The sequence below is a fragment of the Coenobita brevimanus genome, chromosome 63, assembly GCF_032717465.1.
Source record: "Coenobita brevimanus isolate Jiangsu-jjx chromosome 63, ASM3271746v2, whole genome shotgun sequence".
NCBI lineage: Eukaryota > Metazoa > Arthropoda > Malacostraca > Decapoda > Coenobitidae > Coenobita > Coenobita brevimanus.
In genome coordinates this window covers 482,484-613,709 of record NC_137016.1, presented here as the reverse complement: position 1 = coordinate 613,709, position 131,226 = coordinate 482,484, and the positions used below count along the sequence as shown (strand labels likewise).

The window sequence follows — 131,226 nt, the reverse complement described above, 5'->3', positions numbered from 1 at the left end:
GGCATTGGTCGTCCCCTCCTCGAGAGGGAAGCGTGTAGCGCAGTAGTTACGTAAAGGTGGGTAGACCACTGCTTTTGTTGTCGATCATTTGAACCGAGAGTGATGAGAGCGCTCAATACCTCATCGAAGTGCGACTGCGTCTCCTAGCACGCTGCAGCTTTGCAATGGCGCAATCCTGAGCCCAAGATCTAAAGAATAGACTGCCTGAGCCAATGGTGACATGGTAAGGCCGATCGAGTCTTAGCCTGGAGGCAAAATATTTTCCCCTGGTGTACAGTACATGTGTTGGCAACGTCAGATCGAGTGCCTCGAGAAAAGACTCAGCAGGGTTGCACCTTCGTCCCCCCATGCAAAATAAAGTATTATGCTGTTAACGTTAGGCTGGGTCGAAGATTGTTACGTATGGGTTGGTTTAATGTCAAAACACGGCTAAGGCACGACTTTGCCGTCATTTCTAGTAGAACTTGCTCCGGCTCTGCCACTATGACTAACGACTAAGAGTGCTCGAAGAAAAAACTACGCATCCTGGAGGGTCCACAAGCGTGTTAGCACAACTGCAAATAAATTTTACAGTGCAGTGCTAACAGCGCTATATTCTAAATTTGCCTAGCGCATGTGGAGTTGAAAGTGCACACTTTTAAGGCATTCAGATCCAGTTACAGGTCATGCAGCTTCAAATGGGGGATGCCCATCCTTATTCCTGACCCCGTAGCTACACCACTGCTGCTTTGACCGGTCAACAAAATATTTTTGTCTAATGTTTCGCTTCCGACTTACAGCACAGGGTAGTGGACAGAAGTGAGGGGCCAGAGAAGATAGATGGATGTGTGGCGGGTTAGCAACAGCGACAGTGTACTGTACAGGCATATGAGGTGACTGACGAAGTTAGGATGGTGATCGGAAAATGCCACTAGCCTCGCGTGAATCCGAAAATTACTGGTACTGTATTTTTTTTCCCCTTTATGGATTTATGTGGAATCCATTACGATGCCAGCTTGACAAGTTTGGATAGCTCAGAATATTGCCTACATACAACAAATATTTATGTCGTACGATAAACTGGAGCACTTGGCATATCCACTGTCCACCTTTTTATATAGCTTTTAACTGCAGGTTGGTGAGCACTTTATATGTCCACTGCCCTCCTTTAGCTTGACATGCAGTTATGTGGTCATATTTGGAAGTAGAAAAACATTGCTAAGTAAACTACACGCTCATATAATTTCTGCGGTGCATCGGAACTATGAGAGTCTGGTTTGGAAGTACTGGGTAGCCCACCTTTGCGGGACATCCAACAGGTTACGAAATGGCCACGTGTAATACATGCCTCGAGTCTCCGTGAAGTGCTATCCTCAATGGTATAACTTTCAGCACAAACACACACACAGTTGGAAGTATGGCCCTGCTTAGTGGCGGGAGGACTGCTAAGTGCTTGTGACACTGTGATACAGCTAACTACCCACACCCACTTGTTCCTTACAGCAGGTGGAAGGTGTAAATGAAGTGTTAACTGGGGAATTTTTTGCCGCATGTGAGGTGATATATGTAGGATTTGGGGAAGAGGTAAAGGTGAGAGGAATAATGTGGTGGAGTGACGAGGTGAAATGAGCTGTGGTAAAGACAGCATGGGTCTGAAAGTGAGCATAGATGGAAGACAGTTGTAAGTTGAGAAAAGGAAAAGGAGAATGATGAAGGGACTAGTGTGAGGAATTTGAACAAAACCTGAGAGTAAAACTGAATGAATGTTAAGAAACCGTTTTGGAAGGAGGGTAAGAGATGGTGATGCAGAAGGTAGCACAGAGGTGAAAGATAAAAAGCTGGTGGAGAAAGAGGGAGAGAGGCTTGGAGATTTGAAGTGGCCTTCACCCCACCAGTTCTGTGAACGACTGCAAGTGAGGCACATGGTGTGGATAATACATGCATACGAGGTGGAACCGAAAATTTCCAAGGCTTAATTAATGACTGATTGGATGTATGGACCACAGCATTTCCGCATCTAATTTACTTACATAAAATAAGGGTAACAAATGTGGTAGCCGTTACATGAAATACTTTTATAAAAATTATTCTGTACTATTAAATCTCAAGTAGATTCAGCACATACACACATGATGTTGTTGTTGTGACCCTAGGCTTATCCGACGTATGAACCCGGTGGACTGCAGGCTAAATTTATCCTCCCCCAGTCCGCCATTATCCTTTCAGGGGATAAGAAGGGAGTTAAGGAGCCGTCTGATCATCTAGGTACGTACTGTACACCACGTGAAGGCGTCGCTCTCCAGCACTATATAACATGAAAAATTGGAACATCTTTTGACGTAACCCTCCATGTCCAGTAGTGATGAATATCTAGCCCTACCTTCTTAGGCATGGCTGCGATGCACCAGATGCTACAGAATACTTGTTTGTAATGTCGCAACAAATATAAGAAGACAAGCGGAAAAGCGTTAACACTTTAGCCTTACACCCAATACATGATTGGGTCTGTCACTGATCACACTACCTGTACTATGCTATGCCAACTGACGTGGCACAGGTGTGTATGTGTGTGTGTGTGTGTGTGTATGTGTTGTTTTTCGACATCTGTTTCCACAACACTTGCGCTAGGACTACACGCACACATTTGTCCCCTCCCCTTACTCCTCTGTATCTTAAACACACACACACACACACACACACACACACACACACACACACACACACACACACACACACGCCCGCGCTAAAAAAAAAAAAAAAAGTAAAAAAAAAAAACGCAACCTCTCATACACAAATATACGTTTATCTATTACATATAGCCTTTGTACAGCAGTCTACGTAATTCCATATATAAAGCATCTCAATTCTCGTGTGTTGTGGGAACGGCTCAATCTGCCGGTGTGGGGAGCGCAGACATTATGGATTCGTGAAATTACTAATCAACCAAGCAATCACTCAGCGTAAAAATCAGGCTTGAAAAGGGTTAGGGGAAGTGGAAAGTGATGCAAGGTAGACACTGGCAAAGGTGACTGGGCCGTCTCCACAAAACATAAGAAATAGGACGCGTTATACATGGACTATCCTTTATATTACTACTACTTAACGGCCTCTATAAGGGGTACAAGAACGCTAAGGACTCGTAGAATAGCACTGTCGTCATTATAGTGAGAGTGATGTATTTGTGCGGTGTGGTGTGGTGTGGTGTAGCGTCGTGTGGTGTGATGTACAATGGTGTAGGATAGTGTTGTGGTGTGGCGTGATGTAGAGTGATGCAGAATAGAACGTTGTGTTGTGTTGTAGTGTGGTGTGGTGTGGTGCTGTGGTATGATATGGTGTAGTGTGGAGTGGTGTGTTAGCCAGCTTCGGTACACTGCCACAATGCATTAAATCACACACAACAATGGTGCTAGAAAGGGCTGTCTTCATGCAATTGCAGTAACATAACCTGGCTACACATAACACTGGTGCTAGAAAAGAATGTCTTCATGCAATTGCAGTGATATAACCTGGCTGCCCTGTTAGACAAACATTCTCTCTCTCTCTCAAATAGGAAGAGTGACTTCAGAAGGGAAGAAGCATCAGCCCACAATTCACTACGTTCAAGTTTAGATGAGCCAGGAGTAAAAACAACAATAATGACTACAAACATCAACAATAACAATGATGATGATATAATAATAATAATAATAATAATAATAATAATAACAACAACAGTAACACACAGTACATTCTTGCTCTAACTGCTTCATTTTTAGTGCCCCATCATTTTTTATTACTAAGGCAAGAACAATGATAATATTCCCTGACCTTTCTTGTTTCGACATTTACTTTCACACTCCGATCTTTTATCTTCTTAAATCTTTCTCTTTCTTAGACGTTACTTTTCCTCGGGCTTTCCTACTTAAAGTCTTTCGTCAGTGGCACATAAACGTGTGAAGGCAAAAAGATAAGAGTAAAATACGTCGTTGCAGTGAAAGGGTTAAACTGCGGTGAATAATGCGTCGTTACAGTGAAAGGATAACTGCAATGAATAATACGTCTTCGCAGTGAACGGGTTAAACTGCACTGAATAATACGTTGTCGCAGTGAAGGGTTTAAACTGCAGTGAATAATGCATCTTCGCAGTGATGGAGTCAGACTGCAGTGCTGGGATGCTGGTGGTCATTTGCGCGGCCACGTGAAGGAAACAATATAGCAGTGACGTTGGAAATGTGATGACGACCACGGGTCCACGACACTATACGCGTGGTTGGTAGAAATTTTAGTTGAATTTCCACGGTAGAGAGACTTTGGTTGGTAGAAATTTTAATTGAATTTCCACGGTAGAGAGACTTTGGTTGGTAGAAATTTTAATTGAATTTCCACGGTAGAGAGACTTTGGTTGGTAGAAATTTTAATTGAATTTCCACGGTAGAGAGACTGAAATTCCCGGGAAGAGACGTTGACTCTACACTGAATGACAATTCAAATTGTTTCCTGTCTCCCAGGAGACCATTTACTACTCCGGGTGGTGACCTGATAACTGAATGACGGCTGGTGGCATTGTGAATTAGGGCTCCAACTAGAAGGGGGGTTCCGTCTGAGAAGTCGCCCGGCGGAATGGAAGAACGTGATACAGTATATGTACCACCCTGTATGATATGGCAACAATCAAGAACGGCGACGAAACAGAGTTAAACTGCAATTAACCCTGAGAGGGTAGCTGACATCAGTATCGGGTTGGAACAAATAGCAACAATTGTGTATACCACTGTCCGGGTTCCTTCCAGGAAGTGTAACGTTAAGAAACTGGGACATCTGTTTTCTTATTTACAAACCTGATTCACTTCCCTTTTTCTACTCTAAGTTTCGCGTTCATATTTAACTCTGTTATTAAAAGTCCTAATAAAAATGATAATTTAGAAAAATTTTAAAAGTCAAGGAGGGGGACCCTAAATTTTGGGCCCATGAGTTTTGTTGCCATCAGCTGGTGGGTAAAGAATAGTACGGTACAGCAAGTATCTGTTTCTCTCAAACTATCTATCCATTTACCTTCAAATTCTTTTTCGTTCCATCAGGAGCATAGAGGATCCGGTCGGTCTAGGCTTCGGAAACCTAGGTTGTGAGTGAACAGCCTCGCCCGCCCCTGAGTGGCATTATGTGAGCAGTAAACCCATACATCACCTCGGGCGTAAATTTTGCATACCCAACTGGATGCAACGTCTTAACCCACTAAACTACCAGGCGTCATTTGGTTGTATGATTACCACCCAGCGTAGTGGGTTAAAGGAAACCAGCTGGCTTGTCATATGCGTAGTCACCACCAGGCAGCACATCAAGTGAGTGGATGATGGATGCTACCACGTATCAAACTAAGCACCAACTCCACACAATACCACGCCCTGGAACTATGGGATGTAAAGAACGCTAATATTATACCTCATTCAAACTATACCTTTTCCTCGAGGATCGTGATGTTTGTTTCTCAAGATGAAAATCGAGACTGCACTCACCGTTATCACTGAGGCCAGAGTCTTCTTGTCAGCCATGATGGTGGGACAGGCGAGCAAGTCAGTGTAATTTTGCTTGTCTGTTAACTCCGTGCCTGGCAACAAAAACATGCATATAGCAACAGAAACATAAAACAACAAACATACATAAAACAGAAACATACATAAATCATACATAAAACCAATCATACATAAACATCCATACAACATAAGCATAGGCTAGAAAAAACACAGGAGCATATCTAAAACAAAAACATAAACAGCATACATGAAGCAAAAGCAAGCATACACGGAACAAACAGATGCATACAGAAAGCAGTTAAAACCAGAAAGCACTAGCAGAGAGCAAACCTCCACCAATGCCATTAGAAAGAATTCGATCCGGATCCGTGGATGTAGGATCCGGATCCGTCACAAATTTTAATAAATTCTTTCTTGGTTCATGGCCCACCTTTTTACAAAATTTCAGTTGAAATTCATTGAGTACTTTTGGAGATATTGTGCGGGATACTCAGGATCCGGTCCACCCCCAAATTTAATAATTCTTCCTTGTCCCATGGCCCACTGTTCTACAAAATTTCATCAAAATCCGCTCATAACTTTTTGAGTAATCCTGCTAACAAACAAACGCCAGCAAAAAAATAACCTCCTTGGCGGAAGTAAACACATTGTATCTGATAATATTCCATATAGTGAAAACGGCAAAACAATAGGAGACAACGACCTTGATTAAAAGACGTTTTTAAAAGATCATCATGGCATTACAGAAATTCAACTGAGTCTCAGAAGCATTTTGTTTGTGTTAATGTGTATTGTGTGAGGAGCGCGTGTGTATGTACTGCTCCGTCATGCACGGCCGGGGAATGGTAATTTTTAGACTGCTTACAGTTGTTTTCCTAACTTTGTTCTAAACTGTTCACATTCTTGATGTTGCACTCCTTCACTAAATATTTGGTCAAACTTTACACGTTACCCTCATCCGATTTTCGACTTTTCGTTAACATTTTCTAGTAGAACTGGTCATTCTAAGAATCTTTTCTTCTATGACATTTCTCTCGCAAATTGATAATAAACGAGTTACTTCCACCAATCACAATCACAGACGAGCGCGCACTCTGTCCGCTCACCCGCTCACATTTGAAAGTTTGTCCCCGAAGACCAAACTTTACACGTACTCCTCATGCGATTTTCGGCTTTTCTTTAACATTTTCAATTGTTTTTGTTAGTGATTTTCGACGTTTCTTTAATGCATTATTTCTAATTTACACTCGGTTAGGTTAGGTTAGATGAGGTTTGGTTAATGTCATGGGGGGTCTGGGGGGCGAAGCCCCCCAGTTAGGAAGCACGGCCAGGGTTGGGGGGTCTGGGGGGCGAAGCCCCCCAGTTAGGAAACACGAATTCCCTAAGAAGCTTAAAATTATTTTCTTCCGAAGGATTTTAGTGTTTTTCATTTGATTTTGATAACAGTTCCAGTAGGAAATCACTCGCTTTTGCGTTTTTCCCCCACCCAACACCCCGGTTTCCCACAGGTCCCCCAGTATTCCTGGGGGAGGGGGAAGAACCGCAAAAAATTACATTTCAAGTGATAACAAACATCCAACCTGAGTGTTTTCGGTTGTTTTTGGTGTGATTTTTGTTGATTTGGACCGGTCCTTTCCACCGGAAGTCGCTAGTGGCGTTCAACAAAAACTAGCGACTTGCGATAGAAACGAAGGTCAAAATCGATCGAATCACACCAAAAACAACAGGAAACACTCAGGTTGGATGAAAAAATCGGATGAGGGCAACGTGTAAAAATAAGGAGTACGTGTAAAGTTTGGTCTTCCGGGACAAACTTTCAAATGTGAGCGGGTGAGCGGACAGAGCGCGCGCTCGTCTGTGATTGTGATTGGTGGAAGTAAATCGCGTGTAACTCGTTTATTATCAATTTGCGAGAGAAATGTCATAGAAGAAAAGATTCTTAGAATGACCAGTTCTACTAGAAAACGTTAACGAAAATCGGATGAGGGTAACGTGTAAAAATTGACCAAATATTTACCTCATTTCCTTTTAGTCACAGGCAATGCTTAACTGCTCCTTCATGCTTTTATATAACCCTTCCACCCAAACCACTATTCCCTGCTTTCGTACACCCTTCTACTCCATTGCAATAACTGTCATTTCCATCTAAATATATATTTTTTTTTACTACATGTGCATGTTAAGGCCATTTCCTGAGGCCTGCAACTACTCACAGGTAAGAAAATCTCTTGGGATAAAGGTGCCTTGTGTGTGTGTGTGTGTGTGTGTGTGTGTGTGAAATGATCTGCATTTTTATAACAAATTTTGTACGGTCAAAACACCTATGCACAAAACCGAGTGTTTGAAATGGGTAAATATTTCAGCCATCATCCTAACCAACCAATGGTAACTTTACCTAACTTTATCTCAACTAATTTATTGGTACTAATGAAAAATTTGTGTACTCTTTTTACTCATTTCGTAATTACTGTGTAAGGGAACTCTACTGGTGAAAAATACAAAGCTAACCATTTACCAGCACGGACCTAATTCTGAAATCTGTAATTTCTGCCATATAATACTGTGTATATAGTCTTCTTATAAATTACATATTTATTTAGCCTCAAATATGGGGGAAAAGCATTATTGTATCCAGTCAAGTACTGTGACTTTCAAGTTAGCAACCACTGCAGCTGCTACACGAACTACAGTATACTCTTGAACTGCATGTGGTATGCTTCATGCACCCCATTAACAAAACAATGTCACTTAATTACTTTCCAGTGCCTAGACTGCCACACACACATTTGTCGACTAGATTGAGACAGACGCTTATAGGCTTCCCCTTAAATGTGATAACTACAGCATTGAGCTGGCTAACAAACTCTGATAATGTTGCAGTTTCAAAAATCTATTGAGAAATTCCACAGGTAGTCTGAAATTAAGTTCACAGCACAATTTATTATCATAATATGATAATAAATTGTGCTCTGAAGTGATGGTAACTCCAAATATTATGCGGCAAGTCGCCACCACACTCACCAGTCACCACGCCGGAAGTTTTGTTTACTCGTATTCGCTGAAAAAGCGTTTAGTCTTGTAAAATATTCTTAACAGCACTGGATATCTCATATATTTCAGCCTGCCAAGGAAAACTTTATTCCCGAATTATTCAGTGTTTGTAAATGAGAAAACCAGCCATCGTATTTATTAATATTTAAGTTTGTTACACGAAAGGGGGTCTCTAGTAGCGTTTATCCTTCGGTCTCATTCCAATACTATTTAACGTCATAGCGGATCTCCTACAGTAAACGGGATTTTTTTTTTATGGCACGAAACACGGGATCTTCAGACGCTCTCGTTCGGCAGTACTGGCGTTTAGTTTTTATAGTACAGCCCATAGAGTTTGCCAAATGTATTACGGCCAGAACAACAACTGAATTCAACTAGAAAACAAAATAATTTAACGAACCCAATGTAAAGCCACACGTGGTCTCATCAGTCACTGAGTCCCGCATCTTCCTCGCCTATGTTCCAACCGTAAATCTGTAAACATGGTATCAGGGAAACAATCAGCAGATTACACCATGTTAAAATGTTATCTGAATCGTTGAAAATAATTTTGTTCTTGAATGTTTAGAGCTTGCACAATTGGAGTACCGATAAAACCGTATTTGCTTTGCCTGAGCAGGGGGGGATCCGGGCCCCCTGGACCCCCCCTCCCTGTTGTGAATATGCAGTAATCTAATTTGGACTCGTTTTTGGACTCCTGTCATTCTCTGATCAAATATTTCTGTGCCGTTTACTTATCTCTCTTCTACTGACAAAATTATTTGACTATCTTACTTCCTAAGTCGGATTCATTGTTTCTACTTCTATATTTTTTTCCTCAAAACTCCTCTCCATTCACTGGTCCACCTGGTAAACACGCCCGAGTCGTTTTTATCCTTAATGATCTGAGATTGTACAGCACCCTACTCGTATCCTTGACCGCCTTAGAGAGAGTTCTAGTATTCTTGACTTTTCTTCTATCTATCTATATACCTAGGCTGCTTCCCCCAAGGAAAGGGAGGTAGCCGAGACAGGACGACACACTCCCCATTTACTCATCCATTCAAACACATTCATTCGCATCTTAGCTCCATAGGGGTTGTCTTTTTCTCTGTTGAGCTCCTCCGATCACGGTCTTATCTCAGTTACCTGTCCTTTCACTCCAGTAAGGCCTGTGGACTCGCCCACAAACAGATGCGTATATGGTATATTGGTGCTGCGGAGTGGGAGGCTCTCAGACAGGACCTCTCTGCTTTTCCCTGAGATGGCTATTGTTGCCATAGCCGAGAGGCATCTGAATGTGTTTTCCACATAATGGAAGTTATTCTCGGTTATAGCAGTAGGCATTTCTGTCCTTTACCCTTAGACTAATGCAAAACAAAAAGCAAAAAAAGAAACCTTTGATTATATCACGCTTTTCCTAATGGAGTTTGAATCAGTGAAGTGACTTTCAAAAGGTACCGGCTTACCCCTGAATCTCGTTCACCTTACTTTGTCCGGAATCGTGCTAAATCTGTTCTTTGCCTTGCTATAAACAGTTCCATTCATTCCAAATGTTCGGAACTCCATAACTGAAATTCTTACTAAGGTAAAAAAAAAAAAAAAAAATCCTTGTTTTTAATGCATCAAACACTTGGTTAATTTTTTTTTTTTTTTTTTTTTTTTTTTTGCCAAAATGTTAACTCAGTAATACACAGCTCAGTCCATCGTCATCTCTCTATGTCCTTGGAGAGTCTTTCTCTCGGGACCTATCATGGAAAGTTCATTCTGCTTCCCTTGTATAATCCGATTCATATAGATTGGGTGTGCTAAGCTGACTCCGTGTGTGTGTGTGTGTGTGTTACCCTGCGACAAGGGTTTTATTGACCCCTGTACAACTTCCATATGTGAAGGGTTCATCACAAACAGCTCTTTAAACAGGGTGCAATCAAAAGCTTTTCCCCTCCTCATACTGACTCTCCTCAACCTCTCTTTCTTTGCTGCAGTGTTCCCACTTCATCCCTCAACTGTCACTATTTCAATGGTTACTGCTGTTGTGAACTGTGTGCTTACATCCCTTCTCCATAACGGTGGACGCGCAGCAACCGGCTGGCAATGCGAATGAATGTGTTTGAATGGATGAGTAAATGGAGAGTGAGTCGTCCTGTCTCGGCTACCTCCCTTTCCTTGGGGGAAGCAGCCTAGGTATATAGATAGATATATGTATATATATATATATATATATATATATATATATATATATATATATATATATATATATATATACTTTATGGCCACAAAGTCTAAGTACACTCCTCTACACACTGATGGGCAGACCTCATTGTTCCACACTTTTCACGAATGTGTATTTTGTCCTACTCCTCTCACACAACGCACAGACTCGTACTGAGTGGACATGCCCTAACAACCCTTTTGCTCCGGTTCCATGTCATTCCAGAGTCTCACATCCTTCAATGATAAGAGCACAATGTAGTCTTTCTGCATCCTATGTACCTGAATTTATATGAAGAGCTTAATTTACAGCACTAGTCACTTTGTATGCTATAACACCTATTGGGCTGTGTATTTCAACTCTTTAAAAATGCACTAGAATCCATTTTTTTTTTTTTTTTTCACTGTTGAACAGTCGATGAAAAAACAAGTTATATTTTTAAAAATCCATACATCAGATTACAGGTGTCTTCCATTCATTAAAAAGAAAGTTGAACTGCTGCAGCCTGAAGTCGGGGTAGACTATCTTACATTTGTTGCACATATTTCATGAAAAAGCATGATTCTCGGGTGGAAAAGTTAAAATACGTCATTCATAACTAGTGACTATAATTGTGTACACATGCATAGAGTGTTTGTCTGTGATAATATTAGAACAGAAGGCACAGGACCAGCGTGTGTGGACTCTGGCTGCGTGGTGGTCAGTCCTGCGAGCGGATTATGTGTATAAAGTTGTCTTGGACTCAGTGAACGTGACGGTGCACCTGTGAACGTGACGCTTCACTAGAGTGTCAGGATCGAACTCTCTAGTAAAAATTCCACCTTCCACATTCTATTGACAAGGAATATACAGTATATGGCGTAAGGCTATAACCTGGCCAATTAAATAAACGTTTAAGCCATTAGTTGCCTCATTAATTTTCCTATCTGGCGTTGTCACTCCTTTCACTGCTTTGGCTTCGTTATGATTTTGATTTTTTGAACCGAAAAAATTCCCTTGCAGCCGAAGGGATAAGTTATAGGGTTAAGACTAAAAGCGTTGCTATGGATGCACGTACGTTTTTGGTGGCAAATGCCAGATGATTTAGTTCAGCTGAAGAAATCCTTAGCAAACAAGAAAACTGATGCTATCGGTAATACTGATGCGTGTATCCATGTCCACATTCTCTCTCTCTCTCTCTCTCTCTCTCTCTCTCTCTCGGGTCTTTGCGTGCGTGCCTTGAAAATCCTGGTGACGCGGCACAGTGGCAACTAACCTGAGGGTGGAGAGTAGGAATGTCCAGCCAAAGCACAGTGCAACCCGCAACACACCACACACTGCACCTCCACCCACCCTACCTGGCCCTGGCCGCACCTTTCAATATTCAAATCACCACCGCTACATCTGCCCTCGTAATTTACCCACAGGTGTGATGAGGCAGGTCACGTCTGTCAATATCTGTAAATTTATGAACATTAACGGCAGATGAGCCAACTGCATTTTTACTGATAACTCTGACCTTGCTGTACTCTGAGAATTACGTTACTTCTACGTAATATTATTTTCAGTTTCATATTATCGGTGTATTTACCATTTTCAGTCTTACTTTCAACCCCTGTTTTGTCTGACTTATGTTCTGACGTGCCATATTTCTTCCATATTTAGCAATATGCCGGTGTATATTTCCAGAGTTATCAGAGAAAATACCTGCTGACCACTGATTAGAAAATACAAACTATCTTATTTTTTTTAATTTAATAACTGAAATTTTTGTTTGACCCCTTATTTTCTATGGCTTCTGTAACACATATTCGATTATATATATATATTACTCGTCAGATAAATTTTGTTAAGCTGATTTTGTGTATCATTATGTTTTGTTTAATTTTTATGGCAATGAGCAAACAAGAGAAATTTTCGGTTAAAATTTTCCATCCACTGACAAAGCAGTTATTACGAACCATAAATAATTACTGCAGTAAGGAAATCGCACATCTCAGGTTTAATTGTAACATAAGAAGACCAGTTCTCTCCTAAATTCAAATATCAAGGAGAGAAACAGTTTTAAGCAGAAATCTCATCTGATCCCAACCATCAACACAGCACACAACGCTCTTAATGACCTGATTAAAACACACAAGACATCTGGAAAGTGTTTATGGATACTCCAGAACACACAACAAACAGTGGGACATTTTGGAAGACAACCACAAACAGCCACACATCGTAAAATTCTCCCCTATCAAGCCACGAAGCCTTACTGAACATTGAACTATTCCCAGCTTGAAGGACCAGGCAGACAACCTAATTTAGTATTATACATCAACAAGCCTCACTAATACCACTCCACAAAGCAGAACAGTCACAAAAAAAAAAAAGTAAAATAAATAGAATAATAAAACACATCAACATCTTCCCCATTCATTTTAGAAGTCTATCATACACACATATATATAATCCCAAGCAGCAGGACCACACCAGACCACAAATATCCACCCAAACACCTCAGCCCCTCACTGCAATATTCAATATGTTCTGGATTCACAAGCAGCTCCCCGATATCTGGAGGAATGCAATCATCATTCTTAAAACTATGCCTGGAAAGGCACTTAAAAGTCCACCATCGTATAGCCCATCCAGATTCTAAAAACATCTCCCTTTACGTATCTCTCTCTCTGATTTCCAGCATGGATTTCAACTCATGCACTCAACCAGCACAAACCTTTCTTAACTGACTAATATTTTATTAAATGGTTTCAGAAAGCAACAACGAGAGTAACAGCAACAGATGAAGAGGCACAGTACCAAGACAAACCCTGATGAACAAAATCTTAAATACAAATATGGAAGACCGTGGCAAGGAGTGATTTGTTAGTTTTTTTCTAGGGCAGACAAGGTTATAACCAAAAATCAAAATTAAGAATACTCCCCAGTGGTGTCCCACAAGTCTCGATCTTCTCATCTTCACTTCTGTATCTTTTTCTCCACGACCCACCCCCTCCCTTCTATAACAATACAGTTTTATGCTAATGATCTGACAATACAGTAGATTCACTGTACTCCAAAACGCAAGAAGCAGTAGGCCAGTTTAAACACTACCAACACTCTCCAGAACATTGGTTTACACTAAACAGAATGACTGTTTCACAGACAAATCACCATCAGTCTCTTCAGTACAGACATACATGAGTCTCAAACACACCTTCAGGTTACCCTCTTTAAACAGTCACTACCCTTCGAGAGACATTTCAAAGTTCTTGAATTAATTTGGATACACTTTTTTTTTTTTTAAGCCCCCAGGCAACGTCAGTGAAAAGGCATCTCGTAACGTCGATGCTGAAAACGCTCACATACACCAGCTTTGAACAGCAGAAGGAATTAACGAAAATAATCTATAAACCAGTGGTTCTTAACCTGGAGTACACGCCTCCGAAGGGGTGTCAGTAATTTCCAATGAGGGGTGGCACCCAGAAGAAAACAGAGAATGGCCTGAACAAGTGTGTGTGTGTGTGTGTGTGTGTGTGTGTGTGTGTGTGTGTGTGTGTGTGTGTGTGTGTGTGTGTATGTGTGTGTGCGTGCGTGCGTGCGTGCGTGCGTGCGTGTGTGTGTGTGTGTGTGTGTGTGTGTGTGTGTGTGTGTGCGCGTGTGCGTGCGTGCGTGCGTGCGTGCGTGCGTGCGTGTGTGTGTGTGTGTGTGTGTGTGTGTGTGTGTGTGTGTGTGTAACGACAAACCTTCAGTTGCTATAAACTCGTTAGCCATTGTTCCAACGTAAAAAGCATAATTTCATTTGTACCCGCGTGATGAGTTGCTTTCATTCACTCTCTGTCGTCTGGCTGTCTACCTTCTCCCTCTCTGTTTGGTCTGACCATATGAAGAGAATGATAAATTACCAAGAAGTCGTATAAAGAAAGACGAACCTCACTTCTGTTACCGATATTTTGAACATTAAAAAAGAAAAAAATGGTTTCCGTTCCTAATCAGTACTCAGTTTTGCCCTGTAGCTGTCACTCTGTATTTAAATTTCACAAGCTTCAAGTACCAGGCGTCAGTCAGGTCTCCACGTGACAAATCCTGCCCCTCGCACTCGCATTTTCTTAACTTCATGTGGGGTAATGTTTTATGATACGAGCAAAACAGTAACGAGAACTGTTTTTATATATTTTGCAGAGAACGTTAAATGATAGGTTTTCCACATCCAGGAGGGAATTTAGCAGATCAGAAGGGGAGTACGAACATACATGCGCTATATTTGACTGGTGTTTATGATTGTGGACTCTAATGTTTGACCATATGTTATTATGATAATATGATGGTGTTTCTGTCCTCATCATGTGATTGTGTTTATGACAATGTGATGATGTTTATGACAATGAAGTGAACAATTTATACGACGATGTGGTGGTGTTATGATCAAGAGTACATGATGGTGTTGATGATTATGACAATGTGATGACATTTATGAACAAACGAGTATGGTGATGTTGATGCATGGTCATCATCAAGTTGTGGTGATTATAGTCATGTGGTAGTAATTATGATCATATTGTGGTTTATATAACCATGTGGTGGTGTTTATGGCCCTGGCCATGTGGTGTTATGACGAAGTTGTTTTTTTTTTATGAAGACCATGTAATGGTGTTTATGATCATGTGATGATGCATAACCAGGACCGTGATGGTGTTAATGGCCATGTATTCGAGTTTATGATCTCCCATGTGGCCGTGTTTATGGTAATGTGGTAGTTTACATTATTCGACGATGTTCAGATCCATACCGGTATATCTATTCGAGGCGACATTATCGACGGCAGAGGCTGTCAAGACTACACAGAAATGAACCGAACGTTGAGAGAGTCTGCGCAATATCTTGTCTGTCACAAGGCCTTGCATTCCAAATCAACAGCAATGAACCAGTGCAAAGAATATCACTAAATGTGTGCTGGCGTGTTGCTTGTAAATCTTGTTTCAGTTACGAAATGAACATTATACTCTTAAAAACATGGTTCTTTATTCTCCTACTTAATTCAGGAAGAAAATTTAGCCATATGGTGGAAGAAACGGAATGGAGGAGGAATGATGTGGAACTACGGCGACGGGCAGCATGACCCTGAAAATGGTTAACCCAAGGAACCGACATAAACAAGTACGGTAACTAAACAACACTCCAGTACGCGAGCCCAAGCTGGACCCCCTCAAGAGCCACACCAATGAGAAATCTTAATAAAAAAAAATAAAAAAATAAATACATATATAACAAATAATGCTCTAAGAATAATGAAAGGATGTATGACGACCACAAATATAAATCACTTGCGACGAGAAACAAAAGTACACCCGATCAAGGGCCACACCAACATGAAAGCATCCATCACACCCGCGAAACTTTTTGTAGCCTGTTGAACCACACCCGCCCCACAAAGACGGTACAGTTACTCAGGTACAGTGGTTATGTCTAAGGCGGTGAATAGGGTATGATTTCTGAAGACTGGAGGAGGCGTGAGAGAAAGAGAGAAAAAAAAAAAAGTGGCTGGATACGGCAAATGAATGTGAGGTCTAGACAGCGGTGACTTAACAAACACTAATGAAATAGGGAAGTGGATGGATGAAATGTGTGTGTGTGTGTGTGTGTGTGTGTGTGTGTGTGTGTGTGTGTGTGTGTGTGTGTGTGTGTGTGTGTGTGTGTGTTGTTGTTGTTGTTGTTGTCCTGAATCCTACTCATCTCACGAATAGCTTGAGGAAGTGTGGTTAGAATGATGATGATGATGATGAAGATTTACACATGATCGAGTTCAGTCATAAGCAGATGTCTCCATGAACTGTCCGCTTGGGTAAGTCTTAGGCCTCCCACGACCTTGATCCGCCTGGCATTAGCGGAGGTCTTGGTACGACTCTAAAGAAGTGGAAGAAGGATGTCTCCACTAATTACGTATGCGCGGTCATGTCTCCGTCAAAACTGATCATTGATAGCGAGGGTCACACGAGAGCTGAATCACTGCTCACTCACCTACATCACCCCGTCATCAACAACCATGTGAGCTGAAAGAGGTGCGGTGTGGGATGTAGGGTGTGGGATGTAGGATGTTGGGTGTGAGATGTTGGGTGTGGGGCGTCAGATATTTTAAGCAGACCGCATCAATCACAAACATACAGGGAACGAATTTCAACTTGGCCCTGTGACCCTGACCTTTGAATGATTGTTTTTCAAATTGGATGCCTTCGTTCTTGCCTTACCCTCAACCTTTCCACCAAATATCAGATCTGAACTGCTTAAACTGACCTTGTGATGTAACATTTACCTTTCATCTTTTGTTCTAAAAAAACATGCGTCTTTACTTTGACTTAACATTTCAGCAGTTAAGTAAAATCGGATCAAAACTGAGCCATACTGATAACACATACAGACAGATAGACAGCAAAACACACACGGCGAGAATAAAACATCACACTCTCCGCACTACTCATATGCGGGTGTAATTATTAGCGTAGTGTCTCGGTACTGAGGCAAAACTACAAATTTAGCAACAGCAGCAGCAACAGTAGTAGTACAAGAAGTAGCAGTAGTAGTAGTAGTAGTAGTAGTTGCAACCCCAGGCTCATCTGAATGTGAGCCAAGTGGACTGCAGGCTGAAGTTACCCTCCTGCAGTCGACCATCCTCATTTGGGAAGAAGAGGGAGGGAACTAAGGGACGTTTGTGTGACCAGGCAGTGAAGGTACTCGGTCATATCGGTGCCACCACGTGAAGGCGTTCCTCTCCAGCACGATAATAGACCGTGCTACGTCTAAACAACACCATACTCTTGTCACCATAACTTGGCCCAGATTTTCGCCCATTTGAAGCTTATTTCACATAGCTCGGTGGCAAACTATGGCTCTACATCTTTCCATAACACTTCTTTGTGACTATCATCAATTTATAGCATTAATCAATTTTTAGAGCTCAACATTCAAGATGGGGAGATGGCAATTTTAGGTCAAGTTCGAGTAAAAGGGATATTGCTGGAAGGACTGTCTGGGCTCCGTGTGTCGAGGTGATGGCTGCTGCAAAAAATAAATAAATAAATAAATAATTCTTTGTACTATGGGCGAAACTATCCAAGAACTTAGGTCATTACTACAAGCATAAAATAGTGGATCAGGCAGAATACCCCCAATGAATAGTAATCATGGAAGCAGATGTATTTTGCTCTGAAGACAAACGGCACGAAAAAAAAAAACTATGACTATAATCAATATTGTGTTAGAGGTAGAATAGTATGCAGCCGTACCATCTGAACGAGGGAACAGGTGAGGGTGAGGGGAGTGAAGGGGACAGGGAGGGGTGAGGGTGAGGGGAGTGATGCGGGCAGGGAGGGGTGAGGGGAGTGAAAGGGGCACGGACAGGTGAGGGTGAGGGGAGTAATGCGGGCAGGGAGGGGTGAGGGTGAGGGGAGTGAAGGGGACAGGAAGGGGTGAGAGTGAGGGGAGTGAAGGGAGCAGGGAGGGGTGAGGGTGAGGGGAGTGAAAGGGACAAGGAGAGGTGAGGGTGAGGGGAGTGAAGGGAACAGGGAGGGGTGAGGGTGAGGGGAGTGAAGGGAGCAGGGACAGGTGAGGGTGAGGGGAGTGAAGGGGACAGGGAGGGGTGAGGGTGAAGGGACTGAAGGAAGCAGGGAAGGGTAAGGGTGAGGGGAGTGATGCAGACAGGGAGGGGTGAGGGTGAGGTGAGTGAAGGGGACAGGAAGGGGTGAGAGTGAGGGGAGTGAAGGGAGCAGGGAGGGGTGAGGGTGAGGGGGCTGAAGGGAGCAGGGAGGGGTAAGGGTGAGGGGAGTGATGCGGGCAGGGAGGGGTGAAGGTGAGGGGACTGAAGGGGGTAGGGAGGGGTGAGATACGACGTGACAGAGAGGTGTGAGGGTGTGGGGACTGAGGGGGACTCAAGGAAGGAGAGTGATGAAGGTGACGAAACTAGAGGGAGAAGGGAGGGGTGAAAAAAAGGGGAATGAGACGGGTGAGAGTGAGGGGAATGAAGGGGGCAGGGAGGACTGAGGGTGAGGCAATGAGAGAGAAGTGGAAGGAGTGAGGATGAGGAGACTGGGAGGGGGTATGGAAGGGTGATCAGAGGGAGGGACGAACGACAGTGTGGGGTGGGGATAAGGCCAAGAGTGACAGGACTGAGAGGGGAAAGGGAGGGGTGAGGGTGAGGGTGGAGGAAGGTGTGGTGTGGCGTAGTGTGGTGGTGTGGTGGTGGTGGCAGTAGCAAGTCAGCCACTGTGCCACCAGGACGCGCCGTGAGTGCCACCTTCCCTCACCACCCACCCACACACACACAGGTACGTCGACACTCTTTCTTTACTCTATTCACCTTAACTTGGCCTAAAGTTGTCATCTCTCCATCATAAATACTAAGCTGTAACAATAGATTAACATTAGAATTCGGTGCTAGTCACGAAGAGGTGCTATGGAGAGAATGCAAAGCCGTACCATTGTCTTATTCTGCCACTGAGCTACGGGAAATGGGCTGACAAAGGGCGCAAATTTGGGCCAAACTAAAGTGGACTGAAGTATAGAAGTCTCACTGGGTTGGGATGTACCGATGTGCCTCTTCTTTAGGTATATACAAGGTGGCCCGTAAATAGCGCTCCTTTAAAATCTCACCTGCAGGTTTCATGTGTCTTGTAGGGACGGCTCAGTCTCCTGGTGTGGGCGTGGACGTGGCAGTAGGAGTAGGAAAGGAATTAATGACGCAGGGTAGACATTGGTAACGCTAACTGAGCCGTCCCTGCAACACACGAGAAACTGCACAGTGAGTGAAAGACAGGCGTTACAGATGTACCACCCTGCACTGTCCAACTTACATCTTACTTTCCCTTATATGTTATGTAGCCTGTTTCTATTTAATACCGACACAGCCTGCTTTACTGACATTCAAAAAGGATGACTAAAACGTGATGTGAAAATAAACCGCAATGCAGAAGACGTTACTAAATTCCTAAACCCAACAAGAACTGTAACCTCGAATTTTAAGCTTGTCTCTTCGTTCCTCTGACATCCTGCAACACTCGAATAACCTAAGACAAGGCAGTACCGCATATGATTTTGTTTTTGTTTCGTTTTGGACAAGTTTATTTACGCACTGAAAGGGATAATGAGGCTCTATTCAACCTCTCCACTTTGAGGTTTCAGCCATATGTGGTCACCATGGGCGTAGGCCAATATTCTACTCTTGACTGCTGTGAACTGTACTAGCTCAATTTCTTTCCCATCTAAGCCTACCTTGCAATGGGTAATGCGAAACTGGCAGCTAATGTTTAAAAATTACTGAATTTCGTAAAATGAATATATATATATATATATATATATATATATATATATATATATATATATATATATATATATATATATATATATATATATATATATATATATATATATATATATATATATATATATATATATAATGAAAACTTTGTGTGTGTGTGTGTGTGTGTGTGTGTGTGTGTGTGTGTGTGTGTATGTATACTTTACAGTGTTGCCTCTGTAGCGTCGAATACTCTGGCCAAGGGTGATTTTTTTTTTCCGCGTGAGTAACATATGTGCTTACATTAACTTAGCGGATGTGGCTGTATGCACATAGTACCCTGTACCATCTCGCCATACTTGGTTAGAAGGTACTTTGTGCAGGCACGAAGATGAACACGGTACATGTGTCACAGGCAGCAGAACTCTCCGGCTATATCGATATGCCAGGGCAAGGTGGCGTCCCTCACCAGCATCTTTGCTTAAGTAAAATAGGAAAGCCCTGCCTCAAGGTTTAGGGATTAATTAAGACATTTTTATCAAAACAAAAATATTCCCCACCCAACAACACTGACAGGCAGGACATCCGGTAGACTATCAGCAGCCTAGTGTAACGCGATCCTTGCTGAGTGAGAACCATGTTTACTTATTTTGCATCTTAGTCGCTCTTTTCTATAACCTAAGTCAATACCAGACGCAAGACCGTCACCAGGAGGGAGGGAAAGAGAGGTGGGGGGGAGAGATTGAAGAGTTCATTGGCTCTGAAACGTAATGCTGTTGGTGTTCATTCTTCCCCCTTAATATCACTGTTGACCCTGTTTGGTATCCGCAGTCTGATGGCAATTTGTGGCCAGGCACAAGAAAAAAAAAAAATCTTGAATTGCTAGAAATCTAAAAGTTACATATCTAGAGAAAACCACTTCAAATGTTAACATTTTACGTATTATTAAAGGTATAAAGCTAACGGATAACTGTCTTTGAAATCTAACCATCAGCTCCGTTAGTTACATCCTTGAAAACATTACCTTGATACCAGCAGGCCTATTTTTTAGAAAATAAGCACCCTGGTTTTGTAATTCCTTCTTTTGCTACAAATAAAATGGCAATCTAAATTCTAGCATTGTTTTACTAATTTTTATCCTCAAGGAATAACAGCACCAGCCTTTTAGAAAATCCTCTTGATATATATTCTGGTTTACTATAAAATACAAAATACAGTTGGCGTCAATTTTTCCTTAATTCCATCTAGGGACACGAAGGCAAACCACCCTCTTGAAAAATCCTGGCGACCGGCTTGAGATACCATACTGTGCTGTGCGATATACTGTGTTGTGCTAGATCTATGTGGTTTCAGCTCGGCCGGAGAGTGTTATAACTCTCTTTTCTCTGTTTTGTTGCAGAAAGAAGAGGTTGTATTGTGAGGGCGCGGCAGGTAAGGTAGGGCACGGGGTCACCAGCCTCACGAAATCACTGTCATCTGTAAGTGATATCAGTAACTAGCCTACACCAGAAAAAGTGGATTAAATTATACCCTGAAGATACCAGATAATAATTAGTTTACACCAGGAAAAGTGATGATTATATTATACCATGAATATACCAGATAATAGTTGGTCTATGCCAGGAAAAGTAATTATTAAACCGTTTCGAATGTGTCAAATAATATCCAGATAACACCAGGAAAAGTGATTGTTAAACTATACTTCGAATGTGCCCGTTGTTTGGGGGGAAATTGGTATTGTACAAAGCGACCCAAAATGAATGCAACCCATAAAAGCTTGTCATTTATACAACTGATAAGATAACTGCATTATCTTTGCATTCATGTTAAGCTGAGGTGATAACAACAGTCCTGAAAGTTTGGGTTCTGCAATTCAATTTTTTTTTTTTTTTTTTTTTTTTTTTTTCCACAATGTGTTCCAAATGACCACCTTGACGCTGAAGACACTCCTTGAATCCGGCGCACACTTCCTTCTCTCAGGCCACGTCAGCAACAAAAACAATATTACCTGCGGTACAGCACCACCAGAGGATGTTCTCCAGCGTCCATTGCATTCAACAAGATGCACAGCAAGGGTGGCCATCTCAAAGCATGGCGCCATTGGACCTTTTTGGTTCGAAGACGAACAGGAATAGTCTGTCGCGGTGAACACAAAACGATGTGTTGAGGTCATGAGGATGTTTTGGACAACACTAGGAAGACGTAGGGGCATCACTCGTGCGGTGCAATGGCTCTACCAGGATAGGGCCACCCCACACACTTCAGACCAAACGTTGATATGGTTGCAGCAACGATTCGGGGATCGATTGATCAGTAGGAGATGTGACCCTGAGTGGGCCTCTCACTCACTCAACCTGAATTCCAAAATTTCTATTTATGGGATTATCTGAAGGATCATGTTTATGAAAACCACCCCCAGACAATCGAAGACCTGAAAACAGAAATCACGGCTAACATCAGAGCTATCCCAAGAGAGGAGTGTGTCCGCGTAATCGCTGCATTCAGGAGTGCCTACGACGTCGAGATGGTCATTTGGAACACATTTTAGAAAAAAGAAAAAGAAAAAAGGACCATTTGAACCGCAGAACCCAAACTTTCAGGACCGTTTTGTTATCTACTCAGCTTAACATGAACGCAAAGATAAAGCAAATCTCTTATCAGCTGCATAAATGACACACACACTTTCATGAGTTGCAATCATTTTGGGTCACCGTGTAGACGAGGCACTGGGTAAATATAACATCTTGCTGACACCAAGAGTACAATATCTCTTATACTTGCTGATCCTTTTTCACAGAAGAGCCTGGGGTGTCAAATGAAGCAGAATTAAAACAGTTACACTAAGCTGCTCACACCAAGGAAATAACAGACAAGAGACAAACTGAGATAACTAGAAAATAAAAGTGAATTATTTTGCACAGTGCGACGGGTATGATACAGTAGACATTTTACGTGATACAAGATGGAATACGGTGATGAATATAATTCTGGAGGAGAGGAAACAACTCAAGAGATATCTGTTCCTTTCATTAGAGTCACTGATGAGAACAAAGAATCTGCACTCAACACTCAAAGTACTTTTCGAACTGAGTTCAGGAAAGGGTCGTTTGACAGAAAAAGAGGAAGGAAATTAAGTTCTTCTGCTTACGACATAAACATTCAGCAAGAACTAGATGTCTCCCAGATTCGTCATGAGGCTTCGAGACGATATTCTGATCCAGAAGCCAGAATGAAGGTGGCAGATGGTGGTGGGACACACATGGAGGAAGATTACAACATTCATACAAAACCACGGGACGTCGCCCTGTTACCCGACTTGAATGATTATATAGCTCCTCAGAGTCCCTCTGCTGACATTCCAGGTATGAGAGCTTCTGTCAGCCCTCCACCAGTGACTGGGGAAAGGCTAACAGTTGTTGGTGATACACTCGTGAACAGACGCAGACCCAGTACTGACATATCATTCAACATTCAGCACCGAAAGTCCATCCATGAAATGACACCCAGGATGCAAGCTCAGGTCGCCAGGTTTGAGGCAATGTCTGACACTTCACAGGCTACTTTGGCAGCAAACCATAATGAGCACCGAAGGCCATCCCTACAGGTAGAAGTCACCAGGCAAGAACTTTACAAGTTAGCGAGTGACGGAGAACTGCTTAGCCCATGTGACAGGTCATACAGCAGGGAAAGTATGGATGAAACAGACCATGAGAGGCCACCTAGTCGGAGAGACATGGTTGAAGTGGACAATCAGAGGTTACACAGTGCGGACAACCTATCTCACCGCCGTCTCTCATCTGATGGGGAAGAAATTCGTGTTTATGAGCGTCGAGGGTCACATGAGATGAAGGTGCAGGGGCGCCGCAAGTCGCTAAAAAATAAGATTTATGAAATTGAACGCAGGAAGTCTGTCACTGAAGATATTGATGCCCTTGAGCGACGACTGTCCAATCAGGGCAGCGAATCAGACAGACTGTCTCAGCACTCAGGGCGCTCCAGCCCTGACGCGACACCAATGGACACCATTCCTACTATAAAGGTTCGCAGATACAGTGACATGGTGAGCGAGAATGACATACAGAATGATTCAGAGATGGACAACCAGTTTTTGAAGAGCATCTCACCATATCTTACCTATCGCAAATCTGTCTCAGAGCTGGAACCCTATCTGAACTTTCAGGATGAAATCAGCAACATAACACCAGAGATACAGGCACAGGTATACATGAACGAGGAGAGCATAAATAAAAAATACCGCCGTAACTCACAGCTTTACGAAAGAGCAGACAACACTGAGGATCCGTACAATGAACAAAAAAATCAGGATGGCCCATACAATGAACAAGAAAATCAGGATGATAGTGAATGTTTGACTGAAAATCTGCAGGCACAGTACAGCGATGATTCATGTAACGACTCGGATCACAGTTCCAAAACTAAGGAAGTGCAGCCAACGGACACGGGAACTCCAGCTGACAGTAACACTGTACATCCAGGAGTGAGCAATCAGGTAAGAAGAAAATCGACAGGAAACGAAATGTTGGATTCTTTTTTGAGACGCTTAAGCAAGGAACCCATTCCAGACCAAAAGCTGCCACGGCCAGACGAGTCCACGGATGGGGAGAATATGGACACTGAGGAACAGTCTTGTGTGGCCGAGGAAAACCCTGCAGACACAAATTCATTCCACCCAAATGGCAGACGCCCCTCGGCTGTCCTTGAAGAAAGATGGAGACCCTCATCATTCAAGGACAAACAACCGCTTGCAGGTTTATATGACTGGCTTAATGCACGTTTAGATGAAAGTTCAACAGCAGGCGCAGAAAACAGTTTACCCAGAGATGCAAATACAGGAGTGTATAACAATGAGGACAGTTTGAATCAAACAAACCGCCCCAGTTCACAGCTTCACGCAAAAACAAACAGAACTGAGGATTCATATGATGAACAAGATGCTTTATGTTACGACATTGGTCACAATCCTGAGACTGTTGACACACCAGATTTTCACGAGTCAGTTACCAACAACAGAGAACCTCCAGCAGACAGTAACAGCTTGCATCCTGGGGTGAGCAATCAGCTAAGAAGAAAATCGACTGGAAATGAAATGTTGGATTCCTTTTTGAGACGCTTAAGCAGAGAACCTATTCCAGACCAAACGTTTCCTCAGCTAGGCGATTCCACGGATGGAGAGAACATGGGCACTAAGGTACAGTCTCATGTGGCCGAGAGACTTCATTCAGATACGAATTCATCCCAATCAACCAGCAGACGCTCTTCGGGTGCTGTTGATGAAAGATCGGGCACTTCATCCTCCCAGGACCGACAACCACTAGCAGTTTTTTATGAATGGTTTGATGCACGTTCACAAGCACATTCAGCTGCAGGAGTAGAGACTAGTTCAAGCAGAGATTCAGCTGCAGAAACTGAGGTTGGCTCAGATGTGGTGGACAACGTAGTGAGTTTGGAGCCGCGACAATCGTTCAGTACCGTCGTATACGACTTCTTTGCTCGAAGACTTAGTGGCGAGCAGGGGAAGGGAGGGGATCAGGTGGAGGCCAGTGTCAATGACTTAAATGTCACGTCTAAACCTGGAGAAGAAACTAGGCACGTACGAAGCCAAAATGTCCAGCATGAAGTAGGAAGAGGGACAAAACAAGGCAGCACTCCAAGTGTGATTCCCACCATCAACTACTCTGCACCACAAACTGAGCAAAATACGGAAGATAATTTAGCTTATCAGGAGAAAAAACTGCCAGATGTGAAAGCTAGTAGCTCTGGTAGATCAGCTGCTAGCGAGGTGCTGCTCTCAGTTGAACCTGCAGTTAGTAGCCAGCACCGGCTGTCTATAGGAAAGGAAATGTTTGACAAACTAGTGCGTCGGTTCAGTGGGCTAGAGCAGGAGTCAGTGCCTGACCAACAACCAACAAGAAAAAGCAGGCGTAAAAATAACAGTCCAGTACCTTCTGACGGGTTTGCACAACACCAAGACAAACAGACACTGATCAAAGACTCAACAGATAATACCAAGAGCCACCAGTTACACACAGAGATGACTTCATCCAGTGAAGACGAGCTCATCACCTCCGACGGCAGTGAATCCGATCTAGATTATTCCTGGACAATAAACGAACCTGATGATGATGAGGAATCGCCACCAGAACTGTCAAACGAAGGGGATACTTGGAACAGAGCAAACAATAAGCAGAGACGAAACTCGGACAAACTGGGAGACAAGACGAGACGGGCAGAACTCCGTAATAATGAAAGCCACGAACTTGGGGTGTCACAAGATATTATCGGAGAATATCAGTTTGAACTGTCGACGAAGGAACTGCTCCAATTCATGCTGCCCGAGAGACTGAGAGGAATCTACCGCTATGTGTTCGACATTGGCAGCATCAGTGTTCCACAGGAGCGGCAGCTGACTCCCACTCCCTCTCACAGACTGCCGGGGTCCACCGACTCACAACACTACACCTCCTTAGGTATACCATGTGTTTCCATATTTTAGCCACACTGACATTTCCACCTAACAAAACAAAGTGCAGACAGCATTTTCAACGCAATATTATTTTCACTAGATCACTGGTAGCCTATTATATGCCTATGGTGTGTTGATGTTGTACATAGGGGACGACTGAAATGATTTGCCGAAAGGGGATTTTGAATACTGTGTGAAAGGATCCAGAAGTGTGAATGTGGTGGATGAACTTCAAGAGGTAGACCTAAAAGAAAGATTTGGAGTGAAATCTTACAAAACAACCACATGGTTAAGGGGTCGTGTGCCATGGAGAGCCGCTATCAGGTGAACAAGATCGTCACATTAAAAAATGCACAAAGTATTTTAAAACGAAACGAAACGACAGTAAATGTGTGAGCTTCTTCTTAAACATCATAAGTGTGTACCAAACTTGCAAACACACACACACACACACACACACACACACACACACACACACACACACACACACACACACCATTATATACCTGTCTTGTATATATATATGTTATCAACTCAGCGCCCCCTCTCCTGTTCGGGAATATTCGACATGTTTTTTGTCTGTTAAAACTGACACAAGTTAATTTCGAATATATATATATATATATATATATATATATATATATATATATATATATATATATATATATATATATATATATATATATATATATATATATATATATATATATATCAGCCAATAATGGATTTGTACCGCCCCCTCCCCCAACTGACATGAAAGTGAATTTCGAAATAAACGATCACTCTATCGTTTTTACTCTAACTTGGCCAAGATTTTCGTCCTTTTGTAGCTTATTTCACGAAGCTCATTTAAGTCAGATAAGGTTATGATTCTACATTCTTTCCACAGCACTTCTTCATGACTAGCATCATATTCCTGCATAAGTCTTGTATTAAGACTTAGCACTCAAGATGGAGAGATGTCAATTTTAGGCCATGTCAGAGCAAAGGCAGTAGAGTCAAAATGGATTTCTATCATCCCGCCTCCCCAATCCATCCACTCAAATTGCGCCCCTCTCCCCTCCACCCCTCTCTTAGCTCCCTCCTTTCCCTCCAGAAAATATAATTTATAAATCATTCCTTTACGTATATTACTCCCTCCAATTACATCTCTTTGGCGGCGCCACAAAATAACAATCTCTAAAGTAAACAACAGAGCACTGACCGAATCCTTCTTGGTGGCAGAGGAGCAAGTGATACAGGCGATGAGTCGGCTGGATGGCTTGAAGGGCTGGACCACCCTGGCGAGAGTGGCCGTAGATAAGAAGAAGAAGCCTTTAGACAGGTATTTAGTAACTATTATTATTATTATCATTATCATTATTATTATTATATCATTATTATTATTGGAAATACGATCCTACAAAGTACAGTAGCTTCCACACTAGCGTATGTCCTAACGACACAGATACAGCGTAATAACTTCAGCATTGCACAGTGACGGAATCTATCCTTATTCAGTCTCTCTCTCTCTCTATCTCTCTCTCTCTCTCCGCCAACATGTTTTCCCCAGCGTAACATTTTCCCATCTTCTAACCGTGTCAGCATCACAGCGGTCACCTTCTGCGGGTGTGGCTTCCTGGGCGTGTACCTGGTGGGCGCGGCCACGTGTCTGCAGGAGAAGCATCCCCAGCTCCTGAAGGGCCGGCTTGGGGGCTCCTCCGTTGGCTCCATCGTGGCCACCTGCATCGTGTGTGACATTCCTCTCCAGGTAGCGACAGCCAGGGAACAACACCATCCTCCTCTTTGTACTGTACTCTATTTCCACCCTCTATACTCCATTCACGTTAACTTGGCCTAAGTCATCTCTCCGACTTAAACGCCGAGCTGTAACAAGTGCTAAACGTGAGAATAGGATGCTAGTCACGAAGGCGTTCTATGGAAAGGGTCTAGAACCGTAGCATCATTCACTACTGTACGTTGCTGCTGATACAGACTTGACTCCCATGTTTATAATCATTTTTCTTGTCACTGTTCTTAACACTGACACTTCCTTCCGGGCTATATCTTTTCCTTCAGTCCTCATCTTCACAGGGCGCATTACCCCCACCCTGCCCCACCACATACCAACATCCACCCTGCCTCACCAACTCATATACACCACCACACACCACCATCCACCCTGCCTCACCAACTCCTATACACCCACCACCACCCTACCCCACCACACACCACCATACCACCCTGCCCCACCACACACCACCATCCCACCCTGCCCCACCACACACCACCATCCCACCCTGCCCCACCACACCCCACCATCAACCCTGCCCCACCACACACAATCAACCCACCCAGCCCCACCACATCCCATCATCCACCCCGCCTCACCAACTCCTATCCATCTACCCCCACCCTAACTCCCCTACCACCTCCCCCTTCACACTGAACTTATAAAATCTGTGGCTTCAACTCCCTACCGCCATTCCCGTGGCGGTGATGATAACGATGATGTGTGCAAATCAGACAACACTGGAAAATGAACATCAAAGCAGTTGGGTAGGAGGGAAACAGGTGAACAAAACTGAAGTGTCCTGGCACGGGCACGACGCAAGGCACAAACGCAGACTAGCATACAGGTCACACATCATCAAAATATTAGTAAAAAAAAAAAAAATCATCAAGGGAAAAGCTTGCTCGGAGGAGAATAGGAAAACTTTGAGCAAAACCCGGGAGGAGAGGCTAGATGAAATATAGAAAGACATGATGAAACTGTGGAGACGACGAGCCCTTAATATCGGAAATCCAGGGGCCACATAGGAATGAGCAGGTGTGTCCCCGGCCCATGCAGACTGTGTGCTTGGCTGGGAGATCCCTGGAAATGCGAAATATTTGAAGTTCTTGATCCCACGAAACTTAAGGGGAAGCCTCGTATCGTTGTACTGAAAGTAGTGGAGTTAGGTGCTTGTCTCACCCCAGCTCGAGAATGTGAATGTGCCGATCTCACTGTGCCTGGTAGTGCTTGATATATAGATAAGTGGGAGAGCCAACTAACCAGCAAGGATTAGTGAAAAATAAGTGTGCATTAATCTTCTCTGTGAATCAGATGGTTCGGGATGCACTGCTGCGGACGGCAAAGATGTCTCGGAACTACCTGCTGGGGCCATTCAGTCCCTCTTTCCCGCTGGAGGAACCCCTGCTGAGGAGTCTGCTGGAGCTGCTGCCTGAGGACGCCCACATCCGTGCCACTGGCAGGCTGTTTCTCTCTCTCACTCGCGCCTCAACACTCACAAATGAGGTGCCGTAATTACTCACATTAAAATAACACTAACACAACACATTCTTATGGCCTACACTCAATGTAAGGTATTTATTCTCCAAACAAATATCACTCAGAAAGGGCAAACACTACAGATTACTGAAACCCCTAATAAACGGGAGAGCTGAAAGTAACAATCCCATTCCCTTGACTTATTTCCCTATTAAAAGGAGGAGAAGCTTTAAACCAATTCAGGCGCCTGTCTGCAGGCTTGTAAGAATATGCAAACATGAATGGGGGTATGGTACGTAAAAGGAACAAATCAGGAATTTAAGACGTGGAAAACTTAGTGGGATGGCACTGCATGAAACAAAGATGAAATTGCCGGCTGGGAGATATGAAGGGTGTAAAGTCAAGCCATTATATCAAAGACGTATGGAAGATGAAGGTTTGTTGATGAATGTTATGTGAAGAGGAATGAGTGACTGGGAGGGTTAGTAGAAGATGCATGTGAGAATAAAATTATTTTGACAGTATGAAAGTAGTTGCAACTGCATGTACACACTGCAATTAAATAACAGATGATGTCAGATTCTAGATATGAGAGAACTATTTAACATGGCCCCCAAGTTTAAACCTAAGACAGCTATAAAACATGGCCCAAGTTTAAACTAAGAGAGCTATTTAACACGGCCCCCAGGTGGTGAGCGAGTACAAGAGCCGAGACGAGCTGCTGCGGGCCGTGTTGTGTTGCTGCTTCCTGCCTGTCATATCGGGATTCTCCGTGCCAACCTTCCAGGACCGCAGGTAACTCTTTCATTTTCGCTTTGAAAGTTTGAATTGGTTGTCCTAGTCCCCGACCCCTTCGCTCCTTATGGGACGTTACTGAATCTGGATCGATGGACTCTGCTGTAGATTCTTAACTCTCATGATCTCTTCAAATCCACTACTGCATTTAGGCTTATATCAAATTTTATTTATTCGTTTATTTATTTATTTATTTTTTATTGAGGGCGAATCAGAGAAGCTTGAGAGTGCTAATATCGTCACAGTTAAAATTCTCATGATTGTTACAACTCCACTATCTTCTTTTGGCTAACGCTCTCTCTCTCTCACCTTTCCCTCTCTCTCTCTTCATCGATTTATCAATTTTTATTTAGTTTTTTACCGAGGGTGAGTCACAAGACTGTACACCATGACGTGTACAGATTAATCAAACCACAAGCCTGTTAGTCATCCCCACCACACGTTTATGTTCATTTCTTAATCCCTGACGCTACATGCGGTTAGCAGTTCCACAGGACATTTAGAGGAGCAGAGCAGCGGTGGTGACAGCCGTACCCAGAGCAGAAGGCAGGGTACCGTGTTCATCAAAGTGGCCACAGCACAGCGGCTGCCCTGGTCTATGCTTGGCTGAACTGTGCTACAATGGCCTGGGCTGGGTCAACAACATTAAATCATACTTTATCATGAGAGTGTGGCTCTTTAAGATGGGGGACAATTTATATATTTGTTGATATTTAGGATCACTTCTAATGCTTTCTGTGCGTTATTTTCAACTCAAGATTTCATCAACTCCCCCCCCCCTTTTTTTTTTCCTAAGATCAATTATTATTACTGTTATTACCAGTGAGGGCTTCGTCTCTCAAGTATGTAGTGGCATTTCCTGCGGCCCAACCCGGCCCGATCCGACCGTAAAGCTTTTGAGAATCTTATATATCAGCAACCACAGAGCCGATCACTGCGTGGTGTGCACCATATGATAGCCCCATTCTTTAATATTAGTTTTTGACAGGTTTCATCACACCCCGGCGGTGCATGTGGCTCTTGACACGCGCCAAGTGCAGCATGTCAAAAATCTTCAAAAGAGGGCCACAGGCCAGACAGTTTGTCGTGAATGCATGAAATTTAGTCAGCTGATGGCCATCAGTATACCCTAAGCATCCTCGGGGTATAAGGCGACATTTCAGTGCTTTCGGATTTAAATGGTCTCCCTCGTACCTAGTCTACAAAGGCATTTTACTAGTAATCATCTGATCACTGAAAAATAGTTGCTTTAGTGGATTTCACTGCAGTTCAACTGAAGTGATGGTTCGACGCCTTCAACAGTCACTACTGCAGTACCTGATTCATAACAATTGTTGTTAAATAAAATTTACGACTTAAGAGTCAACATCCCATTATGCTGACAACAAAAGGCCGAAGAATTATAATCTTTTCAACACCTTCTCTGTCACCTTACCCCATACTGCATTACAGCCTTTACACCCAGCTAATCACTGACTGAAATGAAGAGTGAATATTCAGCTGGACCTGAGTGCCTTATTACCATCACTGCATATGGCCACGACACAAATGACTGCGTTGGCTTTACTGTTCATTGACCCTGATAGCACCAATGACGTGATAATGACAATGCAACACAGTCACGTGTTGAGTAACCACTATCCACCACTGTGCTCTCTTTTCTGTCCAAGATTGAACTCAGGACAGGAGCCTTTACTGACACCTAAATCAGATAAATATAAAGATTTAAGCAGCTCGAAGGCAGTGCCCCGTGCTGAGAACATGCAATTAGATATAAAGTTACTTTTCCATTACGAAAGTACTCTTCGTACCCTCCAATATGCTGACAAATCACATCACCCTTCAAGACACAGAAGAGTATGTACAGTGCAATGATTGGGAAACAGTGTAAATACAAATAAAAACACAATTAATGATAAACAGACAATCGATAATGTGTGACCGAAGCGGATTCTTCTGGTACACTGGAGTCATGAGGTGCCTGTGGAGTTCATTACCATTTAGTCGTTGTCGGATACCCTTGTGTTCTCTTACTGTATGTGGAATATACACGCCTTTCCTGATATTCTAACATCGAGCGAATAATACCAAGACACGATTTATAATGATGTTATTCGATGTCTTGGGTCACCTACTGAACTGAATGATGGAGTCCTAGAACGAGGTATCAAAGACCGTATGGCACTAAATCAAAGCAAATATATATGACTGGCTGTGGAAAAGAAACGAGAAAGGAAATATAAAACTGGTCTTGATGTTAAAATGGTCTTGGCATAGAAATGGTCTTAGCGCATATGTGGTCTTGGCGTTGAAATGATCTTGGCCTTGAAGTGGTCTTGACGTTGTAGTGGTTTTGGTTTTGGCATTGAGCTGGTTTCGGCATTGAAGTGTTTAATTAGACACTGAAGTGGTTCTGGCACTGAAGTGGTCTTGGCGTAGAAGAGATCTTTGCATTGAAGTAGTTGTGACACTGAAGTGATCTTGGCATTGAAGTAGTCTTGGTGTTGAAGTGGTCTTGGTGTTGATGTGGTTTTGGTGTTGAAGCGACCTTGGTATTGAAGTGGTCTTGGTGATGAAGTAGTTTTGGCTTCGAAGTGGATTGGCGATGACGTGGCTGGGTAGTAAAGTGCCTTGGCGGTGAGGTGGCTTGATTGGCCACTTGGTAAAGCTTGATGCAGGAAGGAAGGAAGGGCCAACGTCAGTGGGAGGTCCTTAAACTATTCATGCCATGAAAGAAAATGTCCAACCTGACTGGAGCAGAGGGAAAATAAAGGCTGGAAGAAACATGGAAATATCAAGAAGAGGGATGGAACAGAAGAGAAGAGGACAGTAAGGAGAGAAAGACTGGAGACAAAAAGGCCCCTTTAGTCGCCTCTTACGACATCCATTTATACTGGGGAAGTATTCTTCCCCCCGCCCCCCTCCTTCCCAGGGAGCTGAGTCATGTATTGACTGTGGGCTTTATACAGATTCCAAGTGTTAGTCAGTATCCATTATCATTTACCTACTGTGTCCTTAGTTGGTTACTCAGCCACGCGTCTTTATGTACTTTCATCCAGTCTTACATGTCAACTTACAGTGTACTGCGACATGCACAGTTACTGACTCTCAGTAGCTTACTGAGCATTATTACGATGGTTTCCGTGGATTTTCAGTTGAGACACACTGCCTTCCCACTGATTTGGCCTGGACCAAATGTATATATCACACCCCCCTTAACTGTGGGAATCAGAATCGAGTAGTTTGAAACTGTGGTAGGTTGTAAGAGCGCCACTGTCCTCAGTCGGAGTGATGGCCGTGCCACGCGCGTAGATTCGATCCCAAGGGGTGACAGGAGCATTTTACATTCTGTAATGCCACCTAAGTAAGAAGGCTGGCCATCTATCCTTAAATGTACTGAAGTACGGTAGCCTAGCTTAGGGTTCCTACACCTTGAGGAGGGCTAATATGAGACTGACCTGTACCATTTTACTAATATGTTTTCATTCGTTTCCCTGAACAACGATCACCCTCAGTTCAGTGTCATTTTCTTCCCAATTTTAACGAGAACAAAACTCGACTAATAACTAAACTATATTTCAGGTACATCGATGGAGGCATGAGCAACAACATCCCCCTCAAAGGCCCCAACACCCTCACCATCAACGCATTTGCCGGCGAGTTTGACATCTGCCCAACCGATGACAAAACTTACTACGGTCCCACAACCGCCTTAAACCAGACACTGTACATGTCTAACGAAAACCTCCAAAAGTTTTATCGTGCTCTGGTGCCGCCTGTACCAGAGGACCTAGATGAGTACTTCACTTACGGATACAACGACGCCATGAAGTACATTTCATCTTGAAGCCCCCACCCCTTGTCAAATGCTACCTCACTTCATTTCCCATTTTCGGTGACGCCATCTATATATTATTCTTATTTCCAGACGATTTTCTTCACCTTAGGATAGTTTTCGAACCGGAGGATTTAGATAACAGCCTTCATCAAACCCTTCATTGCTGGGGGATCTAAATTGAAAAGGACTTTGTTATACCCTGATTAAAGTAAAAAATACGTCATCGTTGTGAAGAGTCATATTTAACTGCTCTTTCCGTACAGCATTCAGTAAGCTCAGTTATTTTTGTATCTCAGGTAAAACACCCATGTCAGCGGTGTACGTTATATAATCTGGATGCCCTTCTAAGTGCTTTTAATGAAAATCAATGTAGTGTGGTTGTATTCTTGGATGTTTGCACGGCTGATCAGCTCACTATATCGTTGAGCTTTATCACCATCATCATGTAGGCTGCATGAGTGGAATGTGCACTTACATAAAATAATATTGGTTGCATCAATGCGAGCTATTCAGTAACTCAATATCTGTGCTAATATTCTTTAAAGGACACGTGCCAACTGGACAGGTAGCCAATACGCAATATTTGTAATTGAGAGAGAGAGAGAGAGAGAGAGAGAGAGAGAGATTAACATAGCCAAAGAATGCGCACAGTCTGGAGAAACCAAAGACTAAGAACTGCTGTAAGAGGGGATGGTGCGCGAAGCACTGAATATAAAAAGAAAGTAACTGAAGGCAAAGAGAGGGAAATAGCTTGGTAACATTTCTGCTCAGCCATCCCCAATCGGAGGGTTCTTAGCAGACAGCAATGTTTGATAATTATGATACTGAAAGTAGGTTACACTTGTATTAACGACTGAACCAGGTATACAGCACAAAATACCGAACACTATACATAAAAAGATGTACTGCATGGTGTGATATAGTACGCCATTCGCAAGTAAGGCATAAACAGTTTCACACTGAAGATTATAAAAATTAATATCATACACCATTAGGCTTTTATCCTCAGTAATTGGATACTTTAGAAACCAAAATGTCTAAATATGACAGCAGTCTGAGCAGGGCATTATTCATTCTCATGTAAAGGCATTATCAAAAGTAAACTGAGTAAATTACAGTACTTTCTGCTGATCTTTAATATGGGCATACAGAGAATGGAGTGATAAGAAAACGTGAAATGGCTAATACATTAAAAAAAAATCTTTGGTTTGCAGTTAACTTATTTATGTCGGTACTACTAAGAGCTTGTTAGACTGCTTATGTGATTTCCAATTTTATTCAGATGTGTGAGCTCACGCTAATGACTCTCTGCTTTTCTAAACAGGCAAATAGATGAAAACTGAGCAAAGAATATCAATTTACTTTAGAATTTTGTCCCATTATAAGCAACTGCTGAAATCTTTAGTACAGAAAGTCAAAATCTACAGAGCAGCCTTAGACACCTACTGTAGCTACTGTATTCTGAACAGTCAACACCCTGTATCCTTGGTATGAATTGTGTGATTACTGCATTTCTGCTACAGTACCCTAAGCCTATCTTTAAATCTATATAATGCAGTAACTCAGTATTTTCAACACATATGTGATGTTTTGTGCTTTGGTTTATGTATCTAAATCTACCAGCGGAAATGACATGGCTGTAAAATGCTGAGGCAGGTTTGGGAAGCAATTCAAAGTTCAGTATCGCTCCTAAAACACTAGGCAGTGGGCAATCACGCTTGTTACTGCTGTTCCGACAAACCGGACATTGATGGTTATTCTGGCTTCCACAGAGGCAGTACAGATGAATACAATTACAATAAACCAGCTTCTTGCAATAAAACTATTTTATTTTTAACCAATGAATGATGTGTTTGTTGATTTATTTCAATAATTATGCTTGCAAAATAAAATGTACGACCTTGCTGATGTCCCAACTTCATTATTTTATTATATGAAATGTGCCTGTTGGTATGAAATGTGCCTGTTGGTGTTTAAGTGGTTAGATTTTTAACACGACAAATTCCAAATGGGAACTTTGTCATCAGTTGTTGCCAGCGAAAGAACAGACAAGCCATATGTAACACCCCCTCAGAAATGGCCACCTCTACTGTGTTCATTTACTCAAGCGATCCGTTTAGAACTGTCGGGATGTAGGAACACCTGCAGTAGCTCAGGTGCCAAAGAAACGTGCTGATTCCAGAATGTATACAGAAGAACTACTGTCTGAGCCTGGACAATGTTAACCATTTCCACGCAAACAGACCGGTATCGAGCATACCGGTACAGCAGAACTAAGGAAAAGCGTCTACTATACGCTGGGACAATTCCGAACAGGAATATATTTGTTCTACATCGGACAACTGATCTAAAATTAGTGTCTGACACACACACACACACACACACAATATCTATCTATATATATAGATAGATAGATATAGATACCATAATCCCGTAAAGGGTGGCCATTTGTCTTTTAGTAGTTTTACGGGGAGGTGCACTAACCTTCCGCCAAACCACTTGTTGACATGTATGGAACACGTGTGGGTTGGTTATGTGGTTACCACCCTGCGTTGCAAATGGTTACCTGGTTTACAGGAAACCATTAGGCTTGTCACTCAGTGTCAAGCCACCTGAAAAGGAAAGATGAGTAATAAAAAGTGACAGGGAAATGAAAGAACTAGGAAGACAGGAGGGCCCAGCAGATACAGAAAAAGAATGATAAAGGTGAAGGATGAAATAGGCAGCACTACATCACGTGAGTGCTGCCTACTTCTTCCTTCACCTTTATCATTCTTTTTCTGTATCTGCCCTCCTGTCTTCCTATTGTGATTATACCGAATATAACAGCTCTGGCAATAGTGCTATAAGGATGACTCATTAAAGTAGTATATCTACAACATTTGTCAGCCTAACCAGATGCACCGAGCTAAAAAATGTTGGCCACACACTAATCACCTCCATGTCACCCTGTCCTGTGTGATCAGGCTGCCTTCTCTCCAGCTCACATAATTCTCACTCATAAATCTTCCTCCCACCATCTTTCCTAGTCTCCCCATTCTATCACCTCACTCACATAGGCTACACTATCCTAGTTTCACTTTCCATTCTCTCCACGTGGCCATATCACCTCAAGGTACTTCTTGCAATGCTTACCTAAATCTGCATCAACACAGCGATGCTCCCTCACTTTTCTGTCTGCCTCTCCACATAACTTCACACGCTCTCAAGTAACTCCTTTGCGTTCCTCCCACTCCTGAGTGGTTCTCTTCTGAATCCTCCATTCGTCTCCCATTTTTCTTAGGCATATGTTCTGCAACTCCGAGTAGCTGGTTCTAAAACCTTCCTTTTTCATACCTGTCAAAACAAGGTGCATTCATACACCTTAAGATGATGTTTACAATCCCTCATTCCTCTTTGCAACTCATTATTCAACAAAACTTTTTTTTTTAGTTCACCTATCTTTACTACTACAGTACCTTTACACATTTCATACCATTGCACTGAACACTTCACTCCCTCTCACCTTTGTTTCACACATTGCCATCTGATCATACTCTGCTTCCTTGAAATCTTTCACTCGCTTACATTCTTCTCTCATTCTTTATGGCTCTACAAGCCTGCCTGGGTTTACAGAGCCCTGGGGAGACACAAGATGTACAATAACTCTGAGGGCATTTGGATCAGTGCAAAGCAGATCTAGAGGCCTGGGGAATCCCTGATTAACATAACCCTCACCCTTTTCTCCTGTCTGGCATACATTGAGTACAGGGGCTATATTTAAGATTTTTAAATAACCACCCAAACATTATACACAGTTTCCAGTGCACTGTACAGAATTTGAGTTGATACTCTGTGCAGTCACTTCTGGATGCCATTATAACAAGTGAGTGGACAGTGGGCCTTCTTACAGATTCAAGTTATTTGTTATGGAGAAACAACATTTTCAGCCTGACTTGAATCATGTTCAGGCAAGAAGGATCAGGTTTGACCAAACAGTTCTATATAACTCCCAAATAACTTCCAAATGTGGGTACTGTATAATTGTTCAATTCGAAGCATAAATGGATTTCATTTGCATTAAATTTCAAGTGTGAGGCTGACTGTTTAATTCAGGTTTTCATTCAGGTTTCTTGGATATCCAGTAAGGTAACACTATCTTCATTTGCGAAGTGATACATCTCCTAACTAAACAGCTAAAATTATTATGGTATCTGATGAAAAATTCTTGCAAGGAGGTTTCAGGACTTTGCGTTCCAATAATGAACTCCACGACCCTCTCACTTCCCTCCAAGACTTTAGTTATGGGAAATAATCCACAATAATCATTGTAATTTTCTGATTACATCTACAGTCCCTGAAAACATCATGAGGTTAGTAAAATTTTCCATATGTTTAAGCGTCACTTTTATTTCTTGGATGAAGACAAACTACCGTATTTTCAGGCAAGGAGAAGGAAGGGGAGGAGGGGAATGGAAGGAGATGTAATGCCTTATTGAGTATAATGTTATGCTACAGCCAAGAAACTACAGCACAAACCTAGTCTGACAGGATGAGGCATCAGTTACACATTTCTGACACATAAGTAGCTCTACATCTACCAACATCAGCAATAAATGAAAATCACTGAGAAAGATGTATTTTTTCTATAAAAATCTTATCAAATAAAGTATGGCAACATGTGGAGCTTAACACTTCAGCAAATGTTTGCTTGCAGCTTAATTCTGCCGAGATGAGAATACTGTCAGATACAGCTCAAATGAAACTGCAGCAATCCCACTGTGGATACCGAAATGTTGAAAAAACATATATAATTGTCTTCATGTTAGCACAAAAGCTAACAAACGGTGAAGCGCTTGCTGGAAAATGCACGGACGCTGAAAACACTTACAAACGTCAACATACAAGTTCGAACGAAATGTACGAGTGAAGGCAGCTTGTACTGTACTGCACGAAATTTCTAGCAAATTAATAAACTTTCCAATGTCACTAACTTTCAGTGTACCTGAACCGAACTATAACATTACTGATCACACGACAATGGCAAAGTTCTGCGACTGTGTTGAAAATCTGAAAAATGATCATCACATGAAATAAAGTAAGTTAAATTTGGCATTTATTCTGCACTAAACATTTAATAATGTTCATCCAGCTCCCACATAAGTGTGAAATTGACAACACCTGTAGAAATTACACCTAGAAAACGCGATAAAAATGTACTGTACTCAAATGTACAGGAAATAACCGTACTCATACTCTGTAAATGAAGAACTTTACATATACTGTAATTTGAGGAAATTAAGTTAGTAACCATTTATATAGCTCCCAACCCTTCAAATGGTGCTGGAAATCAATAAACCTGCATAAAAAATTGGTGGCCCCATAGCACGCAATGCACCTCTCAGATCAATGTGGTATTTGGGAGCCAGTGTCGAATTGTAAAATTGGACCGGTAAGGTTGTCCGAAAACTTTTTGTTCAAACAAATAAGAATGCCAACATATTTCTGATTAGTGTTTTCATTTCCCTTTTATTCTCTTCCCTGCAGCAATAGCTCTAAAATAATCAAAAAGTTAAAATTTCACGGCCAAAATACTCTCGCGCAGGTGTAAGAACGACGGAAATATGAATCAAGATCCTGGAAAAAAAATTTAGTAAGTCCTTCGCTGAAATTCTCCACAACAAAGGTTGTGATCTTGGATACGAAGAGAGCTGGGAACAAAAGATCAGACACAAAAGCCCAATGTTAATAGCCCATCCGAATTTATGCTACAATACTGTAATTTCTGAAGGTGAAAAAGCAATATTAATCTCGAAACAATGCGCAAACAATATCTAATACTGTATATTGTAGCATAAATATGTAAAATACTGCAGTTCACGAAATATTCTTCACGTTTCACTTAACATGAGCTATGTACAGTACTAATAAATCTTCCACTAATGCCATAACAACCGTACTGCAATGTTCCATCATGATAAGAAATCATACCATTAATTACTTGTACTGAAAGTAATGTCTTTATCAACAAATGAACGCTTTCAGTGGGCATTATGAAGCTCTACCTGTACCATACTCCTGTTCCTTATATTCCAGTGATAGCAATTTCAGTTAACAAAATTAATTAAGTTCTTACAGATAATGAAAATGACAAATCTTTTGTAATTTCCCAATGAAATGGGAACAATAAAATTTTGACTGACAACTAATCAATACCAAAAATATCAAACAAATATTTACTTTTACTTTACTAATCTTTACAGTACTTTACTTTTGAATTAGAATTTCTTTCTAAAATTAATCATAAACCTAACCATGATACAAAATTACAAAATATGCTAAACTAATTCTTTCTACTGATAAAAATGAGACTGTAAAACAGGTAAGTAATAAAAATACTCTAACAATCCTTTACATGGTTAACGAACTTCACATCCTTCTGTTGTATCAAACTAATATCCTGCACCTTATGTAAAAAAAAAAAAAAAAAAAAAAAAAAAAAAAAAAAAATGTCAGCATCAAGGTTAGCGGTATCCATTCTGTACAGCTGAAGAAATTGTCCAGTGGCATAGATGGTCCAAAGGGAATATGGAAAGGACATCAGCTGTGAGGACACATCAAGTATGTGTCTGGGATTATATCCTCTGTTGTGATAACCACAGCTCACTGTGTCCAAGGGTTGTAGGCAGCAAAAAGTGTGCTCTGTGAATGCGTTGATGGCTGTGACACTTTAATGCCAGGAGCAGTGTTAGCTTTGCCCCCAGGCCACACAGGTGGCACCATGCTGGGAGGTGGTACACCAGAAGGTGGTGGAACTCCCGTAGGAGGCGGGACACCCGAGGGTGGGGGCACACCAGTGGGCACCCCACCCCCAGTTGGACCTTTCATCAAATTGAGAATTCTCTCCTGCAGCTCAGACTGCTTGTTGGGTCCAGCAGAAAGAGATGCAGTGGCCATCATGGGGGGAGCCACTGGAGCCACAGGGGCAGCCACAGGAGCGGCAGGAACAGGGGTGGGCATGGTGTAGGCCCCGTACACACCTCCATACCCAGGGTAAGCAGTTCCTGATACTGCTGCTGCTGCTGCAGCTGCTACAGTAGGAACAACACTGACTGGGGCCCCACCACTACCTCCCCCACCCCCACCCTGGCTCACACCTGCCTCACCAACCACGCTGCTTGACCCGTAGTTGTAACCCGGATACGTCACTGCCAGCCGGCCCCCAGTGCTGCCCCCTGTAACAGTGAACATTCAGCACCACTTTCATATAATGTTACACTCGCTCACACCTCATACACCATACCACTCTCATCACTACTTTCTTCACTTTTTTAAAATGCACACATTCAAATATGTAATAAACCTTTACACACATTATTCACACATAATTACCATGTGAAACTTTTTCTTAATAAGTGTACCTTCTATCATCATCATCATCCTTCCTTTTTTCCAATAATACACAGGTTGAGTAGAATCTCGAAACAAGAAATAGAAAGCAAAGAAGTATGAGAATTATCATCAAAGTGCCCTGTGAACTGGGCCACACATCCATTCACTCACTTTGAACATTCAAGCCTTCAAATTCACAGCTCCATCACACACACTTTAACTTTTCAGCTGACCCCACACTCAGCAACAAACCAAGTGTTTCCTGTAACCACGGCAAGCATCTACTGTGCTGGCTGGTAACCATATGATGAAATGATGCCAGTTGGTCACATGGGCTAAAGCGCTCCAGCTAGATGGTGCCTGTGAGGGTTTCCATCCGAGGGGTGATTGGGGTTTATTGCTCACGTGCTGCTTAAGGGCAAGTGAGGCTGGTCACCCTTGCCTTAATTGCCAGGACCGAGTAGCCTAGCCCTGGGCCTTTACACTCCTGTCTGTACAGGGCAATATGGAACAGGATGATGGATGGATAGTTATTTTTTAGATGTGCTTCACAAATGCCAGTCAATCATCATCATCTTGGTCCTCCATATTTCATCTCACCCTCAAACTTGCTCTTACCCATTATTGTATCCTCTTTACATCCACTCTCTATAGCCTTCCTTGATGTACAGTACATCCTTCATGAATTTCAATGTACCCTACCCTGTCCAAACATACAGTACAATCTGTATATATGTACATCCCAAAACAGTCCCATTTTCACTGCTCTCTCACCTTGCTTCTCAAATTCATTCATTAGAATAAGTGTCACAACCATACATTACTGCAGACACTAACACCGTTATGCAGTCCTCTTTTACTTGGCTTGCTCCTAAACACCTGTCACTTTTCTTCCATAACCTATTTAATTCAAAGATGTATTTTTTTGCTTTACTTTTTCCTGCCACTGAAAAAAGTTATTTAGCTTAGGGGAGACATTTTGAACTGAAGGGGTAGGATGCAACCTTCCTTAACTCCAATAAAAGAGTTTTTTCCTAAACTAAATAATATACAGTAATCTGGAGGTAGCAATACAGCACTTAGGTAATACGCCCTCATACAGTGCTGAAGGGGTTAAATTACTCTACATTCCATATCCAGCACGTATTTACCTCTCTTTATCACAACACCAAAGCACTTAAAATCTTCTATCAAGTCTAGTCTCTCCATGACCCAGAACAGTTCATTCTGACTGGCTAAAACTGATACATTGTCATAAAACAAAGCATTTGTTGGATATCACTCATTTATATTAATTATATCTCAATTAACTGTGCTTGTCTTACCATAATCATTGCATCATCTCTCACCCTTCCTCACAGAACCACACTGACCCACTCCTCTGACCGGTCTAGAGGGCCTTCACTCCAACATATATTGCAAATGTTGGATGTCGTGCAACCTTAGTTCATCCCTTTTACACTACATTCAGAATTACTCTATTACCAACTCATCACATCGTCATGCTTTTACCTCACTTTTCAATTCCAATACTAAGTTATACTGCTGCAACAAGAAAGAAGTTTAGATTTTCAGTAAAAATGAGAGAAATAAAGGAAGGATAAAATACAAATTAGTTTATCTTGAAGGTAAGACACCATCTGTAAAAATCTGCTGCTGCAAAAGTCATGTTTCACTGCTCTCAATAACTTTCAGAGTCAGAGCATTTCCTGGAATTGTGAAAAGCTGTCCAGAGAGTTACTCTTTCTACCAAAACTAGTTAGTCTAGGATGGTATGTGTTGGAGAGGCTGCTAGGAGGCTCCACAGTACTGAACCAGCCAACCCTACTAACAGAATTACTGTAAAGCATGCATTAATCAACACCCACAGAATAAGGATGTCACATCTAAGTTGAATTAGTGTTTGGTTTTAGAGGTGGGGGGGGGGTGGAAAGCCTCCCTGACGGGGTTAGGGACTGACTGAGAGAATAAATGTGAGTGACAAATGAAAAAATAAGCAATGACAAGAAACAACAGAAAGGACTCAAGGTACACATCCATACTAGACATAACCATCATCAAAAAAATTCAGCACATAATTTTCATGCTAGTTTTTTTGTTATATCTTTTTCACTCTCAACTTAAAATGTCAGGACCAACTTCCCTAATCCCAGACTCCTCTGCTCCTCATAGGGCAACATAGGATTGGATGATGGATTGATGGATGGATCTTTTTCATTTACAATAAAAAACTCTTGAATACTGGATTGTCCTGAGTAATGACACACATGACTATCCTTGCCTTTCCCATAATCATCTTACCAAACTAGCAGTTGCCGACATAAACAAAGAACTACTGTCATAAAGTACAAAGACATATCCCAACTAAATACTGAACATAAACAAGGGAGACACTGACAAGATGAGGCAATGTTTGTGGGCACCAAAGTGTGGGAATGTCATGCATGCATAGGTTGAAAAGTGTAGGTGAAAGAACAGAACTCTGTGGAACTCCATTTGGGAAATTTAATGTCTGTGATGATCTGCCCTTGTGTGCTACATATGCTGTCTACAAGATTAAGTAGGTGGCAGCTCAGCATTTGTCGTTGTTTTCCATGTACATGTTGTAGATTATGGTGACTAGTCTGTTTCTGGGGATGGCATCAAAGCTTTAAAAGTGTTTATTGCTACAGGTGTACATTATGGAGGTCTTGTGGAGATGATGTCATCGGATGCATGATATGCGAGGCTGCTTAGGAATGTGCTCTAAAGCAGTGTTGTCAGAAAGCAAGGGACATGAGTTGTAACTTGGTTAAGAAATGGGCATTCAGTTACCTTGGATGATGTGCTAAATAGTATAAATGGGTCTCTTTGATGGAGGATGTATGGGGTCCTTGTTAGGTTGCAGTATACAGTACAGTAGTGATGATTATTTCGTTTCCAAATGTAAATGCTACAATACACATTCGAGATACTGCTGATGACTGTGTGAGCCTGAAAGCTGTGTGGTCCTAAATCTTTCAGCTGTAGGGACTCTACTTTCCTCCCTCATTGGCCTGGGAGGAAGGCAGAGTCCCGGAGGATTGGAAGTCAGGTATAGTTATTCACCAGTACAAAGGAAAAGGGGAAAAAGAAGTGTGTGGTAATCATAGGGGCAATTGTCTTCTTAGTGTAACATTAAAAGTATATGGTAGGATACTTGCTGACAGAGTTTGAGAAATTACAGAGGAATTAGTTGGAGAAGAACAGGGAGGTTTTAGGAAGGGAAGAGGTTGTGTAGATCAGATATTCATTTTTAGATCTTTAGTGGAAAAGTTGTTTGAAAAGGGAAAGAAGTTGTATGTGGCCTTCATGGATTTGGAGAAAGCATATTACAGGGTGGATAGACAAGGATTGTGGAAAGTATTAAGGATATATTGAGTAAATGGGAAGTTGTTGAATGCCTTGAGGAATATGTATGAGGGTGCTAAGGCTGCAGTGCATGTGGATAGTGAAATGAGTAAATTTTTCTATTTGACATTTGGATTGAAGCAAGGATGTGTCATGTCTCCATGGTTGTTCGATCTGTATATGGATGGGGTTATAAAAGAGATACAATGTAGGGCAGTGGATGTTGGAGCAACCTAATGAGAGAGGGCAGTGTTTGGAAACTCCCTGTACTGTTGTTTGCAGATGATACTGTTCTGTTAAGTGAAGACAAAGGGGAGCTGCAAGGCTTGTTGGACGAGTTTAGGGGTGTGTGTAAGAAACTGAATCTAAAGGTATATGTTGGGAAGAGTAAAGTTATGGTCTTCATGAGAAGTGAAGTAAGTGAATATACAGTGAGACTGGATGAGGAGGAAATGGAAAATGTGAGTGCATTTAAGTAATTGGGTAGTGTGATGAGTAAGGATGGAAGTTTAGAGTGAAGTGCTTGAAAGGGTACAACAAGGAAGAAAGGTTGCTGGTTCCTTGAAAGCAGTGATAAGAAACAGGGAAGTGAGCATGGAACTGAAAAAGTTACCACATGAGTCTTGATACCAACTCTAACGTATGGAAGTGAAGCTAGGACCTTGTTGGAGGGACAGAAGTCAAGAGTGAGAGCAGTGGAAATGAGTTATTTGAGAGGAGCATGTGAAGTCACATGGAGAGACAGACAAATGACAAAGTGAAGGAGCGCTGTGGAGTGGATGTGGATGTGATAGGAAGCGTTAGGAAAAACACATTGAGGTGGTTTGGCCATGTGGAGAGGATAGAGAGTGAGAGACTGATGAAGAGCATGTATGTGAGTGAGGTGGAGGAGGGAGAGCGAGGGGGAGGTCAAGGATGAGATGGAGGGATGGAGTGCAGAGGTATATGAGGGGGGTGTGAGCTGGGAGCAGGGCAATGAAATGGTGGGAGGCAGGGCGACATGGAGGCGATTTATGGCCACCCCTTACGGGATTAAGGTGTCTGGCAATGGATAGATGGGTTGCTAATGCCAACTGGCCCTGTACATGTAGAGTTCTTTGTTTTCTTGATAATGTTACATGCCTGCTTTGGCTTGAAAAAGATTACGTTGTGGTCCAATGAAAAGAACTGCCCATGTAGAGAACAATGTTTTTCAGACTCAGTGCACAGTGGTATAATGTGATTTATGTTTCTGTACTGGTCCATGAATGAGTACCGGTATGCTTGTTCCTTGCAAGATGGAATGAGCCAAGTGTTGGAGGTGATGGCAGTGTGGGTACTGGAGGTACTTGTTTGCAATTCACTGATGCTTGATGCTGTTGTTTTGTTGAGCTGAGAGGAGTCTGAGAGTGGCTGAGTGCTGCTACAAAGGCATTCCAGTTTTCTTTTAATTAACTCTGTTGTCAATTTTAATGTTTAATTGCTGAAGCCTGGGTATATCTTAAAAATACAAATAATGAAAATCAGAGCTGTAATAACACTACTGACTGTTCACAAGAACCAGCTAACAACACACCACAGACTACAAACATCAATTTCCAACTACATGTTATACTGTAGTAAGAAATTATTTGAGCACCAGGGGACATTCTGTGGTAATCATAATTATCATCATGACATTTTTTTTTTTTCCTGCCCATGGATGGGCTGAAGTTAGAGCAAGGAGAAAGAAGTATAAAAATAGAGAACTATCAACAGCATTCCCAATGAAACTCGCCACATAACCATTCAAACCCACAGAATCATGGCTCTGTCCCTCAAGCCTAACCATTTACACATTTTTTTTATTCATATGCTCAACTTATACATCAGACAAAATGTGAAGAGACAAGTGTTCACGCAAATACCCTTGTATGAGTAACTATGAGTCGACATTACATCTACATTTTGCAACATTACTACAGATGGCATTATTAATATCCAGGTACTATCCAAGTATCAGAGCAACAATTTCTTTGGGGATGCTTAATCAGAGTCTTCAAGTTTTGCAATGTACTTAATCCACTGCCTTCTTGAGAACGATGAACAACCAGTCCTTACCAAACTTCAGTATCAACTTCTATGCTCTATTATGTAAGTTTACATCATGACATCTCAACTTTGTGCCTTCACTGGCACATCAGAGAACTCCATAGAAGAGAGGAAAGCTCAAAGCGAATTCACAAACTGTCTGCACATTGGACAACCATAGTCACAGACTCAAGATAATTTAACAAGAAGATGGTTTCCTGGACAAAAATGGTGTTTGAGTCTGGGAGTATAGGTGAAAGAAAGATCTTATCAATGAATAAAAAAATTATTCACGGTATGGGGGTGGGACGCCTAACTAGGAAAGGAATGCTGAAATAGAAATACTTAAGGTATAAGCTGACACAGAGGGAGAACAGAACAACTTGAGGAGACACAAAGTGGTGGTCAATTCCCACTCAGCAAAAGACATGCTATACAGATGTGTGGAATGGTTTCTAAATGCAAATAAATCAAGCTGGAACTATTGGAGATAAAAGATAGAAGATATCTGGGGTAAGACAGAGGGTGAGATACGACAGGACGAAAGATGAGTGTATCACTATGATGGTAGATCAATGTGTGCTAAGAAAAATTTGGCTAACAGGTTAGACAGAGTTGAGACTGAAAAGGTATGCTAATCAGAAGAGGGCAGCATGAGGTGAGTTTGAAAAAAAAAAAAAAAAAAAAGCAATAGAACAAAAACCTGAGTATCCTAGAGGGTGATGCTTGCACTTATATGCAGTATTGTGATATACTGTATATCAGTACAGTACAGGGAATGTCAGAGTACACTGTGTAAAGAGGCTGAGAAAACCTGAAATATTTTGCAATGCAATGATGTGATGAAAAATAATTAAACATGAAAGAGCCCTCGTTAATACACACCACAAGCTTCAAATGGCCAGATTTATAAATACCTGCTGTACAAAAACAATACTGGTAGAAAAGCCTTTAATAAATCTGGGATTTGCTGCCTGTGAAGAAGCAACTATGGCAAGTACGATGAAAGAAAACACGAGTAGCCATTGTGAAAGGGTATGTATGTTGTGTGAGGCTGATGGTTAGCAAAGTTTGTAGACAAATGTGCCTCACCTGCTACTGTCTCTCGTTTCTGTTCAATCTGGTCATCCACCAACATGCTCTGCCGTTCCTTCAGGTACTTGATCACCTTGTCCAGGTCGCCCATTGAAAGTGGGCGTGTCTCAAGTAAATCGAGTAGTAAATTGCGAATGTCCCGTGGCACGACCTCACGAATGTTGCGCTGCCTTGCTTTCTTCACGTACTCCCCAAAATTTTGCTCAATTAAACGCAACGCATCGTCTACGGGCATGTTGCGGTGTTCTGTGCAGGATGGAGAGAGGTAAAAGTGCGGAGAATCGCAAAATGATACAGCCCCTGTGATGCATGGCTGTCCAAAAACAAAATATAAGCTGCAGATGAAATTTAAAAAAAGCCAACTCATACCCACGAAAATTACCAACTATAAAACAATGCATTTAAAATTTTACTCCCTGAAAAAGAGAAAAAAGCTTAAAAATTATTTAGATACTTGAGTGCAACATACATTCATTATATTTAGTACTTTAGATTACAGATGATATATCAAACTAAACAACCTTAAAATCCATGATTAAAAATTCACCCATGTTGCTTCAGCTCCTTCCAACATCTGCTGGAGATAAACTCATTAGCTTGGTGTGGCTGGGTTATCTGGGGGAAGCCCAAGAGAAAAATGCTTTCATTCACCAATTAACATTCCTATAAAGATTTACTATCACAAAAGAGGTCTGACTTTGGCTTGGCCAGCACCGTACCATAACTAAACCCTAAAAAAAAAGAGCAGTAGATGTTCTTGGCGACACGATGGTGTAAGCTGGCTACAATGCTCCTCTTCCAGCTTTTGGAAATTTCTGTCCAGGCTAGAGAAAGTTACAACAGGTTTAATACATTTCAGACACTAAAATTCACTTTTATGTGACAAAGCCACCCAGACATAAACCATGAAAGGCCAATATGCACCATTCCACTACAGGCCAGGCAGTGTACTGTACATGCCCTTCTCAGTGAAAAATTCATGGGTAATCCCCTCCAATCTTGCAATAGGAGGATCTGAAATCTTATTTACAGAAAAAGGGATTTCAGCTTAATATACTGGCATTTTCATGAGGTTCTCAATCAGGCAAATGTAAAGTGAAAACATCCTCCCACCTGGTCTACCAGAAGAGAAAGACGTTCCCCCCTCTCGGTTACTGATATGCCAAGAATGTGGCTACTTACATCATCTGCTAAAGATGTTTTAAAAGGCTTCTACTGAAGACAATGGCTTTTCATGGGGGAAAAAAAAAAAAAAAAAAAAAAAACGCTTCACTGAAATGACTACAACAATGGACCTTGTACATTTTGGAATATACCACTAGCCCAGTAAAGAAATGCCATTACAGTAATTTCACTGCCATTCAGTTGTCACTCCACTGACACAAATTATGTAAATGCAGACCTACCAGAACACACACACACACACACACACACACCAAATTTGTGCATCACCATTATCATTTACATCTGTCATACGACAGGACTAACTCACCCTGTGAACTGATGTATCACGAACTATGAGAGCCGTACTGTCATACATTCCCATATGCATTGTTTTGTAAATTATACTGACTACCTGCCCTCTTACCCACTCCCTCCCTTCCTTACCCCCATTTCATGCATACCCTTACATGGAACAATGTCTGACAGTACCTGGCAACCACCTAAAACTATCCACCACTAAAAGGTACCTTAACATTACATTAAAAATATCATAATTCATAACCAACACCACCACTTAATGCAAACATGAAATGAACACCACAGGACTATGTAAGCTAGATTGAATGTCTGGAGTATGATGGAAAGAGTGGAAGGTGACCAGGTTCATGTTTCAGATGAGCCTGGAGCCACAACAACTGCAACAACAACATTCTTCCTCTATAATTATACTTCATGATTTACACATTGTTGGAAACTTTTTTTTTTTTCAACGTTGTGTTGTTACTCTTATGAATTTTCATTTCTACGTGCAACACACCTGTAGTACAAAACGAGTGGTGCACGAATATTATCAGTTAAAGTAGCTTGCCTTAATCCCTTCACTACAGTGATGCCTTTTGTAGTTTAGTCACTCTACTTTGTCTCTTTTATTCAATTTACTTAGATTTTTTACACTGGAGGAGTTAACAAAAGCCTTAGTTTATCTCTACAATCCACTTGTATTTTCATTTTATTCAAACTCCCTCCAACTATGTTCAGCTTAGGAGAGACCTCTTGTATGACAAGTAAATGGAGGCCATATTGAATCTCTCAAATGCACAAAAGCTAAGTAATATCATCAGAAGATAGTGAAAAGAAAATGAAGAATACATAATTGTAATGAATGAATTAATCCTTTCATTATTGTATTATATTTTAACAAAATAATTAGACAGTGCACTGAACTCAAATTAAAAGGACATCCTGAGACTGAAAGGGTTACAGGCCAATCAGACACCTAATCATTTTGGTGCATGCTTTACTTAATGCACTATCGACATACACTAAATACAAAGCACTTCATAGAATCTGGAATTTAAAAAAATACAATTATGCAAAGATCCAATCCTGCACCTAATAACCATTCACTGCATTATGGGCTAACCATGTAACTGGAGTACCATATGAGAAGCTTGAAGTGCTGAATGAGCCAAAATCAAAACCAAGATAATGGAGGATATATCAAAGAATTTTAAAGAAATTAAACATTTAGAGGCTCCCCATGGAGTGCCTCATATCATTTTTAGGATGATGCTCCATGCACAGACTCTGAAGTGAAAAATAATCCATTGTCTAGACTCCACTTTTCAGTTTATCAATTATGTGTCATTCAGTGTTACTCCACTGACAGCCTCATATGCGACAACTGCCAATATTTTCAACTCACAACCACGAAATATCTTATCTACTTCACTCTTTCCATCTGATGATTTTACTCACTGTAGGACACACTTTTTGAACTGGAGGGATTAGATATAGCCTTAACCCTTTCTATTTGATTATATTTTTCATTAAGTCAGCACTAAATGATTTCAAGCAGCTTCAGGGAAAGCTCTTTTAGTGATGGTATTATTTTAGAATACCTCAGACCTCCCCAGTTCATAAAGTTTCCCTTAACCTGAATCAAATCATACGGAGACAGCAAATATACTGTACACTGAAAAATAAGAATGTTTGGGTTGAAAGGGTCAACAGAGGTCTTCAGTAGATGAGACCTTTTCCTATCATGAATAAAACTGTCAGACAGCAACAAGATTAAACTTAAAAAAATGAATGTAACCTGTATTCAAGGTGTTAACTATAATTACAAAAAATACCCTAGCTGAAACTTGAGGGCAAAGGGTCAGTTTAGTACAACTGAAAGACTAATATGGTACTTACCTTTTACAGAGATCCATTTAGAATTTTAAGCTCATACAGTGGTGCAGTATACAGTCTATACAACTCCTTGACTTTATTACAAAGTATTACAGCAAAACCATGATCATTAATCTCTAGTGCACTCTTGTACTTCACACTATCCTCATTTTGCAAATTCACATTTCAAGGCACCATTAAAGCTCTATCCATTCACATATTTTGTGGTTAAGGCCTCAAATTTCATGGGGAAGTATCAGAGGGAGCATTTGTTTTTCACCTCATTTCTTGGCGGCTATGTGTCTGACAACACATTCCCATAACCTCCAGTCCGTTCACTACCTCCATGTGTCTGCTACCTGGTCACTGGCTCATATTTTTTTATGTCTTCTCATCTCATGCACAGTTCACATGATGTATTATGGCCTACATTAGTACTGGGGATCCCAGTGGTCCAAGTGGGGGAGGAGCCCCCTAAGTGACCAGAAAGCTCATGTAAAAAAAAAAAAAAAAAAAAAAAAAAAAAAAAAAAAATACATTCATTAAAATGACTGAGGATGGCATTAAGAACTATGAAATCATATGAAAGTTAAAGTGCTCGGAAGCCACAGTGAAAATATTTAGAATGAAACTAGATGAAATGAAGAAGTTCTTGGGTGTGGCACAGAAGTGCTCTGGAAGCTCAGAATGTGGTGAAGTAGGCTTTTCCAAGTGCAGGGAACAAAATCGTCTGCATGTTATTACTTAACATTTTTTGTCAGTGGATTTTCTCGTGAATGGAGGAAGAATTTAATGTTTCAGGCCCACAGATAAGGAAGCAGGCATGAAAAAAAAAAAAAAAAAAAAAAAAAAAAAAAAAAAATCAAGAACCCTGTGCCTTTTAATGCTTCTACAAGCTGGTTGCACAAGTTCAAGACAAAATGTGGGCTGAAACATGTGGCGTACCAAGGGAAGGCTGCTTCTGCAGATGCGGTTGCTGATCACTCATATTCTTACATTGATCATCAAATTACTGAGGACAGCAATTACTGTTTGGACCAGATCTACAACTGTGCCAAGACAGATTTATTTTGGCAGCATTCTCTCACATCAACTTTCATCTTCGTCAACGAAACAAACACAAAAGGCATTAGGATGGCAAAGGATTGTGTTAGCACCCTTAACAGTGAATGCTTCTGGTAGCCATAGAATGAAACTTCTCAATACTGAAAAATACAGTACAGTGAACCCTCGCTATATCAACCCAAGTGGGGCAAGTGGTTCATGACATACAACAGACTCTCACTTTTCCATCATCACATTTCCATCCCATCGCACTATCTGGCACTTTCAGCTCAGCTCTATTAAAACAATATCCAATGAAATCAGACAGTATCTGGCTCAGAAACAGGAAGCAATCGGTGATACTTTGCATTTTTCGGCGGTGATGTGTATTACCTGGTTCAGACACGGGACCCAATCAACACATGGGCAGACATGGCAACACACGCCAGCGAAACACAATACAGTACGTTGTGTGAGCGGCCCACCCAATGCACTAAGCCAACCGCCACCCTCTCATTCTCTCCACTGGACACCATATAGCAAGGACCAATCTATACCTTGTGCATTTATTCATAATATGTACGATTACATTATGTATTGTGTCAATACTGCATTGCGCATTGCATTTTATGCTTGATTTTAATCTTTTACTCATGTGTAGTACTGTAGGAAATATTTTAGGGCAGAGGGTCGGAAAGGATAGCTTAGGGTGGTAACATATTATCTGGCTCAATGGTGAATGGACAGCTGACAGGGTGTACTGATGCAACATCCAGCAGGGGTTGTTGTTGTATTATGCCGGATATTTGAGAGACTACTGTATATAATAGTTTGGTATAGCTGACGCTCAGCAGCGTTGCCTATGCTGAACCAAGGTTTGATATACACTGAATCTTGCTTCATGGATCCTGTAGTTAACAGAAGTATGTGTGTTTACAGTTTTATTTCAATCTGCATGGGTTAATACTGTGTATGTTTATTATGAAGCCAAATGTAATATTTCAGCAAATAAAGAACAGAACATAAAACAACAATGAAAATCTCTATATACCTTTCGTTTGATCTGGTGGCAATGTCCCCTCGCTATAATGACCCTTGGTTTGATATACAAGTAGACCCTTGTTATAACGGACCCTGGTATATAGGGTACCAAATTTAACGGACACAATGAAGGTTACCAAACTTCCACTGGCTATGACAAACAATGTCTGTTAAATGGGATGCACTGGGCTGCAATACATGTGTTTCCTACTCTTTTTACTACAATCTGGCTGGAAACTGCCCTTTCCCCATCATAACTGCTGAGTTGTAATAACAAACTACTGTATAGTATTATTTTATGGTAATACAGGTAGTCATGAAGAAGTGCCGTGGCAAGGATGTGAAATAGGCTTTGGCCCAAGTTAGTGAAAAATGGAAATAAATTACATTTCTAGTATTAGAATATGCTATTGTACTCATTTATTTTCAAACATGCTTGAAATCCCACCTGTGGGAGGGACCCTGGGATACAACGGACTATCAACTTTAATGGGCCTGGCTTTCCTCCAACTGTTCATTAAAGTGAGGGTCTACTGTATACTGAAGCTGTTTAGTAGGGTCAAGGTGGTTGATATAGTCTAAATTTGGTTTAATGAGGTCTGATAAAGAGAGGGTTTAGTGTATGCTATGCCAAGCATTACGCCTACAGGAAGTGTGACATGAGCCTGAAAGGTTATTGAAGTCATATCCCAAAGGTACATGACCACTACCCTGTCAACCATCTGGTCTGATGAACACTTCATGCCAGATGCCAGAGACCACTGCAAGAGGCAGAATACAGATTTCATGGTGCCTTTATTCTCAGATAGCACAGCACACCAAGCCATGCAGTTTTATGCTGATCACTACCCACATGTACAAGTCTGTATTCTCCTGCTCAACATCACAAGATTCAACTGACGGATCAAGCAATTATCTCCAATGTGAAGTTTTTATTTTAAAAACAAGACCATAATAAAATGAGAAAAGAAACAGATTTGCAAGATGAAGTTCAAGAAAAAAGTCATGTCAGAGTGAGAAGGTGGCAGCAGATGATGCATCTCCCACCCATTCTGATCTGCCCCACCACCTTCACTCACCGCACCAGCCACCTCACACACAGTGACTATGAATAGTTCTGGAAGAAATCTGATAAATGCCAACTGGCCACGAGAAAGTGTGCATCGAAGCCATTAATCCCTGGACTGATTAGTAAGAATGAAAAGGACACCTGGAACTTAATGAGAGCTACAATCAAGCCAGTGAGACGTGTCCATGCCCCTGGTTTTGATGAAGTGGATGAGGAGCAAGTGCAAGACCTGATCTGTGACCCACTAAGAAAAGAGAAGACGGTCAGGGAAATGACTGAAGAAGCTGATGCAAATATGGAAATACATCAACAACTTGTGCAAACCTAAAGGAGATGGTGGAAACCACAAAGACTGAATTAGTGTGAACTATTCCTAGGACACTAGAAAAGGTGTCACACATTTTTAAGAAGTCTACAATAGGAAGGTTAAAGTTGTCATTAGTGTCTGATCACTTGTTACTGACAGAAAGAAGAATGATAGTGAGGAATTGGTATAACAAGCATAGGTTTTGACTTTGAGGTGGCTAGGAATGGTGATATAGAGGAGAAGAGTGATGAGAGAGAAGAAGAGAATGAGGACAGTGTCACAGCTGAGGGTGGTGGTATGACAGAGCAGAGTGGGACAGCAGAGAAGGATAGCTATTATCTTTTGCGTGGCAACCAACATTTCCATTCCATTAAGCTTTCATGGTGTGTATTTTGAACTGTATTGTTTACAAATCCTCCAACATGCTTGCATGCATCGGCCTTGGTCACCTAATGAGTCTCCATGCTGCTTGACCTCTGGCAGCCTCCCCATTCAGCCCCCTATCCCTGGGGACACACTCCATGAACTCGTCTCAGGTCTTTTCTAGTATGCCCCTTGCAACCCTACCAGACGTTCACACCTCTCACCCTATGCACCCAACTGTCATATACATCTTCCCAACATGCCCTACCAATCTCAATCCACCCTTCCTCATCTTAAGACTGACACACCGCTCACTGGCGCAGTGGTAACATTCTCGCTTGCCATCTGGTAGACGGGAGTTCGCGCCTCGCTCAGGTTGCGAAAAGTTTCACTGACGAAGTGGGTGGTTACTGTCCCCCTTGAGCAAGGGGACGGGTGTGTGAAGGTCACAGCCTTGCCCTTAGATCGGACTATATGAGCTCTCAGCTCCCTTCTGGGAGGGTAAAATGCTGACGATCACGACCATCAAGTGATCCTGACCGACCCGGTGAATTACACTCCAGTCTCATCCTTCCTCTCAACTCATTTGTAATCCTAGTCTCCCTAGGCCTCACATTCAAGGATGCACAACACATCCATCTGATCATTGTTATTTCTGTATGTCTGGGCCAACGAATATTCTCTTCTTTCATTGCCCAGGTCTCATTATCACACAGCATTACACTCCTAACACATGACGCATGCAAAGATCCCTCAGCCAGGAAGCAAAGACCTCTCAATGACAGGAGTCAACAGCTCCCTGAACCTCCTCCAACTAATCCTTACCCAAGCCACAGAGCTACCTCCAGCCCCTGCTACATGTCATTACTGCTTTATTAAAATATTTACTGCAATTCCTTCAATCTAACTACAATATAATTATGGATCAAGGCTGGTAACAAGTTCAATGTCTATTAAGCAATTATCCACCGCTATAAATCTCATGCATTTCATGGTGGGTAACTGTGTGTATGTTAGTCATAAGACGTGAAGATCCACAGTACATTTTTTACACCAAGCTTGTTGTCCTGCTCGTAAAACAAATAACTCAAAGTAAAATGGCCACCCTTTACGGGATTGTGGCGTCTGGCAATAGACAGATAGATTGTTGAACTTGTGCAAACAAAGTCAGCACAAAATGAGGGATCACTGTATCTACCTCTGAATGCTGAATACATTCCATCTCTTTTTTGAAAGAAATCTCAATTTACAGCAGTCGTCTTCATCCTAAAGTAGTCAGTCTCATTGGTCACAACCATCTTTGGCTCTCCTCTCTTTTCAACAACCCACCTAGTAAGCAACCCTACATTTTTTTTTTTCTATACATGGCCTAGAGCTTTTTTGTATTTTACCAATCCAGTACACAAGTCCTTATACAGGACTGGTGTATTGGTATTAGTGGAGGTATATATTTTTACATGTTGGCGGGTCTTCCGGTAGATCAGTAAAGTCTGCTTTTATGAAATTCAAATCCTTACACTGTTCCCTGTCCCAGATGGGATTCACACCTGAGTCCATTAGGAATGCAGGCCACCTCTCTTCCTGCACAGCACTCTACCCATATCCCTGACTGCCTTGAAGAAAGTCCTAATTTAACTTACCTTTCTCATGCAACTAACCTTTCTGCTTACTCTCCCAATCTTTCTTCTCATTTGAGCTCCTCCAATTACAACCTTATTTCTGTAACCTATCCCATCCCTCCAGTATTTTTTTTTTTCTCATTTGGGCTCCTCCAATTACAACTTTATTTCAACAGCCTATCCAATCCCTCCAGTAAGGCCTATGGACTCTCCCATGAACTGGCATCTGTGGCATTTAGGCACTGCTGATTTGGAGGCATGCAGGCAGAGCTTCTTTAACTTTTCCTGGAATGATTAATTTTCTCCGTGAATAAGAGCCATTAAGGAGGTTATTCTCGCAGACAGAGAAGCATCTATTAATTTATCTTACCTTGATTGGTGGGAAAAAAAAAAAAAAAAAAAAAAAAAAAAAAATTCATGTGTTATTTTAATACTGTTCACAAGGTGGCGGCCTGCTAAAGGATCAATGCCAAGTGATCCTTTAATTACATACTTTGTCTGCTTCTGCCTGGAAGCATGATTTTTGTTCTTCAGCTTGCTAAAAATAATTTCTGTCAATCCAATTGTAGTAAACTCTCTAACTCCTTTCAGCATCTTGCTAAAAACCTTTCCTGCAATTTTACTTCTTCTTTCTTTTACGCTCTGACAACTAAGCTGCTGCTTCTTCCTTTGGCAAAACTGAACTTTAGGCAAAGCTGAAGTTTTTGGTCAGACCTTTGCCTCTCACTCTTGTTTCCGGAGTTGTCCTTCCCAGACTTCAAGCCAGCGATTTTCTTTAATAGATGTACTTTCTGCACTTCCTTGTGTTCATACTTTATAAAAGGCATATGGTCCTGATGGAGTTCTTTCAGTTGTTCTCAAGAACTGCACTTCTGTGCTATTCTGCCCATGCAAACGCTTGCCTTTGGCTATTAACCTACAACTTCCCTTAAAATTCTGACTATGCTCACATTCACCCTGTCCCAATGAAGGGTGACTGTTCACATCCTTCTACTGCCATACTGCTTTAATATCCTGCATTTCCACAGTCCTCAAGTTTATTCTCAATATGAAAATTCTGAAACCCTTTCCCTTTCATAACCTTGTTTCTGACCATCACTATGGATCCTGTCAGGATACTCCACAGGCAGTTTTCTAAAATTCCTTCCAGATTTTTAATTATCCTCTTATTGGGATTATGGTGGAATCTTTGCCATAATATCTGATATGAAAAGACCTCTGACTGAATATGGAACAAATCTTTAGCTAATTTCTTTACTGCCCTCTTGCATTTTTTTTCTTTTACCTGTGCCTTCCTATCTAGTTTTCATTCTGGCCACTCTATTGCTGCTGCTCTGAACAGCCACTATTCTTCTAAAATAAAAAATGATCAATATTGGTGTTGCTATCACCAGCTCTCTTCCTAATAATCAATATTATAAGCTGCACATTTAAGCCCCATCAACTTGTACACTGATGACTCCACCCTTCACTTATCCAAACACTTCTCACAACTTCCATCAATCACAAAATGAGGCTATGGCACACCTGGTTATTGATTTGTCTAATATTTCTGACTGGGATTAAGGAAACTGTATTATTTTTAAAGCCTTAAAAGCTTAATTCCTTCTTCAATCATCCAAATTCACCAACAAACATAACTTAATATTCAACAGTACACAGCTCAGTCCATCATCTCTTTAATATCCTTGGGGTATTCTCTCAAGCCCTATGGAAAAAATCACACTACTTCCCATGTAGAATCTGCTTCTCAGAGTTGTTGGGCTTAACCAACTCGGCAGTTTCTTTGCCCCTATGCACTGCTGATTCTGTACAGAATCCTTATTCATCACTGTTTGAGGAACTGTTCTTGTATGTGGTAGGTACTCACTACACATACAACTCTTCAAAGCAGGATGGAGCTAAATGCTTTATGTCTCATCAACTTCCCTTCTCTTACTCATTCTTCTCAATTTCTGTGCTGCACTGTTGCACCACTTTTGTCCACAACAATCTTCCCTGACTATTCCTATGGGTTGGGGAAAGAAATCTCCACAAACTGCAAACTAACATGAATATTTAGAGCCCCTCTGAAGTGGCCAAATAATTGTATTTTAACAATATCATTGCCTAAAAATTTTTTTAGTGCCTCCAAAACATCATTAGACATAACTTTACTCATTTAGAGTGTATTTGCTGATGAATTAATAATTCAGGCACTGATGAAGAGCCTACATGTGGTGGTGCTGTACACCCCAGGTGGAATGGCTGTGGCATCCACTCAAGAATCAAACCTCCACAAACTTCCCTTCATCTCACCAAGGGAAGGAGCATGATCCAACCCTGGTGTGACTTTACCTACCACAATGGGGTTAATATCCCAACATGGTGAATGTACTGCACTGTAGGGTGGCCCTACAGAAGCACTGTCCTTTGCTCAGTGAATTTTCTCAATCACACATACCAGGGTTATGCAACAAAAAAACAACATAGGGTTGTGGTGGGTTAAAATTCTACTTATTGGCCACATACTATATTTTTGTTCACCCATTACTATTTATGCCTACTAATCATCAGAGTGTTTTTATATACTGCACATGTCTGATGGGTCCATTTTTCAAAAAGACCAAGAGGAGGAAAAAAGGGATTTTTTTTCTTTTTTTTTTCTAAAACACTCTAGCCAAAACACAACGGTTCTTATGAAACATTTTACATAATCCAATCTATGTGATAATTTCTCAGGATGCACTGACCACACATAATGAGGGTCTACTTTAACAGAGGTGCTGATAAGAAGCCTACATATGGTGTTTCTGTCAACCCTGGGTGGAGCAGCTGTGACTTTCACACAAGAGCCAAACCTTCCCATACTGTATTTTCTTGTACCTCACTACGGAAAGGACCCTGGTGAGGCGCTGTCTACAAGGGGGTGCCAGAGTCCTACATGGTGTATGTACTTTATGTACCTATAGGACAACCCCACAAGAGCAGCTGCTTACCTGTCATCCACACACACACACACACACATGCAAACACACACACACACACACACACACACACAGTATATATGAAATCAATGTTAAAAAATAATACTGCTCATTAGTCAAAAAATTAAGAAAGGTACAAGTGTACTAGTGGTATGTGCAGGCGCTCACCATCCACTCAATGTAGTGTTGCTTGGGGTGTCTGCCCTTTCTTCTCTTCCTTCCTTCCTCTTCCATCTTTCTTTTCTTCATTCTTTCCTCTTCCTTCTGCCTGTGGGTGACTCTACACTCAGTGAAAAGCCAAATGGTTTCCTGTACACCAGGAAACCATTTACTACACTGGGTGGTAACCATATAACCAAATTATGGCACCTGTTGACTTAGTGGGTAATTAAGGTGCTCCAGTCACATTGAGCCTGTGTAGGTTTATATCCGAGGGGTGGTTGAGGTTTATTGCTCATGTTATGCCACTCAGGAATGAGTGAGGCTGGTCACTTTCATTTCAAATGTCAGGACCAACTTGCCTGGCCCCGTGCTTCTTCGCTCCTTGTGGGGCGACGTGGGATTGGATGACGGATGGATTGTTAAATGTGCTACTGTCACTAGTTTTGAGTGTACATATTATTCTGCAATTTCTGACATACTCTTCTTGAGTGAAGTCTGGTTCTAATGGACTGAGGATGTCATGATCAGAATGCAAGGACCTCGGAAGCAGAGAACCCCCATGATTTATAAGGAAAAACACCTTCATAAGCAGAAGACCAGCACAATGTTACATCTCAAAACAGTGCACTATTGATCCCTTATTTTCAAAGAATGTGTTGTTGCAAAAGCTATCACAACTTCAATGAGCAATTCACTGCCAGGCTGAAGTCTGACAAAATTAATTGTACATGAATTGAATGTGATTTGAAGTTTCAGTAATATGAAGGAATCACTCAAACAGCAAATTCAGCAATGCAAAGCTCAATTAATTTAGGACACAAGCAAGACGCAAGATTCTCTGGTCACTACAGTTCAGACTTCTTGTTATCCAACAACTGCATTTCTAATGAGGCTTCAGGTTCCTAAAAACAACAAAATCCTGCCTGTAATATTATGTCTATCTCTATTTATCTGTATATGGCTATATCTATCTATCTAGGCTATATATAGTCCTCGATATTTTATGCCTTTTTGTTTCATTACCCCTAAGTATCCAGCACTGACATAAACAAAAATAAGGAGGGGGGGGGAATCTGAACATGTATTAATCAACTCCTTGCAGCAGGAAGTTTGCCTCTACTGAAAAAAGTAATCCTGAAATAGCCTGAATAGAATCTTTATATGAGTCTATTGTCTGAAAAGTGTTAGGAGTTATTTTTACCCCTTTACCTGCTGTGGGTTTCTCTCAGCTGAATAAAATGGTCTGGCAGTAGTCAGAAAAAAATTCAAAGATGCATTCACTGTCTGGAAAAGTGTCAACTGAGATCAGTTCTAACAATTTACCAGCTATGAGGTTCCCTCTGTTGAACAATATCAGCTAGCAGTAGCCAGAAATCCTACAGTTCATTCACTGTCTGCAAAAGTGTTAAGATAACTGTCGATTCTATCTGCTATACATTTTCCTCAGCTAAAATCAGCTGCCTGGCAGTAGCAAAAGTGAAATCCTACAACTTTCTTGTCTGTAAAAGTGCTATGTCAGATAATCTTTAATATTTAACTTACTGAAGGGTTTTTCCTGTTGACGAAAATCATACAATATAAAATCCTTGAGCATCAGCCAGCTGGAAGCATGAGGTCTGTCCAAACTGAAACCGAACATTTTGAATACAATAGCTCTGCAACTAGCAGGCATAGCATAATCACAATGGGACTACTGTGTAGTGGTGACTTTGAGCTGTAGACTAACACTAGCCACATCACACCACATCACTTAGTCAATGAAGTACACATGCTTGAGTGAATGTGTGTTTACTGCACTTGGCAAATTTTCTTCTACTGTACAAAATTGGCAACCTTCCAGAGGGGGATGGTAGTCTCATGCTTCATCAAAAAGTCATGGATAACAAGCAATTATGATCAGGTGCACTGTAATGGTGCAGCATCCAGGTTTTGTTTGACAACGCCTCAGGCTTCTTCCTTTGCACTGCCTCCCTCAAATGCTTCTGGATGAGCAAGTAAAACTCTTTACTGACTGTCTTACCACATGAAACAAACCTTTCCAGTAAAAAAAAAAAAAAAGTTCAACATCACCTTTTTGGTCACAGTGACAATGCTCCAACCCACCGCGACTGCCTTTTTGTTTTCACGTTGTAGCCATACACCCACATTTCATCACCTGTTATGACATTTTTCAGAAAGTTTTCATTAGCATTTGAACAATCAAACAGCTCCTGACTGACTGTGACACGGTTTTCTTTTCGCTCATCTGTCAGGTGTGGCACAAACTTTGCGGCAACACAAAGCATATTCAGTTTCTCGTTTAAAATCATGAGGCACAAAATGTTTACAGATGTCTACTTCCTCACAAACTTCACACACAGTCAGGTGATGCTTTCCACGGATCACAGCACACGCTTTCTCAGCACGATCATTGTCTTTTGACGTGGAAGGCCATCCAGATTTGGGATTTTCTCGGTGGGTGTTCCTCCTGGTTTGAACCACTGGAACCACATCTGACATTGTGTACGGCTCAAACAATCCTCCCCGTCAGCCTTAGAACAGCATTTCATGGAAACATATTCCTCTAAAGATCCTTCATTGTTCAACTTGTAACAAACTGCCAAGTGCACTAAACACACATTCACTCAAGTGCATGTACCTCAATGACTAAGTGATGTGGCATGGTGTGAACAGTGTTAGACTAAAGCTCAAAGTCACTGCTACACAATGCTCCTGTTATAATCATGTTACGCCAGCTAGTTGGTGTGCTGTTTAAAAAGTTTGGTTTCTTTTGGGATAAACCTTGTAAAGTTTAAGCACCTATTATCAACGACTCTCCTGTGGCTGTAATGACCCCTCGTACCCAGCATTTATCGCATAATTTCAAACAATTAAGAGGTACTCCAATCAATTTACTTCCATCAAAATGAACCCCACATCAAATGAACAGTAATAAAATCCAATGACTGATAAGCACCATTAGCTTCAGACTTTTTTATAGGTTCAGTGAACTTGCTAGCACACAGTCTTTTAGCAGCTAATACATATGCTCTGGTATATGTTTCATTACTTTGTGAAATGCTGCAACATACTTTACCTCAGTCCACATAGACCAGGGGCTGTACTCATAACATATCTTCGTCATTTTCTACGATAAACAGATCTCTATAACAGTGAATTAACAGGAAATATCTTGTCACATTATTTTTCGTTATTCTAGCTGGGGTGTTAAGTATTTGGTATTTGCACGAGTGAAGAAAAAGTATTATTAACCTACTGTATTTTATGGACTCCTTGGAACAAGTAGGTTCATGCATATCACCTCAAGAGCCTGCAATGCTACTAAAGTGAAAAATGGTAAAGTCTGGCCATTAAACTAAAAGACCCATCCCTCTACAATGCCAAAGTATGACAGTGGTGGGTGTGGTGAGTGGCTTAACCCAGATATTACCAATGGAACAGTGTCAAGGCTACAACGCGAGTCTCTATTCTTGTCGCCTCAGGAGGATGTCTACCATCACTTCATTACATTCACTACCACCTTCAATCCTGTGATATATAGTCAGTATTTTATTTTTGCCACTTCCAGAAGACTTGATTCGTTCAGCAGACTCTGTGAATTACTGGTGTTAGATACAGCCTTAATTACTCAGTTTGGAAAGACTTCTCAAACTACTGGTGTTCTACCTAGCATTCAATGCCCCATTTCATGCAAGCAATAATTCCTGCCAAACAAAACCATCTGGAAGCAGTAAGGCAGTTAATAATCTATTTTGCCTACTACATGCTTATTTTCTTGTATCAATATTGTATTTATATCTCTTCACACAGATACAGCTTGCATAAGTAGCATACTAGCATATATTAACCATCTGAACCTGCATCATGTATTTTTTAGTTTATTTTTCTGCCACTAGAAGATTTTACTCAGCTTAAGAGACTCTTTATATCAAAGGCATTGATTAAGACCATATCTAATCATCTCAGTTGGCAAGGCGTATCATATGGCAAAAATCAAATAAACAAAGAAAGAAAAACAAAAAACAAAATAGACGTCCCAGGGGTGAATGGGTTAATGAACTACGGTAGATACAGAAATAAACTGGTAAGGAAAAGGTGCTCAGGGCCTCCTTCCTTAACCAATGAATATGCAGTTCTAAGTTGGTGGGTGGTTAGAAGACAATGGTTAGAGACAAGGCTCAAGGAGTGACAATGTGTTTTAGCCCTGGCACTTTTCCTCTTGACATATTTTCAGTGGTGATATCTGGGACAAGTTACTCACCTGACCCAGTAGCAATGGATTTTTGCAACAATGGGGAAGATTCCGTTAAGTTACTGAAAAAAAAACACTAGATCATTCATTTAAATACCCTGGACTACTACTTTCACCTTCCTCTACCTGTAATGCTGTTGTACATTTAATGTAATGACTACAGTGAATTTTACATAACAGACTGATTGCATAATGTAATGGGTTATCTACCCTGACTATGCTTACTGCTGCACCTTTAATTACTTGACAAGATGTCATATATTTTGCAAAACTGCTTCCTCTACTTTCACTATTACTACTGTACTTGCTACTGTAATACAAAGCCTTTAAGTATACCTCCTTAACTCACTTCTCTTATCCTGTCCTCTTCTACAGTACATTATTTAGCCTTGTTCTACTGTCCTAGCATACCTTGCGGGGTGCCGTGGAGAATGTTGAGGGTGAGGGAACGGTGATTTTCATTATCTCCAGTGATGAAAATAGCATACAAGCAACGACGCTGGGTGAGGTCACTCAGCACTTGAGAAGGTGGAATGTCCGGGGGTGGGAAGAGAAGATCCACTATCAGGTTGAGTGCCTTCAGTTGTGCCTCAATACTCTCAGCATAATCCCTGAGGTGGAGATGGAAGGAAGGGATTAGGACACCCAAAAATGCAACTGGTTACAGCACCTACTCAAACAAAGATGCATTTGAACCTATGCTCCATATTTTTCTTAACAAGCGCACTGCCATAAATCAACCGTATCTCTAACCTCACACTCACAGACTTTGTACATTATCTATATCCATGCTTTGAACATGTCCCAACCATTTCAATGAATTTCTCTTCATTCATCATCCAGTGTTACACTCCACCCCAACACTCTTTCTCCCACTCCAATCTGTATGTAAATTTTCCCATTACAGTAGGAGTGGAGGCATTATGATTAACTGGTACTCCAGCAGGCACCTGTGTACTCTCCCCTGGATGGGACAGTTCTCTTTTTGTATGCAGCATATCAGCTTGTAATGATGTAGTGATTAGTTCTGTTGCCTTCATACAATCTGAAGATGCCCGGTGGTTTAGTGAGCTAAGGTGCTACAACAAAGATCTAAGTCTGAAGAGCAGTTCGAGTTTATTGTTCATATACTGTAATGCTGCTACAGGGCGAGAAACTAGTCACTCCCGCCTTAAATGTCTGGACAAAGTACTTTAGCCCTAGGTCCCTACACTGACCATGAGACAACACTGTGTTGGATAATGAATGAATGAAACTGTTAAGCATAAAACTGTGAAGCTCCTGAGCACTGTTTACATGTAAAGTAGAGCAACTGGTCCCAGACATTTGTGACCTATGCTTTTTTTTTCCACATACCATAGTAAGAAGATTATTTATTGTTGACTTAAACTGCCTTCAATGCAAAACCAGTGCAAACACGACTGCATACTTGTGCCAATTTCATACCATGTGCTCTACCACTATTTTACCACATCTCTTTCCCTATCCCCCGAAAGAAGGCTGATAGACTGCAGGAGAAGGGCAACTTCAGCCTTCAGTCGACTGAGATCACATTCAGATGAGTCTGGGGTTACAATAATAACCATCTATTTACATCCGTTCTCTTTACATCACAATACCACTGAGACACTCTTCATCTTGAGTGAGGAAGGGAGGGGGATGACTGGGAGAGGGAGGAGGACATGACTAGGAAAAGGATGGACCCTTGACTGGGGAAGGGAGGGGGACCTGCATGGGGAAGAAAGAGGGATTTGAGTGGGGAAGGGAGGGGGGGCCTGACTGGAAGAAGCAGGGGGACTTGAGTGGGGGAGGGAGGGAAACAGATGGGGGCCTGACTGGAAGAAGGAGGGGGACTTGAGTGGGGGAGGAAGGGAAACAGCTGGGGGCCTGACTGGAAGAAGGTGGGGGATTTGAGTGGGGGAGGGAGGGAGGGAAACAGCTGGGGAAGGGTGGAAATATGCCTGGGGAAGGGAGGAAGGCTTGACTGGGGGAGGGAGGGGGAACTGACCAGCGGATGAAGAGGTGACTGATTATGGGCTATGTACACTCTGCTTGGACATCAGTGCATGTGGGCCTGTTGGTAGAAAGACCCCTTACCTCTGCATCTTGTTGGGGACCACAATCTCCACATCGTTGGGTCTAGTAGGGTCAAGAGGGTCAATGGGGTCTGGTGGGTGGCGGAATGGCTGCTCCTGCGGTGGGTGGTGGTCTGGCATGGGACGGGGTGGGTATGGGTCATCATAGCCCTGGTAGTAACTCCGGTAATAGTCATCGAACATATCGTCATAATCAGCATCACTACCCCTCCCTCGGCCACCTCCACCACCACGTCCACCACCATCGCCTCCATTGCGCTCACCTCGTCCTCGTCCACCACCTCCCGGCCCACCACTGTGTCAGACAAACACATCACAATATCATAAAAAGACAAGTGACAAAAAGTTTACACAGGCATGCATAGCCATGGCCTTCCAAAATGCAAATATAATCTACAAGGTATCAAGTACTGAACAAAATGGACAAGCTTGTCTTGGACATTTGTCACAAACACTGGTAATATAAAATGTGTAGATGTGATCAAAAGCAACTATATTATGAGCGTAAAGGTGAGAGTGGAACAATCTAGCAATGTCACTATCATCTCCATCAGGAAGAGTAATACCATGCAACTTTTTTTAAACATCGGAATAATTTATTCTCTCTTCCAGTTCAGGTTCAATAGGTGACACTGTTGTTAGAATCTATGAAATATATATATATATATATATATATATATATATATATATATATATGTGTGTGTGTGTGTGTATATATGTATATACACTAACATATATACACACACACACACACACACCAAGTTAAGTTCCCCCTTTAATTTTTTTTTTTTTATTCGACATATAGTAGTATGAATTGACATGTTTCATGATGAAATAGATACTGTATTACAACTACTGATGTTATTATTATGGCTAACATTACCACCATACTCCCTAAGCAATTAAAAGGTCTCTCTAAAGTGGACTGCAGACATGGTGTGCCCACTGCTCACACACGTCCTGTAAACTGACTCATATTCCCCACGGCACACGAGTGAAGGGAGAGGGGTAGGTTTGAGGAACTGTTTTATCCTCAAATTTATGACCTCCAGGTGACCAATAAGTCTTGGTATGGATTTCTTAACCTCCATGAATGCATGAAACTGTGATAAAATAATGAATATAAAATCCAAATCAATCAAACTCACTCACTTTCTTTCAACTTCAACATCAAGGAATCTCCAAAAGCAACTCTATGTTCATGAAGTTGATGATACTTTGTGGCATGACAAGCTGAGAGGATAATTTAATTTAATATCTTATATAGTAGTGTAATTAATGAGAATTGTGAAACTGAGTACATATAAGAAAAGATGACTCAATAAAATCAGTCAAGTAGAGAATTTTGAAAGATCATTTACAGGCAATAAGTAGTCATCATCATCCTGACCTCTTTAGGCTACCACAGGTTGGGGTGAATGTCCAGAAAACACAGAAAGAGAGAGATCAAACACTTTCCTAAAAATGGGGAAACACACACACACACACACACACACACACACACACATACATAAATTTAAGGATATGTACGATAAAAATGGTTTAAGACACGGGACAGTACGAGCTTGTCCCATTCCTGTAAAGATACAATTACTTATGAACAATTGGGTAAGGTAAGAACACACACACACACAATCAATAAAAAATCTCACCATGTCCAGAGAAAAATCAATAAAATGTACGACCATGGCTGAAACAAAATGATACTCAAAGAGAATGAGCTTATATTCTACAATAAACATGTTGTATAATCATTTTAACTCCTGTGAACTGGCAAGTGTGTGAAATTTAAAGCACTAGTTAAACCCTACTGCTGGTACTGTGAGAGTTACTAGTGGATATTTTAACTATGACTATCATAAACTGTAATGGCACCACTGAAGAGATGAAGCTGCTGCAAAGGTGTTATGGTACTATAGTGTTATGCAAGACAATGAGTTAACAATGTGAAGCCTGTGATACCCAACCCTATACAGGGCTCTACTATTCACTTTCATAATCTTCATGATAATATGAATGCACTTTTCTTATTTGCTGTACTCTCTGATGTACTAGAAACTTGTATCTAGCACTAAAAAGTACTTAAACCCACTCTTGAAATTACACTCAGTTCTACAGTATTGTTTTCACCCACTTCAAATCTCAGTATTGTCAACATTAATGCTATTACCAACATATTGCAAATCCTGGCATTAGTCTGCAGCATTATCAGCCACTTACCAAATGCATTAGTCAAATTAGTGCACAAAAACATTTCAGCTGTGTTGCTTTCAGGTCTTCATGTGTTGTGGAAGGCTGACGTAGTAATATGAACAGAAAAATAAATCTTGCTGGCCTGATTCATCACACACAAACCTGATGTTTTCAAATTTTTTCTTGCAAATCAAGTGTCTAAATTCCTTTGTAAATAGTGACAGAATTGCTTCAGTTCTTATTTACACATACTGAATATAATCAGAGTATATGACTGTGTACTTTATTCTGTATTCATTCATATGGTTTCTGTAGCTATTTTTCAGAACTTAACTATGGAATTCTGAAAAGAATAAAACAAAACATATTTCTATTACGGTAAACTGCTATGGAGACACTTACTCTGCACTGCAGGCTGGTTAAAATACTTCATAAATAATGCACAAACAAAAAGAGAACCATCCATCCCTCTCAGCAAGCCAAGTTCGAACTCAAGTGCAGTCAAATTAATTCAGTCCAATTTGTTTTATTTGTTATGCAATATCTTTCAAATGTTCCCTCTGAATCAACTGGTTATTTGGGGCTCCTGGATGTCTGAGTGCCAGTTAACAGGAGTTCTACTGTACTGTAGACAGTGGAACCTTGGGTTATTAAGGTTCAACTGAAGAGGGAAACAAGCTAGTATTGAACAATGTGATAAAAGTTAAGAACCACAGATACTGTATACTCTATTTTTTATTAAATTACAAAAAAATATTTCAACTGCCTGCCATTTTCAAGGAGATATTTTCTGTCACAATGAATGCATGTGATGTCTGAATGCTTATTAACATGCTGGTTCTAATTTTGGCGAATGCTGATGATCTCACATTCTTTATAACCCCATGATTCCTGGTTTCTGTCACATCCTGTAAATTTTAACTTTAATACTTCTACTAGTACAATATGTTTACAGAACAGCATATCTCACCCATAATAATCATAGTAATCATCGTCTGGACGAGTGGGAGAAAGACGGTCACGCCCACCTCCATACTTCCCTCCTTTACGTGAACCACCGCCGCCACCACCACCAACACCACCACCACCGCCGCCACCACCACCACCACCACCACCAGCTGGAGGACCAAGACCTCCACCAATTTTGGCTGGCTTCACATCTGTCACAGACATGGAAGAAGACGTGTGTTAGTATACTCAAACTTTATCAAACGTCTTATTGAGGAGGGGGGGGGGAAAGATGCATGCTCTTGACCTTTAAATGATTTCTCAAGTTGTCACTTCATTCTTGCCTTACCTCAAACTAAGTTTGATCTAAATGTGATAAAAACTGTCAAAGCTGATACTGCTAAGTCAATCTACCCCTTAGATCTTGACCTCTGACCTATTGTTATTAAAAACAACAGGTCAACCCCTATACTGCCCTCAACACTTTCACTCTTCATTGCCCTCAACACTTTCACAAAGTTCGGTAACTTCAATAAGAACTGCATTACAGTACTTTCTTTCTCTCTCTCTCTCTCTCTCTCACACACACACACACACACACACACACACACACACACACACACTGACCAAAACATAATACCCATTAGTTCCAAGAGCATGGGTATTTATTTAAAGCGTGCACATGGGTGGGCCTGTGAGGTAATCAGGACTCTTAGGGCTTGAATACTGAGCAAAATGCAAAATTAACTTAGCTGTGTTAACCTGGCACACCATGTATCTTGAAACAGTATATCTCGGCTCCTTTAACTCGTAATATACCTAAAGTGTTTCCTGTGCACCATTTACTATGTTGGGTGGTAACCATACAACCAAACAATGACACCTGGTGGTTCAGTGGGTAATTAAGGTGCTCCAACCAGATTGTGCCTGTGTCAGTTAATATCCAAGGGATGGTTGGAGTTTATTGCTCACATCATGCCACTCAGGAATAAGTGAGGCTGGACCAACTTGCCAAGCCCCGGGCTCCTACATTCCTCTTGGGGCAACACTGGATTAGATGATGATGATGATGATGATGATGATGATGATGATAATGACATCCTAAGTCTGGCCTTCATTTTCCCACTAAACCCATGTATGACCCCAACCTGCCCATCACCGTTTCTAAATATATCCATCCATCATCCAATCCTACGTTGCCCCATGAGGAGCGTAGGAGCCCAGGGCTAGGCAGTTGGTCCTGACATTTAAGATGAAAGTGACCAGCCTCACTCATCCCTGAGTGGCATTACGTGAGCAATAAACCCCAACCACCCCTTGGATATAAACCTTCACCGGCTCAATCCAAATGGAGCACAAAATTACCCACTAAACCACCAGGCACCAAAATTTGGTTATATGGTTACCACCCAGCGTAGTAAATAGTTTCCTGGTGTACAGGAAACCATTTGGCTTGTCACTCAGTGTAGAGTCACCCATAGGCAGAAGGACAAGGAAAGAATGAAGTATATTCTACTATAAAAAGATAAAACAGACAGAGGACAGTAACACTAAAGAGGACTGAAGCAACCAACTAGGGATTCATTAACGTAAATCAAGATATTCTTTCTCTCTCTTTGGGGGGGAATAAATAAACACACTTCCAAGATGGTCCTCAAACTGCCTGTGTTATAACGCACCTGGGATAATTCACCCACCCCACACTGGAGGACAGATCACACCAGATACTGTATGTTATGTACACAAAAAATTCCATGTACAGAGGAGGACTGGGGTAGGGGCAGCATGGTGCACTACTGCAAAGGATTTTCAGCACTGATGTTGCCATAGCAATTTTTCGTTTTCTCCCCATGATCAACCCATGCACGCAGGGACACTACTATGTGAGTAGAAATGGGTTACTATTGAGTCAACTGCAGATCAGAGAAAAGTCGGATCAGAGAAAAATGCAACTTGAGAACATACATATCGGGGAACAACCATATTCCGTGCACGATGGGGCTGATAAAGATCAATGGCCAATCTTGTGACTATTGTAAATAAAAAAAAAGTCAACTGCAATAGAAAGTACTAATTTTCTACCAAGCAGATGAATCTCACACCATTACATGTTGAGCTTAAAAAGTGTTGGATGAAAATTGCCATGACTGGTCCTGTGCTTCAAACACAGACAACTGATGAAGAAGGCATTATTACTACCATCATCAACTTTAACAGTTCACTACAAGACCAAGTTCTTTTCCTACCTTCTTCACAGCCTATTGGTCATTACCATCTTCCATACTTGTTCATCATATCATCATCATCCGGACCTCCTTTCCCACCCTAGGGCAGGGTGAGGAGTAGCACGCCCAGACAGCCTGAGTCTGCCCAATCCACTGGGCCATGCTTCTATTCACTCATCATTCAGGCCCCCAGAATCCTGGTTCTATCCCATAAGCCAAAAACATTCACCATGTTCTGTAGCTTCACATAAATGTATCCAACAGATTCAATACGAACACTGTCACATTAAAAAGGGGTGCCAAATCCCTGATCATGCACTTCTCACAACATTCATCCAGCCAACCCAATCTCTTGTCAGTCCCCTTGTCACACTGACTTCCACACCTCTCTTCCTCACACACTCATCCACCATATCTTTCCACCTTCTTCTTGGCCTACCTTGCCTCCTTCCTCCTTCAAATTTGCTCAACTATACCTTTTTTGCCACTCTATTGTCATCCATTCTCTCCACATGACCATACCATCTCAGTACACTCTCTTCGATTCTGGTGTCCACACATTTCCTCACTCCACATCTTTCACAGATCACATTATCTTATATCCTATCCATTGTCTGTACTCCACATACATTGATTGCTTAGCAGTCTCATCTCCACTGCTCTTACTCTAGACTTTTCATTTTCATGCCACACCATAGTCTCACATCCATATGTTAAAGTTAGCACTAACACCCCTTCATGTAAGCCTTGTGCAGTTGCAACACTCAAGCCTCTGTTTCTTATCAAGGCCTTCATAGTACCAGTTACTTTCCTTCCTTGTGTCACTCTACTTTCCACTTCTTTTGCACATTTTCCTCTCTTTTCTATCATTGTACCAAGGTATTTGAACTCTCTCACCAATTCCAGTCTCTCTCCATTCAAGGTATCATCACACTGAGATTTACCTTCTCTCTCATTAACCATCATTTTAGTCTTTTCTACGGTTACTCTCAAGGCACGATGTTCACAGACATTAGCAAAACTTTGCACTAGTCTACAAAGTTCTTGTCCAGCATTTGCAAGTAGCACTGCATCATCAGCATACAACAAATTTGAGATATTCCATCCATTGCCATTCATTACCAACGCCATCCCTCTCTCCAATACTGTACTCATGTTTTTACTTCTCTTATCACCCCATCTATATATATATTGAACAACCCATAGCACAACCTTGTCGCATGCCCACACTGATCGTGTACCATTCACTGAGATGCCGATTTACCCTTAAACATGCTTCTCTACCATTATAAACACTCACGACAGCACCTAGCAGCTTACCATCTACACCGTACATGCGCAGAACTTTCCACAATCCTTCTCTGTCCACTTCGTCATATGTTTTCCCAGATCCATGAATGCCATAAACACCTTATGGTCCTTCTCACAAGCCTTCTCCACTATCTGTCTTACTCCAAATATTTGATCCACACATCCCCTACCACTACTAAAGCCACCCTGTTCATAACTCACTAGGCCTTCTCATATCTCTCTTACTTTCTCTATAATAATTCTTCCATATGTCTTCCCTACCACACTCAATAAAGTTAAGTCACGATAATTCATCATATCAGACTTTCAAAAATGTGGTCAACTAATCCAGTACCACCAAACACCAGTAAGGGACCAAATAACATATCAGCTACTACACTGAACTGCTCAGTGCTTACTGCCACTAACTGATGTGAGACTTACCTACACGATTACCCTGAATGTATGCAGTGACGCCAGCAGCCAGGCATGCAGCAGCCGCTTCTTCATTTTGAAACTGCACAAATCCAAACTTGTTCCTTGTGATGGAAACACCTTCAGGAGGTAAAAAAGGTGTGAAATTATCAACTGCAATTATAAAGCACATTTCTATGTCAGTGAATAGTGCAAGTCAAATGATGCATTTTATGCTGTATTTACATTTAAATTTTGGTCTTCACAGTCCTCAATATCAAACCTATGTGAGGAGTTCAAGATACTGAGACCTCATCAGTTAAGGAACTGGTAGCAAATAGTACTAACCAACAACACGACCATACTGAGAAAAGTACTCCTGAAGCATCTCTCTTGTCATGGACACATTGATACTGCCCACAAAGATCCTGGCACTCACAGTCTTGGGGTCTGATGTCACATCAGAGATCCCTCGCCGACTTGGGGAGAAGTTACGACCTCTGGAAAAACTGTCCATAAAAATCTATCTATCTACAGTCAGGTGTCTTATTCCCAGAGGGAGTAGACAAGAACAAAGGGCCTCCAAGTTACCCTGTCCTCTGTCATCACGCTGCCCTCCTTCCATGTTACACCACCCTCATTATTGTACTCCATCCCATCCCTCATCCTTGGTCTCCTCCTTCCCTTCTTGCCCTTGCCCTTACTTACTAACCCTTGCCTGGTCAAAATCCCTTTCTCCTCTCTCTCCACGCAGCCAAACCATCTCAGGGTACTTCTAACACTTTCCAGCACATCCACTTTAAAAACACAACGCAATCAAATTTCCTGTTTTATCCGTCTGTGCCTCCATATAACTGGAGTAATTAAAAATACCACAACTGATTTGGGATTTACCAGCTGTTGTAATGAGTCAAACGAGTGGAAAGAGTTCACGTTGAAAGCTTCCAGTGCTCGCTCTATGTCTTTTCTGAACTGTGCTCAGTTTGCCTACCTATGATTTTGGAGTTTTCCTGTTTTTGACGAAGCTTGCTCAGATTGATTAGGATATGACAAAGGGGAGGTAGTCGAATGGGAGACCATGGATTACTCTCCACTAGGTTTGAACAGCTAATACAGGAGTATATACGATGTGGCCAGGAGAGACCATATTGTTAGGTCTGAGTTTCAAGTTGGGATATGGTAGTTCTCCATGATGCTGAGTGGCTTGAGTTGAGGGGGTAGCCTGTTGGCACAGGACAGGGCAACAAAGACAATTTGTTTGTGGTTACTTCCTCCGGAGTTAAGGCATCTGGCTATAGACTGATGTTACTCCTGAGGCAAGATCTCTATGCTAGGAAGAAAAATAATAAAACAGAATGAAAGTTAAATTGGACAGTTAAAAGACATCATTGTAAGCTGTTGTGGGATGAAGTCAATAGGGGTAAAGGTGCACACTAAGAACTTTAAAAGTAGGGAATAAGGGAAACATTACTTAAGTAGATAAAATGTTAAACAGCGTAAGCAGATTACACCAATGAAAACTAACATGAATGCAGGAAGCAGTTTCAATAGAATAAAAGTTCTGCAACATGACGCTATGAAATGAGATGCAGTCCCATGATATCAAGCAAGGCAGTAATAGTTCTCAATGTGTAGAGGGAAAATTTCTATAGTACAGTGCAGACAAGGAACACATAATGTAACAGTCAGCCTGACCAGCTACTTTCTACGCTTCACTCAGAAAGTGCATTTCCACAACTGACTGAAATGCTTGGTGGACAATATACTTAGTTCACTTTAACTGGGCATAAAACTGCCAACTCTCCATCTTGAATGTTAAGCTGTAATAAGAGATCAACATTAGAATATGACAGTAATGAGGTATTGCTATGGAGAGGATGCTGAACTGCAGTGCTGTCTTATTCAGCCACTGACTATGGGAAATAAGCTGCAAAAGAACGAAAATCTCTGTCTGGTTAAAATGAATGATTTATAGCTGAGAATGAAGGCTAAGACACTCTAGCTATTCTATGGGACGGAGAGCAAAGAAGCAAACAGAACATTCAGAGGAAAAAAGAAGAGGGGGAGAGAGAGAAAATGGAACTGAGAGGGAGAGAAAAGAAAATAAGTCAGGAGGGTCTGAGAGGAGATGAAGTGAGGAGAGGGAAGAAGAAATGGAGTGAGGAGAAAGAGGGAGGAAAAAAATGGAGAGACGACAGGGAGTGAGAAGAAATGGAGAGAGGAGAAAGAGGGAGAAAAAAAATGGAATGAGGAGATAAAAGGAGGAAATGTGAAAATGAAGAATAATTAGAAAGGAAGAAAAAATGGGGAGGAAATGAAGGAAAAATGGAGGGCAAAGTGATGAAAAATAAAGTGGAGATGGAGAAGAAATGGAGAGAGAGGAAAAGAAAGGCAGAGAGAGTGAGAGAGAAAGCCCGAGGAAAGGTATGGATGTAAAATGGGGAGGTGAGGGAGGAGAAAGGGAAAGAAAAGAAAGGAAGGGGAAAGGGACAGAAAGGAAGGAAAGAGAAAAAGAAGAAGACTGACCCATTGAATGCACACACATTCTGAATATCGCAATACTCCGAATGTTTCAAGGCAAAATTTTTCTCATTTTTCTGGGCTTTATCTAAGGATTTATCTGGTTTGGACTTGCCCTTGGACTTGGATGTACCTGCCTCCAACTATTCAGCTACACTTCTATGCATTTCCGGTGTCTAGAACAATAACCCATATCATTTTGAGTGTTTATTTAATGATTACGTACATATTTCTAATGTTTTCGAAGGTCTCTCCCATTAGTCTGAAAAAAAAAACAACAACAACAACAACAACAGTCCAAAAGATCCTTGCTCCCCTGCCATTCAGATTACATGACTTACTGCATCCTGATGATTTTATATATCTCAATGGAGACCTTTGGTAATCAAAAGGTCTACATCTAATCTCTAAGTCTGAGGACTCTCAACAGTAAACTGAATAATAATGATTGCAGGGAGCGAGAAAAATACAAAATAACGTACAATACACCATGGAAGTGGGGGGCTGAATATTAAGGGGAGACCACTGAGTTCTGCCTCGCTGTAGCCCTTGGATCATCTGAAATGTGAACCCAGTGGACTGCAGACCAAAGATGCATTTCTACTACTGTCCACCATCCTCCTTTTGGGGGAGAGAGAGAGAGAGAGAGAGAGAGAGAGAGAGAGAGAGAGAGAGAGAGCTCATGGATGTTTGTATAACCTGGCAATGAAACGTTCTGGTTATATCGGTACCACCACATCAAGGCATCCCTCTCCAGCACCGGTCTGACCAGTACTAACCTGCTCTTGCTCCTGCTGCGGCTCCTGCTGCGAGACCGACGCCGATCACGGTCCCTCCCTCGTGACATGACGCACAAGCACTGGAAGCAACAAGCATCAGTGGTTATATTCCAGAGGGTTTATAAGGCTGTCTAAGGCATCTTCCCTGGCAAATTATTATTCATATTCAACCTCATTACAACCTTGTGTATTACAATAATCACTTCAATTTTATTAAGTCTGAACCATAATTTGAGGCCTGGCCATGTTATCTCTAGCGTCGCAGTGTAGTATGGTTATCAAAAAAAAAATGGCCAGCTTCCTCCACCTGCGTTATGTCTGTCATTTTCATGTTGTGACCATTTTTTGGCTTCAAATTATGCCATCCGTGTTACGTGAATTTCGTGCACTAAGACTGTGCGATTTGGGGTCAAAATTTGGTCACAACACGAAAATGATAGACATAACACAAGTGAAAGAAGTGGGCCATTTTTTTTATAACAGTACTACACTGCAACGATAGATAATGCGGCCAGAGGCCTCAAATTACAGTTCAAGCAGTCATAAAGCGGAAGAATAGGGTCATAATGCAGTGGGAACAGATATAACGTGGCCTGTGATAGTCATAGCGTGGGTTGCATCAGCCAATGACATATGGCTTTCACGTGTCTGTGCAGGGTGTTGTCGTGGTCCACTGACCATTCCTGCCCCAGTTGAGCCTACCTTCTCCCCTCGGTCTGGCTGCACACGTGCTCTGTGTGATCTTTGCTCTTTTTTTTTTTTTTGCCACGTAACTCCATTCCACCTCCCCCCAGCAACCTCACAATCTCTTCCATTCAAGGTGGGGAATCCTCTAGTGTTTGTATGAAATGAAGTCTTTATTAGGTAGGTAAATGTCCTTAAAAAAAAAAAAAAAATGAAAATTGCCCCAAAAGGTGAACTAGAGGCTGGCTTGGGTACCATGAAACCCTTCAACATGAAAACATATGGCCCTATAATGAGGAATTTTTATAAAGTGGGAGCTTCAGGGCACAATATTCCCACACTGACTGTAAATGGTTTCCTGGCTAACAGGAAACCATTAAGTATGTCACTCAATGTAAAGCCACCCGACATGGAGAAAAAAAAAAAAAAAAAAAAATGACATAAAAGATGGGAGAAATAGGAAGAGAGGGGAAACAGAAAAAAAAAAAAATGACAAAGGTGTTGGTATAAAAAAAATGACAAAGGTGTTGGCATATGTGGGCAAGCCTACATAAAGCTGGTACCGGTAATAATAAAACCTGTATTAGTCTCCAGTCTGGTTGGTGTTCATGTGATCAAAATAACTGCATTTCCTCTGACACGCCAATGATCCTCAACCCTCTCTTCACAGTTGATGGTAAACTGTAACTTTGCAGTTGATTTGGCAATTAACCATGGAGATCCGTTCCTAACTTTACCTCTTGACTTTGGCGCAGAAATTTCATGCAACCATGAATTAGCATTCAACTCGTGAGTGGCCTAGTTCTGTATAATAAAAGTATTAATCATCTTGACCAATGGCTATGGCCAACAGCGCCAGAACGATGCGACTCTTTTGGTCTGGTTACCATCCATCATTCGCCATATCCATTATTTCAATCCATCACTAACACAAAAATGTCACTAACTCCTCACAAACATACATACCTACAATATCAGATGGAGAATATAAAAGATGGAAGCAGCGTAGGCTACAGCAACACAAAATATATCAATGTCGAACACCAACTCCAGAGACGACGCCGTGCACCACCAGCAACCACCAACCCAGGCGAGCTTTGGCTTGTACTGGCGAACGGACGGTCACAAAACACCATTACATCAAACTCTACTGCTCCATCGTTTAGTGTAGAAATATTGCATATGATTATGTGTATGTGTATATGAATGCACAAATATGTACCTATGATAATCGATTGTTATTTATAACACACTGTACTTCTTCATAAAACAGTACAGAAGGCAGGTACGTAGTGCGTACAGACCTAAAGAGGTTTCTTGACTACCAAATTAATTGAATTGAAATATTGTTGTAAAAGGTGCAGAGTTAATGGTGGGTCACTGTTCATGGGAAAAAATTTTGTAGCAAAATTGGTAAATATCAAGTTTGTTAGCATTTTTCCAGAAAATGATTTTTTTTCTTTAATCTGATTTAGACTAAACTTGGTGCAATGGTTAATGGGCTGACAATAACGATGGGATTCGATCTTTGAATCAAGGGGCAAAGTTAAAAACTACTACCGTTAAGTTGACGATAATCCAAGGGGCTGACCTAGTTTTTGAACACAATAGGTCACATGGGAAGGGCAATGGAGATAGTTTTTATTCAAGTAGACCAAACTTTGTGCAAGGCTTAAAATAATGTAATGCAAGGAAACAAGAATTTGATTTTTAGAACAATCAATGGTCAAGCTCACTGGGCAAGGTCAACTGAAACTTTTTATGTGATATAGAAGGGTTAGCCCCATCAGTGTGGATGTCTGTCCAGGAAGATTGCGAACTTTTTTTTTTTTTTTTTTTTTTAAATGCCCATATAGACACTTTCAAAGTTCATCATTTCTCCATATGGGGTGCTACAGACAATGGCAGGCAGAATTCTCTAGGAGTCTGTGATAGCTTCACTGCCCTTCTCCCCCTCCCCCCTCCAAGATCTTTGGAAATGATGTCTATCCCATCAGCCCCTACCTCTTCCTTTTTGTACACTGTCACAAATGTCATGTTCTTCACCACAGCCTTGTCACATGCTGACACAAGGTGCAATGCGCTCTAAGCAGTTGATAGTAGGCTACAGTATTCATTTAACCCACAGAAGTCAAACCTGATGTATCAATCATCCCAGCTGCTGTGTTGGGTTAACAACAGGGTTCTCCTCCAAGCTATTCCCTCTTAAAAGACTTGTTCCATACACTCTCAAGCAAAAGAAAAGGCCATGTTGCAAGAATTAACACTCAGCTACTGTCACTCAACAATCCCTTCAACCCTCCACCTTCCTCTCCAGCACCATCTGCTGGCCCGGTGAGAACCTCATCTACCAAGTACTAGCCTGCAATGGAAACTTGCACGCAAGCCATCAACTACTACTCTCTGCTCTTGACTGAAAATGGCAATAGCTTCTCTGAAGCTCAGACTGTGACAGCAACTTACCAAAAGGCAACCTGCTAGTTGTACTCCATGATCTCACTCCCCCACCCCCGCAGCCCTTCTCCCAAGACTACCTTGGACAATGAACTACCTCATTAAGCTATTTGTAACAATGTATTTTGAGGTCATCCATCCAACCCACCTTGGTCTGGACCTCAGGGACATTCTCCTAGCCCTCAGCTTCACACATCTGATAATGCCCAGCCTGGTATGGCGCCTGCCTCTGATCTACTGGTGCCACTTCTTTTTTTAGTTAGTCATTTTGTATCTTTTGGCACCACCCTCGCTGGTATCTTTGACAAGAAACAGCTGCAGCTGAAAGCCTGTTTATGGGAGTGTGTCGTCCTGTCTTGGCTACCTCCTTTTCCTTGGGGGAAGCAGCCTAGGTATATAGATAGATAGATGGCTGTCACCTCCCTCCATTTAACTTCTGTTCTTTGGGCTGTTTACTATGTCTTTTGTGGGGTCCATTATTTTAGAGCTACCTTCCTTCAACATTCCTCATTACTGTTTTTCACTGAAGAATTCTGCCTTGTTCTCCAATCATGTTTTACCACCTGGGCCAAGAACTTGACTCTCCACTGCAGACACCAATTCTTCATCTACTGCACTCAGTCTCTTCCTGCGAGTTTTGGGCCACTCCCAGTCCACCTGTCTTGTGATTCATTTGCCTCTTCACCTCCAGAGTGGATACCGCAAGATGCTGTCCTGCCCTTAACCAAAAGATGAACAAGAAACAGTACATATCCACTGACCAGAAATGATGAGTGCATTGATAACATGGGAAATACAAAATTCAAAAACAAAACAGACTTACTGAAATGCTATTATAATCATGGCACACGACTCTGAGGTTGTCAATATCATACCCTGGCAACCTACAATTCAAAAGTGCATCCAATTTCGTGTCATTTTATACACAAATCTTATTATTATGCACAAATATATTAAACACGAACATTATTATACATGAACATGTTATACACGAATCACTTGCGTCTCATGTTATACACGAAATGGAACACGCTTTTTAATGGTAGGTTGCCCTAATGACAACCTCAGAGTCATATGCCATGACTATAGTAGTTCCCACTTACAGAACACAGGAAATTTCTTGTTTTATTGCTAATGGTCAAACTTTTAAGCGTAAAGTGATGCCACCTTCCGATGTTTGATAATCTCACTTCTTGTCTGAAAGGATGTCACATATTGGTGATGTCTATCTATCTATCTAGAGCCCGACGCCCTAATCCCGCAAAGGGTGGCTGCAGACAAAACGCCTCCAAGTCGCTCTGTCACCCACCATTTGACTACCCTCCCCCCAACTCACCCCCCCCCTCACTTGTTGTGTTTAACAACCACTGATGATCTACAGTAATAGCTAGAGCACCCAATTAATTATGGTGGCCTTCCAATATGCGTAAGTACAATCCCCAAGAATTGATTGGAGATCTATCAATTATGTATTTCCATCAAGGGAAGTAGACTTGTTATGGCTTCTTATCATACCTCAAATGTATAGCTGTTCCCAGAGATATATGGTCTTAAGATAAGCTTTTTCCAGATCCTCAAAGGGGCTCAACAGTGACTTAAGTTTACAGTTTGGTAATGCTGTCCCTGAGCACACTGACTGATGTCAGCAGAAACTTCAAAGATCTTCAGTGTTTGACCAATTTTTCTCGTTTCTTCAACTTTTGTGACAAATCATTACCAATACTGTATTGGAGCAGTATAACACTAAACAGTAACAGTGAATCAGCTAAAGTGAGATACCAACAAAAACACCTGTGAGAGAGAGAGAGAGAGAGAGAGAGAGGAAAAGAATGAAAAGACAGAGGAAGGGGTGACAAAAAAAGGAGGAAGAAAAAGAAAAAATAATAATGAGAGGGAGAGAAGTAACAAGACGGAGGAAAGGAAAGAGGGGAAGAAGATGGGAGAGAATGCCAGGTAACAGCAAGGTCATAACTGAGAAGAGCCAGATGGACAGCATACTGTAATGAATCAGGGCAATGAAGATGAGGCAACAAAAATAACTCATTCCACAACATCATGAGTCAAAATGGGTGGTGTGGGAGAGAGTGTAAGCCTTTCTGACAAAGTAAACAAAGTTGGCAGGTGAGATCATAATTACAGCATAACAAACGAAGGTTCCATGCAGATTAGTATTCCTACTTCCTATTGATTCTCTCCCTTACCCTTTTCTTTGTAGTCATGGCTCTAGCACTTCAGCATAAATTTTAAGTTTCTTGCTCTAACCTTCTTATTACTTTTTGTTTCAAATTTCATTTTCCATGCAAGAAATGAGAAACCACATACTGTACTGTATATATCACTGAAATAAAACCAAAGGAAGTTTAAGAATCTATGTTGTGAGGGTAACTGTTAAGTTTTAGTGATGGTAGCTATTGGAATGATAGCCTACAATGTTTGTTGTTTTAAGTCTTTTCACTGCTATTGTTTCAAGTTTGTTTTGCCTCTGCACAGTAGGGTACGGTATGTCTTTAGAAGCATTTCTGCAGCCACACAGCGGTCATACATGGTTTTTAGTGGGACAGTCGTCGGCCTTGAGATATGATTAAAACATCAGCTTTATTAAAATGAGTTAAAGACCTGAGATAGGCAGTTTCCGGATATATGGCATGCTACAGTGCTCCTTATCTTGGCAGAGGACAAGACTGGATTATGATTACTTAGCTTTGGGCCCCTACATCCTGAAAGAAGTTGTATGGAATTTCTCATTTGGGGTTTACTAAACTACAATGCAAATATTGAGGATTATATTTAGTTTCTAATTTAAATAGCACATAAGCTAAAGGTAATTACTGCATTTCTATGTACAACATTACTCATGTGTTTTTCATAATTCATTTTACATAAATGCATCTCTGGCTTACAAAACTGTTTGTCCTGATTATTTCCATAAATAGGAATTTGCTGTTAAACCTATTGAATATAAAATGAGGAAATAGCACTTACACTAAGCAAATGGAATGGTCATTTAAAGACATCAAAAAAGGTTCTGTTGTATGATGGACTGAAATATGTCAGCCATCCATTGTATTGCTTTATGAGGCACCAATATCATTACTTGGACCTGAAAGGAAAATATACAGGCACTGCATAACTTGAATCTGTCTGAGTCTGGCACTACACAGATGTGGAAAAAAAAAAGGGGGGAGGGGAGGAATGAATGGAAATGAATATGACACTGACATTTTTAGGGAATTTATGATAATGAAAAAATCAATGTGTGAAAATGAATGAATGAAAGGGATCGCATAGAATAGTGGATGAGCAACAAAGTGACATCATGTTGCCTCACGGTTAACAAGGCTGAGGTTGTTTAGTGAGTCCAATAATGCTGATAAGTCATTTTCCACTTGCTGGCGAGAATCTGAGAGCGTGAGCTGTGTGGTAAAAGACGTGAAGAGCTCTGCCTCTGCATGGCTGCCAGAACACTCCAAGAATGTTTGCATCATCTCTATCACCTGTGGGTAAAACCCATGCTTAAGGAACCTGTAGTACCAGTATTACATAAATCATGTTCTGAAACAAGAATGCGAGGATATTAAACCATACAACACAAAAACTATTATTACAAAATTAAAATTTACAATGTACTGTACAGCATATCATTTTACTGCAGTAAACTATTTTCATCCAGTGAATAAGGCACAGATATGGGTAAGATGTATAAATGGTTTAATGTGAAGGTGGTGCTACGTTAAGGATCTGTCATAGTTCCATAAATGTTCAATTTGTAACTGAATGGAGATGAGAGTGTTACCTCTTTCAATGAATGTTTTGCCTAATGTCACATTTTGTAAGGGGGTGAGACTGACAGAATTAATTACATTCCCATACTTTCAGACCTCTATGCTCTTGGGAATCTAAATGTTCCAAAAAAGGACACCTAACATGATATTTTACTAACAACCTTGGAAAAAAAATTTCAGTTGCAACAAAATTTAGCCCGACCAGATACATTGTCTGGATATTACAGAACTGCAGAAGGGTGGAAAGGAATATAATAAAGATGCTATTTGCCTCCATCATTGTGATTTTGTTCCAACTTGGAATGCTTTTAATACATAGAGGCCACAATATTTACTGAACTGCAATATACACTGACTTCCACCACAAATACATGAACACATTCAGGAACAGCTATAATGTGGGGCCATGTGATGTCACTCTTGGCTCAAACTGAGCTTGACATCACCCCAGTCAGGTGTAGTTGCCTCAGGCCATGAGACATGCACATGATCACTGCTCCAGTACTGGAACGTTGTGCCTTATGGTTCCAGTGTGCGTGTGGAAAGTCTGCAACAACTGAGGTTAAAGACTGCATGGAATTACTTCAGGAAACCTCTCCTCTGTAAAGCTGTTTTTTTTGCCAATGTAGTTAGGTAATATTTCCAAGACAGAAATAAGGAAACAAGACACAACAAATATTAAGAAACAATGTAATTCTAAGCTGTGTGTTGTTGAAGATTAGGGAATTGTCTTGCAGATTATGCCCAGCTGAGGTACGGACAAACTGGGTTTTTGAGGCAATACAAGTGATTATCATCATCATCATCAAGACCTCCTTTCCTACCCAAGGGCAGGATGAGGAAAGTAATGATTTCTTTATTTTATATCACATGCAGAAATACAGGATAAATCATAGGAGAGATGTGCCAAAGCCTCATCCTATGATTTTTGTAGTGACTGCTGTAAGAAGGGGGCTGATAAGTGAAAAGTGGAGTCATCAGCATATAAGTGGATAAGACTAATGAACAGCTCAGACAGACATCAATGAACAGAAGCAAGATGGTACCTGAAAGGACAGAACACTGAGGCATATGACTACTGACAGTGTTAGAACTTTGGCTCTCTACAACTGCAGCTCCAGAATGACTAGAGAGGAAACTCGAGATGAAGATATAGAATGGATGGAAATCAAAGAAGGGCAGTGTGGAAATTAAGATCTGTGCCAGACTGTCTAAAGCTTTAGCGATATCTACCACAACAGTTAAGGTTCCACTGAAAAAATGATGACTATGAATTAGAGAAGAATGTAAGAAGATCATCAGCGCAGCATCCTTGATGGAACTCACACTGGCAGTCAGAAATAAGGTTATGAAAGGAAAGTTGTCTCAAAATCTACCTGTTATGGATAGTTTCAAAGATTTAAGAAATAAAAGACTTTATAAATGATTGGGCAGTAGAGGTTTAGGAGCAGTCACTCTTCTTTGAGACAGGAGATAAAGCCCACCATAAAGTAGAGATACAAGCTAACAGATAAAGAATAAGGATTTTGCCTAAACAGGGTGTCCACAGAACGGAACAGGTGAGACCCCATCAGGACTGTATGACTCATTAAAGTCAGTGAGGGCAGATAGTGTGTCTTTTGATGAAATTTAAATAAGAATCATCAGAAATTAGGCATGGTGAAGCACTGGCTCCTGCCAGCCCTGCAGCCAGAGGTGCAGGAACCCATTACATCAGGTGCTCTTTTCAAAGAGAGGATGAGACAACAATGACTTCACAGGAAGATCCTTGTGCCTCATGAGGCAAGAAGTAATATACCTTCTCCACAGCTCTTCATCTGAGATGATTCCTCTTGTTACTATTTATAATGCCTACATGTCATAAGTGGCTCAAAGCCACTTCAATGGGTTCCTCAAAGGGATGGAGGAGAGAGTAACGATACAGTGTACAGTACCAGTATAGATCTTCTTTTTAGGCCCTAAACCAACTGGAAAAATGAATATGACACTACTTATGACTGCTACTGAATGCTCTATCAGAGTTTCAAACAATCATATCTAACACTATCTCACTGATGTATAATGGACTATCAGAGTTTGAAACAGGCAATCACATCTAACACTACAAGCATTTAACTGAAGTATACAGTATTATGTCTACTTGCCTGGTAGACCTGCCTCTTGATGTCCTGTGAAGATGAGTTATTGTCACGCTGTAAGAGCTTCAGTTTGGAGCGGGCTAAGTGCAGAGGAGAGTATCCTTGGTTGTCTGCCTGCCTCACATTGGTTCCTGCTCACCACCACCACCAACGTGGAATCGAGAAAAGAAAATTGAAAAGAATATTCAAAATACTGATCACTGTTGTATACATGAACTCAAATACTGTGTCTTTCAATGACTAATTAACACTGACATAGAAATACATAATAATTCTACTCAAATCTTCTATATCCACATGTGGTGGTGAGATTCAAAGTACAGCTCAGTGATTTCTTTCCAGATGTTTCAAAGGAAGAAAAGTAACCCCAGGTGCAATCTCATCATGTACACTTCCCCACAGTTCTGGCTGATGCATGCAGCATCACCAACTCTCACTCTCCTTATGTTAGGAAACTCAGTTAGTCTGGATTTCAAGCATCTCAACTGTGAGGAGGAAAGAAGATGCAAGGGATCAGGAATAGTGAGAAGTTAAGGTGAAGGAGAAAGGATGCAAGGGAGCAAGAACTGTGAGAGTAAGTTAAGGGAAGAGAGATAGCAGACATTAAAGAAATGTGAATTTGGATGCACTATAATTTTTATGAGCAAAAGTATAAACATAACTGGCAAGGAAGAAACACTTATGAGCAGTGTCACACCACACTACAATTTGGAACAACCTAATAACTGAACTGTTGGATTTTAAAGTTGTTGTTCCTTAACCACAGTCTGTCTGGTCAGGCACTTCTGTCGACAAGTAAACAACTGCCTCTATGGGGTTGCCCTACAGGTACAGTATACAGTTGTAATATGTATGCCATGCAGGGAACCGGCACCCCTTTGCAGTAGACTGCCTTGCCAGAGTGGGACCTGGGTCCTTCCCTAAGGTGAGGTGCAAGGAAACAGTGGATGCTGCAGCAACTCACTCCAGCCAGGCTGCACAGCACCACCATGTATAGGCTCCTTGTCAGCATCAGGTTTTTAAAAATCCTTCTATTTGCTGGTATACAATGCCTGATGCCCAATTATCTCTAAATGAGCCCTAGGTTGGCTCCTACTGCAAGTGCTCACGTGGCTAAGAAAAATGCTGATCGAGTCCTTGTATAGGCCCTTGATATAAAAGGGAATCAACTCCAAACTAAGGAGCCATTATGGCTAAGTAGACTAGACCATGCTAAATAATACTTCATATTTAATAACACTGGCACATAACATGATGGAATTAAAATTATAACGTTAAAGCAAGTGGCCACAGAGCAGCTTGGTATGTTTGCATCAAGTCATTACAAAACAAGCAAACTTCCTAGGTCACCATGTTGTCTTTGCTCCAGTTTATTTTTGTTATGTATTGCTTGCCAGTGGTCTTTTGCTTACTATGCTGTGACCATACTCGCTTAAAGTTCTCTAAATCACCTTGTTCTACTTCTTATCTTGGGTGAGTTGCTGTTTCAGTCCTTCTTCCCCTTTTCTTTGCAGCCTGGATACTTTTTTTTCTTCTGTCCTTCATTCATTTCTCTCTTTCTTCCAGTTTCTCTTTATTTTTTTTTTTTTCACTGTTTGTGTTTGAAGTGCCACTTGGTGGGCCTCCAGTTTTTTCTCTGTTACCTCTGTTGTGGCTGTCCATGCTCTCCTCCTAGCTTCCTTCTTACAAGTTTACACTGGGGAAGGAGGGATGGCTTGAGCTTCCTCCCAGCTTGACATTGTCAATGTTCTGAGTGAAACCCTTTAGTGCTTCTGTCTGTTGCTATCATTGGACATTCTGCAGGATTTCCAGGTCTTACGATACAATTTGAAACATAGACTGCAGCATCATGCAAGGCGTTAGAAGTGAAACCCCATACAGATCAACTTCCTCCCCTAATGGATGAATCTAACAGGCTGTCCCTGGTGTGTCTCTTGCACTAGTCCCAGAACTTGCCAGGAGAGGACAACTTCCCCAGCATCCTCCTCTCACATCTCTTGGTGTTATTCCCGTGCTCCCATCATGTCTGTTAACTATGTCTTCTTCTTCCTTTGTCCGTGGCATGGACATAGCTCCCCAGGGTTAGCAAACTGGACACTTCTGGACATCATGGCTAGTCTCATCCAGGAAGTCAACTTACCTTTAATGCTTCACTGCCTTATTTCTTCAACCTTTGTAACAATTTATTAAACCAACAAAATGAAAAGATTTCTATATCGTTCGTGAGAGAGAGAGAGAGAGAGAGAGAAAGAATTACCTTTATCTCAGTATGTGCCTTCTATCTATGTAAACAGACTGGCCAAACTGGTAAGGGAAGTAGCTAAGGATCCACATTACTTCCGTCATGTTCATTCATTCTCTATTAGCCTTCAATTTACAAGTGACATGACAAGATAAAGAAAATAGTGAGAAAGAAAAGAGATCGGAGAGAAGTAACAGAAGGAAGGAAAGAAAGAAAGAGGAAAATAGTTAAATGAGAGGTGAAAAATCTATGACAAGGACACCTACACCTCATGGACTTTTGGTGCTGGCTGTGACATGGCCAGTCATGATATTTGTAGGCACAGGTACCATTCCCAGCATCTGAGTCCTCAAGCTATTTGTTGTCACTGTTAGCCAAACATACTGGAGCCCAACCAGCATTATGGCTCTGTTTCTACTTATTTTTAGCTTTTACCTTACCCCATTTGTGCCCAGTGTCCTCAGTACAGGACGCAACTTGGCATTTTCAAGAGTTAATGAAGAAGGGAGCCCTGAGGTAAGGACCTTCGAGCTCTGCGACTATGAGTCGACAGGCGGAGAGGAGTATAGTATTCTTAGTACCCTTCCAGCAAAATTTCTCACACAGGAACCCTGGGAGCTAATGGGTTAAGCACTGGCAAATCTATTAGTTTCATTGACCCATTTGCGCCCAGTGTCCTCAGTACAGGACAGATGTGGGCATTTTCAAAAGTTAAATGAAAAGTGAGCCCCAGGGTATGGACCTATGACCTTTGCAACTATGAGCCGACAGGTGGAGGGCAGTATGCTTAGTACCCTTCCAGCACAATCCCTCATACAGGAACCTTGGGAGCTAATGGGTTAATGTTGTGGTTCGCTGAATATACCACAACATCTTGGAAAGCCAAAAAGCATGTGAAGTTACAGTGAGTTCCACCTGCCACATTTTCCCATGAGGTTTTCATGGTTTTCTGTGTAAGCGATCTTCCCTTCTAGCAGCAGCCTCTGGGCTGTCCTGCTTTTTCATTTTTTTTTTTTTTCTTCTTTTCTCTTCTCTCCCTTGTCCCTCTGATTCTCAGAGCCTTCTTTTCACCTTTTCTGTCTTATGCCTTTTTTTTTCATTTTATTGTACTTTTTGGTACTTCAGGGTGTTCAGCACTATGGTCCCCTTCTGTGTACGTGCTTTCTGGAACACTGGCATGGCCTTGGTTGAGCAGAGCATCACTTTGTGGCACAGCTTATCCAGTGCAGAACACTTGGTTGAACCTCAGTGCTACTATACTTAGTAACACCAAACAACCCCAGTCTCTGCCCATGTTCATGATGTTTGGGGCTTCCTCCTTTTGAAGGATGCCCCCCCCCCCTCTCTCTCTCTTAACTGACAGTCAATGAGTTTGGAAGCACCCAATGCACTAAACCCACACCAAGAGAGTAAAGTCCCTCTTCTGACCTGTGTTGAACTGAGGTCATGCTCACAATTCATGGTGGTAAAACCAGCATCCATGAACAAAATTAAGCCTTTAAATACTCCACATCCAGGCAAAGAGCCACAAAGTCAAACACATGCTTATTTGAGCAAATGAGACAGCAGTGATCTTGGATGAAGGTCACCATTCCTTGTCAAGGATTATAACTAGAGATAAGAAGCAATGTCAGCTGTCTTCAGTTCTCTGAGTCTGGACTGATTCCTTATCATCATCTGTGATGCCTTGGTGGTGTTGAAAGTGACCAAGAGCCTTATCAAAAAGGATGCCTCAAAATTCCCTTGTTACAAGTCAAAATGTGCTTTCTGCCTCGCCTTTTTTTTTTTTTTTTACTAACCAGCTTTTAAGAGGAGTGTCACAGTCGGGATGTGTGAAGTGCAGGCAGCCAAGTGTAGGGCAGTGTTCCCAACAGCATCCTTTTGATTGGGGTCAGCACCATACTGTAGCAGCAACCTGGAATTAAAATTGTTTGAACTGCACACAACCCCTATGAAATATTATCACTTTACTACCTGAGTCCACTGCTCCTCTAGGTTTTTTTTCTTGTTTTTCACCACATCATTTCTGCATCTCATAAGTCACATGAGTATTCTTGGGGAATTCACTCTAAACATGCATATCCCATAGGAAATCAGAAAATATCTGAGTCAAGTTACATTAGGGCTCTTATACCTAAATTTAACACTTTCGTGGTCTGACCCCCCTGCGGCCAGCAGAGCCCTCTGGCATTCCCCCCACCCCGCTCTCCCTCCCAGGGAGTTTGTTTCATGGTCCTTCTTTCAACCTGAAACACTGCAGTTATGAGACATTACATGTGATGTGTGGTGGGGTCACCACAGCCTTTCATTACTGCAGTTTCCCTCTCTTTTTACTTCTCCAAGGATCTCCCACTTTCCTTCTGGCTTTCCATTCCCCTCATCAGTTATTTTCCATTACCTAACTGCTTTTCACTGTCCTGTATGGTCATAACCCTTACAAAAATGAAGCTGTACCAGTATGGCAAAAATCTGTTGCAGGGCATATGAGAAATGTGTACAAACTGTTCACCTTGCAATGTCAGTGTAGCCCTTCGAAGCAGCAATATGGAGGGGTGATCTCTCCTTGTTGTCCGTGACCTTTGCGCTGACACCATCCTTCAGCAGCTGCTCCACCGTCGCTACATTATTCAGGCTCACCGCGATGAACAGTTTCCTCTCCTCTGCAACCCAACAGCAGAAATCACGTCATATAAAAAACTTGTAATAATTAAATGCACAAATATTATTATTAACAGTCTCATCTTATATGTCAGGACCAACTGCCTAGCCCCGGGCTCCTACGCTCCTCGTGGGGCAACACAGGATTGGATGATGGATGGATGGAACAGTCAGTAATACAGGTATAAAACCATTCAGAAGTTACAACAGACAAATACTGTACTATAAAATAAACAACTACAGTATGTTTGGAAGCATTTACAGTAACACTTTCAGTAACTCCTTCAGTATGTTTGGAAGCATTTACAGTAACACTTTCAGTAACTCCTTCAGATAAAAAAATGCAGAGTACACAAACCCAAAAAAAAAAAAAAAAGTCATTCCCTCTACAACAAAAGAAAACTTGACATTCTCTATAACCTTTTTCACTGTCCTGGACATATTCCTTACATGGATTAGGTGAGGGATGTAAACATATCATCACCCTAGTTGCACCTGGAATCCTGATAAAATGGTAACAAACTACTGTATTGTACATTTTAATAATAAGACCCAGTGATAACTGTATAAACAGTTGATAGTACAATGAGGGGCAAGGACACCTCACAAAATGTTATCATAAGTGATTGTTCACTTAATGACTGACAGAACAGCTTCATTTTATATACCTGCACTGGAACAGCCTGAGAGGATACAACTGCTTCTGCTACATTGAAAATGTTACCACGAGGAGCATTATGTCCAATTCACAGTGAAATTCATAAATATACATCGTTTCATCTTTACTCATTGTTCACACACTGAACGTATCATTCATCATTTATAAAAGCTTCAACACGCATGCATACATTGGCCTTGGTCACCGAGTGGTGGCTCTCCATGTTGCTCAACCCCTAAGGTCACACTATAACCTTGTCCCAGGTTTTGTTTGGTTTTCCTCTTGCAACTCTACCTGCAGTGTTCACACTTTTCACCTTCCACAGCCAACTGTCATCCTTCATCCTCTCAACAAGCCCAAACCATCTCAATCTACTCCTCCTTATCACAACACCAATACATTCAAGTCTCATCCTCCCTCTCAACTCTTCAATCCCAGTCCTAGTCCCTCAGGCCTCGCATCAAGGACACACTATACATCCAACTGATCACTGGCATTTCTGCACATCTGAATCTATGAATATCCTCTTCCTTTACTGTCCGAGTTTCACTACCATACAGCATTACACTGCTAATACTGTACATGCTACATACAAAGATCCTTTATCATACAAGGAGAGCCCTCTCAATGTTTGGAGAGACAACAGGTCCCTAAATTTCCTCTAACCTCTCCTTACCCTAACCACAGAGCCAGCTCTAGCCCCACCCCCAGCACTTAACTCGTCCCCCAAATAATACAACTCCACACACTCAATAGACTCTCCAGGAAGAGCAATCCTTTCACACCTGTTGAACTCTAGATGCACCCCCCACCACACAATGTCACTATAAAATAAATAAATAAATAAATAAAATAATAGTAATAATAACAACAACAACAACAACAACAATAATAATAATAATAATAATAATACAGTAAAACCTCGATATAATAGGCTTCAATAGACCGGAATTCGCTTTTTCGGATTCAAGGAGCCACTGGACTAAAGTCCTATATATCGCAGAAAGTCCGATATAGCCAGAAGCAGCCTGGACTGCCTGACCACTTCAGCTATGCTCACCACAATAAGGGAAATAAAAGCCATGTTTATCAGAGTACATTACAGTATTATTATATATATTTCTGTATACAGTTTGATTATTGTAACGAGGGGATAATACTGTACAGTACTGTAATGGTAGTGAAAACAGTTTAAAAACCGTCGGTGCGATCCAGAGTAATGTCTGATATATTGGAAAAAGTCCAGGCTAGTAGGGTAAAGTCAGGATGTTGCTTTTTTAGGAGTGGCTTGGGCCCCAATTAGTCTGTTATAGTGAGGTTTTACTGTAATAACAACAACAATAATAATAATAGTAATAACAACAACAATAATAATAACAGTAATAACAACAACAATAATGATAGAGGTATTTATAAAGTAATCATAATAAAATCATCATCATCATCATCGTCATCAAGTGCCTGAGTCTATCCACTGAAGGATGAAGGCCTCTCCCATCTTTCTCCACTCTGACCTATTGGCTGTTTGTCTGTTTCATTAAATCTCTGTATATCCCCAAATTTCATCACTCCATCTTGTTCACTGTCTGCCTCTTCCTCTCATTCCATCTTTGGAGTATCACTCAGTTAACCTGGTTGTCCGTCTGTCATCTGTTCTATTAAAGAGGTACCCATCTCACATCCATGTCTGGTATTTTAATGTAGCGATTACAGTACAGTTGATCAATACATTACTTTTATCTGCCTCCTTGTAATGGAAGCTTTTTTCCTTTAACTCTTTGACGCCTATACTAATTCTACATTTCCTATGAATTCTGAGGTTGTTGTTGGTGTTGCTGTAACTGCTGCTTAACCCCAGTCTGTCTGGCTGATCAGACCCTTTAATCACAGGTATGCAACTGCTTCTGTGGGAACGTCCTATGGCTCAGCACAGTGTATGACACTAAGTAGGAGTCCCATCCCCCTTGTGGTTGACGATGCCTCACCAGGGTCAGACCAGGGTCTTTCCCATGGCAAGGTGCAGGGAAATATGAGGTCTGGCTCCTGAATGGATGCTGCAGCTTCTCCAATGTGGCTGCACAGCTCCACAATGTGCAAGTTCCTTGTCGGTGCCACAAATTTTGGGGCATTATTACTACAGTATACTATGTACTGTATTCTCTAAATTTAGTTTGCATAGTACCCTAATCTGAAGAAGACATAGGCTGAAAGATTCATACAATTTCCCCACTTTGATGTTATTAAATGTATGAGGGAAATGTTTAGTGTCACATACTTGCTCTTGGACAGACAATCTTGTACTGATGATGTTTCATTCTCAGGCGTAGTGTTCGCAGCTTTTTGTGCAGAGAGTTGTTTTCATAAGGCAGGACACCATATCCCTGGGCTAAATAGATTAAAAATTATATTACATACTGAACAGTACTGTACTGATACTTCTTAGGACACCATATCCCTGGGCTAAACAGATTAAAAATTACATTATATACTGAACAGTACTGTACTTAAACTTCTTAGTCAACACATGTAAACAAAAACACTTACTTTAGTCATTTCTACAGCACAGAACAGACTACAAGGTGTTATTCTAACAACACCTTTACCTCTTGATAATTCTGAAAATAATGTTAATCTTCTTCCTCAAAATTTCCCCATCTATTGATCAGGATCTAGGCAATGTAGCCTTATCAGTAAGCTCAGATTTATACTGGGTGGTGGTAGGTGGGGGTGCTCACCATCCACTCACTTGATGTAGTAATGCTCTCAGGTGACTACCCTTTCCTTTCTTCCTTTTTTCTTTCCTTCTGTTTGTCTTTCTTTCTTTCATTCTTTCCTCTTCCTTCGGTCTATAGGTGACTTTACACTGAGTGACAAGCCAAATGGTTTCCTGTACACCAGGAAGCCATTTACTATGCTGGGTGGTAACCATATAGCCAAATTTTGGCACTTGGTGGTTTAGTGGGAAATTAAGGTGCTCCAATTGGATTGAACCTGTGCAGGTTTATATCCAAGGGGTGGTTGGGGTTTATTGCTCATGTAATGCCACTCAGGGATGAATGAGGCTGGTCATTTTCATCATGAAATGTCAGGACCAACTTGCCTAGCCTTGGGCTCCTATGCTCCTCATGGGACAACATAAGATTGGATGATGGATGGATGAAGTTCTCTTATAATGTAAGCATTTACTTTGCTGTAATTAATAAATTCACAGCTTTTCTTTTGAGCTTGAGTGAATGTAGAATCGAGTTTCATTTTTTCCATATTGTTCTAATTCTTCGCTCCCAGCTTGTACAACTTTCCTAGTTAAGCCAGTAATTTCATATTAATTCATAATAAAACCATTGTGCTGGCTAGGAGAGGCGAAAGTAAGAACAACTAACTCAAAGACAAATGGCCACCCCTTACAGGATTGTGGTGTCTGGCTATAGATAATCCATCATACAATTTCTGTATTCCAGCACAAAGTTTTCCAAGCCTCTCATACACTAGCCACAGTACTTTCTAAACGGATGACAGTACTACACTGTAGTTTACAAGAAATGGATGAATCAAAGTCAAAGCAAATCATAGCTACATAAGGCCACTGACTGTGATAATACATTATAGCAAAAACAGGAAAAACAATTGTATCAGTGTACTCACAATAAGCTTCATATCCTCGACTGAGACACATGGATGGAGACACATTGGCAAAGGTAAGCCCTGGTGGTGGCTCCAGGTCGAAGGTGTTGTCAGCACCATCTGTGGAGTTGCCCTCATCACATAGTTGAAGGTGAAGCTGCATATCACTCTTCTCTTTCTCCTCAGTCTTTGTCTGAAAAACACAGTTTTATTCCTACACATATTTTAGATGTTATTTTTCTGTGAGGATGCTTAAAGACAAAATAAAGATATACAACTGTATTAATACCAAATGAAGGAGACTTCACAGTTTTCAAAGTTGATACTGAACGAATGGTACCGGTATCAGCATTACTATGTCAATACCATTCAGCACCCATCATACTTTTCAATATAGGCCTACACTACTTCCTATTGAAAAGCAACTGGAGGAAGAGAATTTTACCAAGTTACAGCACCACTCTGGCATTTTAAATGGCATACAGGAGAAATCAACCTTGATTCCACACTGAGAAAAGAGTGCATCGCTTCTTGTCTCCATTTCACTATTTACAAGGCATTGCAACTTTCCCTTATGGTAGTAAGCATCTTCCCCACTCATTCAAAGTGAACATTGTATGACACACTTCCTCTGCTTTCTCTATGGGGTGTAACAACAGCCTTCTCTTTGCAAGTCAATGCCGCTTCTTGTACTCCCATTCAGCCACTGGGATGCTCACTTCTTTGAGTAAGTTGTTAGTCTTTTGAGCAAATATCTTTTTTATGTTTCATTTACTATCTGGGTAGTTTTGTGGATTGTGAGGAGCCTAATAGACTGTGAAATGTCTTAGATTCCTATCTGCATTGCAACCTCATACAGTAATGGTTTTTCTCTATGAGCAGCATTGCTCTTTTATCTTCTGCTATGGCAATTCTAATCACTTCTTAGTTAACTAAAATGTTAATTTGTTTTGGCCTCCAGTGATATTCCAGTTATTTTGTACCCTCTACAGTGCTTCTCACCCTTAGATTTGAGACAGAGCCTTTACCTGTACCGTACCACAAATACCGGCAACTACATAGTCTGTGTTTTTTTTTTTCATTCACTGCCAGACGCCATGTATCCCAAACGGGGTGGCCAAAAGCTTAGAGTTAATTGTTTTACAGGGAGGGGCACTAATCCTCCACCAACCCCACTTGACACGTAGGGAGAACAAATATCGTCTACAATACAAGCACTCTAAGCCCCAGAAATAATTTTATGAACATCCACTATGACACTCCAGCTACTCTTTCACACACTCACACTTTTCTCACATTCTCTGAAAGAACATAATCTTCAAGACATCATTGTATGGCCTTTCCTGCATATAACTAAAATACTTTCTTCAAGTATTTTATGGTCTAGAAATAACTCTGCGTACACTCAGTCAAAATATGATCTTTACACCTAAGAACACCACATAACGGAAATTCCACTCAGTTGACACCCTTTAAGAAGGTGGTGTGCCTGAATGGGAAAAGCTCAAACAAAAGTGTCAGTGATGAATATACATGACTGTGACATAAAGCTGCTCTTTCCACTGATTATTACAGGCAGTAATTAGTAGTAAAATGATTACTCAGGACAAAATATTTTATACTGTACCTGTTCACAATATTAATAATCAACATGGTACAGTATAACAGATGATATGGTAAGAGTGGTTAGGAGATGAAGTAAGAAGATGAATGTGAAATGAACACTATAGTGGAATAAGGAGGTGAAATAAGCTGTGTAAGAAAAGATGAAAGCATATACTGTCTGGATGGGAAGTAGAAGAACTGAACATACGGAGGAAGAGGGAGAGCTGTATGCTAAGAGGAGGTGAAGAAACTAGAGAGATAGACAGAGAGAGAGAGAGAAAGAGTGAGAGAGAGAGAGAGAGAGAGAGAGAGAGAGAGAGAGAAAAAAAAGAGCAGATGAAGAATTTGGAAGAAACGAGGAACTCATGCTTTTTTTTGACAAATTTCTCTTTTTCACCGGCCTGACTAGTCCTGACCGATCTGAAAGCCTCACGAAAATCTGGTAAAAGTCACTGAATCAGTCCAAAGGTAGCTAAAAATTTTTATTCTTAAGAGGTGGTCCTGTTAATACTAACCATTTGAAAGTTGTGTACAGGAGTATTAGGAGGCGTTGAAACTGTGGGAACTGCAAACAGACACATTTCACTGTTGTTTTTCTTATTTTCCAATGTTTTCACTCGGACAGGTCTATCATTAACTGCAGTAGCAGCCAATGCCCTTAGAGGAGATGGGACTGACTGTGTCTTGGCTAGGGTGTCTTCCACAGTGGAAGGAACCTCAATACTTTTGGCATCAGTCAATACACAGGCCTCTGTTTTAATGCTTCCTGACGGCGGAGCAATACAAGCTTTCGTGTCACCAGTCAAGCACTTAACTATTCCCTCTGATGGAACGTCCCCTACAGAGTCCTGTTGGCCCTCCATTGAAAGTGCAGTAGCCCTGGCCGCCTCTTCCACACTCCCGTTACTGCTCTCTGTCGAGTCAATCCCAGAGTCCATAGCTTCACTGCACTTATCCCATGTAAGTCATCAGGCAAATACAAATATGAGGTCTGCGAGGAATCCCAATAAAAACTGTCCGCAGGTCGAAGATAAACAATTGATGCCTTTGAGCGATGTGAACCAACACTAACTCTTTTTCCTCATTTCTTAAATACGGACGCTAATATCGATGGGATAAACTGAAGGCTTTATTACTATTATTAACTACATAAAATTTATAAAACAGACGAACTTCACAGCACACGGACAGTATTATGGGGTACGATTGGCTTTCCAGCTATACTGTATTCCCATAAAAATCATGAAGTTAATTTCTTCAATGCAAACAACGGTGTACTCGATGGGTTTCGTTGTCGATAATAATATGTACATGGGGATTTCAGGTTATTGTCTTTTTTTTGATAACTTCACTATTTTTGTGCCAACAGTAATTTTGTAAGGCAAATTTTGTAACTTATCTACTGTTTTATTTTTAGGTATAGTGACATCTCGCGTGGTAGGTAAGAGGAAAATCAGTGTTCTTGCTTTCAAGAATTAATGGACAACGTCATGTAGTACCTGCTGCAGTTCTTTTATTTTAACATGGTGTAGAATTTGGTTCTTTTTCAGCTTATTTCAAATGGCTCAGTGGCAGAAAACGTTAATGCTTCGGCTCTATATCCATTCCATTGCACTGACTCGTGACTATCACGACATTCTAGTGTTAATGTATGCAAGAATGCCAAGGTGGAATGATGGCAATTTAACCCATTAGCCCCCAGGGTTCCTGTGTGAGGGACTGTGCTGGAATGGTGCAAAGCGTACTGCCCTCCGCCTATCGACTCAGTCGTGAAGCTCATAGGTCTCACCCCCAGGGTTCCCTCATCTATTAGCTTTTGAAAATGCCCAATTCTGCCCTGTACTGGGGACACTGGATGCATTTGGGTTAAGGAAACTGATAGGTTTGCCAGTGGGTAACCCATTAGCTCCCAGGGTTCCTGTGTGGGGGATTGTGCCGGAATGGTGCCGGGCATATTGCCGTCTGCCTATCGGCTCACAGTCGTGAAACTCATAGGTCCCTACCCTACCCCAGGGTTCCCTCCCTCATAGCTTCTGAAAATGCCCCATTTCCGTTTTATACTGACACTGGTTGCTAGTGGGCCATCGAAGCATTAAGCTTGATGGAGCTGTCTGTTTTGAAAGCCTTGAATGATGAATGAATGAAGGTGTGGCCATATTCACTTGGCACCCATATTCTTTGCATGGCGCATTGATGATAATTCATCACTTACCGGTAGCGTTTTAATGTATGGCGCACTGATGATAATTCATCACTTAGCGTTTTAATGTATGGTGCATTGATGATAATTCATCACTTAGCGTTTTAATGATAATTCTTCTCTTGGCACTCATTCGATAATTCTTTGCTTGACATTTGGATGATACTTCTTTGGTGTTCATGGTGATAATACCTTGCTTGGAACTTGGATGATAATTCTTTGCCTGGTGCTCCGATGATAATTCTTTGCCAAACAGACAATTCATTGCATGGCACCTGGATGATGATAATTCTTTTCTTGACATTTGGATGGTGATAATTCTGCTTGACACTTTGATGATGATAATTCTTTGCTTGACACTTGGAAGATGAATAATTCTTTGCTTGGCTTCTGATGATAATTCCTTGTTTGTCACTTGTATGATAATTCTGCTTGGCACTTGGGTGATAATTCTTTGCCTGGCACTTGAACAGCAATTCTTTGCTTGGCACTTGGATGTTAATTCTGCTTGGCACCTAAATGATAATTCTTCCCTTGACACTTGGATGATAATTCTTTGCTTGGCACTTGGATAATGATACTCTTATTTAAGTGGTGTCCTTTTTCCTGTCTATCCTCCCCATCCATAGTATTTGGAATAGGACTAAAATGTTACTGATCATGGTTATAGCTGGGGTCCTATAAATGGGATGGCCCAAGGAGAACTCATTTGGAGTAGCAAGGAATATTTTAGGGGTGACCAGTCCCACCCATATACAGTAGCTATGCCACAGATAATGATGATGATGATGATGACGATGCTGTTAAGATGGTAATGATGATGATAATTGGGAATGAGGCTAGGATGTTATTAGTGGTGATGGTACTACTTCTCTGTGATGCTTTGATTATAGAGAACATTGTCAGGTTACAGCATCTTTCAAGTTCCAGATTCATCCCAGTTAATATTCAGGTTCCTCTAACTTACCTGCTGAATAAACTTGTCACCCATGAGCTTGAATACATGGGGTGCCCCAGCCATGAGAGGGTTAGTGGTGACAGCATTAACATCTTGAGTCCTAGTCTTTGTTTGGCAATAACCCACTGCTGCCATCAGTAAGACCAGTAAGACATGTACAGCTTGACCGTTTGGTTTCAAGCTGTACCGTATAGACAATAATAGCCTCACAGCATCATTATCATTCTGACTTTCTTTTTTTTTTTTTTTCCCACTCAGGGGTGGGGTGAGGGTCCCAAAAACAAGCAAAAATAACAGGTGAAAATTAATTAACAGCATGCCCAGTGGAATGGGCCAAACACTCATTCACTCACCATTCAAGCCCCTGGAATCTCAACTGTACCTCACAAGTCTATTGCATATTTCTTTCTTTATAGATGCATTTTACCTGTCAGATATGAGTCAGTCTGACAAAGGCACTTATCATTAGATAAGAGTCAGTCCATTGGCTGTTTAAGTGAAAAAAAGGATTGCCAAACCCTCGTCATGTGCTCCTTCATATATACGGCAATTATTCCCATCGTCAGTTCCCTGTCACTTTCCTAGCCTCCGCAGCTTCCATATCTCACTCTCCTATGCACATTTACCATATCCCTTCCTGACCTACCATGCCTTCTCCCACCTTCAAACTCATACTGTAGCCTTTTCACTTTGCCATGGAAAAGACCCTGATCCATCTGTGGTGAGGTGCTGTCTACTACATGAGGATGCTAGAGCTCTGTGTGGCACATGTACTGTACTGTACTTGTATGTCTTGAAATTATTGGATCTTGAATTTGGCCTTTTTTTTTTTTTTTTTTTTTTTTTTTTTTTTAAGAAGAATTTTGCAAGCTTTTAGCCATTAGTGCCTTATTCCTTGCATAAAAAGAAAGCATTCATGCTGCTGGGGAGGCAAAGATTCAGGAACAGGTGAAGATGGAATCTTGATCACTGAGCTGTGGGTAAACAGGGCATTGGATGGAAGGAGAATAAATATGACAATTCTGGTTCTAAGTTAGAGGTGTATAAACACTGTACTGTAGTACAGTAGTTACATATATCAGCAAATGCACCCCAAGCTGGGGGATGTGGGAAGGTAAAAGATGCATTCTGTGGAAGAAAAATGGCTTGTGGTGTCAAATGTAGGTGGGAGAGGGTGTGATGTTCAGTGGATATTTGATTGGATATGTAGATAAAAGGCTCTTGGATACTTTTGAATCATACAAACATCTTGCATGTAACTCAAACATACATAATGAGCTCTGTAAAAACATTATTTTACATATGTTACAGAAAGATAAATAAAAGTTAGTTATTGATTAACTCACCAAGGAAATAATCTGAAGGATTTGGGTAATGGAGGGGGGTAAGGGAAGGGAGCAGCCATCATGACAGGAGGTGTGTCAGTCATAATGTCACACATGAATTGCCAGTGCTATCTGTCTATCAGTCTATTGCCAGACACCACAATCCTGCAAGGAGTGGCTGCTTGTCTTTGAGTTAGCTCTTTTACAGGGAGGGGCATTAATCCTCTGCCAACCCACTTGTTGATACATAAGGAACACATATCAGTTGGTTATATGTTTACCACCCAGCACTGTAAATGGTTTCCTGGCTTACAGGAAGTAATTAGGCTTGTCACTAAATGTAAAGCCACCTGAAATGGAAAGAATACTAAAAAAGATGAGAGAAATATGAAGAAAGGAGGGCAGACACAGAAAAAGAATGATAAAGATAAAGGAAGAAGTAGGTAGCACTACATCAAGTGGATGATGAGCATGGCCACTTATCACCTATTGCCAGTGCCACCTTGCCATATTTGAATATACAGCACCATGTTTATCATGTATCCCAGTGTGAGCAGAAAAATTATAGGTATTGATGAGCTATGTCGTCTACACCTATATACTGCACTGTCGCCAAAGAAGGTCTTGTCATATCTCCTGCTTTCCTGTTTTAGGTCTTAAATGTAATCACTTAGTCTCTTAAATCTGAAGCAGATTACTCAGATATATGGCCAAGTGAAATGTATCGGTGTCAGTTGCTGGGTAATCATGAGACTGAGTTTTTAAAAGTCCATGGAGAAAGATGTAACAGAGGCAGAAGGATTTTTTTTTTTTTTTTCGCATGTACAGTATTTCGAGCCTGCTTTAACAGAAGTTCAGCTGTGTAAATTTAAAAGCACGGTAGTTGTTGATGGGTTTGCATACAGCAAATGTAAGAACTTAAAGAATATATTTTTCTAGGGTTGTACATGTATTTTGGACAGTTAAATCCCATTCTGCCCAGAATGGTTCCTTCATATATATATATTTAGATAGATAGATATATGCATTATATAAAATGCATTTTCTGTTTAATTTGTAACTCTATCGTACCATTACTACACCAGTATCAGATGAACAGTTCAAGTGAGAAGGATGTGACAGTGACTCTGGTGGCTCTTCATCGCCACCCTGAGCACACCCAAGACTGCATGGATATCCTGAATCAGCAATGGCCACGCAGTGAGACTATCAGGTATGTACAGAATGTTTACACTTTTTAAGGCAATGTTGTACTGAGACTAAATGCACTATAACTCAGCATGTGATTAAACAAAGTTCTCTGTACATATCAAATTAAATATGAAATTAAAAAAGAACAGTTAATATACTGCCTTATAAGGTAGAAGTTGTAAAAGAAGAATGCAATAATCATTTCAATAAACATTAGTCTGTTTAGCATACAAGGAAAGGTAAATTATATGGGTGAGTAACCTTGGGAAAAAGTGAAGAAGATATCGTAGTTGAGAAGGAAAAGAGAACTAGGACATTGTGTAGCTTAAAAATTTACTATGGAAATACAGAGTGAAAATTATTTGATAAAGAAAAATAAACTGTTTGTTTACTTGAATCTGTAGGAAGTTTATGAGAACCTTATAGCATTTAGCTGCCTCAGTCTTTTTTCTCTCTCTCTCTCTCGTCAAGCCTCCACCAGATGATTATATTCAGCTGAAGAATAGTAATGAAGTTGTTGTTATGTTGCTTTTGTGACCCCAGGCTTATCAGAATATGAACACATTGGACTTCTGGCTGAACTTGTTCCTGCAATCCACCATCCACCTTTTGGTAGGCAGGAAGTTTAGGAATGTTTTACAACCTGGCAGCAGAATCTCCCCATTATATCAATGACATCACATGCCTATGTCCCTCTCCAGCACCTGAAGGGGCAACTGAAAGTTGTTATATAACCTTCAAGTTCAGAAAGTGCTAAACATAATAATCACCCACCAGGCAGAAGTTAAGTTTGGACCTGAAAAGTGGGGAGGCCAGGAGGAAACCTACTTTGGTTGGGTGCCCTCAGGAAGTCCAGCGGACTATTGGGAGGAGAGTCCAGTTGTTCCTGATTGAGTTTTGAATATGCTCATAGCAGTTGCTGGCTTCCACCCCAAGTGACCCATAGCAATGGAAGGATTTATGAGAACTGTCTGGGGATAAAAACATTTCACTCCAGATCACCATTTCGGTAACCAACAGATGAAAGCTTTTAACTTTACACCCATACTGCTTTTTAGTTTCCCTAAACAGTTGCTTTTTTTTTGCTTTTTTCCCCAGGTTAAGATCTATGAAGGCATCTTGTGACCAGTTTCCCACCTCCCTAGTCCTACTGCGTCAGAGGCCTCAAGAGCCAGAAGAGGTTATTGGTTATGGTAGGTTAAATGTGATACCAAGAGAAGAGAATGCCGGCTGGATTGAATCTGTTATTATTCGGCACGACCTGCGAGGGAAGGGCTATGGTCGAATCCTCATGACAAAAATTGAGGAGTATGCTCAGGCCTGTGGTTTCAGCACTGTCTTCTTATCAACCCATGACCAGCAGATATTTTATGGAAAGCTTGGTTATGAGTTCTGCCCTCCAGTGTGTATTTATGGTGGGCCAGTAAACCGCAACTTCCTGCCCAAGCAGTTTGTTACATCATTCATGCCTCCCAAAAACTCTCCTTCACTCACACCATCAGTGACTGATGTGGAAAGAGTGAAAACTTTATGTGGAAAGTTAACTATTGAAGACTGTGCCAAAGAAACCAATACCTCTTGCAAAGATACCAATAAAAACCCACAGTTACTTTCAGGTATTACTTCAACTTTGCCATCACCATCACCACCACCACCACCACCACCACCTCCACCTCCACCTCCACCTCCTCCTCTTCCTAAGATTAAAAAGCAAGATATAACAAAAATCGATATCTCAAAAGCATCTAAAATGTACATGAAAAAAGTTTTAAATAAAAATACATAGCACCTACATGATTTATTGATTAATATAGTCAGCTCTCCATATTCCCAGGGATTAATTACACAAATGGGAAAAATCCACAAATTCTTGTCACACCTCATAATGACCCCTGCAATAATATTTTACCTATGCAATTCCCTAAAAACCCTTTACAGTGCCCCAGAACTTCATCAGACATGAGGCCTATTTGTTTAAAGTGTATATGAGAAGGTTTATTTACTCATGAATAATCAGACCCACAAATAGCGAACATGTGCATATGGGCAGCTGACTGTATCACCATACAAGCTATACTAGTGTTACCAGTAACATTAACTGTGACAGTCTGGGGGCTTTCTAATAATTAAAAGCGCATAATGACTCAAGGAGGAAGAGTAGTGACAAGTTCTTGTATGTCTGCCACCTATTCAAAAAAAAAAAAAAAAAAAAAAAAAAAAAAAAAATCCTATAAAGAGGCAACTTTAGCTTTGCATTGGCATGGCACTGAACCCTCAGCTCTGCTATGTTTCTCTGAGTCGTAGGCTCAGTTCAGGCAACATGTCCTGAGTCTGCTCAAGCCATTTTGTTTTTAATTCTTGAAAGGCATCAATATAAAGGCTAGCCTTCAACCCAGTACCAACAAGCAAAGCCAAAAGTCAGAAGGAAGTGCGTATTACATATTATGCAGGGCCTGCTAAGAGCTGATGCATGCACCCCTTGGAAGAGGAAACAGGGAAAATCCCTAGAAAAGAAGGCCAGCAGGTAAGGTAAGGAGCATATGGGACAAGGTGAATAAAAGATTATTAAACAGAGTGTGATCTTTTGTGGTACATAAAAAGCACTTAAGGTGGCTCATAAGAAAGGGTCCCATCCAATATCTTTTACAGAACAACAGAGTGGATAACAGGGATGGAAGTCTCATTCTGTGTATTGTATATAACCAGACACCTTAAGCCAAAAGGGTGGGGCTGCTAACCCACTACCTCCATTTCAACCTGTTCTGTGCCGTCTCGCTGCCCTCCGTCCAACTCACACCACCCTTATTCACATACCTCCACCCTGTTCCTCCACCTCCTAATTGCAACACCTCACTCACATACACTTTACTAGTCAATCCCTCTGTCTGCATTTTCTCTCCACATGACCAGACCCACTCAGGGTACTTCTAACTTTAGGGGAAGTATTAAAACTAAATAATCAAGATAGTCATGTAACCAAGTACCCAGACCAGAACATAGATGAACAGGGCATACTAAAGTGCAACATACTGCAGTCATGAAAAGCTTACACCTTTGCAGTGAAGTGTGTAATGATGATACATGATGTCTGACAATGGATTCACTGCATCATGGAGGAGCAGTAACACATGAAAAAGTATTGAGAGATTGCCACACACCTTCCTGGATTATACTGTATTCTCTAGGGAAAAAAGACTTACTGATGGACCTGCTCTGCAGAAAATACATTAATAGGATCCGATAGTTTAAAGGCATCATTAGAGGGGAACTACATGAGCAGATCAGCAGGGTTTCTCAGTGCCTGGCTGCAACTATGGTCCTAGCTCCAAGAAGAAGCCTAGCTCATGTACTCACTGTGGGCTGCTATCAGCCATAAGAAGCCACTGACAAGAAACCTACACACGGTGGTGTCATGCACCTTGGGTGGAGCAGCTACACTGTGCACTTGGGAGCCAAACCTCCTCATACTTCCCTGCACCTTGTCATAGGAAGGGCCCAGGTCCCATCCTGATAAGATACTCTTCAAACAGATGCTGATTCCCTATATGGTGTGTACTGTACCTATAGGACGGCCTCAGAGAGGCAGTTGCTTTCTTGTGGTTGACAGGTCTGCTTGGTCTGACAGACTGAGGTTAGCAACACCATCACCATCTGCCACATGGTGAGCTAACAGCCTGGATCACCAAGATATTCAAGGAAAAGGGTAGAGAGACTTAATTCTTGTTGGGAGCAGAGCAAGGCTAAGAACTTACATGTCTGAGGTAAAAAAAGTGATATGGGGGTGCTGGGAGAGAGCATGAAGTTCTGAGACCTAACTTCCAAAGGCTAGAACAGTAAGAATGAATCTTCAAAGGTCACAAGAAAATAGAACTCAAGGAAAAAAAACAATGATGAGACAGTATTACAATCACGTCTGGGGTTGCATGGAACCCTGGATGGTGGATGAACCATATTCTTTTTGATGCACATATATACCAGATCCAAAGTAGGGGGAGTTTTTTGAGTACAAATTAAATCACATAAAGTAACATAAAACATAAACAAAACTGTATTTACATACCACCAACCACATGCCTCCCGGGTTACATCCCATCCTTCACCCCTTTCCAAATAATGATCATCATTTATAAAGGGTCAAACTGGCTGCCCTGAACGCTCACCACACTGCTTGATCTCTTCCAGCCCCTCTATTCGGTTCCTTATCCCTGAGGTCATATCATCATCATCATCATCATCATCCGGACCTCCTTTCCCACCCTAAGGCAGGGTGAGGAGTAACAACGTCCAGACAACCCAAGTTTGTCCAGTCCAATGGGCCACACTTCCATTTACTCATCATTCAAGCCCCCGGAATCCTGGCTCTACCTGATACACCAAAAACATTCAACACATTCTGTACCTTCACATAAACATATCCAGTAGAGTCAATCTGGACATGTCACGTTAAAAAGGGGTGCCAAATCCCTGATCATGCACTTTTCACAACATTCATTCAGTCAGCTCGATCTCTTGTCAGTCCCTTAGCCCTCACCAACTTCCATACTTCTCTTCCCCACATACTCATCTGCCATATCCTTCCACTTTCTCCTTGGCCTACCTTGTCTCCTCTCTCCTTCAGATTTGTTCAGATATACCTTTTTCACCACTCTATTGTTATCCATTCTCTACACATCACCATACCATCTCCGTACACTCTTCGATTTTGGTGTCCACAGACTTCTTCACTCCACATCTTTCACAAATCACATTATTTCATATCCTGTCCACTCTCTGCACTCCACATACATTCCTCAGCAGTCCCATCTCCACTGCTCTCACTCTTGACTTTTCACCCTCATGCCACACCACAGTCTCACATCCATATGTTAAAGTTGGCACCAACAATCCTTCATGTAAGCCTCGTGCAGCTGCAACATTCAAGCCTGTTTCCTATCAAGGCCTTCATAGCACCAGCTATTTCACTTTCTTGTGTTACTCTACTTTCCACTTCTTTAGCACATTACAACATAGCAGCAGCCAGTGACATCAATATAAAAGACCCTTCTTAGCTAAACATTCACATGCCAGACAGCCGAAGGCTTTCATTCTGGAACAAATTTAACTTCTCAACATCCTGAAGAGTCACCACACCCCAACTCAAACCTCAAACAGACATTACAAAGCAGCCTTTTCCCATGACCTGCCTTATGTACCCCTACATAAACCATTCAAACCACATGAAGAATAGCTCACGGTCTCTCATTTGACCACCTTCCCACATCCCCCAACAAAGCAAACCCAGCCAAGATAATAAAACCTCAATAAACTGAAAGAAGACAGATTGTGCATAATTCACACATGACAAAACTATCACTAGAAAACTTTCAACCTGAACTCTTTTCAAACTACAGTGCAATACACTCAAATCCTAAATGCTTGATTCCAAAGATTTTATGAAAATGGAATATTTTGGAAAGTGGTATCATAATGACAACTATGAGAATACCATGTAATAAATAGTCTACAGTACTGTGAACAGGAAATACAATGAAGTACAGTACCTTCATTACTAATGTAACATCTGCTCTTACACACATCTACACAACTTTCTCTTCAGATATGCATTTAATTGCGTGAGGACATGTGGTATCAACATCAATTTACAGCATGAACAAATATTTGGAAAGCACAGGTTTTTAAAAACTGGATGCTCAGATTTGGGAGTTCATACTGTACTGACAAAGCAATCACCATTTTATAATAGAATCAATACTACAGCCAGTAAACGCCACATCTCTTGAGTGAATATAAATACTTTAACCCTAACAACTCAGCAGGGCAAGGAACTGGTTAATGCAGAAAACTCAGCAGACCTCTACAGAGATTAAATGTACAGCAGTATTTGTATTAGTTGTTGTAACCTTAAGTTCATCTGAAATGTAAACCCCATGGACTGCAGGCTGAAGCTGCCATCATCCTGCATCTGACCATCCTCTTTTCAGGGGACAGGGAGATGAGGGATGTTTCTATAACTGGGAAGAGGAGCTGTTCAGTTATATCAGTACCACCACATGAGGGCATTCCTCTTCAGCCCTACAGAATCCATAAAAACCCTAAACAACGTCAGTACTGAACTTATCAAACAACTGGAAAAACTTTGAAGTTACCCTTTATTACAGAACAAAAGGTAACAAGTTTTGGAAGACAATAATAAAGCAATGTCTAACATCCATTAAAACACACACACAAAGTGACTAAAGACCCGGGACAGTACAAGCTTGACTCACTCCCGTTAAGATACAATTAGGTAAGAACACACACACACACACACACAATGCCGTAGAGTAATGACCAATTATGGAACCATCCCTGCCCAAAATTACTGGCAGCTTTGAGCAGTTGGCCACAATTTCCTAGGTACTTGCCACGTTACCTGTTTTCCTCCTTTCAATTGCGCTTTTGACTAGTTTTCCTTTAATCTCAGGTGGTAAGCCTTGCAATGAATCTCCAGTGCTAAGAACACCCTTTCCCAGTCAGATCTCTTATTCAGCAAAGGCCTGTAGCGTTCACATAATGGTCTCTTATATGTGATCATGTTCAACAGCCAACAGTCCTACATCATCCCTCACCATTTGTTTACTGACCACTTGATAATTTTCCCATACAGGCAGTGGTAAAAAAATACAGTACTATCAGTCCACCTTAAGTGGCAGAGGTAGCTAGTACAACAGTTATTAATACAACAATGAAGAGGAAGATATAATTACCAAAACTCGAGAGATACATGTACTGTATTTACATGAGAAAATACACATATACAATGTCACCTTTCAGTACTGTACTTCAAATTTTAGGTATGTTGTATTTATTTATTATCAGTTAATTAATCCTTTAACAAGTAAATCACCATTCCTGTATGGTACATGTATTCACCATTATTACCCTAACACTTTTTGCCACAAGAGGCCCCCCCCTCATAAGTGACCATCCATTACATATCACTTTAATTATCTTCAACCTCTGACACTCTTTTTTTGACATGTAATTGGCCAACTCTTCATTTATCAACTGCCATGATACAGAAACATTATAACTGGTAGGAATACTTTAGTCCACCACCAAAATTGCCACCCTGAATCAAAATGTGCCTCCATATGATCAGTGCATTACACTTCTGAATGACATCTTATTATCTGAACCAGGGACAATACTACATGAAATGTGTGAAGTCATATTACTGATCAGCTGGTCACCTTATAAACAAAGTGACTGCCTCAACCCATCACAAAATTTTCCTTATCTTCACTGAAAGTTATCTTAGTAGGATTTGTGCATTACATTTCTGAATGATAACTAATTATTTTTTTCCACTTCAGAGTGAAAAGAAGTGGGTGATTTGTGTGAACATTAATTTAAAAACACCCAATCCTCCAAACAGCTGATCAACTGAGTGTGTGTGTGCTGACAATATTGTGACTTCGTGTTCTATGCTCAATAATCTTTCTGCAATGGATTTCATTAGCAGCTCTGTGGTGTTTTTAGTGGTTATGGACTCTGGTTGGGTTAGGCAAAGTCATACAATAATAACCCTGGCTGGCTTCCTGATAAAACCCCATTGAATCCATATCATAACACTCTTGATTTTAAACATTTCAGTAAGTTACACATATTTTTTTTTTTTGCAAGCGTACCCTAACTGTATAAAACCCCACACTGAATCCAAGTTACAACACTTTTGATTTTAAATATTCAGTACGCATTTATTTGTGTTTTTCTCAAGCGTACTCTAGTTGTAAATAAAGGGGTGTCTGTACCTGGAGTGATCAGAATACAAGAACTGATAAACACAATAGCAGGAAAAAGTATCACTAGAATACTTAGTGAAATACGTCAAACATTCATTCACCTATAATTCAAAACACCAAAATTCATAATGCATGCCAACAGGCGAAACTAAAGTAGTACGCTTAACTTGATTACTGTACATTACTTTCACGTCAGAAGTGGGGAGCTGGTTTGTCAACTGCCAAGTAAGAGAAAGTTGCAGCCCAAGCTACATGCATTTTCCACATATACTGCACTCAACAAGTTATATTCTTTTAGCTTCCTAGTCATCCATAACTTGCTTCTCGTAATTTTCCCATTCCATACCAAGCCATCTTCTTAGCCTTCTATAACTCTTCTCATTTCAAATCCACACACATATACATTACACTTTTCACCATGCTAATGTCTGTATTGTCCATTCCCTATAAAACTAAGCACACACACTTCTACCCTTTCATTAACTGACTTACCTGCTTCACACCTTCAGGTAGTACTACATTATTTATTTTATCCAATCTACACAACTCACATATACAGTATTCTTCAACATTCCCAGTTCCATTATTTCAAGACAGATTTATATATATATATATATATATATATATATATATACCAGTTCTCATTCAGAGCCAATATTTCACATCCAAACGATCTACTGTATATGTTTCAACAAATAATTAGTGTGTCTTATGAGACCTGGCATCCTTGCTCTATATATGTCTCTCATTTTTACTTTTATATTTTCATGTCTAGTCTCTTCTCCGGCTGTCTCGATCCCTCTCCTTTCTAGACAACATTCTTTCCCTTTCAATGCTTCTCTCCCTACTTCTTCTATCATTGCTTCTGTCTCTACTCCTCACCTTATCATGCCTTTCTTTATCCCTGTTCCTATGCTTCTCATTCCTATCTCTGCTCTCACTTTTCTCCTTCTTTCTCCCCTGCCTGTCGCTGTGTCCTTCATGCTCACCTCTGTGTCTGCCCTTTTTGTCAGCTTGTTCTTTTGATGGTTTCTGCTGTTTTTCAATTAACTCTTTTGTATCCCAAAAATCCCAAGCTCGATTCCCCCCACCAGGACGTATAGAATTACCTGCATCCCTTTCATGGCTCCTGATCTTATTCCCATGCCTGCTGCTACTGTCTGAACTACCTTCATCTGTGGATACTTTTTCCTGCTTAACTCTAATTTCACCACTGCTACAACTTGCAAAGGGAAGGTCTTGCCCAATGAAGTCAACTTTTAGTCCCTTTGTTATTTCTTTTAAGAGTGCTTGAGTGTCTGGCTTCTCTTCCTTCCCTCCTCTCCTTTTTTTCTTCTCCCTCTCATCTCCAGACTCCGCCTCTGAGCTACTTTCACTGTTCCTCTTGCGCTTTTTCTTGCTTTCTTTTTTCTTCTTTTTCTTCTTCTTTTTCTTTTCAGACTCTGAATCAGATGACGACTCTGATGATGATGATGATGATTCAGAATGTTTCTTCTTTTTTGACTTTTTGGACTTCTTGTTTTTCTTTTTACCCATTTTTTCAAGCTTCTGTAGAAGTTTCCTTTTTTCTTTGGTGGTCAAAGATCGTAGTAATTTGTACTCATCTATACTCTCTTCATCACTGGAGACCAATCTCTGAAAAATTAATAGAAATCTTAATGAGTTCTGCACGGTAAAGACATCAAACACATACACAATAACCTGTGATTAACCAGTACTGTGCAGGGAAAAAAAAAATTGATACCCTTCTACGCCAGCCAATTTTCTTTTTTTCCCCTAGCTAAATGGGCTTAATACATCAATATAAGATCCCTGGCACTAATAAAAGTAATCATCAAAGCCACAAAGCTGACTGAATCAAGTCAGGTTGGTGCCACTTGACCTCTGAAATCTCTGAGGTTACAGTACTGAGAGAGCAGACTGGCTCTGTGAGCCTGTGAAGACTGTCAGCCACCTCCCGTGCTCCTAAATCAGTGTTGTCTGTGTAACGGAGAAATGTCTGAAGTTAGCGAGATATGTTATTACCTTCCATTTTACTCTGGTTGCTTGCAATGACTTCTCAATGCTGCTTGACGTTGATCTACGTCATCAGCTTTTTAGAGGGGGACATACAGTATATCTACGTCCCTAGAATGGTACACGTTAATGATTGGCAATCTAAGTTTGTAACTGAGCTAAATGATTAATTCTCTAATAGCTACCATTGTATACATTAAAGACATGCGATTTGGTATACTTAAGAAAAGGTTGGTGCCAGAAACCAGATAATACTGGTTACCATAAAGTTACTCCAGTAACCAGTGTTCCCCATGGACCTAATTTCTTTAATGACTAATTTTCCCCATGGACATATTTTCTTCCTATGGATATACACCAAATCCCCACATGACCCTATTTTCTCCCATGGACATCTTTTCCCCATTGGACCTATGTTCCCACTTGGGCCCATTTCCTACAAGCATGTATTCCTCCATGAACTTATTTTTTCATATAGACCTATTCAACTGTGGACATATTCTCCAGTAGGTCTATTTTAGCCAAAATACCCAACAACCCACCCATACACCTACCCACTCACCCAGTGCAATAGGCCCATCTGCCTTGTCCTCTGGAAAGCTACATGTCCACCCACCAGTGCACACACACACATAGGCACATTTATAGTGCTATACTGATGCACTAAAACTGATGATGTGCAGTGACTGAATGTACATGCAATACACAATTTAATGAAACTTTATCATAATGAAACTTGAGAAACTGTAGATGAAACACTACTATAAAAGACTCTATTCTTATCACCAACTACAGGATTAATGCCACAACAACACTGCATATATCATACCTGGTTCACAGCATAAGGGTTCTGTGCAAGTCCATAGATGCCTGAAGAGACACTGGCAATATTCTTGAGACGAAGGCCATCATCCCTCATGCCGGCCGCCAACTCCTTTTGATTCAGACCACCAATATCTTCAGATGGCTCAAGCACTCGGCCATATAAGGGGCATTCCTTGTCAGTGTTGATGTGACCCCACGCTTTGCACTTAATGCATCTTACATTCCTCACAGCAATACCAAATGGCTGATCACGGATGGTGTCATCATCTTTGCAATAGCTGGAACAAAGCAAGCATTATTAGTACCAAATGGCTGGTCACAGATGGTGTCATCATCTTGGCAACAGCTGGGACAAAGTAAGCATCATTAGTAACTGCTATAGGAGTTTCTACAATCTATTTATTTAACACACACACACAAAAGCTATAGCTACTATAGTCCCGTGGATTCCACGCTATTTCATAAGAGTCCTTGTTTTCCACAACTGAAATAATCACACTCATTTACTAGCTGCCTACACTGTGTGAGCAAAAGCATGAAGCAGCACAGCAACTGTCAGACCATGCCAATACTTTCCTGCATGAATTATGTGAGTACAACTTAGTTCCATGGATAATTCAGGTCACTTGCCACGTCTTGCCCTCCTAACCCCGTCTCAGCCTTGTGCATGGGTAGCTTGCGGATGAGTAAAGTTTTACAAAGTGGAGAGGATGACATGCCGTAAACTCTTACCAAGTATAGCATATGATCCACTGTCTATACATTTAGTGTGGCTTGGTATAAAGAGACTGGCTGAAGAGGCTCATTAGAGACAGGGGTCTAAAATATATCAGTAGCTGAATTCTACAAGGTGGCTAATACTTATATATCTAATCCCTGACATTCTCTCCATCTTATATCACTAAACTCAGAAGGAACAGTTTGATTTTATTTTCTACTCTACTTCACAAACCAAGAGGGGGTGTACAGTATCTATCACATACAGTGCTCAGATATACTCCTGATAAAATAATGATCTTCTTCGAACATCACATGCTGTACTACAGTTATAATTTTTTATATCATAGCCCTTATCAATGATTACTTTTTGGAGTCAATGCACATCATCACACCATTACTGTACATAATACAGTATGGTATGTCCTTACGGTAAAGGCCATCTTACCTCTCTCTTGGAGCGTTGAATTTGCGCTGCCACTCAAATTTATACTCTGGCTCCCCATCCTCCTTCTCTCTCTCTTTTTTAACCCCTGCTGGAGCTTCATACATGAAATTGAGGGAAAGCTTGTCCTTATTCTCGCCCTTGGCCAGCAGTGCCTTATTGTTGTACAGCTCCTGCTCCTTCTCATACTGCACACGGAGCTCATCCTGCTTCTTCCTTTCAGCTTCTGCTTTCTGCTCTGCTATCCACACCTACATAAGACAGAATTGTACTTGCTATTAAATACAATACATAAATTTCTGTGTAAAGCAGCTACAACAAACAGTGCTTTTATGTATGGTAGTAATGGCATGGTACACTTCAACAAAATTATTCCGAGCTAATACGGGTAATACTGAAGCTAGTTAGAGATAGTAGTGGTGTTGGAAAGGGACAACTTTCAGTGGCACTGATATATGGTAACTAGTCACCAGAGCTGCCCGGTTACAGTAGTGAAATCTCCTTACCCCCAATATTTATCAGGAACTATGTACGATCATGATATCCCAAAAATGAATGGCAAAGAGTATTTCTGCTTATATACAACTGCAAGACAATTATCTAAATGAAAAAAAAAAAAAAAAAATGCATACTAATTAACTCCTTAACCGCGGGGCGTCACTTTCGTGACGCTTGAGAGCAAGGGATCATACCGCGGGGCGTCGCTTTTGTGATTCTGTGTTATTTTGAATTCACCCGGGCTTTCAAGTGGGGGCTTGTATCATCTATCAGTACTGACAATGTCCAACACTAGTCAGCACTCCTAATCTCATCTGTACTCCCATCCATTGTTGACAATTTAGCCATTTCTCCCCGTTCTTGACTCCCCTCCCTACCCCCCCTCCATTACCCTATCCTCTCGCCTGCCCGGCCATGCTACGCTAAGTAAATCTTCCCTGGAATTTTTCACTGATTTCATCCATTGAAATAAGCCCTATGTCGTATTCTTATACCAAATAATATATACAAGAAAGAAATCAGGTAAGTGAGAGTGCCATACACCTGGAATTGGCTAATTATCACCTGACAACACCTCACGTGCACTCGTTCGCTAATTTTCGCTGTTTTTTTCCCCTTGAAATATGCTGTATAATCTATTTTCGTAATAAATATACATGTAAGGAGAGAAGGGAGAAGCCTAAGTGATATTTACATTCACCTGGAACTACCTAATTTATAATGTATTGTCTAGATTTCCTGCCAATCATATCGGTGCTACACAAAGCTGTTTCAAGATTTAACATTGGTAGCTCTGATTATATATCTCCTAAGTAGGCCTCTAATCTATTTTCGTAATAAATATACATGTAAGGAGGGAAGGGAGAACCCTAAATGATATTTACATTCACCTGGAACTACCAAATTTATAATGTATTGTCTAGATTTCCTGCCAATCATATCAGTGCTAGACTTAGCTGTTTCAAGAAGTAATATTGGTAACTCTGAATAACCCCTAAAGCAGGCCTCTAGGCTAGCTGGCCTGGCCCCTGCGTTATCACTGTAGTCTCATCTTCCGAAGTGAGAGGACGTATGTTTCATCTTGCTGACTTCAAGGACTTTTTTCACCCCCATGCAAATGGCTCTGTGACCTTTACCCCCTACTAAACCTCGTGTGGAAAGAGGTAAAGGGCTGACAATTGATAAAAGAGTGACTACGATCTTTCTATTGAGTAAAACAGTGCAAGTGGAATTGTAAATAATGTGTAAATAATGTGTAAACAGCAAGTGAAAGTAATGAATGTAAATATACGTGAACAATGGAAAATAGTTTTATAAGTTATTTCAAGTGACAGTGCATAACACTGTAAATAAAATAGAAATGTAAATAACGTAAATAAAATAGAGAACGTAAATAGAAATGTAAATGAGTAGTATTATAAGAATACGAGTATATACCCTAGGAGTAATGAAAGTGAAAGTTTCACTCTAGCATGTCTGAATGCTATGAGTTATGAGAGTGAAGATGAAAGTGACATTCACTCTCAATGCCAGTATACAGGACGAGAAAGTGAATGCTACGTATTTTACTGAAAGAAATTGAATCCCTACAGTGACAATAAACTAATACTACTGAAGGAAACTTATGGATAAAGACTGTAGATATATATAAGTGTTATATAGTAATAGAAATATAAAGTGTGAGGGGTTTTATGAATAATAAATGACAGACTACCTTGAGCGAACTAGTGCCAGTGCGACGATCGTAATTTTCATTGCTTTCACAGTGTTTTTTTTTTTTAGTATGGATCCCAAACTACTTGAAAATTGTAGAATAGTGTTTATAGTGTTTGTATCTGGCTGTGGTAATCATATTACGGGTTGTCGGGAAGTGTAAAGTGGAGACTTCGTTACCCTACTTCAGAGGTCTCCACAAGTCCTACGGTAACCGACGAAGGCTCAACAATCATTCCAGGAGAAAGCTGAAGGTATGTGCCATAAGCATATGTAACTTTATTATTCTAGGACTAATAACTGATTTTTGGCAAATATTTTTTGAGAGTCTGTCGGAGCCCAAATAACCCCGCGGCACACGCAAGTAATTGGTAAACAAGCCCGCGGTGTAGGGGTTAATTCTCTGCCAAACAGGCACAGCCTTTTCATACTTTTTATTGAAATTAGCTTTCACTGGTTACTGTTATGCTTCATAGATTACCACAAATACAGGGCATTTTTTTAAATCTTACCTGTGAAACACATAAAGACATTTATATCACATACCATAACCCTGATGAAGTTACCACCAAAAACAGAACTTGCTGCCAAACTTCAAATGCATGTCTTAATTTTAATGTAATTCAATTTCTCTGTCAATATGTTGGGTATGAATAATTTCAACTGATGGTAAGAAACGATAGGATAGGATAGGTTATGTTAGGAGAGATTAAATTAGTTTTAGTAAGTCAGGACTAAGGAACAGGAAAAGTTAGGTTAGGATTGATCAGGTTTCCTATAGATTTGCATGTCTGATGCCCTGATGCAGGCCATCAGTGAGATCATCAGTAATCAACGCATCCAGTCGGTTACACTTATCACCACAAGTCAATAATATCAATACAGAATTTTTTTTGCTTTATGAAATTTTGGTCGCAGGCTGGTCTTGACGCAGCCAGATCTTCTGAGTTATGAGTGCGTGCGCATGTTGGTTTCCACTGTGCTTTAAGTCTAGGCCACCGGCCAATTAGCAACCTGATGTTAAAGGCAGCAATTCTGAATGTGTCATGGATGATGGCAAATGAGTGACCTCTTTGCATTTTCCTTTGTTTTAGGCCAATGATTTAAAACCTTTTGTTCCCAAAATAGGAAAGGGAGGTTTTCATTCATTCATTCATTGCCAGACGCCATGTATCCCAGACAGGGTGGCCAAGGGCTTAGAGTTAATTGTTTTACAGGGAGGGGCACTAATCCTCCACCAACCCCACTTGACGTAGGGATGCCAACAGCATCTGGTGTTCCCAGGCGGTCACCCATCCAAGTACTAACCAGACCCAACGTTGTTGTCCCTCTGGTAAATCTGAATTTAGTCTAGCCATGGCAACCTTCGAGTGCACCTGTCAGACTTGTGACACTGGGTTTTACAAATTCATTGTTAAGTTTTTTAAAAAGGACCAGGCTAGTGTTAAATTTTTAAGAGATCAAGATATTAAATCCTAAAGGAACACACGTATAATACACTTTACCATTTCTTTCTTTGTCACTGCAGCCCGTCTCTGCAAGCTACACAGGCAAGCCAACAGCCAGTGACAAAGTTAGTTTTCCGGTAGTACAGAATGGCCTTATAAGGGTAGGTTAGTTCAAATACAGCATGGCTGGTTTACTACATGGCCTTGGTAATTTCTGATAAAATCGGTAATCAAATTTATTGTTCTTTCTAGAACCTTACAACAGTATTTTAGTGGTTTCTGTATGATTTTCAGTCAAACTTGTCGCAAATTGCCCGTTTCAGTTGAAATGGTAATATTACAGTTTTTACAACAACTTTCTGCAATTAAAACTCAACACTTGGCTATCTGTGTTGCAGGTGTACCAAAATTACTCTCCTTCAGATCTGAGTTTGTAAGACTATTGCTGGAATTGCCGTGCCTGTCTAGTATTGAATTAGCTGTATTAGGCTACCTGGTATATGTGTAATGCATTTTGATAATAACTACAAAAATACCAGAGAAGTTCCCAACACTGGGTAATCACTGAAATGCCCAAGCAATACCAGCAATTCTACTTCCAGCAACTTCTCCAGCACTCACCAAGCCTAGCCTAACTCATCTTACTTTTACCTAACCTAACTTGGATGCAATAATGTAAGAAGAAAGGAGCTCAACAATACCAACACTCCTTTGCTGAGAATTTAAAAAAAAAAAATGGTAGTAGCTCAAGAAACTGTTGTGATTCCAATAAACAGTGATTAGTTACCTGTACTGAAGTCTACGTCAGGCTATGGTAGTTGGGTAACTGCTATGTAACACCTACAAATCTGGCGCCATAAATATCTTAATTCATGACAATAGCCCGTCTTAAACTTTTTATATCTGTAAATGGGTGCTCTCGAAACCAGGAATTTCTTTACTGTTCATCACACACTCTCATTGGACTTACCCGTTTTAAATTGTCCCTGGAAGCTGGATGGAAGAATTTCTTACACATATAGTTGTTAAATCCCTTCCCCATGGTGAGCCCTTGTTCCTGTGATTACTGGTAGACACAAAAGTTTTCTGTCTCCTCTCAATGATGGCTTTTATCGTGATGTTTACAATTATGTCGCAAGAAAACGTCGAAAATCAACATCGTTAAGTAGTAGTTTCGGGATATGACTTTGATTCGGTTCCCTTTCTGTCTTTTCTTTTCTTTTTTCTTTATTGATTGCTTAGTATTATCTTTATGATTACTCCCAATTATCGCAGACTGAGAGTAATGTGTTCACCATTTAGTTTATGCAATTTTCAAAACTTTCTATTCTGTATGCATCCGTCGCAGATACAGTGTTGCCAATATCGGATGAACTCGCTCAATTGGGCTACCTTTGAAGAACACGCCGCTGTTTTGGGGCTACTTTTGAAGTCAGACCGTGGCGCCAGTAGTTAATTCATTATTGTGAATTCCCCTCATGTATCTTTCTTGTACCCAACGAGAAAAATGGAAGATCATGTTGGGGGATAATCCCTTACCGCAGTGTGATGAAATATAGCGTTGCAGTATTATGTACAATATCAGATATAGTATAATGCAACTGAAAAAGGACGTATTATATTCAGGGTGACAGTATATAATACAGTTTGAACATATCCGCATTAAGATAATAATAATAATAATAATAATGGTTACCCCAGACTCAAGAGATAAGTAAAATGCCAACATCGAGGAGACTCACAGTACCACCTTGAGATCCACAAAAGCAAAGGACTAACTGGCTGACTAAACATGCAATAAATTTCGCCAGTGAGACCTGATTCTATAGATAGGCGGATAGTGAAAAGGCGGGGGAGGCCGGGAGGAGATGAGAGCTGAGGGGAAGGCAAAGACGGGCGAGAAAGCAGCCCATGGGAGTCGCCGCACCTACCCTCTCCACCTCACTCCCTCCTCTCTCCCTCCCGTCGCGTTGATCTCTTCCCCCCCCCCCTCCTTACTCAGACTGCCGACCTGGGAGGGTTAATCCTAGCGGTGGTATTCTAGTACGGTTAGGAAGCTTACTAACATCTCTTCCTTACCGATTTATTTCTCATTCTGCTCCGTTACTATATTCTTGTGTGGTACGCAGTCTATGTTGATACTGAAAAGACGTAACAATCAAACCACAGGGATGTTAATTCGTCTAGAAAATAAATCGTTAAGGAAGAGGTGTTAGAGAGTCTCCATACGCTACGAGAATACGGGCCAGTCTCAAGGGGGCAGGTAATGGAGCGGGCGTTGTGATTCCCACCGTAGCTACAGCACCTAGACTCTTCTCTGATGCCACGTGATCTGCTTCTTTGCACACCTTCTCTATTGAATCAACCTGGCAGCTTCATGATATGTGTTCTTAGCGACTGCAGTTGAGACACGTTAGACTCTGTGTAATAATAATAATAATAATAATAATAATAATAATAACAACAACAGCACTACTACTACCATTACCACTACTGCTACTACAGTGCTACTACTATTACTACTAATCGTAACAGTAAAGTAGCTGTAGCAGTAGTAGTAATAATAACAATAGAAATGAGTAATCATCATCATCATCATCATCATCATAACTACAGTAGGGTGGTTCATCCATGTCATGCTGCTGGATTACGAAATAAGACAGGGATGGTAAAAAGTTATGTCCAATTGATGTTATTTACCAGCAAGGGATTTATATATACCTGGCTTGGAATTTTGAGGAATTGATAAAAGTGTAAAGTAGTCAGCAGAGAAGAATAATGTCGAGAAAGTACGAGGTGGAGAGAGTCTTTGTAAACACACACACACACACACACACACACACACACACACACACACACACACACACACAGCAGAGAGAGAGAGAGAGAGAGATTAAGGGTGATTTGATTCCAAGGATAAAACAAAGCTATAGCAAAGAAGAGGCGTGGTGTAGTCTGTGTGTGTGTGTGTGTGTGTGTGTGTGTGTGTGTGTGTGTGTGTGTGTGTGTGTGTGTGTGTGTGTGTGTGACAGTTGTAGGGGAGATGAAGTACAGTGGGATGAACAGTGTTGATATTGGAAAAAACTGGTGCTAAGTGTCACATATAAGGGTAGTTTCATCAAGAGCTGACTTAGAATGTAAAGCTGTGGCAGAAGCTCAAAGAATTAATTTATCATATACGAAAAACTAAGACGGGAAAGCAAGGATCAGTGGATACCCTGAGTGTGAGTCCGTACGGGGCAATAACCACTGCTACCGTCAAGTGAGGTCGTACCCCTCTTCCCTCCCCTACCCCCTACCTCACGCCACTCTCATGGGTCTCAGTCAGGAGTCTCAGGGGAGTCAAGACTGGACAGGACAGTGGACAGTGGACACCCCAGGTCAGTCTGCCGCCTGAACTGTTGAGAGAAGGTAGTCCAGGTCGTAGCTCTTTACCCACTAATGGAGTCGTTCGACGTGGACTTGGAAATGTTCCGTACCATCAGGAACAACTTAACGAGCGCCAGAACTATACTGGATTTTCGACGAGCCCTGACAGAGGGAACCTCGACATTATTTACGTTCTACGGTAACCAGCTATGGGGTCAGGTGTTTGGAAGAATATTCCTTGCGCGAGACGCCCTGGAAGTGTTGGCATATCGGAATGTGAGTGTGACAGGACAGTGGATATACGTGGTCAGGAGGTTGTTGTGGCTGGTGGAGAGGTGGCGGCCTGGCCTGGACAACAGCACACTGTACCAAGGCTGTCCCATCCTGAAGCACTGGCTCATTAAGATCTTTGCCAATGATCACTTATGTCCTCAGCCCGGGCTTCGACTACAGTTGCTCAGATTTATCCAGATTTGGGGACAAGTTCGTGTAAAAGAGAAAGAGCTGGGAAGCATGATGGTATCTGGACTGATTCAGCTGACACCCCACCTGAGTCAGTGGTATCTGGTGGTGTGGGACTCCGGGCCAAATCTTAGTCAGCCCTTGGCCCGTGTGATAACGAATCTCAACAACAGTGGTCATCTCATGGGCATGTATTCAAAGGCCATCCTGCAGATCACTACACTGACTGTGGGCTCTGAGGCCAAGTGGCTGGCCCAAATGATCAAAATCATCAGTGAAACAAGTTCGTTCGTGAATTTCAACTTCAGAACTGGCTATTTAAGTGTTCAAGAAGTTTTCAGGTCATTTGATGCGTTCCTGGGTGTGGTAAGAAAGTTGATGATGTTCGGACACAACATGGCAGCGTACAACTGCAGCGGGTTGGCCAGGGTGGCTGCAGACGCCATCGTCAATATCACCACCACCATCACCAGTCTCCTCCCGATCCTGCAGTCAAGTAGTCCCCCATGCTGTTGTCGCATCCTGGCCACCATCGATGAAATATTTCGCAGTATTGTGGCGTCCGGGGGGAAAGACTCGGTGTGCTCAGTGCTGTTACATGACCATGGTGTCTCTCTGGAGCGGCTACGACAGCACTCACGTACCCTGCGCCAGCCACTGCGACACCTTCCCGAGGCCGAGGAAGAGCAGAGTCAGACGTGCCCGGAGAAGTTCCTGGACGGCTTGACGCAGGTGATGATGGAGAAGCCGGTGCTGCTGCCGACGTGTCATGTGGCCGTGGACGAGGCTACGCTGGTGAGGCTCCTACTGACTACCGACCAGTGCCCCTTCACCTGCAAACCACTCACCGACAACGACTTTACACGCCTGTCTGCCCTTCAGCAGGAGATAGAGGCCTGGAGGGATGCCGACGCCCAAGCCGACATTCACGCTGACACCCACGCCGACATCAACGTTGCCATCTACGCCGACATCAACGTTGCCATCCACGCTGACACCCACGCCGACATCCACGCTGACACCCACGCCGACATCCACGCTGATGCCCTCGTTGACATCCACGCTGACACCCACGCCGACATCCACGCTGACACCCACGCTGACACCCACGCCGACATCCACGCCGACATCCACGCTGACACCCACGCCGACATCCACGCCGACATCCACGCTGACACCCACGCCGACATCCACGCCGACATCCACGCTGACACCCACGCCGACATCCACGCCGACATCCACGCTGACACCCACGCCGACATCCACGCCGACATCCACGCTGACACCCACGCCGACATCCACGCTGACACCCACGCCGACATCCACGCTGACACCCACGCTGACATCCACGCTGACACCCACGCTGACACCCACGCCGACATCCACGCCGACATCCACGCTGACACCCACGCCGACATCCACGCCGACATCCACGCTGACACCCACGCCGACATCCACGCCGACATCCACGCTGACACCCACGCCGACATCCACGCCGACATCCACGCTGACACCCACGCCGACATCCACGCCGACATCCACGCTGACACCCACGCCGACATCCACGCTGACACCCACGCCGACATCCACGCTGACACCCACGCTGACATCCACGCTGACACCCACGCCGACATCCACCTCGACATCGACGCCGACACCCTCGCTAATTAACACCCAGAGCTAGACCAGGTGAGACTCTTATTTGATCTTCGTATATAGTCGCTGGCTGCCCCCGTACTGTGGGATGTACTGTACTTCCCAGATTAAATGTAAAAAAATAGGGGTTTGCATTCCACTTTCTGATGTGAGGCTTGAGCATACGATCCCAACATTCTATAAGAGGCCTACTGACTCTAAAAAGAAGCTTCCCCATTGTTGCTTTTAAGTTACACATCTAACTCTCAAAATTCCCGTTTTTCACCCATATTTTCTGAATATTCTAGCAGAAAAGGTTCCAGATTCGTGTTTTTCCTGGTAAATCTATTTCTGTCCCCCGAATCCAGTGCTTTCCCTGCATTTGAAAAAAAAAAAAAAAATACAGAGACGGATGTATTATATGTACCTAATTTAAAATGTTCCAGATCTGTGTTTTTCCCGGTAAATCTATTTCTGTTCCCCGAATCCAGTGTTTTCCCTGCATTTGAAAATGATTACAGGGATGGTGTAGCCTATTATTTTATTTACCTTTCAACTTATCCCTGCTCAGGTGCCGGCGAGTGGCGGGATCAATACGGCGAGTACATACCGAGGAACCTGTCAGAATTCAGACCATAGAGGGAGCATGTGGGCCCAAGACATACCTAGGAGATTATAGAGGCCTTTCAGTAGTGTTTCCATAGGAGGGAGCATGTGGATGAGGGGAGCAAGACCATCTAGGGCCTAGGACAACCGGCAGCCTGACGGTTTTACGACCAGCAAAAGTGTGTGGAAGCAAGACCTCGCTGGATTCTGGTCTCGTCATACACAGTTTAAGTCAACAGATGGTGTTTTATGCTCACTTGTATATATTACCACTATGTCCTTGTAAGTGAAACAGGTATGAGATATACTCGAACACATTTACGATCGATTGGCTGTCGTAACTTTGATTTCTTTTTAGCCTATAGGAAGAACCAGAATTATGGAAAGACTTTTTTTTTTTTTTTTCCCCGTGTTCTTCCGGCAGCAACAGTTATAACTTAAGTCAGTTTTCCCTCGCAGCTAGGATTTCTCTGCACACTTCTTTGTCCCTGCGAGATCGTAAGCTCGTTAGAGGATCCCACCCCAAATAAAGAGAGGTTTAATAGGTAAGAATAGCTGAGGTTGAGGTGCTGGTGAAGGAGATAATTTGCCTCAGGACACACCGCCTCCCCTCCCTCACCTCACTTAATCCTTCACTGCCCACCAACGTATGGCTTTGATTTATTGTTAGTAAAGTTGTGAAGGTATATTATGAAGTTATATTTAGGAGTGAATGTATACAGTTTCAGTGTTCTGGTTGATATATGCTTTACTGTCACTGTCAACCAATGTATTGCTTTGATTTATTATAAGTAAAGTTGTAAAGGTATATTATGAAGTTATATTTAGAAGGAGTGAATGTATACAGTTTCAGTGCTCTGACTGATACATTCTTTACTGTCACTGTAACCTGTAGAACAGCAAGTGCTGGGTAAATGCAGTAAAAAAGAACAGTTTACTCTGTGTGAATAGCAATATTAAGACGATAGGCTAATATTAAAATGATTATATTGTTAATTATTCGTTGAATAAATTAGATAGATATTTTTTCTTGTTTCCTTAACTATCCAACAGACGATACATTTATAAAACTATGGTACACACGCACTAGAAAGTACCTTTACTTTCCCGCCTTTATATTTTGAATGATGGACGATGTATCTGATATTTCCCAGCCTAATCTCATGCCTATGTACGCTTGCTGCTTTTCTTTTTTTATCAATACAGAAAGGTACGTCACTGTGCATACAGTAGATCGAGTAGCATATAGGGTGGATTAAAAAGCTCGGTGCTGCAGTAATGCTTTTACCGAATCGGCACAGAACTGTAACTTTAAAGTGGAAAATGTTATAATTTTTATCAACATATAGGTTCATACACACCTAATTATCTGAAATCCGGTCAAAAAAATTGTTTAATTTAATCATTAATTTTAAAAAATCGATTCAGAACGAAAACGTGCTAAAGGTAGCGGAATTTTTTCGCCTTTAGAACTGACTCGCCTGGACATGATTTGCGGAGTGTGTTTTTGGGCTATATTTTCAGCAGGAATGCGACCACTGGGCTATTTTCTTATTTCTGGGATAAACTCCGGCATTTAAGTGCTATTTAGAGAGTTGTGTTACTAACACTGTGCTTAGAACACGTAATGAGAGTACGCTTAGTGGTGATGGTGATAGTGGTAGAGGAAAATTCTCTCTCTCTCGTCGGACAAATCTCACTAGGACAAAATTTCCAGAGGGCAAAAGCCCTTAAATCCCCTCCCCCCCCGCACACACACGTACAAGGACAAAATTTCCAGAGGGCAAAAGCCCTTAAATACCCTCCCCCCCCGCACACACACGTACAAAGACATGAACGTACACTCACACATTGGAAATGAAAGCTATCTAAATATGTTTGCTAATGATGCAAAAATACAAAGGAAAATTACTAACGCAGACTCTTGTAAAGAGCTACAAGAAGAATTAAATAAACTTCATGAATGGAGCAATACATGGCAAATGGAATTCAATGTGGACAAGTGTCATGTAATCAAGTTTGGTAAAAATAGAAAAAGACCTGATTGGGATTATAAGTCAGGAAGTAAAACCCTATACACATCAGAAACAGAGAAGGACCTAGGTGTGATTACCAATAACAGACTATCTCCGGCTGACCACATCAGTGAGAAGGTACGGAACATGTATACACTGCTTGCAAATATGAGAATAGCATTCACATACATAAATGAAGACATGCTGAGAAAGATAATAACATCATTCATCAGATCAACCCTGGAGTATGCGTCAGTAGTCTGGAGTCATCTCAAAAAACAAATAGATATGACTGAAAAAGTTCAAAGGGCCGCAACAAGATGGGTACCAAGCTTAAGGGATCCAAGCTACGAAGAGACTAGGAAAACTGAATCTACCTATATTAATACATTTTGCCTTTATCATTGCCTTGTATCTTAAAACTCATCTGGACGTGAACCCAGTGGACTGATGGCTAAGGCTGGCCGTTCCCTGCCGTCCACATCCACCTTTTGGGGGATAGGGAAGGATCTGAGGGACGTTTGTCTAACCAGGCAGCTCCACCGCCCGGTTACATCAGTACCACCACCACCACGTGAAGGCGACCCTCTCCAACATCAAAGACATTAAATATTACTGGCAATCGTCCTTAAGCACATCTCTCTCTCTCTCTCTCTCTCTCTCTCTCTCTCTCTCTCTCTCTCTCTCTCTCTCGAGCTTGAGAATCCATACATCCCTCATTACCCGTTCAAGGAGTACACATGGAGTACATTACCTCTTCAAGGAGTACACAGGCAGTACATTACCCCTACGCTTCTTACGGCACTGTTATGGTGGTAGTAATAGTAGTAGTTGTTGTTGTTGTTGTTGTTGTAGCAGTAGTAGTAGTGGTGGTAGTAGTAGTCGTAGCAGTACAAATAGTAGTAGCAGTAGTTGATGTTGTTGCTGTTGTAGCTCCAGGTTCATCTGAAATGTAGTAGTAGTAGTAGTAGTGGTAGCAGTAGTAGTTGTAGCAGTAGTAGTCGTAGCAGTAGTAGTAGCAGTAGCAGTAGTGGTGGTGGTAACAGTAGTAGTAGCTATTGTTATAGCTGAAATCCTCCTCCTTCCGCAGTCCACCATCCTCTTTTGGTGGATAGGGAAGTCGCTGGAGGACGTTTGTATAGCCAAGCAGTGGAGCCGCCCGGGTATATCAGCGCCACCACGTGAAGGCGTCCCTCTCCACCACCCCAACGGCATTACGTGATTTAAAACATATGCTCTTTTCGAAGACTAACCACATCGACCATTCTAGACTCCTGTTATGGCCACGAAGGATAATAAGGCATGTTTGTTATCAAGATTATTTTTAAAGATCAATTATTCACTCAACTGCATTACAAAGAAAAAAAAAGAAAAGAAAAAAAAGAAAACGGAAGACAAAGTATAAACAAAAACATTACTATGCCCAATTAACTTCTTAAAGTCCATTATTTTAGGCTTAGCAAAAATCTATACTCTGTTTACAATAACTTGGCCCAGATTTTTCTTTTGTAGCTTATTTCACGTGGATCAGAGGGAGAAGAAGACAATGCTACGGCCCAACATCCGTCCTATAGCACTTCTTCGTGATTAGCAGCATAATCTAGTCCTTATCCCTTGTTACAACTCAGCATTCAAGATGGAGAGATGGCAATTTTCGGCCAAGTTGGAGTAAAAAGAGTATATCAAGACACTTTTAGCTCTACATCCATCCCATAGCACTTCTTCGTAATTAGCACCATATTGTAGTCTTAATCTATTGTTACAACTCAGCATTCAAGATGGAGAGATGGCAATTTTAGGCCAAGTTAGAGTAAAAAGAGTACAACACAATAATAGGAAGAAAGGCGGGAAAAAATACGTTTTCTTTATGAATGGGGTAACTGAGATTCTTTCAAATTCTTTAAATATCAAAGTCCTTCCTGCCATGAAAATAAAATCACTGGCGATTGCAGTAGTAGTAGTAGTAGTAGAAGTAGTAGTAGTAGTAGTAGTAGCAGTAGAAGTAGTAGTAGTAGTAGTAGCAGTAGAAGTAGTAGTAGTAGTATCAGCAGTAGTAAAAGAAGTGGTATTGTTATTATTATTATTAGTAGTAGTAGTAATAGTAGTAGTAGTAGTAGCAGTAGCAGAAGTTGTATTGTTATATTATCAGTACTGCTATTATCATTATTATTATTAAGCAGTAGTAGCAGATTAGGAGAAATACACTGAGGTGGTTTGGACATGTGGAGAGAATGGAGAATGAAAGACTGACTAAGAAGGTGTATGTAGGTGAGGTGGAGGGAGGGAGAGGGAGGGGTAGACCGAGGATGAGGTGGAGGGATGGAGTTGAGAGGTATATGAGGGAGGGGGGGTGAGTTGGGGGGAGGGTAGTCAAATGGTGGGTGACAGAGTGACTTGGAGGCGTTTTGTCTGCGGCCACCCTTTGCGGGATTAGGGTGTCGGGCTATAGATAGATAGACAGATAGATAGCAATATATGGTAGAGTAGTAGTAGTAGTAGCAACCCTGACTCATCTGAATGTGAACCCGGTGGACTGCAGGCTCAAGTTGCCCTTTTCCAGCAGTCCACCATCCTCCTTTTAGGGGATGGAGAGGGGAATGAGGGGCGTTCGTATAACCAGGCAGCTCCACTACCCTGTTATATCAGTGCCACCACGTGAAGGCGTCCCTATCCAGCATCTCAGCGTCGATAATAATACAGTAAAGAAATCCACGTCACCAATAAAGAAATTAATAAAGAGATGCAAGCCATTTATTTACGAGGGATGCTGAGACGCCTTCACGTGATGACACTGATATAACCAGGCGGCTCAATTACCTGGGTATACAAACGTCCCTCAGTTACCTCCCTATCCCCCGAAACGAGGATGGAAGACTGCAGAAGAGGACCTTGAAACTACTACTACCACTACTACTACTACTTCTACTACTACTACTACTACTTCTACTTCTACTACTACTACAACGACTACTATTACTTTTTACTATTACTGCTACTATTATTACTACTACTACTACTACTACCTCTGCTACTACTACTACTGCTACTACTACTACTACTTCTACTACTACTACTACTATTACTACTACTACTTCTACTACGAGAGTTGTTGATTATGCTGCATGGAAACAAAGAGGTGCAGTAACAAGCAAACAGACAGACAACCCAGAAGCCCTCGTGTTGAAGGATGAAAACAGCGGCGGTAATGGTTTATATCAGTGTCATGTGCATCTCTGTGTGTGATGGCAACAGGAAAATATTGAATGAAAGAAAGAAAAAAAAAGAGGGAAGGTAAGATTCTTGACACACTCTGTTATTTAATAATTATACCTCCGCTTACCTGTGGTGGAGGAGACGTTAGGTGGTTGGTCGGTCCGTGCGTGCGTGCGTGGGTCCGTGCGTGCGTGCGTGGGTCCGTGGGTTCGTGAGTGCGTGGGTCCGTGCATCTGTAACCCTATTGTGGGCGCGATATCTTCGGAACCCGTGGCCGGATTTCCACTGAACTTTTGTTAGGGATACAGCATGAAGGGGCGATGAACTGATTAGGGCAGCTAGGTCGAGGGGTCAAAGGTCAAGGTCATATGGGGTCAACTTTATCTTTAGTCTCATTTCAACCCACAATGAACCCTGTCACGGCTTGGCGAGTCCGTGCACAAGGCTTGGCAGAGGCATACCGAGTGACGCATTTTCTTTTATTTACATTTATTCTTCTTCCATCTTTATTATTATTATTATTATTATTATTATTATTATTATTATTATTATTATTATGTATTTACTCGTTTTAATTAGTTTTGTTTTATCCACGCCACCCCTCCCAGGATGTGGCATTGAGGGATAGACACATAAATGGATAGATGAATAGACAGATAGATAAATAGATAGATACAGACTGTGACTGATAGATAGATAGGAAGATAAACGGATAAATGGACAGAGGGAAGGCGTGGATATCTATACAACTAATAATGTTATCCACTGTGAACTTTTCTTTCCTTTACTTCTCTTGTTTTCCTTGCATGTTTTCCACTGGCACTTGTATTTTGAGTCTGTCGTTTGGTGTTGACATAACTCAGGTGGGGTGAAGCAGCGAGTGTGTGTAATTAGTTGGGCAGTATTGTCCGTACGAGAAGGCAAATATATCGCGTGAACAGAGGGCGCCAGTCACCCCTGGGCGAAGCACAGGTAAGGTTATGTCTCCGTTTTCAAATTTATCTCCCCCCCCCCCTTTCCACACCACCTGCCTTTGTTTAATTCAAATTCAGGCAAGTCCCCTTCCACCCGACCTTCCTTTGTTTAATTCAAATTCATCTAAACCCCCTTCCACCCGACCGTCTTTTGTTTAATTCAAATTCATCTAAATCCCGATCAACCCGACCTTCCTCTTCAATTCACCCAAGCCCCCTAAAACCCGACCTTCCTTTGTTTAATATTCCTGTATCAGACGAAATTTGATGCGCAGGAGAACTCCCTATCGTGAAAATGGTTAGTGAAGGCCAAATAATAATACTTTTACAGCAATGTGTCTCCCGATTGAAAATAAATATGATGTGAAGGCAAGAAATATGATGTAGAGAATGTCAAAGTGGAGTTAACTTTGTGGGTAAGTAGTGTTGGATCTAAATTTACTCAGGGAAAGGACCTTCAAATGACATTCTCCCTCCCTCAATTCTCAAAAACATAGTGGTTATTTGATTTGTGCTGTCTATCTATCTACTTCCAGACGCCTTAATCCCATAAGGGGTGGCCACGAACAAATCGTCTCCATGCCGACCTGACCTCCGCTATATCGCTGCCGTACCCCCAGCTCACATCCCTCTCTCTCACATACCTCCACTCCATCCCTCCATCTCATCCTCGGCCTCCCCTTCCCTCTCCCCCATAAATCCAGTGTGACAAAATTAATAATCCATGAAGGCAGTTCCGGTTACGCTCGCCCGAACCTACTATATCCCTTTCACACAAACTTGGTCCATATTTTTGCCATTTTACGGCTTATTTCATGTAGCTCAGTGGCAGAAGAGAATACCACGACTGCATCTTTTTTATTACACCTCTTCGTGACTAGCGCAGCGTATTTTTGTCACTCTCTCATTATAACCAAGTATTCAAGATGGAAGGATGGAAACTTTAGGCCAAGTTTGAGTAAAAGGAGTATAACAATCTTAACCCGTTCGTCCGCATACTTATCTACGAGTATTATGCCTCCGTCCGTGCATGTGTGGGTCCGTTTGTCCGTGCGTGCGTGGGTCCGTCTGTCCGTGCGTGCGTGGGTCCGTCTGTCCGTGCGTGCGTGGGTCCTTGCCTCTGTAACATTA

The 131,226-nt window shown here is 41.4% G+C and overlaps 4 protein-coding genes across 4 annotated transcripts; 1 reads left to right on the top strand and 3 right to left on the bottom strand.

Moving 5' to 3' along the window:
- Positions 1–40,822: 40,822 nt before the first annotated feature.
- On the bottom strand, positions 40,823–78,578 carry Neos (nuclear receptor coactivator protein neosin). The gene is made up of 10 exons (XM_080275790.1): positions 78,510–78,578; positions 76,860–76,939; positions 73,909–74,060; positions 73,591–73,701; positions 69,799–69,843; positions 69,654–69,726; positions 66,492–66,785; positions 64,806–65,005; positions 48,230–48,478; positions 40,823–41,562 (listed from the first exon to the last, which is right to left on the bottom strand). Exons 2-10 carry the CDS (start codon positions 76,925–76,927, stop codon positions 40,991–40,993), a joined length of 1,764 nt encoding a protein of 587 aa, XP_080131916.1. The 5' UTR covers positions 76,928–76,939; positions 78,510–78,578; the 3' UTR covers positions 40,823–40,990.
- Positions 78,579–82,777: 4,199 nt separating this feature from the next.
- Positions 82,778–97,731, bottom strand: LOC145404310 (uncharacterized). Its single transcript, XM_080275833.1, has 7 exons — positions 97,217–97,731; positions 95,118–95,289; positions 93,751–93,861; positions 90,669–90,819; positions 89,959–90,074; positions 85,924–86,048; positions 82,778–83,491 (listed from the first exon to the last, which is right to left on the bottom strand). Exons 1-7 carry the CDS (start codon positions 97,637–97,639, stop codon positions 83,312–83,314), a joined length of 1,278 nt encoding a protein of 425 aa, XP_080131959.1. The 5' UTR covers positions 97,640–97,731; the 3' UTR covers positions 82,778–83,311.
- Positions 97,732–102,275: 4,544 nt separating this feature from the next.
- On the top strand, positions 102,276–104,161 carry LOC145404267 (N-alpha-acetyltransferase 80-like). The gene is made up of 2 exons (XM_080275789.1): positions 102,276–102,397; positions 103,474–104,161. Exons 1-2 carry the CDS (start codon positions 102,276–102,278, stop codon positions 104,159–104,161), a joined length of 810 nt encoding a protein of 269 aa, XP_080131915.1.
- Positions 104,162–110,868: 6,707 nt separating this feature from the next.
- Positions 110,869–118,966, bottom strand: LOC145404302 (uncharacterized). Its single transcript, XM_080275822.1, has 4 exons — positions 118,792–118,966; positions 114,166–114,413; positions 113,005–113,278; positions 110,869–111,794 (listed from the first exon to the last, which is right to left on the bottom strand). Exons 1-4 carry the CDS (start codon positions 118,861–118,863, stop codon positions 110,931–110,933), a joined length of 1,458 nt encoding a protein of 485 aa, XP_080131948.1. The 5' UTR covers positions 118,864–118,966; the 3' UTR covers positions 110,869–110,930.
- Between the last annotated feature and the right edge of the window lie 12,260 nt (positions 118,967–131,226).

Coding starts and splice junctions, on each gene's coding strand:
- Neos (XM_080275790.1), bottom strand. CDS start 76,927: ATGTCACGAGGGAGGGACCGTGATCGGCGTCGGTCTCGCAGCAGGAGC. Junction 69,844..73,590: donor CATTCAGGGTAATCGTGTAG/GTAAGTCTCACA, acceptor TGTCTGTGACAG/ATGTGAAGCCAGCCAAAATT. Junction 66,786..69,653: donor GATTACTATGATTATTATGG/GTGAGATATGCT, acceptor TGTCTGACACAG/TGGTGGGCCGGGAGGTGGTG.
- LOC145404310 (XM_080275833.1), bottom strand. CDS start 97,639: ATGGACTCTGGGATTGACTCGACAGAGAGCAGTAACGGGAGTGTGGAA. Junction 90,820..93,750: donor GATTGTCTGTCCAAGAGCAA/GTATGTGACACT, acceptor GTTGGGTTGCAG/AGGAGAGGAAACTGTTCATC. Junction 90,075..90,668: donor GGCTACACTGACATTGCAAG/GTGAACAGTTTG, acceptor TTTTAATTCCAG/GTTGCTGCTACAGTATGGTG.
- LOC145404267 (XM_080275789.1), top strand. CDS start 102,276: ATGAACAGTTCAAGTGAGAAGGATGTGACAGTGACTCTGGTGGCTCTT. Junction 102,398..103,473: donor CCACGCAGTGAGACTATCAG/GTATGTACAGAA, acceptor TTTTTTCCCCAG/GTTAAGATCTATGAAGGCAT.
- LOC145404302 (XM_080275822.1), bottom strand. CDS start 118,863: ATGGGGAAGGGATTTAACAACTATATGTGTAAGAAATTCTTCCATCCA. Junction 113,279..114,165: donor TTCAACGCTCCAAGAGAGAG/GTAAGATGGCCT, acceptor GCTTTGTTCCAG/CTATTGCAAAGATGATGACA. Junction 111,795..113,004: donor ACCCTTATGCTGTGAACCAG/GTATGATATATG, acceptor TTAATTTTTCAG/AGATTGGTCTCCAGTGATGA.